Source organism: Notolabrus celidotus, chromosome 4, assembly GCF_009762535.1.
Source record: "Notolabrus celidotus isolate fNotCel1 chromosome 4, fNotCel1.pri, whole genome shotgun sequence".
Classification (NCBI taxonomy): Eukaryota; Metazoa; Chordata; class Actinopteri; order Labriformes; family Labridae; genus Notolabrus; species Notolabrus celidotus.
Window position 1 is genome coordinate 36,521,415 of NC_048275.1, and position 121,896 is coordinate 36,643,310.

Below are 121,896 nucleotides of genomic sequence, written 5' to 3' on the forward strand. Positions count from 1 at the left end.
GGAAGTTTGCTGACATCCATAGTTTTATATCTGTCAGACAGTTGTTGAGAAGTGAGAGGTTTGTGGCGGTGTTTGGTGTTACAGGGAGATATAGTTGTGTGTCGTCAGCATAAAAGTGAAATGAAATATTGTGTCTTCTTATGATTTGTGGGTGAGAAGTGGGCGTGTCTATGTGGCGTAGTTGGACTTTGGCCGACTAGAAAAACCTTCCGCATATTATTCCTGCTTCAACTCCTCGGGTAGTAAGCTACATTTCATCAGACAGGTAGGAGACTGCTGCATTGTTTTCATGATTATTTAACTTAATACTCCAGTGTCAGTCTGTATGACCCGTATGTACAATGGTTCTGATGTCATTAAGTCAAGTCATAGTTAAACTTTGTGCTGTCATTTTCGTGTGACTGTTTTGTGACATGTGCTGCTGACCTCTTGGCCAGGTCACCCTCGTGAAAGAGATCCTGATCTCAATGGGTTTTACCTGGTTAAATAAAGGTTAAAAAAAACAAACAAAAAAAACTGTACAGCTGCATCATAGACCATAGGCTCAAATGCCACAGAACCCTCTAGTAGCACAATTAAATTCAATCGATCCATCATTATCCATTAAACTGTACATTGCCGTGGACCGCTCTGCTATGAGCGGTGCGCGTTCCCGCGAGGTGCATGCAATTCTCAGCAGGCAGGCGGGCGTTTCTTGGCACAACAGCGGCATGAGAAGTGGGCGTGTCTTTGTGGCGTAGTTGGACTTTGGCCGACTAGAAAAACCTTCCGCATATTATTCCTGACGGCTATACAGTCGGGAGAGTAAACAACCATAACACCATAAATTCAAAGATAGGGCAGTCTAAAGGGAAAACTTCCCTCGCTAAAATCATTTACAATAATAATAATATAATAAAGTTTATTTATAAAGCACTTATCAAAACAGACGTTACAAAGTGCTTAACATCATAAAAACCCACAATAAAGAGAACAAAGCAAGGGGGGGGGGGGGGGGGGGGGGGGGGGGGGGTATATGGGCTGGCAAGACAATTAAAGCAGAAAAACCAAAAGAGAAACTACTAAAAGCAGTTAAAACAATAAAACAATTAAAATCAGTAAAACAAATAAAATCAGTAAAACAATAAAACGATGAGTGAATTAAAAATAGATCAAAAATAAATGTAGCATCTTGGATAAAACAATATTACAGGAAGGCCTTTGGATAAAAATGTGTTTTCAGCTGTGATTTAAAAGAAGGTACTGATGCAGCTTGCCTGAGATCCTCAGGCAGGTCGTTCCACAGTCGAGGAGCCTGCACAGTAAACGCTCGCTCACCTTTAGACTTCAGCTTTGTAGTGGGAACTTTAAGGAGGTTCCTGCCTGAGGATCTGAGGCTGCGCCCGGGCTGGTAGGGTGACAGCAGATCACATATATATTTGGGGGCCAGGCCGTGAGGTGCTTTAAAAGTGATAAGTAAAACCTTAAAATCTATTCTAAAAGCAATGGGCAGCCAGTGTAGGGTCATTAAAACAGGAGTAATGTGCTCTCTCTTCTTGGTTCTAGTTAAAAGTCTTGCTGCTGAATTTTGTACCAGTTGTAATCTATTGAGAGATGTTTGTGTTAAACCTGTTAAAAGCCCATTACAATAATCTAGTCTAGAAGAAATAAAAGCATGAATAATGATCTGGGTGTCATTAAAAGAGAGCATGGATCTGATACGGGCAATATTTCTAAGGTGATAAAAGCAAGACTGGATGGTTTTATTAATATGTCTGTCAAAGGATAAGCTGCTATCAAAGGTCACTCCGAGGTTTCTGACATGTGTTTTTACATTGTGTGAGAGGGAACCAAGGGAGGACTGGAGGGGAGGGTGCATGTTTTCTGGACCAATTATGAGTATTTCTGTTTTTTCCGAGTTGAGTTTCAGGAAGTTTGCTGACATCCATAGTTTTATATCTGTCAGACAGTTGTTGAGAAGTGAGAGGTTTGTGGCGGTGTTTGGTGTTACAGGGAGATATAGTTGTGTGTCGTCAGCATAAAAGTGAAATGAAATATTGTGTCTTCTTATGATTTGTGGGTGAGAAGTGGGCGTGTCTATGTGGCGTAGTTGGACTTTGGCCGACTAGAAAAACCTTCCGCATATTATTCCTGACGGCTATACAGTCGGGAGAGTAAACAACCATAACACCATGAATTCAAAGATAGGGCAGTCTAAAGGTAAAACTTCCCTCGCTAAAATCATTCATAATAATAATAATATAATAAAGTTTATTTATAAAGCGCTTATCAAAACAGACGTTACAAAGTGCTTAACATCATAAAAACCCACAATAAAGAGAACAAGGCAAAGGGGGGGGGGGGGGGGTATATGGGCTAGCAAGACAATTAAAGCAGAAAAACCAAAAGAGAAACTACTAAAAGCAGTTAAAACAATAAAACAATTAAAATCAGTAAAACAAATAAAATCAGTAAAACAATAAAACGATGAGTGAATAAAAAATAGATCAAAAATAAATGTAGCATCTTGGATAAAACAATATTACAGGAAGGCCTTTCAATAAAAATGTGTTTTCAGCTGTGATTTAAAAGAAGGTACTGATGCAGCTTGCCTGAGATCCTCAGGCAGGTCGTTCCACAGTCGAGGAGCCTGCACAGCAAACACTCACTCACCCTTAGACTTCAGCTTTGTAGTGGGAACTTTAAGGAGGTTCCTGCCTGAGGATCTGAGGCTGCGCCCGGGCTGGTAGGGTGACAGCAGATCACATATATATTCGGGGGCCAGGCCGTGAAGTGCTTTAAAAGTGAGAAGTAAAACCTTAAAATCTATTCTAAAAGCAATGGGCAGCCAGTGTAGGGTCATTAAAACAGGAGTAATGTGCTCTCTCTTCTTGGTTCTAGTTAAAAGTCTTGCTGCTGAATTTTGTACCAGTTGTAATCTATTGAGAGATGTTTGTGTTAAGCCTGTTAAAAGCCCATTACAATAATCTAGTCTAGAAGAAATACAAGCATGAATAATGGTCTGGGTGTCATTAAAAGAGAGCATGGATCTGATACGGGCAATATTTCTAAGGTGATAAAAGCAAGACTGGATGGTTTTATTAATATGTCTGTCAAAGGATAAGCTGCTATCAAAGGTCACTCAGAAGTTTCTGACATGTGTTTTTACATTATGTGAGAGGGAACCAAGGGAGGACTGGAGGGGAGGGTGCATGTTTTCTGGACCAATTATGAGTATTTCTGTTTTTTCCGAGTTGAGTTTCAGGAAGTTTGCTGACATCCATAGTTTTATATCTGTCAGACAGTTGTTGAGAAGTGAGAGGTTTGTGGCGGTGTTTGGTGTTACAGGGAGATATAGTTGTGTGTCGTCAGCATAAAAGTGAAATGAAATATTGTGTCTTCTTATGATTTGGCAAAGGGGTAGCATATAGAGGGAGAATAAAATTGGTCCTAATATTGACCCTTGAGGGACTCCACAACTTATCTCTGAATAAGGGGAAACATGATCAGACATGGACACAAAAATCTTTCTGTCAGATAAATAGGAATAAAACCAATTAAGAGCTGTCCCCGATATACCAACCCAGTGCTGCAGCCTCTCAAGCATAATTTTATGGTTCACCGTATCAAATGCCGCACTTAGGTCAAGCAGCACTAGGACAGAGCATACACCAGCATCAGCCATTCTTAAAAGATCATTTGTCACCTTAATAAGCACAGTCACAGTACTGTGTCTCTGTCTGAAACCAGACTGAATTTTTTCAAAAATGTCATTGTGTTTCAGTGCTTCAAGGAGTTGTAGTGAGACAGTCTTTTCGATTATTCTTGCTAAAAACGGTAGTTTTGAAATTGGCCTGAAGTTGTTGCAGTCAGATGGATCGAGGCCGGGTTTTTTAATGAGTGGCTGTACACATGCAGTTTTTAAATAATGCGGGACACAACCAGAGGACAAGGAACTGTTGATTATTGTAAGTAACCAAGGGGCTGTCACAGTTAGAAGTTCCACAAAGAATTTAGGAGGGAGTAAATCAACAGGGCTTGAGGATCATTTAAGTTGTGCAATGGTGGTCAAGAGGTCATATAAAAAAACTGGTCTAAAACTTGGTAAAATAGCCCGATTTGGACAGGGGACATCAGCAAAACAATCAGGGGCCACAATTTCTGATTGTATCTTGCTGATTTTGTCATTAAAAAAGGTTAAAAATTTTAAACATTCTTCACTCGATGATTCAGGCTGATTCAAACGTACCGGATTTAAAAGACTGTCCACTGTGTTAAAAAGGGTTTTGGGATTGTGCTTAATAGTTTGAATTAAAACAGAAAAATAATTGACTCTTGCATTCCTGACCTGTTCATTAAAGGACATCATGTATTCTTTCATTTGTTGATAGTGCACTTGTAGCCTTGTTTTCCTCCATATTCTTTCCACCTTTCTACATTCTCTTTTATACTTACGAATTTCAATATTCATCCATGGTTCTACTTTTGTATTTCAAGTACATTTCGTTTTAAAAGGTGCAACGTGGTCCAAAGTGGAAGTGCAAATGAAATGAAATTCACTCATCAGTGTTTCTGTGTCTAATACATTTTGCATTGGAGTATTGCTATCAGGAAAATGTGTTCAAAAATTGGAAACGGTTTCTTCATTAAAAATGCGAGAGCGCTTTGTTTCAGTTTTGTTTAGCGGTTTGGTTAAAATGGTGCAATCAAATAAAATACATAGATGATCAGATATGAACAGGTCAGTTGTTAAAAGAGAGTCAGTGTACATACCATATGTAAAAACCAAATCTAAGGTGTGCCCTCGATTATGTGTAGGCCCAACAACGTGTTGTTGTAAACCAAAAGAATCGACAGTGATCAGAAACTCTTTTGCAAGTGAATCAGAGGGCACATCAACATGAATATTAAAATCACCAGCTAAAATAATTCTATTACAGATAAGAAATAAAGATGATAAAAAATCAGAGAATTCAGGTAGAAAGTCTGTCGTAGAGCGAGGGGGGCGATAGATGATTGCACAGAGGGTGGGTGTCTCACCCTTAATCATAAAAACAAGAACCTCAAAACTACTGAAGTCGTTTATTTTAATGAGAGAGCATTTGTGTTTTTTGTTAAATACTACAGCCAGGCCCCCACCTCTTCCCTTTAGTCTAGGCTGATTAAAACAATCATACATCGGGGGGGCATACTTCATTTACCTGATAGGTATCCCCATGTTTCAGCCATGTCTCAGTTAAAAACATAAAGTCAATATTATTTGAGTTTATAAAATCCTTTATGATAAAAGTCTTGCTATTGAGAGCCCTGACATTTAACAAACCAAATTTCACTGAAGGGGATGGAGATAAAATCGAAATTGTGGGTAATTCATTTATAAAAACTAAATTCGAGGCGACAGCGCATCTTTCTGCTCTCACATAGACTTTCCTCATTGTAGTTCTAACAGGAATATTGAAGCTGTCAACAACAGGTCCAAGTCCAGTGAAACTTATTTCATTTGCTGATGCGGAACTAGACCAGGGGAACATCATTCAGTGAAGGACTGGTCAGAGCGCACCTGTAAACATCTTCTTTTAACAGGAGCAATCAAGCGGTCATGCTGTATGCCAAACGCAATATTAGCGGAGAGCATCCGCGCACCCGATTTATTTAATTGTAGCCCGTCCATTCCGAAAACATGCCTCCTTCCCCAGAAAGCATCAAAGTTGTCAATGAAACCTACACCGTGGGAGCGGCAGACCTGTGAGAGCCAGGTGTTAAGACTGAGCAGTCCGCTGAAGCTCTCCACTCCGCGGCCACAGGTGGGAGTTGGTCCGGAGATGTAAACACCGAAGTGTGATTCTTTCACATGCTCAAAAAGGTGCAGGAAGTCCCTTTTCAGTACTTCAGACTGTTGTTTTCGGACGTCATTTGTACCAACATGGATAATGATTTTCTCTACTTTTTGGTACGATTTCATTATTTCGGGGAGTTTTTCTACTATATCTAAAACTTTGGCACCGGGAAGAGCCAGGGTATGCACCCTGTGTAGTCTTATATTCCTCACAATTGAATCACCAATTATGAGGGTGGAACAAGGGGATGTTTTCGGATCATTCGATCGTGTGTGTATCACGTTGGAGCTGCGGTTACCTGCCGGCCGGGCTCTTGGTAAGGAAAAAAAGAAGGGGGAGAGAAAGAGAAAGAGAAAGGAGAGGGAGGAAAAATAAAAAGCCCCTACGCATGAAGAGAAGAGCCACAGAGCGACACCAGGCACATGTGTTAAAAAGGCAAAGTGAAACTAAACAGAAACACAAACACGTCCTGATCATCAATATGTAGATACAATCAGAATTTAATGCAACATTTTGTCAAACAGGAAGAACAAGACTCTCATGACCTCCTCTCCCCCTGATCAACCTGAGTTTGTGTATCAGTATCAGTATTCTGCTTTACAGACATTGTTCTAGTGTTAAGTTCGTATCCGCCATCTGTACAGGTCAACATCATGATCTCACCATGTTGTGTCTATAAAAAGACCCAGAACATGAGTGATCAGTAGGAAGTTGTTTATGGATACAAAAGTGTAAAGTTACCCTCCATGACTGGATTGTTTCAAGTCAATAAAAGTAAACAAGTAAACCGAAGAGGTTACACAATGTTGTTGTATGATGGTGTCTTTGATATGTCAGCATAATAATGTTCATAATAAAAATGTGTATTTTCTTTCAACAGCAGTCGACTCCCTTGACACTGCAACCTGTTAACAAGCATCATGGTGAACTGCTGTGGTCTGCTTACTGCACAAAAGGAACCAGGTAGAGTGCTTCAGAATTCACTTCTATTATGCATTAAGTTAAACCAATACAGAATCTTGGTTCCCTACTTTCATTATAACCGCAAACAGCCTGACCTGTACACTTATCCTTTTAATGATTGTTTAACTGAATTTGCCTTCAGTCACTTAAAATAATTCAAACAATATTAGTAAAACATTTTGTAGCTTTCTTTAGTTCCCTTTGTTTATGAGTGTAGTGATGGGAATTCCAGCTCTTTTTAGAGAGCTGGTTCTTTTGGATCAGCTCACTACAAAGAGCCGGCTCTTTCGGCTCCGGAGTGGCTCCTCAGATTTTTTTCTTGTTTAAATTAATGTATAACCTAAAATAATGTAAAATTATATGTACAATTAGTAACTAATGTAAAAAACATACATTATATCAAATGTGTATTATTTATGAGGCTTTATTTATATACTCAACACGGAGCAGAGTGCTACTAAAATGTATTATAAAGTACAAAAACAAGACCCATCACAATTAGACAAAAAGGTCCAATCTCTGATTGTATGTATATTATTTATAAACTTTTAAACACCTTACATTAACAGCAGGTTACCTTCACTGTCTTTATTCTCCACTTGTTGCACTGATGGATAAACAGTTCTAATGTCTATGACCTGGATGACTGAGATCCTTCACAGACAGATCTAATGTGCCTTTGCAGGTTTTTTGTGGACTCTGATTGATGACATTTTAACATAGACTGTAAATAAAAATGGACAGCGTTGCTCCGCCTCTTCCCGTTGTACGGTTCTGAAGCCAAATAATCCCTCTCCTGGGCTCCGCCATTGTGCAGCCAGAGCCTGTGAAGCCACTGTAACGAGCTCCGCCCTACAGCGTAGTGTCACAAGACGCTGTGTGTCCTTTGAAGTTTCTCTCTACGGCGGCTGTGAATCAAAGGAAACAGGAAGTAAAACCCAGTTTTTTAAACTCTAATAACTAACGAAAAAGAAACTTTTCAGAAAAAAGAGGCCTTGGACATAAAACAGTCAAATAATAAGTACATATCACCACAGCAAACAGATGTGAGAAACATTTGTACCACGTGTATTTATTTTTTAAAGTTTGACTGCTCCTCCATTCAAATGAATGGGGAGACGGATTTTTTGACCTATACTGCAGCCAGCCACCAGGGGGCAGACACACTGCTGAAAGCTTCACCACCAGCCGAGGGAACTTCTCCCTTGGTCAGGAGCCGGCTCCCGTCATTCACTTCAAAGAGCCGGATCGTTCGCGACCGACACATCACTATATGAGTGCTTGCTGTTGATTTAAAGGGACTCTACTGAACAATTTAAGGCTAACATCTCATCTGTAAAAGAGCAATAACATTGTATCAAGCCTATGACATAAGCAGCTGTTCTCACATTCTATGCACGCCGTTTCTCTCTCTGCTACTCTGTCAGTTCCTTTGAAGAGTGTGGATGTGGAGCTGGAGGTGAGGGACCATGTGGCTACTGTTGTCTCCACTCTGAACTACGAGAACAAGGAAGACAAACCACTAGAGGCTGTTTTTGTGTTCCCTCTGCCTGGAGATGCTGCTGTCTGTCATTTTAGCGCTAAGCTCAGACAGACGCAGATTGTTGCTGAGGTCAAAGAGAAACAGAAGGTGAGCAACACAGTGAAGATTAGGCACATAACATGTAACTTACAGTATAACTATTTAAACATTGAACTTCTGTGATTTGTACTACAGGCGCGTGAGGACTATGATGATGCTTTGAGCTCGGGTCAACAGGCCTTCCTGTTGGAGGAGAGTGAGCAAAGTCCAGATATATTCTCTATGAGTGTGGGCTGTCTTCCACCAGGAGAGAGTGCCTCAATCAGACTGGAGTATGTCACTGAGCTAAGTGTGCAGGCTGATGATGGGCTGAGGTTCTGTCTTCCTGCTGTGCTCAACCCTCGTTACCAACCTCAAGGTATGTGTACAAAACTTCATAAGCATCAGAGTTCTAACTGTTATTAGTTGCATCATATTCAGTCGTTCCTTAAATGTGATTGGTTACATAGCTGTCAATCAAAGTAGTAGACGAGTGGTTTCCTGCAGTGTTTAAGACCCGCCCCTGCAGACGGCAGACTGGAGATGTGAGACGATCGCTAGTTGTGTGTTCCCTAGAGTCAGAAGTTTAGTTGTCATCATCTTGTGCCTTTTGGTGTGTGTCCTTTGTATAAAACCACACACACACACACAGATAAGAACACCTATACCTACCCACAGATGATGCAATTACCTGCCTGTTGATGTTCCAGTACCTACAATAAACAAGTGAACCAAATTCCTGCCTGCGTGTCCTGACCGACACCCCACAAAGATAGTTCATCACCTCTAGCCTCCTTTTATCTCCTACAGTATGAAAAGCAACAAAAAAATGTGTCATGAACTTTTAAACTTTGTCTACATAAGGGATGGGCAGATTAAGCCATACAAAGCTTTGAGGCTTTGGTTCTTTTTGGGCTTTAAAAAAGGCAGATGTGTGTCTAACATGAGTCTGGTCCTGCTGGAGGTTTCTGCCTGTTAAAGGAAGTTTGTCCTTGTCACTTTAACTTGCTAAATGCTGCAAAGTGCTCTGCTCGTGGTGGATTAAGATGAGATCAGACTGAGTCCTGTCTGGAAGATGGGACTGGAACAGGTCCTGTCTTGATATTGGGTCTTTGTTAATAATAGAACATAGAGTACGGTCTAGACCTGCTCTGTTTGGAAAGAGTCTTGGGATAACGTTTGTTGGGATTTGGCATTATATAAATAAATTGATTAATATCTTTAAATAATTATTACTTGGAATCAGGAGATGTTATAGTTAAATAACTAACCATATTTCAAAGTTAATTCCCTTACTTCTTATGTGTCAAGTGTGCTTATTAAACATTTTCACAGTGTGTTAGAAAAAGGCCTTTAAATATTACTGGAATAACTCACACTATGATTAAAAAGGCATGATGTCAGCTAAGTGTTTATTTGTCAGTCTTGCCATTATGAGCATCTGCCATGTTAGCATTTAAAGGGCATCTTGACTGTAGCCTGACTCTTGACTGTTAGTCTTCTTTGTCTTTATTGAACAGTGTTCATTGCGGTTAGAACTTGTTTTTCCACGCAACTGGAATGTAATTTGACTCCTTTAACCATTTCTTACCTTTCCCAAAGGAAGTGGAGGTAGTGGAAGTGGCAACGCCCAAGTAACCTCAACTCCAGCATCTTTGGTGCCCTACACTCTGACTTTCTCTGCCCAAGTTTCCTCTCCTCGCCCTGTGTCCAGAATAGAGTCCAGCTGTTCCCTTGATCCTCTTCAGTACCTCAATTCAGAGCAAACCAAAGCCACGGTAGGTAGAGGGTTGATGTCTGCTGATGTTGTCCTTCTTGATTTGGAACAAGATAAAAAATATCATTGATTTTGTGTTCATGAGTATGTTTTGTAAACTGTAGATCAAGTTGGCTGCTGGACACAAGTTTGACAGGGATGTTGAACTTCTGATTTATTACAAAGATGCCCACCAGCCCACCGCTGTGGTGGAGACAGGAGAAGCTACTGCAAAGCTTGGTGAGTGCGAATTAGTAAAGCAGATGGATCACAAATGCTAGAACAATTAGAAAAAGCAAAATTTGATGTCCTTTTTTTGTGGCTCAGGCACTCTGATGGGTGATCCAGTGGTGATGCTGAGTCTGTACCCAGAGTTCCCTCAGGCTGTGATGTCTTCAGTCGCCTCATGTGGAGAGTTTGTGTTCTTGCTGGATCGATCTATTAGTATGGGTGGACGTATGAACAACAGCAAGACTGACCAGACTCGCATTAGCAGCGCCAGGGTATTAATGTGTAAATTATTTCATCAAGCCTTTTGAAATATCCCTCTTACACAGTGGCTTTCATTATCATGTTTTCTTTTCACTTCAGGATACTCTTCTTCTCCTGTTGAAGAGCTTACCAATGGGCTGCTATTTCAATATCTACAGTTTTGGTTCCTCCTATGAACACATCTTCCCGTAAGTCACTCCAGTCCAACAAATGTATTCCTGTCTTTGGTCTTAATGGATGTTACCTGTTTCTGTGTATTGTGACGTGTGCGTGTGTTAATGTAATCACAGTAAGAGTGTGGAGTACAGCCAGCAGACTATGGAAGAAGCTTTGAAGAAAGTTGGGGAGATGGAGTCTAATCTGGGAGGAACAGAGATCCTAAGGCCACTTGAACACATTTACAACCAGCCCTGCATTCAAAATCAACCAAGACAAGTAATTCACACACAACATGTAAAACAGGTCGACCATCTCTTGCCAGTAACAACACACACCACTTGGCCATCAACACTGCTAATCTTTCTGGTCTGGATTTAACTTTGCAAGTACAATTTTGAACTGACAAGTTTGTTTAAAGGTTTTTCAGTGACACTTTAAAATAATGGCAAAAAAAATTAGTGAATTAATGCTTGATTCATGTTGAAGTAATGCATGACTGTTGATTCTGTTTGAAATAATAAGGGATGCACTATTAATTGCTGTTGTTCATTATGAACTAATGATCATGTCGCTATGACTTCATGGACGTGTTTGATATATCAAGGTTTGTTAATGAACAGTTGCTTTAAACATCAATTCTGTATGACCAAATTTGCTGGACATACAAAGTGTTTTTAAGACCATACATGTAAATAGTGTCTCAGATGATATTTTAAAGCTTCAGAAGAAACTCGATGATGGGTGTTGAGTTTGTTCTCAAAAAACCTTAAAGCTTTAAAATGGGGCGTCTGTGGCTCAGTGGGTAGAGTCGGTCGTCTATCAATCGGAAGGTTGGAGGTTCGATCCCAGCTCCGGCAGTCACATGCCGAAGTGTCCTTGAGCAAGACACTGAACCCCGAATTGCTCCCTCTGTTGTTCAGAGGTGTGTGAATGTGTACGAATGAGATTAGCTAACACTGATGGTCCCTTACTGTAGCAGCCTCTACCATCAATGAGTGAATGGGTATGAATGGGTGAATGTGAAAAGTAGTGTAAAAGCGCTTTGAGTGGTCAGAAAGACTAGAAAAGCACTATATAAGTACAAGTCCATTTACCATTTACCAAAATACCATCTGAGACTCATGTACGGTCCTAACGAAAACCTTGTATGTCCAGCAATACAGAATTGATGTATAAAGTAACTGTTAATTAACATACCTTAACTAATGATGTATTAAACACGTCATTACATGAAGTCATAGTGACAGGATCATTAGTTCATGGGGAACAAGTGTCATCGGTTATTCTTACCACACCTTGTTACACACTTAACCTTCAAAAACACTTTTGTGACTGTTATGGCATCTCACACAACTCACAGAGAATGATTTGAATGACTTACACAAAAGCTGCATGTTTCTGGTTCACATGTGGCCTCTCTTCCCCAGGTATTTGTCTTTACTGACGGAGAAGTGGGGAACACCAAACAAGTTATAGACCTGGCAAAGAAGAATTCACATGCCCACAGGTGAACTGTCAAAACTTTGGTTAACACCCACATCATTTCACAGAACATACCCCATGCTCTCTTGCTGTTTCTCTTAAAAGCAACATTTTGCTGCATTGTAGATGTTTCTCTTTTGGGATTGGAGAAGGGGCCAGCTCTGCTCTAATCAATGGGCTGGCCAAGGAAGGAGGAGGTCATGCTCAGTTCATTACAGGGACTGACAGAATGCAACCCAAAGTAAGTTAGACATGAAACTCAAAAAACTGTCATGTTTAACAATACAATCAAAGATTGTGCTAGAATGAAAGTTTTGGTTCAAGGTGGATGAGTACGTAAAACCTTTTTAATGCAAACTTTTCATCACCAGGTGATGCAATCCTTGCGATATGCTCTGCAACCAGCTGTGGTGGACATCTCAGTCACATGGGATATGCCAAAGGATGTGTCTGTCACTGTCCTCTCTCCACCAATCACAGCACTTTTCCAGGGTCAAAGGTCGCTGGTTTATGCTAGACTCTCTGGACAGGTAGGAGTGGTGTTGTATGGATGTGAAACGTTTTTGTTTTTCAGTGTTAAATTAAAAGGATTATGCTTTGAAGCCATTAATTAAATCAATCTCTTTCCTCCATTGTAAGGGTGATACATCTCTAATTCCTCTCAGATTTCAGAGGCAGCAGAGGGAGGTGTTACAGTGAAATACAGCCTGGCAGGTCATCCCTCACAGAACCAGCTTCAGTTCAGTCTGAAACCTGCAGAGAATACTGGGTAAAAAGGGACTTTTTTCAGACAGCCGTTGCGTCTATGTTGAGTTCAATTTAATTACTGGGAAACGTTTTTGATGAGAGACTTAGAATGTAATCATCCTAACATAAGAGTATTGAGAAACTACTGCAGACTAGATTTCAGTTGTATTCTGGAGCAATGTAACATTCTGGCCATATGCTAATTTTTGATTTCTTTATTTCAAACATGTTAAAAAAAAAAATCAAGTAAAAAAGAAGAAGTAAGAAAACAAATCAATCAATTCCATCAGTAAGCCTTGACACCTTTTAATTAACACGTGTGAAAATCCCTAACCAATTTGAAGATAGTATTATTATTTTCTATTATGTTGAAATACTAATATACATACACACATTGCATACATATTTGTAATAGAGTTCCTGGAGCAGGGAAAAAGTATTGCATTGTTCACATACATTCTTTTTTATGATACCCATCTGTACCACTCAACAGATGAGTGAAAGATTTCAAAACACATGTCACTGCCAATTTCCTATATATTTATGAAAAACATATATTTTGCTGATCCCCAAAAAGCACAAATGATCAAGATCTTAGTTCACTTTCATTGATATTATTGGCTTGGATGAAGCTGCTTAGAGTATCTTTTTGCTCTCATTTTTTAAACATACTTTAGTTCAGTCAAAAGAAATCCAAATGAAATAGTCTTTGCATTTTTGATACTACACTAACAGGTGAGTCAACACTCTTTCAGCAGTAACTAGCTATTTATAAAACTGTTTAACTAAATTATTATTTAACTTTTTTTATGATTGCATCAAAGGCTTAATTCAAATTAGGAAGTACTCCATAGCAACATTTTGTTATTTCATAACAGTAAACTTTTGCTATAGATGCAGGTCAAATCACAGACTCATTTGGACTAACTCATCATATCCATCAAAAGAAATCCAGGTGATTCGATGGAAGTTTATTCACAGTGGGACAAAAGGAAAGGGACTGAAAAAGCAGGAGAGGTAAAAGAAATAATGATAATCATTAGATGCAAGGAATTCACAAAAAGAATATTTTCAGTTAGTATTAATGAAAAAATGTTAAGTTGAATTTTTTATATCTCTATAAAATGTGAAGTGATCTCTTATCAACTGATTAGCAAATGTTGTCTGGGTTCTGTGAGTGAGATCATTCGTCCAGTCTTTTATAACATATCAATAATAATCCGATCCTGTTCTGTTTGGTTTATTCCATGTCTCATTCTTTGTCAATTGACAGTAACAACTCAATTGATGACAAGACAGCTTGTTCACATTAGCATCAGAGTTTAAAATCTGTGCGTTTGCAGTGTTAAAGGATTGTTATCTATGTGAGAGCAGTGGAACACAATGCAGTTAATCACAACAGACCAGTGTTTGAACTTTCAGGAAATCAAATAACATCATATTGCAACAAATTGACTTCATACATTTTTGTATCAGATCCTTTACTCTGTATTTTGCAGAATAGAAAAGCGTCAGATGACCAGACTAATTTATGTGTCTCTTTCCCACCTTCAGATTCATATTTTTGGAATTATTTCACTGCTCTGTTATACTCAAATATTATTGGACGATTTACAAAGTGAACCTTAGCTTCACTAATAGTTTATGGAATGAACTTACAAACATGAAATTGTCCACACACGTTTGAATTACCATTGTACTCAGAAACACTAAGCTAAGCACCATTCTTAAAATAAGATCAACCCCGGCTTTCTATACTCCTGAAAGTTCGTATGGAAAAAAGATGAATTTAAAAGGGAAGAAAAGGTTAACTTTTATTTCAAATCTATATACAGAAATGTTATAGTCTCCTTCCCATCTTCAGATTAACAGTCCACAGGTTGGCTGCTAGGACTCTGATTCGCTGCCTGGAGATGGAGGAGAGAGAGCCCGGACAACAGCAGGACGACAGTGTGAGGAAGAAGGTGGTGGAGCTCAGTGTGCAATCTGGAGTGAGCAGTGCCTTCACTGCCTTTATCGCTGTCAACAAAGACAGTGGAGAGGCAATACAGGGACCACTGGTGCGAAGAAATGTTCCAACGGCCAGTAAGTGTTTCAAAGACCCTCAAAATAGAAAGGCTTGATGATGTACTGCTTTAAGTTAACTTTAAGATAAGAGCTAGCATTAAGCAGTTCAGGATTTCAGGATTTCATCACAAATAAGCTGATATTTTCCTTTGTTAAATCACGTGTTTTCTTAACCTAATCTTTTTATTGATTTTCCTTTTTAGGGTTGAATTCCCTTTCAATGTCCAATTCTTTGTCTTCATATTCAGCTGAGCCCCATGGTAAGTAAAAAGCAGAATTACTTGTTGGCTAAGTCTTATATTATATCTTGATCTCTTAAGACTTTACTTTTTTCTATTCTCAAAGGTCGAAAAATTAGCGAATGTTGTGATTTAATGTCATCTGGTCCCGACTCCGTAGAAAGGGATGGTATGGATCCAGGTGGGTACTTTTGTGAGTGAAATAATTGAGTGATTTTTGAAATCAAAATATAAGACTAACAATATTTCAAAATTCTACCAATTATCAATCATCAATCAACCAATCTTTATTTATATAGCGCCAAACCTCAACAACCGTTATCTCAAGACGCTTTTACAAACAGAGCAGGTCTAGACCGTACTCTACGTTCTATTATTAACAAAGACCATGTTATGATTGTCACTAGGACTGGACCCAAATGCAGAACTCAGGCAAGCTGGATTGGGAAAATACAAGTGTTTTATTTAGAGTGAACTCCGTGGTAATGGCACCGTGGGTAACGAGCGGAGCAGTCCCTCTTTCCAGTGTCCTTCAACAGAGGGTAACTGGAGCTCAGGCAAAGGCAGGCAGGTTCAGCAGCAGACAGGGAAGCGATCAGCACGAGAGCGGGAAGCATGCACGGCAAACTCTGAATCAAGATGAAAACACACAAGGACGTCAGCTTGACACACACAAATACAAGCAAAACAAAAAATGCTTGAGAAGCCACGGACTCAGACTACCACGGAAAACTGAAGTATGATCTGGCAACGAGTTGGAGAGAATCCGGAGTCTTTATAGGAGAGGGTTGATTATTGAGTGGCTTCAACTGGTGCTGCCTGCAGAATGGAAACCCCGCCCACATTCACCCACAAGACACAAACAAGGGGAAGAGACACAGGAGGAGGAGTAACAGACAGGGAAATGACAAAACACACACACAAAGAGGGAGAGGGGAGGGCTGCCATGATGAGGATTATGACAGACCAAACATCAAGACAGGATGAGACTCAGTCCCATCTTACAGACAGGACTCAGTCTGATCTCATCCAAATCCACCATGAGCAGAGCACTTTGCAGCATTTAGCAAGTTACAGTGGCAAGGACAAACTTCCTTTAACAGGCAGAAACCTCCAGCAGGACCAGACACATGTTGCATGTCTGCTGAGACCATGTTGGAGAGAGGGATAGAGGAAGATGAAAAGAGAGAGAGATGATAGTGGTGAGACGGATAGTAGCAGTAGTAGTTTTAGCTGTTGCTGCTAGAGTCCAGCATGTCCAGTCCAGAGTAACTTCCAAGACAATGGAGCTCAGGGACTCCAGAAAGGTCTATGGTTAGTAACATAGTAGGTAGAATTGGCTAGATTAAAAAAAGCACACCTCACTTTTTCTGAATCAAACTATACCAGTCAGGGTTAGCTTGCACCTAACTACCCAACCAAGGCAGCTCTACACCTTCTAGCACAGTGATTCTCAAATGGGGGTACGCGTACCCCTAGGGGTACGTGGGAGTACTGCAAGGGGTATGTGACAAATGCTAAAAAGAAAAATGTTTTAAGTTGCATCACAACAATTAAAAAAAAATCTGATTAAAAACAACTTTATCAACAGGATTTAATTTTTATTTCAATACAACATCAAATAGTGCACTATTTCCAAATTGAACATATTCATTCATAAAATATATTATTGGCAAAACCACTTGGACAACACGGCCTCTGTCTGTTGACGTTAATTGTTCAGCGAGAGATCACGTACATTTGCATACTAATAAAAGCATGGCCAGGAGGAGAACAATGGACAGGTAATTGATATATTATTATTTCCTGAAAATTAGCACAATCCAGCTTTTGCGTAATTTTTTCTCTCTTACTCACTCACTCACTCACTCACTCACTCACTCACTCACTCACTCACTCAGGTGCTAAGAGCCTAACAACTGCGTGGCACACACCAGATGCTACTTTTAAACTTAATGTGCAACTTATGTTGAACAACTGTTTGTGTTTTTGTCCTCTGAGTCTGACATAACCCGCTGAGTGTAATAGACAGTTCACAGGGACAGTGATGGCCTCCATGTTTGGCACATGGTTTATGAACACTATAAAGCAGTATTTTTTGATCAGCCTTGGTAATCTTTGGCTTATGTAGCATTTACAATAGCCTTGTGATTGTGTGTCTACATGGAGGTACATGTTAGGCCCCACCTTAATGATAACTGTCCTTTTTAATTTGTATGTAAAGTCCTTCTCTGTTAAATCTCAAACTCCAAAAAGCCACATTTGGACTTTCCATGCTGTTTCCTAATTCAATGGATACAGCGTAAAAGATGTAAAGAATAACTTTGCACCAACATTGTACCTATGTGGAGAGTGTCTCTGTTCTGGGCTGAGTGATAGTACGAGTGTGTTGATCATAATGGAGAAATATTACACCAAAATGCCCTATGTGTGAGATTTCGATGATAATATTCATTTTTGACCTACTATTATTAGTTATATGTATACCAGGGTGTTAAGTCTTCTCTCTCAACAGCAGAGTCAACATGGAAATCTTTTATTGGAGGGTTGTTTGGTTTCAAGGCAAAGAAGACGGTGAAGTTGTCAGGAACTAGGCCATTTGATTCTGGTAAGAGAGTTCTACAGACTGATGCTGCTCTGTACTAACTTTGACAGTCACAGACTTTCTTACAGCCTCATTTTTATTGATTGATTTTTAGAGTAACATGTTTCATACTTTAAATGTTAATTCAATCATAAGTATTATGGATAAAATGAATTACGGATTATAATACTTATGATTGAATTAACATTTAAAGTATGAAACATGTTACTATTAAATCAGATAAAAGAATAATTCAATTCATCATTGTTTTCTGTATGAGTTAAGTTGTTTTGTATCATACTTGTATTTGTATGTAATTTTCAGGGTAAAAATGTATTCAACACTTATACACTGAGAACTTTGTAGTACTATGATTTAATTTCCCTGCAGTAAGTGTTTTTTCCTTTTTTTTCCTTTTTTCTTTTGGGGTATTTAGGTATTTGTCTAGACAGCCATAAAATCTGGAATACTTTTATACCTCAGTCTGACAAAACTCTTTTTCAGTCACATGTTGTCCAGTGCTTCAGTCAAACTTTATTTGTCCCACCTTTTGACATCAGCACATCAGCTTTGGCTTCACTTTAGAATGAATAAGATAATAATAGCTTCTTGCTAAGACAAACAGGCTAATATAACTGTACACACTGGTTTTGGCCCCATCTGGTTTTCTTTTTGCTGAGTTTTGAAGTTGATGATGACAGAACAAACTTCATCTGCTGATCACCCCATTTTCTTGTCTTTTGTAGCACTTTGTGGCAATGGTCAAAATGTCATTCTCCAGCACAAAAGCTGAATTAAATTAGCATTCCAGATTGGAACAAATGAAAGAAAGAATAACATAGAGTGCCATTTGAAGCCATATGACAATGACTTACATATTTGCTGGAATATCTTTAACTGCAACACATCTACACATCAGTGTCCAACAGATAAAAAAGGAAACAATAAATGCCACAAATGCCTATCAGTGTCCACAAAGATGATTCTTATATTTGCATATTGATTCTCTTGTCAGGAGAGTGCAGGCCCTGTCAGCCCCCCATAGACCCTTTGCTCCAGGTGGTCTCCCTTCAGAAGGCGTCTGGCTGCTGGGACCTAGCTCCAGCTCTGGCTACAGCTCTTGGAAAGACCAGTGAAGAGATGGAAAAGCCAAAGCCTGCATCGGTGTGTTATTGTGAAAATGAATACATTCCAATGACTTAAGGGACTTAGTATGAAATAGATTTTGTGAACTGGTTTATATAACAAATAGAGGTAATAAAATGTATAACAACAATTTGACACCTTCATAAAACAAACCATAACATTTGAAAAATGAAAAAAGGAAGTTCACATCTCTTCAGAGAAACCCAAAATAAAAACCCTGAACCAAAGTTTAGGTGTTCTCAAGCTCTTCAGTACTGGCTTCACTGCCACCAATACAGTAACAACTGGGCTGCACTATTGGCCATCTAAGCCCAGAGATGGTTTTAAAGTATTTAAATATCTTGTTTGCAATTTTGTTCAAAATCAAGCAGCAATATTTTATCTTAATTGTATACTTTTATTTTCTCTCTTCCAATGCCTGCTTCATGTTCTTTCTCCTAATTTGGTGATTAAGGTGAACCAGGAAGTATGGGCCACCATTCTGTCTCTTATCTGGCTTCATGGTTTCAAGATGGACTCCCAGGAAGAGTGGGAGCTTCTGGCTGTGAAAGCTGTGTCATGGGTCCGTGCACAGAACTGTAAGAGCTTAAATGAAAAGTGTTGTCATTTTAATATGTGTGCTTGTTAAAATCAGCTGTTTGACCACATTCAGCCTACTCATTAATTTGTTTTTTGTGTTTGTCTGTTTTGTATTTTTTCCAGCACCATGTGTGAACGAGTGCGTGGAAGCTGGAAATGCACTTTTGGGATGTAAAGTACAGAAAGATGCCTTGGGGCTCTGAGGTTTTCAAAACTGGCTTCAAGACTGACGCTGATAAGGAATTAAGTCATGTCACACTTGCAAACAAACCAATTCTGCAGCTTGCACTTAATCAAAATCGCACTATGACAGCTGTGCACCTATAAGTACAATGTGCACTATATCACTTAATTTACAAGGGGTCAGGATCTTCTTCTTGCTTGGTCAAATTTTCTGCTTTTAGAGTTTCTGGGAAGTCAGACTTGTCATACATCAATTAACCCAAAAAATCAAAGACTAAGTGAATGAGCAAATAAAGGCTTCAGGCCTTCCCCAGCCCCCTGTCCTCCATCCATCACTCTTTCTTTTCCTTACAAAACCAACAAAAAGACACTGCTTTTCAGAGCTGCAAGCTCTACAACTCCTAGTTACCATTATTTGAATGGAAATGGAAACAGAAGTTGATCAGCTCTAGACTAATACAAGGTACATTGTTGAACTTCAGCTTATTGGATGGAATGCCGTTAAACAAGATGGAAAAAGCAACTGACGTATTTTATTCAACTTTGTTTCTCTGTTGTGAACAGCGACCTAACAATGCATGAACTGTAAACTTGTATACATGTTTTAGTGAAAAGTGACATTGAAAATAAAGGATGAGAAAAAGGTTTGGATACAGAAATTGTTAAATAAGCTTGGCAACACAATCACAGCCTGAGTCAGGGAGAGGTTGGTATAAATAAAGACCATTATATAATGCATTCCTCAATGCCTGTAGGGAGGAACCTGAAGTGTGAGGGAACTATGTCACCAAACCACATCATTTTCTGTAAGCAAGCAGAAGGTGAGGTTAGTGTGCTTCCTGTTTGTCTGCAGTGGTAAACTAGTTTACCTTTGCACAAACACTTTTTACAAATTATTTTTGTTTTTGATGTTTATATTGGAGGAAAATATTCAGAAGATTTGTTATTTAAAACATATATATGTTCTGAGGGGTAAAATATGCAGCCTTACAAAAACACAAGTTTCCAAGTTCAGCACAATAAATGTTTTAATTGCTCATTTTGGCAATTTTATTTGTGAGTCTCATTTATTTATTTATTTTTATTTATTTATATTTTTTTAACAATATATTTATTTATTTTTAATTATAACCGACTTACAAACAGATAAGCACACTAAACTAGTTTTGTACATGTAGCAACTGAAAAGGACACAAATAAATAACTAGATGTCGTAGAACAAAAAACAAGTGAAGTCAGAAATATTTTGCACATACAACAATGAAATAATAACCACGAGAAGAAAGAGACAAATAGATGAAAATACATTAAGAAAGTACAAACAGGCAAACAAACAAAAACCCTGATGACTAGTCCCTCCCACCCCAAGACAAGGGCCATGATGCAAAGTAGGGGTTCATAAAAAAAAGGAATATAAGGAGGAAAATAATTAATTCTAGTAAGTTGGGTAAACTTGAAAACAGAAAAAATCTCTACTAACTTAAATATTTGGATTTGCTGTGACTTCTTGTGCCTTAATAAGTTACACATACTGACAATGTTTGATGAACATGAACTCTTTTGCAGATTAAGTAAGCATCACTTCAAAAATATGATTTCACTTGACTTATATTTTTTATTGCGACATCAGTGCGTGCGTCTGACATCACCAACGTCAGACATTAACCTCAGTCACAGTAACGGTCGATCTGTGGGAGCGGTCAACACATGGAAAAATACCTCCTGTGGATTTGCGCTCAATTTTTGACAGTAATTATATTTCTCACAGTAAGTATTTTGTCTATTGATGTTGTAATTGTTAAATTATTTTTTGCTTTTTATTTGTTTTTCACTTTTTAAAAGTTGTGTTACTATATCTTAGTGTGCAGTTTTCTGAAAATATGTTTAATAGGACTATGGCCACCATGGAGAACAGGTCATAACATGCTTTATCTTTGGTTTTGTATCATGGTTATGTTCACACACAATAACTTAACCTTTTCTCCCTAAAGAGTGCACATTAAAGGGATATTTCAGTGTTTTTAAAGTGGGGTTGTATGCGTGCTGTGTATTGGTACTTTTTAATGTTTTTCCAATGTAACCCTGAATATTTTACAAGACCATTGTTAGTAACTGTCTGTCTTTGATTCTTTGGGAATAAGTATGGGCAATTTAGACATCTAATTATAAGACATTTCTGATAAGCAGTCATGTTTCTGTTGAACGAGGTTGTTGGCTGTTGTAGCTGTTCTTCTATATCATAAGTTCAGAAATGTGTATTTATTGTGAGGTCCCTAGTCTCCTCTCCTCCCTTTCTTCTGTTTCCCTTTCCCTGTGTTTGTCTTGTGTTCCTGCTCACCTGGAGATGGGGGTGGACTCAACCAACTTGCTGCAATCAAGTCTGCTCACCTGCTGCTAATCATCAATCAAGCCATCCACTCTGTGTGCACTACTTAAGCCTGGCTCAGTCCTCCACTCATCACCAGATCGTCCGTTTACCAAGTGTGGTGTTCAGCACGGGCCCTTTCTTGAGAAGTGTTTTTTGAACTCCTTTTTCTTGTGAAAGAAACTAACTTTGTCTCTCGCTGGGACCAGATCTGCAAGCAACTTACTTCAACCAAACGCCCAGCTCCACAACCACAGCCAGCCAGCCAGCCAGCCAGCCAGTCACCATCTGCACCCTGATCACCTGAACTCTACCTGCATGTTCTCTCATTAAAACCCTGTTTTCAAAACTTCATCCCTGCCTCCATTTGTGTCTGAACTGTGGGTCCTAAGGTCCTAACCTGGATTCGTTACAACATTTATTTACTGTAAAACCAGGAGTAAAACTTGAGCAATATCTCCTTAATATGCAAGATGTAGTTAAATAGTGTTGATTATCTAAAGTCTATGTTTATGACTTTTGAGTAATTAAAAAAATGACAAATTGGACTAATACATTTCAAGTCCAGCTAACATAAAATAATATGTCTGTGTAAATCTTTTTTTAAGTTCTGTTAACTCAATGTTATATTATTGGTTAATTAAAATGTTAAGTAATTGTAACTCAAAATATTTATAAGTACTTTCATTTACCTGTAATTAACTGTTATATGTTGCATTTAATCAATCTATTTGAACTATGAAAACTTAAGACTTTATAGTTAGTCATCTTAAAATTATTGAGGCAATCAGTTGCCTCAATGATTTTGAGTTCTGCTAACTTATCCATGTTTACAGTGAGGCAGAAACCTCCAGCAGGACCAGACTCATGTTAGACACACATCTGCTGAGACCGTGTTGGAGAGAGGGATAGAGGGAGGACAGTGGTGAGACGGATAGTAGTAGTTGTAGCAGCTGGAGTCTGGCACGTCCACAGCAGCAGAGATGCAGAGGAACCTACGAGACAAGGGAGCTCAGGGACTCCAGAAAGGTCTATGGTTAGTAACTTTAATGGGACAGGAAAAGTTAAAGTAAGTGACAGGCAGACAGAGCAGAGAGAGGGAAAGACAGGATCCCAGTGTGTCAATCTAAGCCTATAGCAGCATCCTCCTTCATAGTTTTGATGTCATCAGTATTAATCTGCAATGTCGAAAATAATTGAAATAAATAAAATCCATTGAACGAGAAGGTGTTTTCAAACTTTTGACTGGTAGTGTTCATATATATAAATAAAGCCAAATGACACTGTGAAAGAGAGGTGAAGAAAAGTATCTCATCAGACCTCATTCTCTGTTGTGAACAGCGACCTAACAATGCATAAACTGTAAATCAGTCCAGAACAAAATATGTGTTTGTATACATGTTTTAGTGAAAAGTGAAATTGAAAATAAAGGATGAGAAAAAGGTTTGGATACAGAAATTGTTAAATAAGCTTGGCAACACAATCACAGCCTGAGTCAGGGAGAGGTTGGTATAAACAAAGACCATTATAAAATGCATTCCTCAATGCCTGTAGGGAGGAACCTGAAGTGTGAGGGAATTATGTCACCAAACCACATCATTTTCTGTAAGCAAGCAGAAGGTGAGGTTAGTGTGCTTCCTGTTTATCTGCAGTGGTAAACTAGTTTACCTTTGCACAAATACTTTTTACAAATTCTTTTTGTTTTTGATGTTTATATTGGAGGAAAATATTCAGAAGATTTGTTATTTAAAACATATGTATGTTCTGAAGGGTAAAATATGCAGCCTTACAAAAACACAAGTTTCCAAGTTCAGCACAATAAATGTTTTAATTGCTCATTTTGGCAATTTTATTTGTGAGTCTCATTTATTTTTATTTTTTTTTTTAAACATTTTTTTTTTTTTTTTTAATTATTATTATTATGAAATTAAAATACAGGATGATTTCAGTGAAATTTCTGGACAAGTTTGTAGTAAACTTTGAACTTGATTGTACTCTATATTTAATCTCAATTGAATTTGTAATTCATTTGAATGGTGGTGTTTGATTTAAACAGGGGCGTTGTAGTGGGGGGAAAAGTGGGACTGACTACCTAGGGCCCAAGTGGGGTGGGGGGCCCTTAATGGACCTCTAATAAAATGTGTTTTCTACTACACTTTTCTTTTGTTTTGTTATAACTGTATTAAGAAAACTAAAATTGTCTGAATAAATAAAGAAACATTCAGAATTCCTTTCTGGAACAAAGGAGAGTCTCTGTTTACCTTTGGACCACAGCTGTCTGTCAGCAGCAGGCAGCTCCTGGGGTGCTGAGTGGACAGCAGTTGCGGAACAGACCGTGAGCCTTGATCAATCAATGTGGATGCATGATTAATACGTTAAAAACGCTTTTTCAATGGACTATTAGTTTGATTTAAACAGCTGTCTATGCATAAAAACACTTGTCATTGTCATATTTTCACAGCATCAAGTGTGGCTGAATCTGATTAAAAGTAAACTGTAGGTTTTTAGAGTTTTATTTGACTTCATGAGGTTAGATTAGACCAAATAATGCCCCCTTGTTGTTATTCAACAAGTCACTTGGCTTCAACTAATCTTGTTTAAAGAAGTGGACAGTCTGAAGGTAAATATTGTGCAGTTACATTTGGAGAAATTGTAAAATATATATATATATATTGATATGTTGCTTAGACTTGAGTCAGTTAACCAGGATAGTTGTTATAAAAAGGGTCCATAAACAGGCAAAAACATGATGGCTTGAGTCACAAAATCGTCAAACGTGTTTTTATTTGCAAAAACAAGTGAAAAAACAAAATTTCAGGAACAAACAAAAGAAAAAGTTCATTAACACAAAATTCCAGCATGAAAACCAACCTCACTCATTGAGAGCTACTCTCAGACTCTTCGAAAAACAAGGTGGACAGAGGCTTTTAAGGGCTTAGCCCCTCCTTCTAGACCAACCAACTCTTAGAAACAATGAACTGTTCTTTACCCACTATACCCATTCACCGACTCATCTTACCTTACACACCTGTGTTACACTATACAGCACTAATCAATTCTCCCCAAAATACCCATCATAAACTCTCTGTTCATGAATAAAAGAGAATTAACCCCTCACTACACTCCACATGGTTCCTTCAATCATTACTACACCTCGGCTCACTCTCCCCTCCCCCCATAAAAGGAGGCTGCACCCTCAGCTCCTATTCCAACACTGCAACTGTGGAGGAGCAGAACAACATGGTTAATGACCAGAACATGAATAAACGACTAACCTTAATAATCTAGCAGTGGGTCTCTTATTAAGGAACACTTGATCATCATAATGTGTGCACAGGGAGAAAAGGTGTGCGCGTGCGTGTGTGCGCGCGCGAGTGTGTGAGTGTGTGAGCGTGTGTGTGCGTGTGTGTGCTTGTCCAGTTGTGTGCGTGCCTCACCATGTGCTGTCCACAAGTGACAACACCTTTGTCACAATAGCTTTAAGCATATATTTTGTATAATGTAAATAAACCAGTATTATAGCAGCACTGTTATATTTTGTAGGGTTGGCTGTGGTGATGGGGCCCACTGAGATATCTTTTCAGAAATTTTCCAGCCCGATCACTGAGGTCCTCGAATGCTTCCTTTTTAAATGTTCCTTGTGTGTCTCACACAAACCAGAGAGCTTTCTGTTTTTACGCCCCTAAGCTTTGGACTTAACTTTTTAATCTGGCTTTTAATTTGGAGTAATTTCTTTTTAGACCTGGACTGCATTATTATTATTTTTATTAATATTTTAATCATTGCTTTAACATTTATTTACCTTATTTATCTATCTATTTCTTGTATTCATCTGATCTTGTCAACGCTACCTTATTTTTAACTTTTCTTTCCACTATTACTTCCATCCATCCATCCATCCATCCATCCATCTTCTTCCGCTTATCCGGGTCCGGGTTGCGGGGGCAGCAGTCTCAGCAGGGAAGCCCAGACACTCCTCTCCCCGGCCACTTCCACCATCTCTTCTGGGAAGATACCGAGGTGCTCCCAGGCCAGCTGAGAGACATAGTCCCGCCAGCGTGTCCTGGGCCTTCCCCGTGGCCTCCTCCCAGTCGGACATGCCCGAAACACCTCCCCAGGGAGACGCCCGGGAGGCATCCTAACCAGATGCCCGAACCACCTCATCTGGCTCCTCTCGATCCGGAGGAGCAGCGGCTCTACTTTGAGCCTCTCCCGGATGTCTGAGCTCCTGACCCTCTCTCTAAGGCTGAGCCCAGACACCCTGTGGAGAAAGCTCATTTCGGCCGCTTGTATTCGCGATCTTGTTCTTTCGGTCACTACCCACAACTCGTGGCCATAGGTGAGGGTCGGAATGTAGATTGACCGGTAAATTGAGAGCTTTGCCTTCTGGCTCAGCTCTCTCTTCACCACGACAGACCGGTACAGCGCCCGCATCACTGCAGACGCCGCCCCGATCCATCTGTCAATCTCCCGCTCCCTTTTCCCCTCATTCGTGAACAAGACCCCAAGAAACTTAAACTCCTCCGCCTGGGGCAAAGACTCCCCTCCGACCCGGAGAGGGCAGGCCACCCTTTTCCGACTGAGCACCATGGCCTCAGACTTGGAGGTGCTGATCCCCATCCCCGCTGCTTCACACTCAGCTGCAAACCGTCCCAGCGCAAGCTGGAGGTCACCGCTCGATGGAGCCAATAGGACGACATCATCTGCAAAGAGCAGAGACGGAATCCCAAGGCCACCGAACCGGAAACCCCCCGCCACTTGGCTGCGCCTAGAAATTCTGTCCATAAAAGTTATGAACAGAACCGGTGACAAAGGGCAGCCCTGGCGGAGTCCAACCCCCACCGGGAACGAATTCGACTTACTGCCGGCAATGCGAACCAGACTCTGGCTCCGACAATACAGAGACTGAATGGCCCATAGCAACAGGCCATCCACCCCATATTCCCGGAGCACCCTCCAAAGGATACCTCGGGGGGACACGGTCGTAAGCCTTCTCCAGGTCCACAAAGCACATGTGGACTGGTTGGGCAAACTCCCATGCCCCCTCCAGCACCCTCCCGAGGGTGTAGAGCTGGTCCAGTATTCCACGGCCAGGACGAAAACCGCATTGTTCCTCCTGTATCCGAGGTTCAACCAACAGCCGGACTCTCCTCTCCAGCACCCTAGAGTAGACTTTCCCAGGGAGGCTGAGGAGTGTGATCCCCCTATAGTTGGAACACACCCTCTGATCCCCCTTCTTGAAAAGGGGGACCACCACACCCATCTGCCACTCCAGAGGCACCGTCCCCGATGTCCATGCAACGTTGCAGGGGCGTGTCAACCAGGACAGCCCTACAACATCCAGAGCCTTGAGGAACTCGGGGCGGATCTCATCCACCCCCGGGGCCCTGCCGCTTCGGAGCTGTTTGACTGCCTCCGCGACCTCGGCCCCAGTGATGAACGAGCCCACCACCAAATCCCCCGGCTCCGGTTCCTCCTCGGAATGCATGTTGGTGGAATTGAGGAGATCCTCGAAGTATTCCTTCCACCGCCCGACTATACTCTCAGTCGAGGTCAGCAGCTCCCCATCCACACTGTAAACAGTGCGAACAAAGGGCCGCTTCCCCTTCCTAAGCCGTCGGACAGTTTGCCAGAACCTCTTCGAGGCCGACTGAAAGTCTTCCTCCATGGCCTCACCAAACCTCCACTATTACTTATTTCATTAATTTTACTGTGTTGATTTTATTTTATTTTTAAGTGTTTTATTTATAATTATGCCTTTTATCATTTTACCATTGCTGTTGTTTTCTGTCTCTCTGTTATTCTGTGAAGCACTTTGGGCTGCATGTTTTTATGTATGAAAGGTGCTATATAAATAAAGTTGAGTTGAGTTGAGAATTCCTGGCGACGCCCCTGGATTAAACGATTATTACTATTAATGTGCAAATTATATTTTTCTTTGAATTCATCATGATTATTTATTATTTCAAACAAGGGTGTTCACCTCTTTATTTCCATGTCATAACATTTATAAATGATCATTTTTAATACATTGAAAACAAAGATTGACACAAAAATAAAAAAAGGTAAAAAAATAATAAAGCTGTGTTTTGTCCAGGTCCGCTCTCTGTACCCCTCCGAAGGGGCGTCTGGGAGTGCAGTTTGCTGGATCTGCAGGATAGTGAACCTGACTGAAGAACTGGACTTCAACCTCCACAAAGCACAGCGCGTGCAGGGCTTTTGTTGTACCTCTCGTGTCCTTCACGAGCGTTCACTGGCTTCACTAGGAAAGCGCTGATGTGACAACCAAGTGGATGCAGCATCACATGCACACAGTGTGTTTGTACATCAGTGCTTTTTATCCAGGTCATCCTCTGAGCAGCGCGCTGACTCCCACCAACGAGCCCTGCTCCCAATGTTTACTTCTTCAGCATGTCTGCTCCAGCCTGCAGAGAGGAGTCGTGTGTTGCTTTGTTGAGGATGATGATCGGATGAGAGCTTATTAAAGAGCCATCATGCTTGCTCGGTACATCTTCAAACTGCTGTACGGATAAAAACAACAGACAGCTGCAGGTTGAGCATTTGGACAGCTTCCTCTCTCTGGCAGCCTTCTGTTGTCGACACTCTCAGATCCTCCTCCTCGGCTCCATGATGGCGATGTTTCGGAGCTTTGTCTCTGCGAGCACTCAGCTCCGCCAGCAGCAGCAGCAGCAGCAGCACCCCAGCAGCGGCGCAGGATCCCTGGCTGCCCCGGCGGAGGGCATCGAGAGCCAGTTCTCCTGTCCCATCTGCCTGGAGGTGTACCATAAACCCGTCAGCATCGCCAGCTGTGCTCACACGTAAAGCAGACCCTTATTGTTTGGTGTTGTTGTTGTTGTTGTTGTTGTTGTTGTTGTTGTTGTTGTTGTGGTGTGGACATGCAGAAAGTTACAGCATGCATGCAGCTTCGTTTGAATAACATGTTGTGTATCATGTGTTTGGAGGAGCTGGCTGTCAAAGGTGTTGTCTTACACCTGATCATCAGTCCATCCCTGCAGCTGTGATACTCAGGGCATGAAAACAAGTCACTGCTGCACAACATCTTAAATACCAGGACATTCACTGTGTGAGGTTATATGATACACACATAGATTCAAATCACAGGACGGGTTTAGTGTCACACATTGAGGGAAGTCTGGATGATGCACCAATGTTTTCGTCTCTGAAACAAAGGAAGTGGTCTACAGACAGAGTGCATCATAGTGTGTGATTATACCAGGGGGTGTGAAATCTATTACCTTACAATATGTCTGCAGTAGCTTTAAACAGTGTTTCCATCACATTGTGTTTGATACAAGATTTGATCACATTTACTGGATGTTAATTTGACTCCCATCAGCAGGGATCAATTTCTTTAAATACATATTATAATGAATACATCTTTAGGGAGAAGATCAAATATAATACACATACACACAAAGTCACATTTAACTGTGCACATACATGTATAGACATATGTGTCCAAACAGGAATCTATGATACATGAGTTTATCTTTGTGATGCTTTGAGGGTTTAAATAATAGAGTTGTGAAATTGTGAGATGTCAAATAACATTTGTTTGTCTTATTTTATGCATGTTTGGTCTCATTTATTTATTTTTTATTTTTTTAAACAACAAAGACTACCTGGGTGTCAGTGAGACCATGGTGTTGTTAAGAGTTGATGTATCACTGTAGACAGGGTGTGTAAGATTTCATGATGTTCATCAAGAAGCACTTTGATTGATGGACCGAAAATGCAGGAACACCTTTATTCTGCACTTGTTACTTGAACCCAATCACCTTTTTATCTTAAGAAAAAAAAGCACAAACAGAATGAGGGTTTGTCTGTCTGAAGTCCAGTTTCATTCGCCTCCCCTGGTTTCAGTCCTATTCCCAGTAGTGGTACTGGTGGTACCTCAGGCTGAGTGTCTCCCAGTTAGTTACCCGCTCCTCGCTGATCGGTGACATCTCGTCACAGAGAGATGTCTGCTCTGTCTGCCGGCTTCTCCACAAAGGAATAAAAAAACAGAGTCATTAAACAGGAAGAGGATTCATACTGACGTGCTGCAGTTCAACAGAATAAGAGTTGATGGCATCAGGCTACTACACCAAAGACACCACCAACAACAAAGAGCAGACTCTGTTCTATTTCTAGTTTAAATACGGCTATTTTTACAGCTCTGCTGCTGCTGCTGATTTAAAGAAGCACTAATGCTCACTTTACACTGTTCTGTACGTACAAACACGTCTCCTCAGAGGGGGCGAAGCTAGATACCTCTCTCCTCTTTTATAAATAAATATAATTTAAATACTTTGTAGATCAATCAGCTTGCCCACATGTACAGTACCAGTCAAAAGTTTGGACACACCTTCTCATTCAATGGTTTTTATTTATTTTAATTATTTTCAACATTGTAGATTAATACTGAAGACATCAAAACTATGAAATAATCTGGTTTTACCATAATCTGGATTACAACAGTAGTCAAATAGGGCTATCCATTGTGTACTAACCCTACCTCTGAACAACACAACTGATGGTCTCAAACACATTAAGAAGGCAAGTCATTCTACAAATGAACTCTTGACAAGGCTCATGTTCATTAGAAACCATTCCAGGAGACCACTTCATGAAGCAGACTGAGAGAATACCAAGAGTGTGCAAAGCTGTCATGAAGGAAAAAGGGGGCTACTTTACAGAATCTAAAATATAAAACAGATTCTGCTTTGTTTAACACTTTTTGGTTCATTCAATAATTCCATATATGTTCTTTCATAGTTTTGGTGTCTTCAGTATTAATCTACAGTGTTTACAATTATTACAATAAATACAAACCCTTGAATGAGAAGGTGTTTCCAAACTTCTGACTGGTAGTGGATATCCTGTGCATTTATTCATTTTAGTCAAAACCTCAGATGTCTGCAGAGACGCCGCGCAGTGTGTTGTACATGTTATCTTTAATTCACTCTTCTCAAACACTTTGTCTCCTCCTGCTTCAAAACTCTGCATTAAGAATTCTTAACGTGCTAAAATCTGCTGAACATAAGCAGGAGGTAAACTCACTGCTGAGGCTCATTATCAGGCATAATAATGCAAAGTGATATATCTTTAAAGCTGACATCAGTTCCATCTTGTGCAGAGTTTAAGACTTTGATCTCAGACCACTGTGCTTCAAACTGGATCTGTTTTAATTAATCTATTATTTTGTGAATGATTGTGTTTGTTTGTTTTCTGTTTCTAATGTGCCTGTGATCTCGACGACATTGGAAATGAGGGAAACCTCAATGTCTTTTGGAGATTAAATAAAGGTTTTGAATTGAATTGAATTATAAATGATCACCATGACATAAACCCTTTATATTTATGCTATTAATCATGAAGTCAACCATGATTAATCAATGAGGAATGTGACAATCAATCAATCAATCAATCTTTATTTGTATAGTGCCAAATCACAACAAACATTATCTCAAGATGCTTTTACAAACAGAGCAGGTCTACCCAACTCTATGTTCTATTACTAACAAAGACCCAACACCAAGACAGGATAAGACTCAGTCTGACCCCACCTTAATCCACCATGAGCATTGCACCTCGCAGTATTTAGCTAGTTACAGTGGAGAGGACAAACTTAAATTAACAGGCAGAAACCTCCAGCAGGACCAGACTCATGTTAGACACACATCTGCTAAGGCCGAGTTGATTAACTGCCTTTATTCTTACTTTATTAATGATAATCATTTGAGGCTTTTTGTGTTTACTTTTCAAAAGACGGACTGATTCAATGAGAACAAATAAAAGAAATGATTGTTAGTTTTTTATTTATTATCACATTTAATTAGAAGATTGAGTTTTGTGTTTGTGAGACACCAGAATCATCCTAACAGAAGAACAGTACAGTAGATTAACATAATGAAACAGCAGCTTACTTCCACTCTGTGAGCACTGCTGGGAGAAGCAGCTAATGTGTTTTTTAATGAGGAGGCTCATACTGTTGTTGATTATTGGTGCAGCTGAGTGGTGGAGAGGCCTCAGATAAGGGAAGACTCCCTGGAGGAGAGGGATGAATCTGGGACGGGAAAGGAGGCATTAACATTAAGGCGCTTCTATTTAACAAGAAGTGATCATACTGGGCCTCTGCTGGCTCCTCTCTGCCGGCTCTCCTCTGCTCTTCCAGGTTTTGCGGGGAATGTCTGCAGCCGTGTCTTCAGGTGACCTCGCCCCTCTGCCCTCTCTGTCGCGTCCCCTTCGACCCTAAGAAAGTGGAGCGCTCCTCCAGTGTGGAGAAGCAGCTGGCCTCGTACAAAGCACCCTGCAGGGGATGTAGCAAGAAGGTACACACTGACCGTTTCCTCGTCATGAGTGTGACTCTGCATCATGTGTTTACATTTATTAGTTTCATTTTATCACCCGGCTCTCTTACTGATCTTCCGGCTGTGTAAGATGCTTGATTCTGATTGGTCGAAACCCCTTGACAACAGTTATTAACTTTCACTAAAATGAGCAACACCAGAGACAAACTGATCACACGTCATGTCAAATCAGTCACTGGGACTATTTTTAAAAACTGTAAACATAAATCATTTAAAATCAATAAAATAATCTTAAATCAATGTTTTACCAACTTGTTTGTATCTTCAGTTAGTAGCCGGGTAATTAGCGGGAAACAAGACTTAATGTCGGCGTCTTGTCTCACCCTGTCGTGATTCTATTTCCCATAACTACCTGCTCACCATACATTATCCCGTACTTGAAGAAAGCAGCAAGAAAGACTTGTGACAAAATGATATACCTTATACTGGGAACTCTGACTTTTGTGTTACTGTTGTACACTAATGACATTGTGTGTGTGTGTGTGTGTGTGTGTGTGTGTGTGTGTGTGTGTGTGTGTGTGTGTCCTCAGGTGTCTCTGGTAAAGATGAGGTCTCACATTGCTTCCTGTTCTAAAGTACAGGAGCAGATAGCCAACTGTCCCAAGTTTGTTCCTGTTGTACCCACCTCCCAGCCTATACCAAGGTACACACACTCTCACTGTGTTCACACACACACACATGAACCTGAAAGTGCAAATAGCTCATGTTCACATCAGATAGTTAAAGTCTTTATACTTACACTTCTTAACATTCAAGATCATCCAGAACATTGTGTCTGATCACTGATGACAGTTTCCATGAGTCCCAGCTAAAGGATCAGGATCAAAGCTTCAGCTGTGTTATGTTGTATTAAAAACAAATGATCATTGTTTTTTAACTACACTCACATTTTAATGATTAGTACATACTGTAAGTGAATGCTCATCTGATGTAGACGGAAAAAAAAAGAGTACAAATAAATAAAATAAGATAAAATGATAAAAAAAAAAGAAAATTAAACAAATACAATAAATAAAAACATAAAAATTAAAATAAACAAAAACATGAAATATTAAAATAAATAAAAACATAAAAAAATAGAAAAATAACAAATTAAACAAATACAATAAATAAACCTAAAAAGTGAAAAAAAAAATACAAGTAATAAAGGCACATAAAATTAAACAAATACAATAAATAAAGGCATAAAAAATGATATAAATAAAAACATACAGAACTAAACAGAAATAAATTAAATACAAAAACTTAATACAATTGGTACAAATAAAATAAGAAATCGATTAAAACAATTAATTTAAAGGTACATAAAAATGTTACATAAGGTACCTGATCTGGTAATAAATTATTGATCCAGCTCTTAGTTTATCCCCTGGGATGCTTTGAACTGAGACAGAAACCCATCTGTCCTGTTTCAGTTCAGAGAATCTCTCTACAGGAACACACTGAAGCTGGGTTGACAATGATGTGTTACTTTATAACCTCAGCTGTGTATATTTATAAACAACAAACATTACACTATAATATACATTACATTATAATTATATCCTGACCTCTTAGTGGAAAAAACTCTCTTTGTCAAAGATGTTTGAAGCAAATAGTTAAACATGTCCACGCTTTATACACTGACAGCCACCGAGGCCTGCAACTACGGAGGATGATCACCTGACCTGTAATAACTCACACCATGTGTGTGTGTCTGTTTGCCTGTCTCTCTCTCTCTCTCTCTCTCTCTCTCTCTCTCTCTCTCTCTCTCTGTCTCTCTCGCTCTCTCTCTCGCTCTCTGGCTGTGTCTCTCTCTCTCTCTCTCTCTCTGTGTGTGTGTGTGTGTGTGTGTGTGTGTGTTCTCTCATGTGTAGCAATATACCGAACCGGTCAACATTTGTGTGTCCGTTCTGTGGGGCCAGAAACCTGGACCAGCAAGAACTGGTGAAGCACTGTATGGAAAACCACCGTAATGACCCTAATAAAGTGGTAAGAGGAGACTCATAAATTCCTCTCTGTCCAAGTACCTTCATACTCACCTGCTCGCTGTGGCACTCTGCCTGTTTGCTCATCCTGTCCGAGCAGAGTCTCTCATGAGACAGAGAAAGAGAACGGTGATATGAAACAAGTCTTTCTTAAAGTAAACAGTGTGTTTGTTCCTCCAGGTGTGTCCAGTGTGTTCAGCCATGCCATGGGGAGACCCCAGCTACAAGAGCTCAAACTTCCTCCAGCATCTCCTCCACAGACACAAGTTCTCCTACGACACATTTGTTGTAAGTCCAGAACTGATGTTTGTTTTTGTCTCTTTAAATATGAAGTATAACTTCTGCTGAAGGCTGATAGAGAGGATGCTCGCTGCTTAATCGGGTGATTTCTCTGAAATCTGAAAAGCTTTGGGTGGACTGTAAACCAAAACCTACGAGTTTACCGCCAGAATAACTTGATTAATGTAAGAGTAAGGTCAGATCTGAGCTTTTCTTATTGTAGTAAAATGTTTTCTCACATCAGCCTTCTTTAAAGGGATATTTCAGTGTTTTTGAAGTGGGGTTGTATGACTTTGAAATCACTAGTAATTGTTCGAGCAACAGCAGGCAAGCTAGGCTACAGTGTCTGCAGACGGGGTCTGTCCTGCCGCATGATTTCACTAATTTAAAAGACTCTGACCTGAGCATTCATCTCTGCTTCAGTGTACGCTCTACTGGGATTTTTTCAGAACTTCACTTTGCCACCAGAAAGCCTGTTTGTTTTTGCACTATTTACAGACACAACGCAGACATGCTCCTCCACCTGCAGCGCATTGATCAGCTAACCCGATCTATAATTTACATCACTGATATAGTGTCATTTTTTGACAGTTGTACATCTCAGTTTTGCATCATGTGAAGCAGGAAATGCCTACGATCACCACGATCATTGTATTTTTGTGACTTTGAAGCTGCAGACCTGAACAGCTGATCAATGCGCTGCAGGTCTTGGCGTTTTTCAACCAGAGGAACTTTACCCCGGAACTACATGTGTTTCAACCGGTGGAACCAGGGTCTAAATTTAGTTCAGGGGTAGAAGATCTCCCCTCTAAAAAAACCCTGCTAGGGGGGTAGTACTTTTCAAAGGTCCCGGGGCTTTCGAAGGGCAGGGCCTGCAATGCTGAACATGTCAGATTGGTAGATTAACCTGCAGTGTTTTTATTCCGCCCTCCGTCCACAATAATATCACACACATCTGTGATTCACTTGATTTCTCTTTCTTTCATTAGTTTTTATTTGTTCTATCTTTTTTGTATGTGTGTGTACTTTTCAAAAGAAGAAGCTGTGATTCTCTTGATTTAGCAGCTTGTAACAGTAGTCTTCTCTCAGCCCACCGTGAATGCGTCTCTCCCGGTGTTACGGTTTTAAAAGTGACCCTGTAAACTGGAGACCTTCAGCTGAACGTGTCAGTGTTTGTGGAGTTTACACAGCTGTTGAAACACAGAGGGAGTTCCTGGGAATGCAAACTAGTTTAGTTTTTATTAAGATTTTAAAAAATCCTCATCAGATATTTAATGATCGTCTAAAGACGTTTATGAGGGATGCATCCGGCTGAAAGTCTCCAGTTAACAGGGTCGCTGTTTAAACCAAAACATTGGCCGATCTCTGCCACGGCTTTTTGAGTTCAAAAGGATTTTAAAGCCGTGTTGAAACGTCTTTGCTACTCGCGCTTATCTCCTCTCACGTGTTGATTCAGTGAATCCATCTGTGATGAAATATAGCACCATCTAAAACAGCACCAGCTGAGTCTCTTCATGCTAACAGGCTAACTGTTGTGTTGCTCATAATGATACCTGCCTGTCCGTCTGCTATGGTGTCATCTGTGATGAATGGCATTCGTCTTTGTTTTACTGCCCTCTACTGGTCTGGTGGTGTAGTGCATTTTTTTTTTTCTCCATACGCCACTGGCCTGATTTACACAATCTCCCCGGGACTTCAGCCCGCGGTCGAAACGCAGACAACAATGGAGGCACAGGAACCTTTTAGTTCAGGGGAAAGTAGTTCTGGGGGCTAAAAGACCCCAGAACTCTTGGTCGAAATGCACCTTCTGTGGCTTTCTGGTGGCAAAGTGAAGTGCGGATAAAATCCCCAGTAGAGTGTACACCTAAATCCAGATATGTGCTCAGGTCGGAGTCTTTCAAAATTGGCTAAATTACGTGGCAGGACCGGCCCCATCTGCTGAAAACTGAAGCTTAGCTTGCTTGCTGTTCCTCTCTGCAGTTTCTCATTAAAGGGGCTGAGCTGAGCAGCATTTGTCGTGGCTGCTACAATAACTAGTGACATTAAAACTCATACAACCCCACTTCAAAAACACTGAAATACCCCTTTAATAATGGCTGTTGTAATGATCAGAGAAGGCTTCATGACGTGGTTGTAGTGACAAGCTGTTGTTTCTGTGTTGGTCAGGACTACAGCATCGATGAAGAGGCAGCACTGCAGGCAGCTCTGACACTATCACTGGCTGAAAACTGACAACAGTCACACCACCACCACCACCACCATCCTCTCACCCTTAGCTCCAACTCCACCTTTACTGCACTGCTGCTGCTCCTCCATGACTCAGAAGGTATCAACAGACTGACCCAGCCAGGCACACACACACACACACACACACACACACACACACACACACACACACACACACACACACACACACACACACACACACACACTCCACAGAAAACCACATCACAGAGTCCAGCCAGCTTCATGGAGATAACTTTGCTCCCGTTCCACACCAAGGATGTTTGTCCTGTCGTAGCAGAGCGACTAGTTTTCTGTGCTACGGTTCAAAAGCAGGATGGAGATGTCGTCTCTGCTTTGTTGGATTTGAGGAAAGAAAATGCCCCGTGGGTTTGGAAGGGACCCAGAGACCTTCTCTAAATAAGTTCCTGACAGAACCCATCACACTAACCTTAAACCCAGCTTAGAAACAACGCCTCCACTCACAGCTGTCATCTGGACCACCACAGCATGAAGGGCTACCTCCACGGTAAACTGTCGCATCTCTGACTATAGAAGAACCTGTTGACTCTGAAACCCTCATCCTGGTTCAGGTCTTTGACCACTTGTCACATGCTAAGATGTCCTAACTGCTGGTAGTCACTGTAACTCGTTTGATGTCTGAGAAATCGTGAGTGTCTCACACAGTGAGGTCTGCAGGGGTCGGGTTCGAACAGGCACATTTGCTTATTACAGAAGTGAGCCTGCAAGAGAAGATGAGACAGCATTCTGCAGAGATACACAGAAAACACAACAGATCAAAAGTTCATATTTTGCATTTACCAAAGTGCAAACAAACAAACACAGTCCCAGCACGACCTTTTGACCAATCACACGGCAGAAGAGTCCATCGTGTCACTCAGTGTAGAAGTGAATGCTTTCCGGATGCTTGTTGACTGAGCTGCTCGTAGTGTGGTTGTATGACATCTTTGAATGGCTACGATCCATAAAGAGAAAGATTCAGCCCCAAAGCACCGTGCTGAGTGAGTGAGGCTCCAACACCACAGATTCTCATGTCTCTAATAAACCTCTGTCTGGGACGAGCAGACAGATCTCTGAGCAGAGGACGCACAGGCGGATGCTTGTGTCTGTGATATCATATTAAAGTTTTATTACAGTGTTTAGTAGCTAAAATAAGAACAGATGTTATTATGTCATGCAGTGAAAAAAATGTGGAAAAGAGTGTAAATGATATAAAAAGAAGTAAGAGTTGAAAGAGGTATTTTAAATATGAATAAACAGGTTGTGTTATATAAAGTGAGCTCACTGTTAATTTATGAAACCCACCTTTAATGTTCTGAATAGAAAATAAACACATAATGTTGTTCCATAAATTGGAGATTGTATATTTATACGTTTCACTTGTTACTTTCTCTGCACACGAAACATGGAATGTGTTTGATGAACTACTTTAAGAGAAGTTACTCCCTGAACTTTCCCTCACAACAACAACGATGGCGGACAACGGCAGCTTGTCTCCTCGGCCGACCACTGCTTTGCCTTGAATCCAATCTGATTTTTTCGCTGCAGGACAATGGAGGAAACATGTTTGGTTTGTGTTTTTGATCACGGCAACCCCGCCCCTCGCCCCTCGCCCCTGACGTAAGCGGTTCTAGACCAGCAAAGAGTTGGAGTCGCTCTGGAACCGGTTCTCCCAGCTGGGAGCCGGTTCACTTGCAATCAAAACACGAAAAACTGGTTATCAATTGAGCGCCGGCTCCGAACTGGCCCTGAAACTGCCTCGGTCGAAAAGCGGTATGAGAGTTCAGCGACTGCTGGCTGATCCTGCTGCAGCACATCAGTGGTAGACTGAAGGCCTCTCACTGTGTCCTGCTGTGCTGCTCGCTCCGTCTATCTTAAATAACAAATACTGTGCGTGTGCTGCTGCATAAAGATGACCAAGTTGGGGTGCTGGTGGCCCAGCGGTCTAAGCGCCCCACGTATAGAGGCTTTAGTCCTTGTCGCAAGGTCGCCGGTTCAACTCCCGGCCGGTGGACCACCTGCTGCATGTCTTCCCCAACTCTCTACTCCCCACATTTCCTTGTCTCTCTTCAGCTGTCCTGTCAATAAAGCCAAAAAAAAAAGCTTCCCTCCCCCCCGAAAAACGATGACCAAGTTAACGACAAACATTACAAAAAGTGAATTATCTGCCATTCCCGTGATGGTCTGTGTGAACGGTCTACACCGATAAACCTACACGTCTGTGTTGGCAGACATCCGGTCCACTACGAACAGAAGCCTATCCACTGAAGGCGTTTCAATTAAAGACAGCCTAAAAAGTATGACAATTAATGCACAGATCCAGTACTTTAAACTAATACCCCACTACAAAAGAACCTGATTCTTTTCTTAGAAACAGCATTAACAGGTTTTAAAGCCCCTCTAATGAAAAGAGAGAAGATGGCAAAATATCACCCATCAGCATTTTCCAAACACTAATTTAAGGCTGATACTGTATTTGAAAATCAAGGTGATAAAGGGTAAAAATAAAAAACTAAGACAGATTTATTGTAAAATGAAAAATGTGGGTTTGTGGAGGAAACAGGATGAAGAGAGAGGTCACTAGCTTCTTTAACGCTGTAGTTAGCTCCGGTTATTTCAAGGACTTCAGCTTATTTTTCAGATGATGGTTCCTTGATGTAACAATGATATAAATCCTTTTACATCCATACGAGGTTAGTGGACGTGACACTAACACTGTTTTTTGTGCTGGCAGTGTTTAATTCCTATTCTAATCCAATGTGTTCAACTTTTAGAACACACCGCCACGTTTATCGATATCATTTCTTGATTACCGACCAATTAGAATCAAGAAAGGGCGGGACTACAACACTGGCAGAGGTCGGTATGGAGGAGAAAGTTATCACACTCGTTTTTTCAAGGTACAGTTATTAAGTGTAGAGCTGCTGCTGATACTCTGACACAATTTCAATCAACAGTTTTTACAGTTTCTTGTTGAAATGCTGATGAATGACATCAAGTATGAAGCATACAGAGCATTTAAAACAGACGGTCACTACTGAGGGAAGCGGAAATGCTGCTGGACTACTTTCGTAACGTAGCGTAACACAGGACTTTCACCAGATCCTTGTCTGGTCTGGTTCCGTGCTCTGTCGTCCGTCAACACCCACCAGTTGCGTTTTCAGAACGCAGCACAGAGCAGGACCTCCGGACAGCTGGAGTCATGTGACCGAGGTTTCCCCGCTGTAATCACTGAATCAAGGATCCTCCTCCTCCTCTCCTCATCCATGTAGTCTTTCTGGTCCTCTGAAAACCTCTGACCTGTTGACTCCAGGCCTGGCTCCGCTCATCATGACTTTGGTTTGTTGTTGTAGTTAAGTGAAATACGATCTGGTGATAACACAGAGTGTTTTATTCTGAAAATGAACCGGATGTTTTCATTTTGTTTTGGTGAAACCTGACTTCCTGTCCCGCTCCATCTGCTCTGTTGAGATTGATGCGTCGTGCTCCGGCATCCGGCAAAAAGACGCGTTGAGATGCAGCCAGAACGCAACAGAGTGGATCCAGTGGAAGTTAACACATTGACTAGAATAGAAACCGATCAGATTCGAAGCTTTGACCAATCAGAGACGGACTGGACACGGATCTGGGAGAGTTTGGCTGTAAAAGTTGGTGAGAAACGCTCTGAAATTGAGGTCGTGGGCGCTCCCAGCACAAAAACAGCAGCAGTTACCAGGGCACTTAAAGCTGTTAAACAGACGTAGTAGGATGTAATTTATCACACAGCTCTTTCTTAGGCTTCTCGTGAAGTAAGAGTGAAGCGTTGTGGAAGCTTCACCTCGACACAGTGATGGTAGGTCAGATAAATCGTGCTCAGTCTTGATGTCTGATACAAGAAGTAGTCCAAACATAACAGTCAGATGAATCCGTCATAATAAAGGATTGATGTTAGACATAAATCTAAAATGTAATTTACTTTGTGTCTTTGTCAGTGGACTGATGCAGGTAAGGTTTGTTAAAGTCCTGTTGTTGTTGGATGATCCGGAGAGCTTCAATATTACACAGCTGTCAGCGACTACCCGTCATGTCTAGACCAGTGAGAATGGGACCAATCCTGTTTGCTGGGATGTTAAAGTTCTTTGAAATGTTTGGATGAAAAGTGACAGCATCATCACAGAGCAACATCTGATACGAGTCTCTGCAGCTCATCCATTCTAGCTTCACTGAACGCATCACAGGAGATCTGAAGGCCAGCACATCAAACTGATGCAGTAGAGAACAGAACAGTTTTCATGTTGAGCAGCTAAAGATGCCAATAAAACAATGAAGCTACAAAGACACACAGCAGCAGCATCATGTCCTCTGTCACCCCTGAGAGCAAAGCCAGACAGCTCCTGTTTTTTAATTGATGTGAATATTTACACTGCTAAAGTTTTGTTTCTGGATGAATCAGAATCAGAAATACTTTATTCATCCTGGGGAGGGAAATTCGGTCATTACAGAGCTCTTATAAACAGTATGTAAGAAAGTCAAAATATTAATAGAAGAAGGAATAAAATCAGATATCAATACGAATAATAAATAAATAGAATAAATATAAAATAAAGTAAAATAAGATAAAATAATGATCAAATAAAATAAAACAAAATAAAGATTAAAAAAAAAATATAGAAATATAATAAAATAAAATAAAGATCAAATTAAATTAAATAAAAAAAAAACAAAATAAAGATCAAATAAAAAATATAATAAAATAAAATAAAGATAAAATAAAATATAGATAAAATAAAATAAAGATAGAATACAATAAAATAAATAGAATAAAATAAAAAAAGATCAAATAAAATAAAGATCAAATAAAATTTAATAAAATAGAATAAAAAATAATAAGTACATACAGAAGCGCAGAATAGTTTGAGTTATCTATGTACAAAAGTGCTGAGCATGAAAGAGATATATACAAGGATGTTAACGTGGTAAGGAAATTGCACAGTGTAATGCACGTTATTGCACAGAGTACAGGTTACTGTAAAGTGATCAGAGGGAAGAGTTGTGCAGTCTGATGGCCACAGGTAGGCGTTCTGTGGTGCATTTAGGGGGTATGAGTCTCTCCCTGAATGCTCCTGTGTTTAACCAGCATTGTAGAGAGGGTGGTGGATGTTGTCCATGATGCTGTGGAGCTTTAACAGAGTCCTCCTCTCTGTCACCACCGTCACAGAGTCAAGCTCCACCCCGACAACATCACTGAACTTACGGATCAGTTTGTTCAGTCTGTTGGCGTCTGCTCCCCTCAGCCTGCTGCCCCAGCACACCACAGCAAACAGGATAGAACTGGCCTCCACAGACTCATAGAACATCCTCAGCATCGTCCTGCAGATGATGATGGACCTCAGCCTCCTTAGGAAGTAGAGGCGGCTCATGTCCTTCTTGTAGACGGCTTCAGTGTTCCTGCTCCAGTCCAGTTTAATGTCCAAGTACACCCCCAGGTACTTGTAGTCCTCAACAATGCCCACACTGGCCCCCTGGATGGAAACAGGGGTCACTGGTGTCTTGCTCCTCGCCAGATCCACAATCAGCTCCTTGGTCTTTGTCACAGTGGGCTGGAGGTGATTCTGCTCGCTTCATGTGACAAAGTGGAAAGTGAAGATGATAGATGGAGTAAATCAGGAAGGATGGAAGTTAAATTTAAGGTTATCTGCTTTTCAGTTGCCGCTACCAAGGGATATTTTTACAAGCTGTATTTTGCGGAAAATGTTTGAGTTCAACCACTGGACTACTATCAGATACCGATCTCTATCTGCAGCTCTAAATGTAAGGGGACTGGATCAGAGCAGGTGTTTTAGCAGTTGAACCATTAGATGGCAGTCCTCCTCCAGACACACAGAAACCATGTCACACAGAGATCCTGCTCTCTGTGGAGGCAGGCTGGGGAAGATTCCTCTAAATCAAACAGTTGCACTTTAATCATTCAGCTTCTTAATAACTTTGATTTTTGTAATCTTTAATCTTCTTGAATTATGTTTCAATTATTTTGTGTGTCCTAAAAAGAAAGGTGACCCTGTAAATCAAAAAAAGAGTCCGGGGCTGAACTTGTGTTTGGTTTAATGTGACAAACCTTCATTCCTTTTCTAGTTATTTATTCGCGCAGCATGTGCCATTTTATAATGTTCCTGTGGTCAAAGTTATGAATCCACTGAGGAGGTTTTTATGCAACACAACATGAAACAGAAGGGACGAGTGTGGAGGACTCATCCTGCAGAAAGACTTGAGGAAGTGAAGACAATATTAAGAGACACTCACAGTTACGTGTGATGGATGCCAAACATTCAAATCAGCCATCATGACTTTATGAGAGTCCGTCACTGGTTGATCTTCCAGCACCATGTGTCATGTTCGAGGATTGGCTGTTGTAATCAGATCTTCAGGTGGAAGGAGCTTGGGAAATTGTTATTATGGTGAAGCTGAAGTCGTGTTTTACGGCACATTGAATTGAATTTTTGCATTTTGAACACACTGGATGTCTGTCTGTTTGAAGTATCAGTCTTCAGATACTGACACTTAAAGCACATGAACAGTGAAAAGGGGAATTCTTCATTCCTGTCAAACCTTTAACTCTTTCTGGTGTCACAGTTTCTTCTCTTTAAATTGCTTATCTTGCTCTAAATATAAACATGAGATCGCTATTTTTACATTTGATTCAATCTGAACCTGCTTTTTTCACTCCAACACAATTATTCCCTCAGCTGTTTTTCTAATATAATTCAAAAGAAGCAATCTTTTATTAATGATTGTTGACCTCTGACCTCTGTAGCAGGACACTTAGCTTCCTATCATGTTACAGTTTGTGTTCACTGTGTTTATCTGCCTGTTTTAACCTCTGATTCCAACACCTTCCCTGAGACGAGTAAATAATCTGTGTTTAATCTGTTTTTGTAAAATTTAATACTTTGTGTCACTGTTGCTGCTCATCACTGAGGATCTTTAGAGGCAGTTGATAAGAGATAACAGCTAAACAGAAGTGTGACGTGTTTTAGACTGAGGGATACTGAAGAGGCCTGTGCATGGATAACACAGGCTCCTTTAATGCTAATATGGAGGTGTATGAAAACTGTCTGGGTTGAAAGGGTTAAAGTACCAGTTCATATTTTAGAGGGTAGTCACGGTGTGTTTGGGCCAAACTGAACAGTCCCTCGGATGTTAAGACACAAAACATTTAGTTCTGTTGGATATTTTTCCCTGAGGTGTTTGGATGAGTCGTGATCTTTGAGTATTTGAATAATCGTTCAATAATAAAAAAAATCAAATAGACCATGTAATGGTTATAACATCTTTATAATGTATTTTTTTTATTTTGGTTGTAATGTGTGACAACCACCTGTTTGTAGGACCTCAGAAAGCTGTTTGCTTTTTTATTATTTATATTTATTATTTTTCAAAGATGTTTGTGATTGATTTTTTTTACATTATATACAGAGGATCAACTTAAACACTTTAGGCAAGTGTTGTTTTCTTGTTAAAGAAAATTGAATAAGTAGATAGATGAATTAATCAGTTAATTAAAATAAATAAATAATAATGATAATAATAATAATAATAATAATAATGTATTTATTATTACTATTATTATAATTATTATTATTATTATTTATTTTTTTATTTTTTTAAATTTAATTTTAGTTTAGTTTAGTTTATTGTTGAAAAAACAAACAAACAAAAAAAGAGCACAAGACAGAGTAGTGACATTCAAAACAAACAAGATCATGAGAAAATAAAAAGAAACAAACAAAACAAAAGGGATCCCAAACAAACACATGACCAAGTACAAAAGAAAAGCAATGACAGAAACAAAAACAAAAAGAGGAGAGAGAGAGAGAAAAGGTTTTCAGAGGTGAACTGTTTTTGAGAGGTGGACTTTATGGAATTGGGTTTATGAAAAAGAAAAAAGAAAATACAGTAAGGTCTATATACAGACTGCATTTATATATTGATTCTTTCAAAAAAGATTGTTTAATTAATAAATAACTAGAGAAGAGAAAAAAAGAAAATGACAGCACAAAAAAGGTTAATATTTAGAATAAATAAATACATCTGAAAGATAAAAATAAGAACAACAACAAACAGAAAAATAAAAAGAATAAACACCACATGTAATAAACTACAACTACACTCAGAAAATGTTCCTCCCTGAATTTAGATGCTGTTCTACAGAAGGAGGTTCAATCCTCAAAGGATCAAGATGAAGAGAAAATAGTGTTTGATGATAGAAAGAAAGAAGAAACTCAAAATCTGCTCCAGCTTCATTAAGGTTGATCTTACAACTGCAGGGTTTTTATAAGATCAAAGAAAGGCTGTCAGATCCTAAAATCAGCTTGTGCTGAATATTTTCTGCTGTTCACTTTCTGCCGTTAAAGGTGACATATCATGCAAAATTGACTTTTTAATGGTTCTTTACCTGAAATATGTTTCCCTGGCATGTCTACAAACCCCCCGAGAATGAAAAAAATCCATTCTGCCCCTGTTTTGATTTCTCCACCTTTCTGTAAATGTGTGTGAAACCAGCCGTTTCAGACTTCAGTGTTTTTGTTACGTCACAACAATATCCGGTCTGTCACGGAGTCAGAGCTCGGAGCTTGTTCAGCCCATAGACTGTATAAAATAATACTGAATCCCCCCTCCGTTTATCATTACCTGCACAAATGTGTGCTAACAAGGAGCTTAGGAGGGAGGCATGCTAGTTGTAGGCTGTCTTAATAAACAGAGAGGTCGGTTTTACTCCCCACGTCTGCAGATTTGAAGATCTAGTGGAGGATTTTTATTTGTCATGGATAAGTGCTAGTTCTAGTTAGCATAGCTACATAGCTACATGTTCATAGCTGTAGCTGTAGCTGTAGCTGTGTACCAAGACACACGTCGACATACTGACAACAAGAAACACTAAATCTGTGACCAATCCTTCATAAAAGGTCCCGCTGCCTTTCTGGCAGAGGTCGGTTTTACTCCCCACGTCTGCAGATTTGAAGATCTAGTGGATGATTTTTATTTATCATGGATAAGTGCTAGCGCTAGTTAGCATAGCCACATAGCTACATGTTCGTAGCTGTGTACCAAGACACACGTCTACATACTGACAAATAAAACAACAAGAAACACTAAATCTGTGACCAATCGTTCAGAAAGGTCCTGCTACAGGCGCCTCTCCGTCAGGATCAGATTCAGAGGGTTGAAGTAACGCGATCTCTGAGCAGCCGTGTATATTCAGCCAACATGTAAACATTAGATCAACGTGCTGGAGAGCCGAGGCCACATCCACTTCCTGAGGGGGCGTGGTCAGAGAGAAAACAGAGTGTTCTGAGCAGGGCTGAAGAAGAGGGTTTTTCAGGCATGCCAAAATCTGATTTCAAAGTGTTTTTTTGAGCATAAACTTTAAAGACATGTTTTGGGGACCTCTTAGACCAATATATATTGATGAAAAAAGCGTGATATGTCCCCTTTAAAGAACAAATAACTTCCATAATGATATATGTTCAAATGATCGAATTATTCGAATAAACGACGATTGGTTATCAGTGACTATGGAACAGTATCTTTACTTGAAAGGCCCACCTTTTTTTTTAATCGAAGGATTTTTTTATTTATTATTATTATTATTTTTTTAATTAGTGTTTTTTGAAATTAACAAATAAGCAAAATGACAATTAAGAAAGGCCCATCTCTACTTAGGTGTTAAAACTTCTCATGAAACATGAGTCCTCACAAGCCTTGGAGAATACAGCCCTAATGACTGGTAGTGATGTCATCAGACCATAGACTGTATAAATAATGGGCGTAGTATCCGTGATGTCACCCATCTGTTCCTGAGTGCTGTATTGAAGCCAAACGTCGGCGGGAGCCATATTGGAAATGCTGAACTCAACCAGGCAGAGTGTGACGTAAAGAGGCGGAGTTTGAGGCTCCTAGCAAACAGCTATGTGTTCCCGCCTGTCAATCAAGTCAGTCATGTCCTTTGTGGGCAAAAACTTGTAATCTTAATATCTTCTGAACCGTCCCATTAGACAAAAATTCACCCCTGTATGGTGTGTGTCGATAGAGGAATTAGCTACGTAGAGCCAAGCTGTTTTTTGAAGCAGGCTGTAAACATGTTTATTTCTGCTGTAAAGATCGTCTTCTTTGAATTGGTGTGTATGTGGTTTCTAGTGTTTCTGCAGCCAGCCCCAAGCGGATTCTGGATGAATTGCAGTTTATAACGCTTCAGCATGGGCTTCATATTTTGAGACCGGAGGTTACTGCTTGCATCAGACGTGTTATACTGAGAATATGTGAATTAGCAACAGGAAAGCTGGGTGCACTTGATGCTGTCTGCTAGTTTTATGAAAGCACACCTCCACATTATATCCTTAGAGTTCTTCCTTAAATCATCTTCATATTGGACAACCAGCTAAACTGACATTTAAGAACAAAGTGATGGAGAGATGATGTTTATTAGATTCAAGAACTCAGAGAAAGTGACACTTTGATCAAAAATGTCTCCCAGCAAACAAAAGGCTGAAGTGTAAATGACAGGAGGATGATATTTTGAATGAGTTGCTTCGTTTAGGGAACATCATGATTCAACTTTTGGGATTTCACTGTAGTAGTGCTCGTGTTGAAGACTTATCGGTGTAGTTTAGACGTGTTGATTCAAAGTCTGCCTTCAGTTTAATCCAATATGCAATCACAGTAATAACAATAAGAAGAGCTTGTAATGACACTGCTGTTGGAGGTGCCGATGATGATGATGATGATGATGATGATGATGATGATGATATCAGTTGTTGCACTGACAGGGTTTTATCAAAAAACAATGTTTTGTAGCATTTGTTCTGTTTCCCCTGGAATAAAATGGAAACACTGAATCTGTTGTGGTCTGGTTTTTGATGTGGTCTAGATAATGCTGCATGCTGCTTTAATGAGAGGCTGTGACTGTGTCTGATGGTTTGTCAGAATGTTTAATGCAGTGATGAGATAATCAGTATATCGTTCATGAACAGCCTAACTATGAAGAGGGAGCACATCTCTAGATTAGAATTAAAAATCCTTCTTCTGACCTTCAAAGCTCTTAATGATCAGACACCTTCATATCTGAAAGAGCTCATAGTGCCCCAACATGCAGGCCTGCTGGTCGTACTGAAAGTCTCTAAAGGTAGTATGGGAGGTCAAGCCTTCAGTTAGCAGGCCCCTCTTCTTTGGAATCATCTACCAGTCAGGGTCCAGGAGGCAGACACCCTCTCTACTTTTAAGAGTAGACGTGCCAGACTCCAGCTGCTACACTACTACTATCCGTCTCACCACTATCATCTCTCTCTCTCTTCATCTCCCTCTATCCCTCTCTCCAACACGGTCTCAGCAGATGTGTGTCTAACATGAGTCTGGTCCTGCTGGAGGTTTCTGCCTGTTAAAGGAAGTTTGTCCTTGCCACTGTAACTTGCTAAATGCTGCAAAGTGCTCTGCTCATAGTAGATTAAGATGAGATCAGACTGAGTCCTGTCTGTAAGATGGGACTGGATCTGATCCTGTCTTGATGTTGGATCTTTGTTAATAATAGAACATAGAGTACGGTCTAGACCTGCTCTGTTTGGAAAGAGTCTGAGGAGAACATTTGTTGGGATTTAGCGCTTTGTAAATAAAGATTGATTGGTTGATCTGCATGGTAAGATACTGGGGAGAAGTTAGAAAGTGAGTACACTTACACATTGATTTAAAAAGATGAAGTGGTTTCTGGTGTCTTTAACACCTGTCACAGGTGATTCGATCAGAAGTGGACTCCCTGAAATGCAGCTATGTACGCACCTCGTCCTGAGGATGGGTTGTGTGTGTGAGACTCACACATACACACTCTTCCAGTCATGGTGGAAAAAGAGGAGGGGATTCAATGGCTTGGTTTGGCATAGCTGGAAATGTTAGCACCTCCCTGAGCTGCTATTCCACACTGAGCACAAAGATATATTCATCCATCCTGTCAGCTTCTACCACAACACCCCTCCTCCTCCTCAATCTACAGATTCAAACTCACCCCTGCACTGTTAAAACCAAAAAGCTGTGGAAACTCAAAATTTCATGTCAACTGTCTGCACTAGATTTTTGAGTTTTGAGGCTAACTAGAAATCTTACATTTGAGCCAACTGATGAGTTTTTGTTTAGATCATTTATCATTTATGTAGTGTAACTTAAAGTTTTGAGTTCTAAATACTAAGGAGTGCGAGTTGTGCCAACTTATTATTGTTTGTTCAGAAAATGTTCCTTTGTTACTGCACGTTACTACACCGCTTTCACACCTGCAAGGTAGCTAGCTAATGTCCAAGGCGGCTAACTATTGGTAATGACCATGCCTTATTAAACTAACTAAACAAATTAAAGTTACATTAACCAGTAACCAACTCACCATCAAGTGACCAACTGTAAAGCGAGAGTTTCAATACAATACTCAAACAAAACACTCACCTTTAGGGCGATCAAATCCACACAGGACAGGAGAGATGGAGTCACATGTGGGGAATTGAAAGTGTCTCAAATAATTTAGCAGAGCCTCAAACCCATAATTTCAAGTTTTACCAACCCATCCATCCATCCATCCATTATCTTGACCGCTTATCCCGTTAGGGGTCACGGGGGGCTGGAGCCTATCCCAGCTGGCTTCGGGCGGAAGGCAGGGTACACCCTGGACAGGTCGCCAACCTATCACAGGTTTTACCAACCTAACTTATGAAATGAGACCAACTTTACACAACAAACTTAATACAGGTGGTTGAGATAACTACTTTGATGTAGTTTGAAACAAAATGGAACTTTTTTGTGTTTACTTAAATCTGGGGTCGGTAGTCAGATTTAGATCCACTTTTTGTTACACTGGTTAAAATGATCTTTCTGTCCCGATGACAATCAATATACAATGTGTTCTTAAAAAAGAGGTAAAAAAAGCTGCTATCTACAGCTGGAGTAAACCTGGGAAAATACCATCCAATCCCTGCCATCAGGAGCCAAATGATGAAACCAATCAAATCCCGTCCTGCCGTTCTGCCCGCCTCCTGCAAAGCGTACATTTCATGTTTGTTTGTGTTTTTAACTTTCACTATGAGAATGTTTTGGTGTTTTCTTACCGCTGAGTGAGACATGATTTGACGTAGTGCAAAATACAAACCATGTGCTGAGGACCAGTTTTGAATCAGTCACCATCATATGGTCGTGAATTAGCGGCGCTCATGCATGTGAGCGGGGGCGTCATTTTGGAGGAGCTCCGAGGGGAGGGGGGAGGGGTTAGACGGAGTCCTGAGTTAATGCTACATTCAAATTCATGCTAGTTTTCCGTGACTACCAACCCTAGCTTTCACCGAAAAATCATTTTCAGGCCAACAGTTTTAAGTTTTAATTTTTATAGTGCATCAGTTCTGTAAAAATTAGACAGGAACCACGGTCTTGCCGAGACCGCTCTTACTGTCAAACTTCTGGGTTACTATTCTGGATAATATAATACAATGTCTATAAGTGTTGTTTTAACACATGTATGCTTTGACTAATGGCTGCCGTATGAACATCAGGGTTGCTTACTTTGTGTGCACCTGGGGTACTGAAGAGTGCTCATAAATGCTGTCTCCTTAGGGACTGATATTGAAGTCTGTAATATGTTTTGAAGCAGGGGCGATTCTAGCATCGGATGTTTAGGGGTGCTGAGCACACAGAGAGCTGCCCGGCCAGGCAAGATAAATTTCACTGTTTTGTACATTTTAACCGGTTTCATTCCCACATTTGTGAAAGAAAAGAGTAACACTTTTGGGGAAAGTCTGTGACTAAACCATCAAATCTGAAGAGAAATGGATTGGAATCATAAAAGAAATATATGGTAACCCTAATTTCTGGGGAAAGACAACTCCTTTTGATACAGCAGCTCCTCAACATATACATAAACAGTATGTATGTTTCTGGAGTAAACCAGCCCCTCATAGTGACGACCAAAAATACCAAAAATTGACATTGGAGTTAGTTTTTGGACTTTCATTTGAAATGCAATGCACAACATATAAAACACAATAACAGAAGTGGACTTTTTCAATGTTTGTCTCTGCCTTTTTCCTTCTTGTCTGTATACATATATACGTCTCACATAATTTGATAAGTTTTGCGTGCCACTATTCTCTGTTTGTTTTCTTACCTGGTTCTTCCTGATCTTGCACTCTCTCCTCTCCTTCCCCTTTTTCATCTGTCCCTCTTTGGACTGACAATAATATACAAATAGATTGTATTCAACTAGATGAAAAATTACATACAAATTAAAAAATACTAATAATAAACTAATAATACTAATGTATAAAGTCCTCTCTCTGCTTCTCTCTCTCTCTCTCTCTTTGTACTGCCAACCAAAAGGCAAATAACCAAACAATGTGTTTTATATCTAATAAGAGATCTAAACTAATACCTTGATCCAACTTACAACATCATTCTAGATAGATAGACCATTTGATCTTACACTCTTACCTGAACCTGCCTCTTCTTTTTCCAAAAAACAATCTTATATGCATGATGAGGCAGTCTATCTGTCTGTACACACACGCAGAACCGCACACACACACTCACGCACACACACGCTGGAGCTGCTGTATTTTTGTTGTTAAAATATTACGTTTCAACCAAGTACTGTATGGTTTTGAAACTTTTCTAGGACATACAATAAAACCTAAAAAAAATCTCTCAAATTTTAGGGGTGCTGGTATTAAATATAGGGGTGGTTCAGCACCCCCAAAAATGGTCTAGAAACGCCTATGTTTTGAAGACAGGAATAACAAGATGTTTTTCTTCTTTGTGAACTTCTTCTCTTTCTGAATTAGAGGTGGCAGACTGGGGTGTTATAAGTTCACTCTAAGGCAAAAGGCGTCCATATTTATGGGACCATCTTTTGGCATTTCTTACAACATTCACAAGAAGCAAGTCGAGCATATTTGATAACTTTTAGTGTTTTTCAGGTAAAAGATATAACACAGTTTTAGCCCAAATTGACTTTTCAGGAGGCAGAGTTGCACTTGTTGGTGAATCTGCATTTGAAAATCACATCTGCTGCTCCTGTTATCTTGTCCTCATCATAAATAGTCAAATGTAATTTTAACACTCATCCAAGTCTTTAAACACGGTTACTGTCCTTCCACTTCGCCTGACTTCACCACGCCTTCTGACCTCCCTTATCCTTCAACCAATAACCACACACACACACAAACACCAGCACACACCCTGCGCCACACATTGGCAGATGTCTTGGTAACAAGTGTAATCCAGAGTCATTTACGGGGCATCAAGGGCCTGCATTGGAGGACTTTATGGAAACACACACTCACTGTGGAAAATACCAACATAATCTTATTGCCATTGTGTCTACGCCCAACACACACACACACACACACACACACACACACACACACACACACACACACACACACACACACACACACACACGCACACACTTGCAAACACGTACACAGAAGTTTTACTGTATCTGTTGGCCTAATATTGTGACCTAATAATAGGTCTCATGCCTTGACAGCAGCTAAATTGGTCAGTGCTGTCTAGTATTACTAACACACAGTCAGATGGCGAGCGGCCCTCATGCCTAATATAACGGCCCTCTGTGTATTTATAGGTCTGTAGAGAGTCAGAATAGCATCTGTGTGCACTGAAAATGAACCTGGCTGACTGGTCGGGAATATTTAGACCTTGTTCCACAGACGGGGACTATTCATAGCATTCCATTACATCACAACAGAGCCACGCTGGGGGGCAAACAACAGGTGCTCAGACTTATTCTACAGGTGCAGGGCAGGGCAAGTGTTTGCAGCCCTGTGACAACACAACAACAGTCCCTGCTGCTGGTGGAAAAACCTGGATCATTGTTTTTATTGAACTTGATATCACCGATACTTTGCTGCTAAATATTTACACTCAGTCTAATTGAGTTCTTTATTACCCCATGCAGAGTTCTGGGGTCACACCTCTATGGGTTAAACTTTCGGAACATTTATGAGTCCCTGGACAAGACACTAAATTAACACCGGGTAGAATATCATCTCTCTGTGAAGGTTGAAGGGTGAACAGGCTGTATCCTCTGATTACCAGCGGCACATATCCCAAGACAGTTTGCAGTTTTTGTATCGCTCTCTTTCAAAGTGAACCAGAGTTTGATTAATCACCAATCCCAACAAATGTTCTCCTCAGACTCTTTCCAAACAGAGCAGGTCCAGACCGTACTCTATGTTCTATTATTAACAAAGACCCAACATCAAGACAGGATCAGATCCAGTCCCATCTTACAGACAGGACTCAGTCTGATCTCATCTTAATCCACCATGAGCAGAGCACTTTGCAGCATTTAGCAAGTTACAGTGGCAAGGACAAACTTCCTTTAACAGGCAGAAACCTCCAGCAGGACCAGACTCATGTTAGACACAAATCTGCTGAGACCGTGTTGGAGAGAGGGATAGAGGGAGATGAAGAGAGAGAGAGATGATGGTGGTGAGACGGATAGTAGTAGTTGTAGCAGCTGGAGTCTGGCATGTCGACAGCAGCAGAGATCCAGAGGAACCTACGAGACAAGGGAGCTCAGGGAGTCTAGAAAGGTCTATGGTTAGTAACTTTAAAGGGAAAGGGAGAGTTAAAGTAAGAGACAAGGAGAGAGAGGGTAAGACAGGATCCAAGTGTGCCAGTCTAAGCCTATAGCAGCATAACTAAGATCTAGTCCAAGCCTGATCCAGCTCTAACTATAAGCTTTATCAAAAAGGAAAGTTTGAAGCCTACTCTTAAAAGTAGAGAGGGTGTCTTCCTCCCGGACCCTGACTGGTAGATGATTCCAAAGGAGAGGGGCCTGATAACTGAAGGCTCTACCTCCCATACTACTTTTAGAGACTTTAGGCACAATGAGCAGGCCTGCATGTTGGGATCATAGTGTTCTAGAGGGGTAATAGGGCTCTATGAGCTCTTTAAGATATGAAGGTGTCTGACCATTAAGAGCTTTGTAGGTCAGAACAAGGATTTTAAAATTCTAGATTTTATGGGGAGCCAGTGTAGAGAAGCTAACACTGGAGAGATGTGCTCTCTCTTTATAGCTCTTAGGCGGGTCACGAACTATATACTTTGATTATCTCATCACTGCATTAAACATTCTGACAAAGCATCAGACACAGTCACAGCCTCTCATTAAAGCAGCATGCAGCTAAACTAGACCACATCAAAAACCAGACCAGAACATATTCAGTGTTTTCATTTCATTCCAGGGGAAACAGAAAAAATGCTACAAAACATTGTGTTGTGTTTTGATAAACCCTATCAGTGCAACATCTGATATCATCATCATCATCATCATCATCATCACCTCCAGCAGCAGTGTCATTACAAGCACTTCTTATTGTTATTACTGTGATTGCATATTGGATCAAACTGAAGGCAGACTTTGAATCAACACGTCTAAACTACTGCCTCCTGGACCCTGACTGGTAGATGATTCTCAAGGAGAGGGGCCTCATAACTGAAGGTTCTACCTCCCATACTACTTTTTAGAGACTTTAGGTACAATGAGCAGGCCTGCATGTTGGGAGTGTAGTGTTCTAGAGGGGTAATAGGGCACTATGAGCATCAGAGAAGAAACATAGGACAGGTTCTCTGTGGTGCTGATTCTTGAGACTTTTAGCTCCTCTCTCACTCTGCCTGTTTTTCAGATTGATCCCTCTACATCCTGACAAACAGCTGATTTAATTTGTTTCCTGAATTGTGACAAAAAATACAAAATTAAACAGTCAAAAAATGTTTTAATACAAAAATAAAGAATGTAAACCTGTTCAGAGCACACAGTTTTTTCAATTCAGAGATTATTCTAAACAAAGAGCAGATTTATGAATGCTGGAAACAAAACATCTCTTGATAAACATCACTGTCTTGATGTGATTCAATCCCAATACTGTCTACTTCTAAATGTGTTTTGAGTAATTGTTACATATCTGCCTTCTGATTGAAATAGTCCCATCTTTGAAACACTCCTTAGTCATTTCATGTAACACTGATTTGACACCAGGTGAGAGAATGTGAGTCTTTCTTTGGATTACATGGCTCCAAGGGGAAACAACCAGGAGCAGCACAGACCCTGAAGGTTCTCTGCTGATGCTTTACACACTCATCATTTTATGGTTTAATGATGCAATCTTTAAGAAAAAAAACATCAACTTACATTTGTGACTGTTTCCCACTCAACTGCTACACCTTCAGGTTGTGCAACATGATAAACTCAAGATACATGTGATGCCTGCCATTCACCGGACATCCTTTGAGTGACAACACCGTGAGATTTGCAGAGTTTGAGGTGTGCTCCTGCCGTCTCATCAAAAGTGTTTTTGATGGTAACTGATGGTCCAATTAGGTTTAAACCAAGCAACAACCTCCGGCCTCAAAATATGAAGCCCATGAGGAAGTGTTATAAACTGCAGTTCATCGAGCGTCCACTAGAGGCTGGCTGCAGAAACACCACATACACACCAATTCAAAGAAGACAATCTTTAAAGCAGAAATAAACATGTTTACAGTCTTCTTTATCAGGACACATGTAAGGGGGTGATTTTTTTTTAGAACGCGCCAGTTCAGAAGATATTAAGATTACAAGTTTTGCCCAAACAAGGACTTGGCTGACTTGACTGACAGGCGGGAACACATAGCTGTTGGCTAGGAGGCTCAAACTCCGCCTCTTTACCTGACACTGTGACTAGTTGAGTTCAGCATTTCCAATATGACTCCCGCCAATGATTGGCTTCAGAACAGCGCTCAGAAACAGATGGGAGACGTCACGGATACTACATCCATTATTTATACAGTCTATGGTTTAAACCATAGACTGTATAAAATATGGACGTAGCGGATTTTTGATGTGTTGCAGTTTATATCACTTCCACATTGGCTTCATCATTTGAGACCGGAGTTTGCCGCTTGGTTTAAACACAGTGAATAGAGGGGCCGCTTTAGCTCAGTGGTTAAAATGTGTGCTCTGTACAGAGACTATAGGTTTCAAGGGGGACGGCCCGGGTCTAAATCCAACATGCCGTCCACTACTCTCTAGTATCCACGGTCCCATCCTCTGCAAAAAGACAACATAATAATAATAATAATAAAATGCTGAATTCTATCCCAATGTTTTAGTTTGTACTCATGCAAATAGTGAGTTTCAGCAACCAGGTTAGCCAGCACCAAACAGGAAGCAGAACACCAGGTAAATAATGAACATGAAGCGGAGTCTGGTGATGCACGAGCAAATAATAAATGCACACACAACCCTGCTCACATAATGACCTCCATTCTAGCAGACAACAAAAACCTCAGGGGTTCTCACAGTCAGCATGTTTTCTCTGAATGTAATAAGAGAGTTGGACGCTCACTTGCAGCAAAAAGCTCCACTGAACCAGATACAGTTAGAAGGATGATAGGTCAGTGCTAACCCAGCTAATGTAACAGATTCATTCACAAACCTCTGCACACACACACAGACAGGTGTGTACTTTATTCAGCTTTAGTCTTATGAAGAGTGACCCAACAAGATTATCAGCCTCAGCAAAATCATATGAGTTTGAACAGAATTTCTACATGTGTGAGATGTTCTCATGCTCTAGTCTTTAGAGAGTATCAGGGTTTATTGATCATATAGAGAATAAGAAAGTGGTTTCTGAACAGAAGTCCCACAGTTTTGAACACAATCTCAAGCTCCTCTGTGAAATCAACATTTTGATTTTGATAGAAAACCTGTCAACAAATCAACGTGACGTCACACCACACAGTCTTTTCCCTCCTCGAGACTTCAGTGGATGTCAGGACAGCGGGCAGCCGGCCTCCTGGTGCTTGGCTAACAGAGAGATCCTGGAGAACGTCTTGAAGCAGCTTGAGCACTGGTACTTTTTCACCTCAGCGTGGGTTTGGAGGTGAGCCCGCAGGTTGGACCGATCTGCGAAGGCTCGGCTACAGTGGAAGCACGAGAAGGGTTTCTCTCCTGCAGGAGGAACACAGAGATCCAGGTCAGTCTCACGTCAGGGGGTTTTAAGTTTAAACCAGGTTTTTAAGAGATCTGGTTTATCAATTTTTTAAAAGTTAAAATCAAATCATACAGAGAAGAGGGTGTGTGTACGTGTGATTACACCACTACCTGTCAACTGAGGAAGAATTATGGTAGTGGGTATCCACATTAATGTCCAATTATCGTCCTGTTGATCCTAAAACATTAATCTGGCGATGGAAAAAAAGGCCAAACTGTTCCGTTCTTCATACAGTCTGTTATTGATTCCCAGGGCCTTCATTAAGTGTTGCAGGGGCTCATGCCCAGAAATAAATACAGAGGAATAAAAACTTTACGCCATATACATATTTGTTTATTGTTCTTCCTTAAAGCTAGGGTTGGCAGTCTCGGAAAACTAGCATGAATTTGAATGTAGCATTTCCTCATGACTCCGTCTAACCCCTCCCCCCCTTCCCCTCGGAGCTCCTCCAAAACGACGCCCCCCCCCCGCTCACATGCACGAGCGCCGCTGACTTGCGACCATATGATTGTGATGGATTCAAAACCAAAACATTCTCATAGTGAAAGTTAAAAACACAAACAAACATGGCTGCTGTTAGTACTCACAACTGCCATGCTAGCATTATCCAGTTGTACTGGTGACACGATATCAGGAGAAAAGTTATAACACATATATAATACAGTAACAACTCTACTGTTTGTTAAACGTGTTCAGTGTAGATGCTCTTAATTCCTACATTGTTGACGGTCAGTGAAGGCATCAGGAGAGGTGTAGAGTGTGTGAGCGGGAGAGAGGAGAGACAAGAGGAGAAGTTCTTCATTCATTCAAACATTGATTGTTGTTTTGTTGGTTGTCATGATCACGGCCGACAGTGACCGGTTATTAAAGATCAACGTGTTCATGACTCGGCTCATCATCACTACAGCGTCTGGACGGACACTACAACATCTACATTTTCTGTAGGACTTACTAAATGTCATTAATTCTTCTGCTTGTTAGAGCCCCCGTGATGAGAGCTTTTTAGACTCTGATCCGGACTACAGTCCTGAGCAAAGCACCTCATCTGGTCAGAGGGGACAGGCCTGAGGTCGAGCGAGAGGGGCAGTCAGTAGAGTCAGGGGAAGCAGAGGCAGGGGACGGGGAGTGAACGCCGGGGAAATGTACGTGCAGGAGGAGGGCAGAACGGCTGGACGGGATTTGATTGGTTAAAAATTTTGGAACCAAAAAAACAGTGATTGGTTGGTGTTTTCCCAGGTTTACTCCAGCTGTAGATAGCAGCTTTTCTTCACTCTTTTTTAAGAACACATCATGTATTGATTACCATCAGGACATAAAGATCATTTTAACCAGTATAACAAAAAGTGGATCTAAATCTGATTACCAACCCCAGCTTTAATGATTGTTAATTGTAGTTTTTTTCCCTTTTCCCTTGTTTCTTAATTCAGGCTCAGGCTGTTTCCGAAACCGCCTACTATACTAGCAGTACATACTGATATGTCCAAAATTCAGTATGTAGTAAGTAGTATGTGAACAAGAGCAAAATCTGCAGTATGCCAAAACTCCCCGGATGTCTACTGATACGGGAAAATATCTCAGTATGCATCGGACCAGTCTGCCTCACGTACTGTTTCCCATAATGCACAGCGCTTGTTCTGCTTTTTCTTTTTCCTCATTTTTTGACGGGAGGAAATCTGTTTTTGGGTGCTGTGAAAATTATCAAATTACATATAAACCACTTCCTAACTTTTTAAATCCTAAATGGATGCTAAATAAGCTTTTTATTTATCGGCTTCGCCGTTGTTTACTTCCGCTTTCCGAAACCGGAAATCCAGCGAAGTCTGGCTCAGCATGCTGCATGACAGATCGGACAGAACAGTCAGACTACATACTAAATTCAAACGCAGTATGTAGTATGCCATACCTACTGCCTACTACATTAGTAAGTAGTATGTAGCAGGCCGTTTCGGAAACAGCCTCAGTGTTTTTATTAGAGTACTTGTGCCCTCTGTGTATCTGGTTTAGTTTTACTTCCTGCCCTCATCTTTCCCTCCAGTTTGATTGCACTCAATAGTTCCACCTGTGTCTTGTTGTCTCACCTGTGTCTGATTGCCCCAGTCAGTATTAAGGCTGTTTTCAAAATGCCCTGCTACATACTACCTTCTAATGTAGTAGGCAGTAGGTATTGCCTGTCACATACTGCGTTTGAATATAGTCTGTAGTCTGACTGTTCCGTTGGATCTGTGTTGCAGTACGCTGGGCCAGACGTCACAAAATTTCCGGTTTGCGGAAGTAAACAACGGCCAAGTTGATAGATAAAATGCTTCTTTAACATCACTTATGATTTAAAAAGTGAAGAAGGGGTTTAGTGCTCCCCTCAAAAAAAGAAGAGGAAAGAAAAAGCTGAATGAGCGCTGTGCATTATGGGAAACAATACGCGAGGTAGACTGGTCCGATGCAGACTGAGACATGTTCCTGAATCAGTAGACATCCGGGGAGTTTTGGCATACTGCAGATTTTTCTCTTGTTCACATACTACTTACTACATACTGAATTTTGGCCAAATCAGTACGTACTGCTAGTATAGTAGGCGGTTTCAAAACCAGCTTGAGCTTTTTTGTTCTTTTGTTTTTAAATCTTTAACTTTGGTCTGCACCTTTAATCCTCCTCCTTTTTGTTTCCCTTATTCGTGACATTTACACTCGGAGCTCTGTGCAGTCCAACTGAACGTCTACAACATTTCCATGAACTACAGCCAGCAAGACAAAACACCAAGGTACACAAAGAGGCTGCAAGAGGCACAGAGCACAACACAAGTGTTTCCAGTAACAAGTGGTGTTTGCAGAAATGAGTCACAAACTTCTATTTTCATCACAGCCTGGAAACACGTCTCATTTTCCTCTGTGCTGCTCGGACAGTGTTGTAAGTGTTGTTTGTATTTATTTGCATTGTCTGTGTGGTTGTTGCGTCTGTATGCACAACTGAAGAAGACCTCAAAACATGTCCTCATATTTTGTTTTAAAAATAAAAATAGAAAAAAGAAAAGTCTGAAAATGGTGAGCTCAGAGTTAGTGAAAACAGAGACGTTTTGAGGTGTGTGTTAAACTGACCTGTGTGTGTCCGTATGTGTCCCTGCAGCAGCCAGGGTCTGGAGAACGCCTTGCCGCAGAGTTTGCACACACACGGCAGGGTGTGTGTCCTGATGTGCATCTTGAGCGCTCCCAGGCTCACATACTCCTTCTCACAGTATTTACAGATGAAGGACTTCTTGCTGCTCCAATCACACGGGAGCTGCTTGTGTTTGTCCAGGCCCGGGAAGCTCAAGTGCTCTCCTTGACAGTCCAAACACTCAAAGTTCTCCCGCCTGCTGCTGCTGCTGCTGCTGCTGCTGCTGCTGCTGCTGCTGGGAGAGATGGCCGGAAAGAGGGTGAGGACAGGGAGAGATGGAGGGAGCAGGCTCTCACTCCTCCTGTAGTCTCCGGTGACATGCTGGATTTCCAGGTTCACTTTCGTACAGGACTCGACTGGTTTGTATGTTTCTGTGAGGCTTGTTCTGTCCGTCTCGGAGGAGTAGCCTGAAAATGAGTGTGGGGAGTTGTTCAGCGAGGGCGGGGGGTGAAGTCGATCTGCTCTGAGAGGAAGAGGAGAGGAGGAGAGGGACTGGGGTCTGTGCGGTGTGTAGAGACTCAAGGCTGGACAGTGATGGCAGGCTGGGATGTAACTGTGCTGAGGATGTTCTTTGTGAGGGTCGCAGAGAGCTTCTGTGAAATAAACACATTCATATATTATAGTTTGAGGTACATCAGGTGGAGGTGTTACTTTTCTCTACACTGGCTCTGAATAAATCTCTAATTGGAGTGTCTACACTTAAAAATGTCATTCATTAGAAGTCTGTTCAGCATTCAAGGAGAAAAGAATCACTGATTTGGAGTTGGGCACATGGTGACCTCAAGTCCGAGATGAATGTTTGCTCTGTTTTTGGTCTCTACCAACTTCTGAGAACATATCTGGCTCTTGTTCTGTGTCATTATCTTCATGTTCACGAGTTAGTCTCCAATCCTATCTCTCGGGTATTTGCCGCTGATCAAAATATTGAAAAAAGCTCAGCTGCTACAATCATGATATGTCAGACTAGAGAGTAATGAGCTGACACTCAGTGAAAACAGCAGATGGGAACCAACAGCACATTAAAAATATCTTTACATATATGACACATTATTCTCAGATCAATTAGATCAGGGGTTCCCAGACTTTTCAGCCCACGGCCCCCAAAATATTGGTGCCAAAGACTTGTGACCCCCACTGTCGCTCAAAGTGATTTAAAGCTGGGGTTGGTAATCAAATTTAGATACACTTTTTGTCATACTGGTTAAAATGATCTTTATGTCCTTATGGCAATCATTACATGATGTGCTCTTAAAAAAGAGTAAAAAAAAACCCTGAGAAAACACTAACCAATCACCGTTTTTTGGCTCCCCAAATTTTAAACCAATCAAATCCGGTCCAGCCGTTCTGCCCTCCTCCTGCGCGTACATTTCCCCGGCGTTCACTCCTCCGAGTCCCCGTCTCCTGCCTCTACTTCCCCTGACTCTATTTACTGCCCCTCTCGCGCGACCTCGGGCCTGTCCCCTCTGACCCAATGAGGTGCTGTGCTCAGGACTGTAGTCCGGATCAGAGTCTAAAACGCTCTCACCAACAAGCAGAATAATTAATGACATTCAATAAGTCCTACAGAAAATATATATTTATTGTAGCGTCCGTCCGGACACTGTAGTGATGACGAGCCGATTCGTGAACACGTTGATCTTTAATAACCGGTCACTATCGGCCGTGATCACGCCAACCAACAAAACAACAATCAATGTTTGAATGAATGAAGAACTTCTCCTCTTGTCTCTCCTCTCTCCAGCTCACACACTCTACACCTCTCGTGATGCCTTCACTGACTGTCAACACTGTAGGAATTAAGAACATCTACACTGAACACGTTTAACAAACAGTAGAGTTGTTACAGTGTTATATATGTGTTATAACTTTTCTCCTGATATCGTGTCACCAGTACAACTGGATAATGCTAGCATGACAGTTGTGAGCACTAACAGCAGCCATGTTTGTTTGTGTTTTTAACTTTCAGTATGAGAATGTTTTGGTGAGGACCGCTTTTGAATCAGTCACCATCATATGGTCGAGAATCAGCGGTGCTCGTGCATGTGAGCGGGGGGGGGGGGGGGGGGGGCGTCGTTTTGGAGGAGCTCAGAGGGAGGAGGGGAGGGGTTAGACGGAGTCCTGAGGAAATGCTACATTCAAATTCATGCTGGTTTTCTGAGACTACCAACCCCAGCTTTAATGTGTCTTCATTTAGCTGGTCTGTAGAAAATGACCCTACCTCTATGAGCATGTGTCTGTGTTTCCTGTGCTGTTATGAATTAACCTGCTGCTACTGATGCTTTTGATAATTCACTGTTCACTAACCCTAAACTTAGGAGTCATCTGGAGAAAAGAATGAGAGAACACATTTTCTATTTTCAAGGTTTTACTTCAAGTTTAGCTTCTATTTTTGTTGATATTTTTTACTATAAATGAGTAAAATGTACTATTTTTAGATAATTAAAAAAACTAAACATTCCGGAAGACATCTCACGACCCCCATTTGTGTTTCACGGCCCCCAAAGGGGTCCCGACCCACACTTTGGGAACCCCTTATTTAGACCATATTTGTTTTAAAAACACTCATCCCAGAAGTATCTGGTGCTGCAATACATCAGGATAGACCGCTGGTCTTTGTCTGAGTTTCTATTCACATCAATTCTTATAAAGATGCAGTTATGGTCGTATCATACTCCTCTCTGTTTAATGTGAGCAGCAGTGTCGACTGTCACTGTTTTGGACATTAATACAAGGCATTCATTCAACAGATACCCACTTTTTGAGATCAGATTCAACAAACCTTCACAGTCCTGATAAGACAAAATAGCTGAGTTGGTGAGTCCTGAAGTGAAATAAGTCACCAACAAGAAGGGAAACATTTTCAGGTACTCTAAATCCTGATCTTTACTCAAAACATCCAAAAGTCGAAATATTTTTCAGTTCAGAGATACACACAAATACAGAGACTGAAACATTAACATTTTTAAGTATTAACACAACATCACACACCTGTGAGGAGTTTATGTAACAGACTGAAATGAATGCTGGTGTTTCTTGGTGCGCTGTTGGGCTAGCATTCTAAAACCTGGTTTATACATCTGTGTCGAATCTACAGCGTAGCCTATGTGCCTTGGTCTGCGTAGCTCCCATACCTACTCAGAGGCCTACACACGTAGCTGACGTGCACCTCCTCCAAAATGTAACTACTAGGGATGACCACAATTAATCGATTATCGATTAATTGATTGTTAAGAAATGACTCGAAACACGCATTTTTGTTATCAATTTTCCGTCACGTGGAACAAACATCATGTGGTCTCATATTACACTCAGCTATCAGGGAGGTGTTTGAAGTTTAAAGCATGTTTTGATGTGAATCAGCTGTTAAAGGTGTTGCGCACAGCGGAGACGCTCAGCTGGCGGCTGCGGCTGTGCATCAGGTCTCCATGTGTGCTTTTTTAAAGAGGATCAAAACAAAACTGCTGCCAACAACGACATGGGCACGAAGGTTCACAACCATGAACAGGACATTTCGCACCTTTAGATACGAAGGCAACAGACGGGTGGGAAATTCAGGTACGCTATGTTTACAGACCAGCAACATCAGAGCCGTCTGAGCTTTTCTGCAGCTAGACTGATTCTGACCCGGTTGCGCTCCCGGCTGACACCTGACCGAATACACATGATTATTTATCTCAATAAGAACGAGTAGACAGAAAACTGGACACTGTGAGTCTGAAGTAATTTTGTGTTAGTAGTCTCAGGCTTCACTTTATAAGACTATGTCCGCGTAGTATATTTTTATGAGCCTGATCGTTGATATTCTGCGTGTCAAACATGTACCCGTATTCAATCCTGTCAGTTATTTGCATTTTGTTGCTGTAGAAAATATAATTTAGGGGGGAAACAACGTATTCGGCATTGTTTTTGACGTAAGAATAATAATGTTTTTTTTTTTAACAATTAATCGATAATTGATCGTTAACATTTCCAAAAATCGATCACGGAAAATACTTAAAATGTACATCCCTAGTAACTACGCGTCTAACTCGCAAGCCCTGTGATTGGTCTGCTTGGAGGCACTATATTTCCTGCATTTACAGCACTTCTGAAATCGCCATCTGATGTCTCCTCACTATTCTTCATGTAATCATGTCTGTATGATAAACAGCAACATGTATCAGCTGTAGATTAACAGAACACGCTCTGAATCTCTGTGGAAAAGTAAACAGAGATCGTAGCGGGGCCGGAAGCAGGCGACCGGCTATCAGAGAGACCACACTGCCCTCAAGAGTTTGGGGAGAGTATTGCTGCACGACACGGACACATCGACGCACAAGTTTGTAGAGCTCACGCCTGCCTTGACCACTGCTGCGTAGGGTCAATGCAGAAACCAGGCTTAAGCATGCGCCCCATGTACCGAGGCTATTAGTCGTTGTCACAGCGGTTGTTGGTTGGACACCCTGCTGCGTTAATTTGCTGCGTGTCCTCCCCCACATTTACTGATTCTCTTCAGCTGTCCTATCCAATCAGGGCAGAAATACTTAAATAAATAACTTCCTAAAACATATTACTGTATCTTTAATGCAAAAAAAGACGTAACAAGATCGTCCATTTCTGTAATATGATGGTCAATGTTTGTAATCACTACCACAAGGTGTGTGTCAGATGTGAAAGAATCCAACACACTGAAGGAAAGCCCTTTTCCATTTTCCACTGCAAACATCTTCAACAAGTGAGTGATTCACTTGAAATCAATCCTCCAACGTAACCCACAGGGGGCGCCAAAAAACAACACAAACCACAGAAACTTAGACTCAGTGAATGTGAGGCATCTTTCAAAACCCAGAGATCACCATCCGAGGTCTGTTTGAGTCAAAAAGTAAAGTTTCTCAGCCAACATCACAGCTTCCATCTCCCCCTAACTCGGTAAAACTCCGTCTTATTACCATCTCTCCTTTCAGCGCTCTATTCTGATGTTAATGGAAGTTCATCAATACAGTGGGATGGGGAGGGTGGAGGGTGGAGGGCTCAAGCTTGCTTTAAGGGCTGTATTGGAACAAATACAAAGGTCGAGGAAGGGATTTGTCAGGAGGAGCCTGGAAGGCTGCTACATGGGCTCCTCAGGCTGTGTAATGGGGCCCTTCTGGTCTCTCAAGGACCTCGGGACAAAGACGCAACTCTTTGGGGACGGATTTTGCACCTGCTAAACACAAAAAACACATTTTTGTTTGTGGTCAGACTGAACCTTTTACTTCATGCAGTTATTCATTTAAGTGATTTTGTGATGGAAAAAGGGTCAAAAGAAGTGTTTACATCTTGAGAGGTGGTTTTGCTTTATACTTGTAGTGGTAAAACTACAGGACTAGGACTGTTGCAATATATTGCTATAACCATTTTTTAAAATAATGAACTGTTGATGTAGGGATTAAAATAAGCAGACAGTGATACTGTGTGACTCACTGCTTTATAGTGGGGGGCAGGAGTGCTTCTTCACGCTGGTTGCTGCCAAACATAAGGAGGAAACACGAAGCAGCAACAGAAGAAGACTCAGTTACCAGCTAGCTAGCTTTTAATAAAGAGTTGTGTGTGGCTACTAATGCAGCACAGGTCCTGTCAGAGGAGATGACAGATGAAACGAGGTACTCTACCCACAGCCACAATAAGGTTCCTCACCACTTTGGGAGCTTTCTTGATTTTGAATAAAGAATAGTGTGTTTGAGGAGAACACATAACGCAGATTCACACGCAGAAGAAGGCGGGGAGTTTTCGTTCACGGGGCTGGTGATGTGAATAAAACATAACTTTGAACATCATTAGAAATGGATGATGACATGTCAGGAAGTCAGTTGCACTTACTGGTAAAGCTTATGAAGTACAGGGATGATAATGTTATCGTAAATCTTTTTGGGCCACGATGACCGTGAGGTGAAAATCTGATATTGTGACAGGCTTGTGTGGGACTACTCAAATATGTAAAGGTAAGTAAGTAGTAGAAGTAAGCAATATAAGCCTTTACTGTTGTAGCTTTATTGTTATAAAACACAAACACCAACTTCCAATTCTGTGGATCTACGTACTTCATGACACGGAGAGCCGTGACCGAAAAAATGTATAAGACGTGTGAAACTTCATCCTGAAAAATATATACATTTACTTCTCCACATTAAATACACAGTAGGTCCCCTACATAAACATGAATCCAATTAAATAAAAACATGGTAAGTCTTTCCTCACTGCGAGCAGAGCAATGAAACCTGTGGGTGATAGATCTTAAAGGCTAACTTTAGCTAAAGTTTCCAACTCCCTGACCAAAGGTTTAGTGTCCTAAATGTAATGTAATGAGTCATTAACGTGCCGTTCACTCTGGTGTCCTGTTTAAGTTTTATTGTGGTTCTGAGTTTAATCCTAGTTTTTTATAGCTACAAAGTAAATTGTGCCTTCTCATGAGTGGGGCACAAATAACAAAGCAGTGTTGCAGTGACTGAGTTTGACTTGCTTAAGGCTGATTTATACTTCTGCGTTGAATCAACGGCGTACCCTACGCCGGGGGTCCGCGTAGCTCCCGTACCTACGCCATGGCCTACGCACGTAGCTGACGTGCACCTCCTCCAAAATGTAACTCCCCGTAGAGCCGACGCGGACCGCAAGCTCTGTGATTGGTCGGCTCGGTGGCTTTGTCTTTCCCGCATTTACAACACTTCCGGGATCCCGGACATCGGCCGCACATCGGCCGTGAATTTCATCTCCTCCTCTCTATTCTTCATGTAATCATGTCTGTATGATAAACAGCAACATGTATCAGCTGTAGATTAACATAACACGCTCTGAATCTCTGTGGAAAAGTAAACAGAGATCGTAGCGGGACCGGAAGCAGGCGACCGGCTATCAGAGAGACCACACTGCCCTCTAGCGTTTCGGCGGAGAATTGCTGCGCGACACGGACACACCGACGCACAAGTATGAGGGGCTCATGTCCGCGTCAGCCCCTGCTGCGTAGGGGAGACGCAGAAGTATAAATCAGCCTTTAGAGGTTACTAGTGAAAGCCTCAACATTTGTTTTTATTTTTTTAATTTCAAATGTCCATCAGTTGGTCAAACAACAAATATGTTTTTAGTCTGCTGGAAGACGTAAATGCACGAGCAAGCAGCAACCTCTGCCCGTGCGAATTGAAGCCAATGCAGAAGTGCTAAAAACTGCAGTTCATCGAGGATCCGCCTGAGGCTGGCTCCTGAAGTAACCACATACACAACAATTCAAAAAAGACGATCTTTACAGCAGAAATAAACATGTTTACAGCCTGGTTCAAAAAACGAGTGTAGCCTGGATAGCTCATTTCTCGATCGGCACACACTGTACGGGGGGTGAATTTCTTCATAACGCGGTCATTCCGAAGATATTGAGATTACTAGTTTTCCATTATGAGAGGCACAGCTGACTTGACCGACAGGCGGGAACACTGTAGCTGTTGGCTAGGTCTGCCTCTTGACATTACACTCACTCGACAGCAGTTATGTTGAGTTCAACATTTCCAATATGGCTCCCGCAGATGATCGGCCTCAAAACAGCGCTTCAGAAACAGATGGGTGAAGTCACGTATACTACGTCCATTATCATTCACAGCGTATGTGGACGAGCCTGTTCAAAAGGAGGTTTTATTAAAAGAAAAGGGATTCAGAGAAGACTTGACTCTGATAGCCCAGTTCCTTTAGAGAACATTGTTTGGCATTTGTGTGACATGTGGTTACAAAGAGAGTATCACACTGGAGTAACAGTACTGTCAAAGCCTGAGTTTGTCAATCAATCAATCTTTATTTGTATGACACTTTTACAAGGTCTAGACCGTACTCTTTCAAATTATTATCAAAGATCCAACATCAAGACAGGATAAGACTCAGTCTTACCCTACCTTAATCCACCATGAGCATTGCACCTCACAGAATTTAGCAAGTTACAGCGGCGAGGATAAACTTCCTTTAACAGGCAGAGACCTCGAGCAGGACCAGACTCATGTTAGACACACATCTGCTGAGACCGAGTTGAAGTTGGAAAGAGGGATAGAGGAGAATAAGAGAGAGAGGGAGCGATGATAGTGATAGTGTTTGTAAGATCCTTCTGGAGATCATATGCACATCACTTCAGTCTCTGGATCTCACACGTCATAGGAGTCAGAATTTACCAGAGGGGGTGTTCGCTGTAAGGAAAGAGTTACTTGCCTGTATGACTGATGTAAATATATATATATTCAAATCTGATATAAATCCATAACCTCAGTCTCACTCCTATCAAAAATCAACATTTCACCAACATAAATACCTTACGATGTTTCGCAGTGACGGAAAGGTGAAAATGATTTAGCTTCAACAACAAAGGCGTCTTATCAATCTCTTCTTAACTTTTAACCTCAACAGGTTTAGTTTAAAAAAAAAGGTTTTTCCATTATAATAACTGTGTTCAAGGATTGTTAGTCACTGAACCTCTTTGGGAAAATGAGTTTACATAATTAAATGTTGGATTAAACTCCTGCATTAACAGTAATTATAGGAAATACTACTTTAATACCAAATGAATGCAGTATTTTTCCTTATAGAAGTGAAATGAGTATTTGAAAATGCTACTTAAATGTTATTATTTGTGTGAAATAAAGTCTTAAGAACTACCTCATAACTCCAGGACTCCTTCTTTAATCTACTCTCCCTTGACCTGAACAGATGTGATTCTCTTCAAACAGCTGAATCCAGTCTTACCCTCAGTCTTTGAGTCCAGTCTCCCATAGTCTGCCTTCTTACTGCTCGGATGCTTCTTTACCAGGAAAGACCTCGGCATGTTGTCGCCTCTTCCCGGGACGAGGTGTGGAGTATCAGCGGTCAGGAGGGACCGTGCTGGGTTCACGGAGGGACCGTGCTGGGTTCACGGGGGGACCGTGCTGGGTTCACGGCGGCGGGCGGATGGGCGTCTGTCCTCTGCGGCCTCGCGCATTCTCCCGCTGACTGGCGACGGTCAGGTGTGAGCCAAGGGTCGCGCGGGGGAATTTCCATAGACATCAGTGTCGAACCAATTATAATGAAAGGACAAGTGCAGGAGGCGGGCTCTGTGTGTCAATCAGCATACCCCAACAAAACAGGTGTATGAATGGTGATAGGAGCTCTATAGAGGCGCAGGAACACTTCACACTGCCAAACACTGAGGGGGAGGAGGGGGGAGAGAAGGCACACACTCAGGCTGAGAACCTCTCTCCACTCCTCCCTCATATGAAACAGCATGAAGACTTTTAAAAAATATGAACTGAACACTTATTTCTTCATCTCCAAGTCACCACGACATGTATGCCTAACCTGCTCTACATTTTTATTTTATTGATTACTTTTTAAAATTTTAAATGGACAGGCCCCAAACTATTTAAGCGACCTTTTAACCCCCTATTTAACCCCCCAGGTCTGTGGATGCATCTCTGCTGGTTGTGCCAAGATCCCGCCTTAAAACAAAAGGTGACTGGGCCTTTTCAATCAGAGCTCCATGTTTGTGGAACTCCCTGCCACTGACAATTAAACAGTCCACAAACTTAACTGCCTTTAAATCCTCACAAACATTTTTATGTAAGAAGGCATACCCCTAATTCTTGAATTTGCTCTGCATTCAGATGTCTTGTTTTGCGTCTGTCTTTTTTCTCCCCCCTGTTTGCACCGTTTTCTATGCTTTGTAATTCTCTGCTTTTTTGTTGTGAAGCACTTTGTAACCTTGTTAAGAAAAGTGCTATATAAATAAAGTTTATTATTATATCATATTATTATTATTACATATAAAGTGACAAACCCTCAGTTTGAATTGGCATTGAATAAAGCATCTTGTTACTATTGTGTCATTTTACTTAAAGCTGGGCTGGTAGTCAGATTTAGATCCACTTTTTGTTATACTGGTTAAAATGATCTTTCTGTCCTGATGGTAATCAATACATAATGTGTTCTTAAAAAAGAGGTAAAAAAAAAGCTGCTATCTACAGCCGGAGTAAACCTGGGAAAACACCAACCAATCCCTGCCATCAGGAGCCAAATGATGAAACCAATCAAATCCCGTCCTGCCGTTCTGCCCGCCTCCTGCAAAGCGTACATTTCATGTTTGTTTGTGTTTTTAACTTTCACTATGAGAATGTTTTGGTGTTTTCTTACCGCTGAGTGAGACATGAGTTGACGTAGTGCAAAACACAAACCATGTGCTGAGGACCGGTTTTGAATCAGTCACCATCATATGGTCGCCAATCAGCGGCGCTCGTGCATGTGAGTGGGGGCGTCGTTTTGGAGGATCTCCGAGGGGAGGGGGGAGGGGTTAGACGGAGTCCTGAGGAAATGCTACATTCAAATTCATGCTAGTTTTCCGTGACTACCAACCTTAGCTGTAAGTAAAATAAAATAGTCTAAACTTAGCAAATTCAATGCATTGTTAAAAATTAAAACCATGTTGGGTCTTGTGTGGATCTCACTTCTTTGTCATGTGACTTTTTGAACAATCTGTTCAGAGCAGCCTGCCAGTATTTTAACTTAATATTTGTGTAGTATTTAAATATGAAGAATTTTAATTCCATCTCTTCAGATGTTTTTAACAGGTTAGCAGTCAGCAGGTCAGTATTTTACAAGAAAGGAAGGGTGACAGTTGTTCTGCAGCAGAACTATGTTTTGTTTTGGTTTGAAGAAGAAGCCAAGACCCGGATTTTCCCAGACAAGTGAACAACAAACTGTAAATAAAGTAGTTTACTTTCAAAGGTAAAGTTCTGCCTATGCATTAACTAATCAGTATTAAAAATCAGATAGGCCAGAGAAATTTTTTCTGTTGGAAGAGAAGTTTTGTTTTGACTGAAGTTCATGTCCTCCATGATATTTCTGCACTTTCATGTAAACCTTTGAGTGGAACTTCTACCTGTAATAGAGGATTACGCGCCATCTTCATTTCATATTGCATTGGTATATCATTTCTGCAAAGTTTCCATCAACAAAATCTATCTAAAAGTAGTATGGGAGATAGAGCCTTCAGTTATCAGGCCCCTCTCCTTTGGAATCTACTACCAGTCAGGGTCCGGGAGGCAGACACCCTCTCTACTTTTAAGAGTAGGCTTCAAACTTTCCTTTTTTCTAAAGCTTATAGTTAGAGCTGGCTCAGGCTTGGACCAGCTCTTAGTTATGCTGCTATAAGCTTGGACTGTTGGGGGAACTGACACACTGGGATCTTGTCTTTCCCTCTCTCTCTCCTCAGTCTGTCTGTCTCTTATTTTAACTCTTCCTGTCCCATTAAAGTTACTAACCATAGACCTTTCTGGAGTCCCTGAGCTCCCTTGTCTTGTAGGTTCCTCTGGATCTCTGCTGCTGTGGACGTGCCAGACTCCAGCTGCTACAACTACTACTATCTGTCTCACCACTATCATCTCTCTCTCTCTTCACCTCCCTCTATCCCTCTCTCCAACACGGTCTCAGCAGATGTGTGTCTAACATGAGTCTGGTCCTGCTGGAGGTTTCTGCCTGTTAAAGGAACTTTGTCCTTGTCACTGTAACTTGCTAAATGCTGTTCATAACCATTCAAATGTGTTACTGAATGATGCATGTTCTTCTTTAAATGTTGATCATGATCTGACGTGGTTTAATTCCAAAGAAGGTTAGAAAGTAAAATCTTTGTATATTTAAAGTCTGTCGAGATTGTTTAAAGATGTGTTTGTGTTATTTGTCAGTGTGGAGAAATGCAAATGAAACGCCAACATGTCTTCAGTTACATTCATGCTGTGAGCCACTGTGTGCCTCTTAATTTATTCCAAGCGTGATGAGGTGAAACAAGACAGTTTAACAAATCTACAAATTCTAACACTCACTTTCTTTTTAACATCATCTTAAAATGCATTCCCTTTCCAACCCTTCCTCTCACTGCTGCTCAGTGCTGTTTTTCTATCTAATGGTAGCAGGGAGATCTGGGAGAGATACAGTGTGAAGCAATAATAACAAAGTCCTGTGTTCATAGAGTGATAAGTTCAGTTCAGGGATCCATGCTGTGTTTGACTCTCTGGTCACCACTAAGATGCATTGCAGTTGACAGCACGGGGACAGTCTCAGCACGGCTGATTGTTCCTCTCCCAGCCCGGTCTGGGTGTGGTGTTCACTTTGTACTTGGCCGGCTGGAGGACCACACCAAACTTGCCCTCCAGACTGGGCAGAGGATGGCCTGCTGGGACAGTGAGGGTGAAGCGCTGAAGGATGCAGGACAAGAAGAGGAAGAGCTCCATCTTGGCCAAGGCCTCACCGAGACACACCCTGACCCCGGCACCGAATGGAAGGTAGCTGGCCGAGGGGATGATCAGACCAGTGCCTTCACTGTTCAAGAACCGACCTGCACAGTGGGAGGACACAGAAATGAGAAATAAAACACACCGTCCACGGCCCCTGCTAAGGTGGTTGGGAAGGATAATGCAAATTTACAAAAGATGAAACACTTTTAGAAGACATATTTACATTTTGGAAAACAAAATGACTAAATCAGAAAGACTTTTACAAGTGGTGAGACAATTTTACAAGTGACGGAACATTTTTACCAGTCCCGGAACAAATTTACAAACAGCAGATTCTGACGAATGGAGAATGTACCAATGATTTTCAAAATAAAAGACGTCTGTCATATGAAAATGTGCAACTGTCAGGGAATTAATATGTATGTAATGTATATTTGACATTAACAACCCTGTTTTCACTACAATATTTAGATTCAGACTGATTAGAGAACACCTCAAAATGTGTTCCTGCCAATCACAGCTCTATCTGATTTAGAATTTCAAAATAAAAACCTTTGGAAATATAGCATATAAATGTATTTTGAAAAAAACAACAAAAAAAACAACAGAAAGAAGAATAGACTGTTAAGGAAGAGGGGGAAAAAATTACAAAAATAAACTGACAAGAAAGAAAGAAGAGAAAAACAAAAACGAAAGAGAAGAGAAAGACAAGAAGAGATGTAAGATTTATTCTTGAGAGGAGAAGAGAGATCTGTGAAGGAGATGTGTGTATGCAGTTATGAGAGTGTTTATGTGTATATTGTAATTTGATAGGTAGGTAAAGATTATTATATGAACAACCTGTTTTATCTGTAAGAAAATTCAATCAATGCAATCCAAATGCAAGCTAAAGGACACTTCATGTACACAGTGCAACATTTCTAATTTAATATAGAATACAGTCTAGACCTGATCTGTTTGTGAAAGTGTCATGAGATGACATTTGTGGTGATTTGGCGCTATTCAAATTAAGATTGATTGATTGATTGATTGATTGATTGATTGATTGATTGATTGATTGATTGATTGATTGATTGATTGATAAGCACAAAACATGTTGGAGTGGACATCTCACCAGGGTCGAAGAGTTCTGGGTTTTTCCATTCCTTTTCATCGTGATGCAGAGACCACAGGTTGATGATGACTCGAGTTCCTTTCCTCACAGAGAAATCTCCGATGCTGTGGAGAAGCAGAGAGACGACACAGGGAGGTTATGAAGTGTTCTGTAACCCCGACACGGTCTCAGCAGATGTGTGTCTAACATGAGTCTGGTCCTGCTGGAGGTTTCTGCCTGTTAAAGGAAGTTTGTCCTTGCCACTGTAACTTGCTAAATGCTGCAAAGTGCTCTGCTCATGGTGGATTAAGATGAGATCAGACTGAGTCCTGTCTGTAAGATGGGACTGGATCTGATCCTGTCTTGATGTTGGGTCTTTGTTAATAATAGAACATAGAGTACGGTCTAGACCTGCTCTGTTTGGAAAGAGTCTGAGGAGAACATTTGTTTCCTCTTGATGTTTACAGATTTGATATTGTTTCCTGTGGATGAAAGTAATATCTATAAAAAAAAAAAAAAATCCTGATCCATCCATCAGTTCAGTGATCAGCTGCATTGTTATTTTCCATCCTGTAGGAGGTGTCTGACAGTGAATGGTCCAGTATGAGTGTGTTGGCAGTGTTGAGAGTACCTGCTGTCACTGAGGGCCATATGAGGGATGAACAGAGGGGCCACAGGGCGGATCCTTAACACCTCCCTGATGGTGGCCTCCAGGTAGGGCAGGCTGCCTCTGTCACTGAGCTGAGGGGCCCGGTCCAACCCCACTTTAGTGTCCAGCTCCTCCTGGATATGTCTCTGCACCTGAACACAAACACACACCATCACTGTGAGACAGATTCACACCCTGCACCAACAACACAATTTATATTGGTGCATGTTTCTCACTGGAGCTGCAGAGGAGTGGAGAATTTGAGTAATAGCACTATAGCACCACACATTTTAGCTCTTCAAACGGTCTCTGAAGCTTCTCTGTGATGTTATAAACTCCAAATCCTCGTCAGGTTACAGAGGAGAAGGGTTGAAGTCTGATTTTATATTCTTTAATCTGTTATTTATGTATTTCCTGAGTTTTGAAATGTGGAAATAATAGAAGCAGCCACAACTGATGAGATATCTCCCGATCAAACCGACTTGCATATTAAAAAACTGTAAAGTACTTAAACTGGGAATAACTACCCCTATTTCAATGAGGTCAGTGTGGCCTCTAGTGGTCCCAAAAGGAACTGCACTTAGGGGCAAAAATCAAGACAGCATCTTTTCACCTGAGCTGTAACAAGTCACAACACGACTCCATAGATTGATAAACACATTTCATCATGTGACAGGAGGACAGAAAAACTCTTATTGCACATTTAGACAGAAACTTTCACACCCAGACAAACCCCCACCTGGAGCTTTACCTGTGGGTAGTGGATGAGGTATGCGACGGCCCATTTGAGCACGGTGCTGGTGGTTTCCACTCCGGCTCCAAAGATGTCTCCCACGGTCATGAGGAGGTGGTCGTCACTGAGGCCCACTGAGTCTGCACTGATCTCTGCGCTGTTGTTGTTCTCTGCGCTACGCTTGGCTCTCAAAAGAGCATCCAGGAGGTCTCTCTGCACGTGGTCACTGTAGTCTGCCTGGGAGGGGACACCATGTTGATGTTCAGGATTCAAACTGTGACTGTGTATGGTGGGCTGGGTTTTCATGGGGTTGACTTTTGATCTGGACTGAACATCTCCATGCATTTGTTACCTCTAGGTTAGATTACTGTAACTCCCTTTCATCAGGCTGCCCTAATAAGTCTCTAAAGACTCTTCAGCTGGTCCAAACCACTGCAGCACGAGTACTGACTAGAACTAGGAAGAAAGAGCACATCTCTCCAGTGTTACCTTCTCTACACTGACTCCCCATAAAATCTAGACTAGAATTTAAAATCCTTCTTCTGACCTACAAAGCTCTTAAAGGTCAGACAGCGACATATCTTAAAGAGCTCATAGTGCCCTAATACCCCTCTAGAACACTACACTCCCAACATGCAGGCTTGCTCATCGTACCTAAAGTCTCTAAAAGTAGTATGGGAAGTGGAGCCTTTAATTATCAGGCCCCTCTCCTTTGGAATCATCTACCAGTCAGGGTCTGGGAGGCAGACACCCTCTCTACTTTAAGAGTAGGCTTCAAACTTTCCTTTTTGATAAAGCTTATAGTTAGAGCTGGATCAGGCTTGGACCAGCTCTTAGTTATGCTGCTATAGGCTTAGACTGACACACTGGGATCTTGTCTTTCCCTCTCTCTCTTCTCTCTGTCTGTCTCTTACTTTAACTCTTCTGTCCCATTAAAGTTACTAACCATAGACCTTTCTGGAGTGCCTGAGCTCCCTTGTCTCGTAGGTTCCTCTGGATCTCTGCTGCTGTGGACGTACCAGACTCCAGCTGCTACAACTACGACTATCCGTCTCACCACTATCATCTCTCTCTCTCTTCATCTCCCTCTATCCCTCTCTCCAACACGGTCTCAGCAGATGTGTGTCTAACATGAGTCTGGTCCTGCTGGAGGTTTCTGCCTGTTAAAGGAAGTTTGTCCTTGCCACTGTAACTTGCTAAATGCTGCAAAGTGCTCTGCTCATGGTGGATTAAGATGAGATCAGACTGAGTCCTGTCTGTAAGATGGGACTGGATCTGATCCGGTCTTGATGTTGGGTCTTTGCTAATAATAGAACATAGAGTACAGTCTAGATCTGATGTGTTGATTCATTTTAATCTCATCAGTTACAGGACGTTACGTGACGTTGGGTTCAGCTGTACCTTGTGTTTATCATATTGATTCTGTAGAAGTTGGTCTCTGACTCCAACACACTGTCGGAGGAGGTGAAGGTCTGCGTTTGGGAAAATCTGTGAAGAAAGATAGATGTCATGTCAAAACTGTTGTTGTGTTTGGTCCTTTGATCATTCTGATTTTAATGCAGTTACATTTGATGATCTTATTAGGTTTAGTGGAGAGATAACTTTTCATTCAAAGTATCACTGCTGTTAGGAAACTTGACCCTGCATCTCACACTGTTAAATACCTGCTGTCCCACTTTTCATTGAACATATCCCACACTCACATCCTGTTCTTCACATCTCATCTACCTGTAACCAGGGGAAGATGTCCACCAGGCTGTCCTTTGCCACTGTGTCCACGATGCCTTGGCTGTAGCTCAGCATGGCCTCAAACTCTGGGTCTCCCCGCTGGTAGGAGGAGTTGAAGCAGAGCGCGCAGATGACGTTGGTGACGGCTCGAGTCAGCTCAGGAGACAGATCCAGGGCCAGTCCAGACGCTGACGCCTCAGACAGGATGGAGCACAGAGACTGAGCCTCTGCACAGACTGAGGAAGAGACAGGGGACAGACTGCAGTCACGTCCTCACATGCTTATTTGGAACTTCTTTACACTGTACCTGTGTCTCTAAGTCTGACTCTTCCTATTCCAAACACACCCATAAGCCTCACTGTTATAGTAGTTCATGTTGACACACACACGCCACCCTGCTGCCCCAACACACACAGTGAGGTCCTCTGAGTACTCAGGAGTCAATGGAAGCTGTTTTAAAGTCTTTTTGTGGTGTGTCAGTCAAGTCAATTCCCATTTTACTGACATTTTAATTAAAAAAAGCTGATGTTGAAGGATCAAGATGAGGAAATCACTTGTTGCAACCAGGATCTGGGTTTAAATTGACTTTAGCAGTGTACACATGTGATGCACAAGTTTGTTTAGTCCAGACTGAAGTGCAACATTTTTGGTTGACACTTGCATGAAGATTTATCTGAAGAATTGCCAATGCAAAAATAATTTAGTCTATGTAAATGAAACTAATTCAAAGCCCTTATAGACTAAACTTTTAACCCTGAGACCTTTATTTTGGACCAGAGAAGTAAACAAAGTAGTTTCAAAGGAAACAGTTTGTTGGAAATATCACATTACAACATTAACTTTCATTTCTCTGCAGATGATACGCAATTATACGTCCCACTAATTGGTAGCCACAGTAACTCTATGTTGGATGTCTCATAACTGCCTCCATCTCAATAATATTTCTAAATCTGAAGTCATCTTTTCGGCCCCCCAATCTGACCTCCACCTTCGATAAGAACCTTGGCCACCTCTCCACCACCTCTCCACACATGTCAAGCCTTGTGCCCAAAATCTGGGGGTCTGATTTGACTCAGAGCTCCAATTCGACACTCACATAACCAAAGTCACTCAGTTCTGTTTTCTCCAGATTAGCAATATTGCAAAACTCAAACACTCACTCTCTCACTCAGACCTCCAAGTCATTCATGCCTTCATTTCATCACATCTGGATTATTTCAATCCCCTGTTTTCTGGTCTCAGTCAAAAATCAAATTTGCGCCTACAGCTCCAAGACTCAGCAGCCAGACTGTTAACCAACGCATGAGACAAGAACATATCACCCCCATTCTCGCATCCCTTTACTGGATATCTGTTAGGTACAGGATTGATTTTAAACTTTTACTTTCCACTAACTTTTAAGAGTTTAGACAAACAGCTCAGAGTTTAGACAAACAGCTCCGTCTGACACCCGGAGCCGAGCTCCTCTGCGTGCACAAACTACACTTCAGCCTCTGCTGATCTGGGCGTCCTGTGGTCCTAATGCCCCGGAGACTGCCTACGTTCCTCAAGTAGACGTCTCCTCTCAGTTCCCTCAACTCACTTTGTCACTAAAGGTGAAAGGGCATTTTTTGTTGGGTCCTCCCTACCTGAGGAAGTGAGGTCGGCTGAATCAATATCTTCTTTTAAATCACTCCTCAAAACCTACTTTTATAGAAAGACCTTTTTAGAGTAAATCTGCTGATTCCCTGCTTTTTAATTTATTGTTATTTTGGATTAAGATAAGATAAGATATACTTTATTGGTCCCCCATTGGGGAAAATTATTTTGTTTCAGCAGCTTACAACACGGGACAGGAGAATACAACAATTGTACTTACATAGTTAAAGATATAATAATAATAATAATAATAATAATAATAATAATAATAATAATAATAATAATAATAATAATAACAACAAAATTATAATAATAGAGATAATACTACTACTAATAAAAAATAAATAATAATGATAATAAAAATAATAATCAAGGTAAACTAAAATAAAATAGTATATAGAACAAAATAAAATTTAGCAAATATTACAGATATACATGTATACGTATATGTATGCTTCAATCTTATGAACAGATAGTAAGGTAAGATTTTAGTCTGTTTTATTGTGACTCCAGTTTTACTGTTTTATTGTTTTAGTCACATCCTGACTGTATTATACCTTTCACTTTTAACAGTTCAGCTCCTACACTTAATGTTTTTCTATTCTTTTTAATGTTATTTTAGTCTGTGTGCATTTGTACCCTTGATGTAAAGCACTTTGTAACTGCGTTTTGAAAGGTGCTATATAAATAAAATGTTCTATTATCAAACAAAGACAGAGAGAGAGAATGTATGTTGTTATTATTTTTTTGTAATTTGGCAGATTCAAATAGGTTTAAAGTGAGAGGTGTCTGAGTTGCAAACTAAAAACCCTTTACAGATATGTCTGAGCAGAGTGTTGGAGCTGCACTCACCGATCTTCTCAATGGCAGCAGAGCCCTCTCCAAACATGCACAGAGCTCCATGCACAATCTTCCTGTGGAACCTCCAGGTAGAGCTGTAGTCTCCAAATGCAATGTCCTTCCCATCTCTGGTCAGGATATCTGTGGTTACCTTCATCACACAGGACAGGGGTGAAAAGGAACAAACATCAGCCGCCACTTCAGGAGAAGAAGAAGAAGAAGAAGAAGAAGAAGAAGAAGAAGAAGAAGAAGAAGAAGAAGAAGAAGAAGAAGAAGAAGAAGAAGGAAGAGGAGGAGAAGAAGAAAAAGTTTACCCACTGTTCTGGGTCTTCCTGCAAATATCTTCCCCTTCTTCATTAACACTTCCTTGGCGTGTGTGTGATGGTTGACGATGATGACACGATGAGAGCCCAACATCAGGGAGTATGTCTGTCCATATTTCTGCTGCAGTTCTTTGAAGAGCACATGAGGAGGATGTGGGCTCCGTAAACTCAGAAGACTGCCGATGAGTGGTAGAGCTGGAAGTCCAGGGGGCTCCTGCAGGCCGTGCACAGACTTCCTCCTGAGTTTCAAATGCAGGGCTAAGAGTGCCAGACCCACGACCAAAAACACACACACACACAGAAACCAAACCATATCTGCAGCTGAGGGCCCTGACAGAGGGGTCTGGCTCAGTGGAGGTCGAGCATCACAGAAAGCAGCTGAGCAGGAGGGCTCCGAGCTGCTGCACTGGCACACTTTTATGCAGCTCCTTCAATGCCAAATCCTTGACTCTGAATATGTAAGGCTGGGCCAATTTAAACAAGATAAGACGACACTTGATTCATTGAATCTTTGAACATCCATGACGACATCAATCCACGAACGAGGGCACTGTTACAGTGTCCACAGACGGGTGTTATCAGGGAGTGAAAACAGCTACTCTAAACATTTCTGTACTAAAGAAGGCTACACTTTTAGCTTTGTACTGTACATGCGTATCCAGCTCAGTGAGAGATAACATTTCCACTTCAGCTACATTGCGAGACTTCTAGAACATTTTACAAACTACTTACAAAATATTTTTTTACATGCTGTTTATAAGAGCTCTGTTATGACCGAATTTCCCTCCCCAGGATGAATAAAGTATTTCTGATTCTGATTCTGATTAAGTGATGTGCTTCAATCGCCTACAGTGAACTAACAAAATATGATTGAATTCAAATTAGCTCTATGCAGACCAATGGTTGAAAATACAAAAGAAAAAAAGAAATATAGAAGAATGCAACCCGATGAAAGAAGTACCATCACATGTACTATTTATTTTTATTTATTTATTTATTTTATTGCATTTCATCTTTCCATTCATTGTGTTCTTTTCATATTGTATATTGTTTGTTTTATTGAGTACTTTTAATATTAAGTCTGTTTTATTATTGTTACATTTGTAAGGTGACATTGAGTGTCCTGAAAGGTGCCCATAAATAAAATGTATTATTATTATTATTATTAATAATAAAATAATAATAATTTCTCAAAAAAAATGTTTCTGTTATAACATTTTGTACTTAAAGTTTTTTCCCCTTGTATTTTTTATATATTTTGTCCCTTTATCCTATATATGTGTATATATGTGCATGTGAATGTATAAATATATACACTACCAGTGAAACTTTGGACACACCTTCTCATTCAATGGTTTGTATTTATTTTGATTATTTTCAACATTGTAGATTAAGAAACATTGTAGAACATTGGGCTACTTTACAGAATCTAAAACATATTCTGCTTTGTTCATTCAATAATTCCATATATGTTCTTTCATAGTTTTGATGTCTTCAGTATTAATCTACAGTGTTTACAATAATTAAAATAAATACACACCCTTGAATGAGAAGGTGTTTCCAAACTTTTGACTGGTAGTGTATATATTTCTTTTCCTTAGAATTTATTTAATTGTAATTGTGTGTCTTTGATTTTTTTTTTTTTTTTATTCAATAAACATATTTTTACAAAATAAAAAAACACTATAAACTATCTGTGCACTACTTAATATATATATATATATATATATATATATATATATATATATATATATATATTTAATTCAGGACATGTAGTTGAACTTTCTGAATCTGAATCTGTTTAAGTGTTGTTTGACACTAAAAGGATATAAAAACATCTTTCACCATTGATGATTTTATACTGTAGTTAATTATGTGTATCATAAAGTTTTCATAGTGTTACTGATTTATTTTAAAATAATACGCCTAATCATGAGTGGATGTCATCATCCATTAATGATAATAATAATACTGATAATAACAATAATAATACTTCTTATTATTGTGCAGATGTAAATGCAGTAAACTATAAACCATAAAGATGTATGATGTGACCTAGACGTCTAAAATCCAACACATTTTTAAACCCTGACAATAAGCTGACCTTGATGTACATTGAATAATAAAGAAACTCTCCGTCCCTTCAGCTTCTCATCATAATGAATTTCACAGTTAGACATAATGTTATCGTTCGAGCGAACGCGTTGCTGTGTCTTTTGACCCTGCGCAGGAACCGTAGCTAGCCAAAACAGAAGATGGCTACGGCGGATTCCCAGCCGCGGTTCGGACAGTCTGTCAAAGGTTTATTATCCGATAAGGTGGGCTCCTGCAGCGGGGATGTCATCGCTTTGACCCGCCAGGTGCTGAAGGGATCCCGCAGCCAAGAGGTAAAACGATCCGAGTTACAGTCAGCTTTATCCGGATGTAGCTACGAGCTAACACAGAGAGGAACTAACCAGATCCAGAACCCGGAAGTGTGTCAATAAAGAGAGAGTTTTTTTGTACAGCAAGCTTTAAACTTAATGATGAAGTGACGTCTGATCGGGAAAACTTAACTTTGGGCTTTTATTTATGATAAATGAACCCATCCAGCTGACCCAGGTTACCCAGGGGCGAGTCCAGACTGTTATGACTGGGGAGGCCCGACCGACTTTAAAGCGGGGGTAACATGAAGTATGCACACACACACACACACACACACACACACACACACACACACACACACACACCTGCATATAGCTGGAGGATTTTAATAACTGTGCACAAAACACTGGCAACTCTTGCTCTAATATATCAGGAAAAACCATGGTCTGTTTAATAAATGGATGTAGTATCCATGACGTCACCCATCTGTTTCTGAAGCGCTGTTTTGAAGCTGATGGTCGGCGGGTGCCATATTAGAAATGCTTAACTCAAACATAACTTCTGTCGAGCTAGTGTGAGGTAAAGAGTAGTGATGGCGAGATGAAGCTTCTTGAAGCATTGAGGCTTTCCATCCAATTGGTTCACTCATGAGCCGAAGCTTCATGGAGCTCCATTTGCTCTACTGCGCCATCAAGTGGACAATACATGTAAAATAAGCGCAGTGATTATAATGACACCATCCCTTAGGTGTGTGGAGCTTTGAATTGAATAAGTGAATGATGTTTGTGATGCCAACACATAAATAATGAACTTCTTAGTATGGTGTCTGTCTTTATGATACAATGGCCGGGTCAAAAGGGAAAGTGGAAACAAATTGGGTTGTGACTGTGCGCTGCCCCTTATATTTCGAATCGCGCATCAAACCCGCTAACCGGTTCCTGAATCAGTCACGTGATACAGGCGGCTCGTGAGGCTTCGAACGTCACCACATACGTCATCAACACAAGCCTCGATACGCACTTCACAGAAATCTTCCTGGATTACTCTGCACACGCTTCAAAGCCTCGACACGGGAGGACACATCACTACTAAAGAGGCGGGCCTTCAGCCTCCTCGCTGTCCTAATCCAGAAATGAGCTATTCAGACTAAACTCATTTTAGGTGTGTATGTGGTTTCCGGTGTTTCTGCAGCCAGCCTCAAGTGGACGCTCAAGGAACTGCAGTTTTTAACACTTGCGCATCAGCTTCAATTCTTGCTGCCGGAGGTTGCTGCTTGGGAAAACAACACTCAAATTTACAGTGACGTCTACAATATAAAATAGAAAGTGTTTGCTCTAGGGATGTAAATTTGAAGTATTTTCCGTGATCGATCTTTGGAAATGTTAACGACCAATTATTGATTCATCCTTAAAAAAATGTAAACGTTTTCCATGTCAAAAACAATGCCAAATGCTTTTTTTCCCCTTGAATCAAATTTTCCTTCCTGACACAATGTATATAACTGACAGTATTGAATAGCTACGGATCATATTGAAGTGTTCAAAATGTTAAACACGCTGAATATCAACATGTGGAGCAGGCTCATAATCTCTGCGGACATACAGTCATAAAAGTGAAGGCTCAGACTTCAACAAGAGAACTGAACAGAAACATGTTTCAGACTCACAGAGTCCAGTTTTCTGTCTACTCGTTCTTATTGAGAAAAATAAGCATGTGAACGTGGTCAGGTGTCAGCCGGGAGCGCAACCAGGTCATAATCAGTCCAGCGGCGCGCTCGTGGAGACCTGTCACTCAGCCGCAGCCCCCAGCTGAGTGTCTCCGCTGTGAGCAACACCTTCAGTCAGCTGATTCACATCCAAACATGCTTTAAACTTCAAACACCTCCCTGATAGCTGAACCAAATATGAGACCACATGATGTTTGTTCCACATGACAGATAATCAGAACAGAAAAATGTGTTCAAGTACGTTTTTTTTTTAAAAGTTATATTTTTTGGCCTTTTTGCCTTTATTGTATAGGACAGCTGTAGAGAGACAGGAAATGTGGGGAGTAGAGAGCGGGGAAAGACATGCATAGAATGTTCGACCGGCCGGGAATCGAACGGGCGACCCCTGCGACGAGCACTGTAGCCTCTGTATGTGGGGCGCTTAGACCACTAGACCACCAGCGCCCCTCAAGTATGTACTTAACGATCAATTAATCAATACTCCATTAGTTGATGACATCCCTAGTTTGCACTGTTATTTATGTGACAGACAGAGAAGCTGTATCAGTGTGCAGCATCAGGTGCACTTCATCTGACTCTCTCCCTCTCCCTATCACATTTAGGTTTCATGGGGAAGTGACAGACTGACAACGAAGAGCTGCACAGAACATTTCTGTCTTCTTAGAAAATAGGCATTGTTTGTTAGTTATGTTCGGTCAAAACAACAACAGGGCATCTCGTGACTAGCTGAGGGTTCCTGTGTGTTTGCTCCCTGCTCTTGGTGTTGTATTGCAGTCCAGTTTTTAGGGGAAATAGCGCTATCTATCGAGATCTGAGCTCCAACCAAGTGAGGAAGTTGGAACCTGCTGTGTTCAGGGTGTGACAGATCTGCAGAGATGGTTCTTTAGACATGTTGTTTTCTTGTTTGGTGTTCCAAACAAACCAGGCAGCAATGGAGAACAGACTGAAATACCAGTCCATCTTCTGCTGGACCCTTTTGATGACAGACCACTTGAGATATTGGGTGATTGTGGATCCCTTAAAGTTTCCACAGCAGACACGGCTCTGTTGAGCACTGAGATGGAGGACAGTGTGGAGTCTGGCTCTGGCTTTGAAAGACTGAGTGACTATGTTTGTCTCTAGTCTGTCTGACCACGTCACATGTCACATATGTCACTGATGGCAGAGGCTGCTAAGTCAAGCGTGCATCAGTATTCACTTGTTATATTGAGACTGCTGTCCATCCACACACCGATGACTCAGTTTGAGGTTGAGTATCTTGCCCAAAGACACTTCAGCATGTAGACAGTGGTACCTGGGATTGAACCTTCAACCTACTGATTAAGAGACGACTGACTCTAGCACTGAGCCTCAGCCTCACATGATGCATTGTTTTCATGAAAGCCACCCAGACTGAGGGATTTTCTTTGTCCTGTATGATATCAGACTCCTGTGTCAGTCCTTCATGCTTTCTCATTTCTAATGTCTCCTCCAGCTTCTCGGTCAAGCAGCCAGAAACATGGTGATCCAGGAAGACGCCATCCTGCACTCTGAGGATGTGAGTTGTCAATCAGCCGACGTGAACACTTCTTTAAATCCCCTGTTATTGCTCGTGTGATCCAAACGATGGCACAGCTCAACTCTGTTATTGTTTGTGTTCCAGAGTCTGAGGAAGATGTCCATCATCACCACTCATCTACAGTACCAGTGAGTATCAGCCTCACATCTCAGAGACCTTTGTCCTGACTGTAACTGTGTCCTAAAGCTGTATCTGTGTGTGTCTCTCCCTCAGGCAGGAGGCCATCCAGAAGAAGTAAGTCTAAACACGGCTCTCTCTAACCCAGCTGACATCACTGTCTGAACACAGAGCCATAACACAAACTGATGACGTGCTTGGACTGTTCTTTGAATGTTCTTTGAATGTTTGTTTCTGTGCTGCAGTGTGGAGCACTCTAAAAACCTGCAGGACCAACTGAGACACCTGCTGAAGTGACACAGCACCAGAGGAGCACCAGAGGAGAACCAGTCTTCTGTTCACCAACACCGTCTCAGCAGGAGTTTGAACATGCATAGAGTTTAAAGTTCAGCCTTAGATATCCTTTCTTTTTTTTTTTTGAAGTTATACTTTTGGGGCTTTCACACCTTTATTTCTAGAGGAGAGGACAGTGGATAGTGTAGGAAACTGGGAGAATGACATGCAGGAAAGAGGCCGCAGGCTGGATTCGAACCCGGGCCACCTGCTACATGGGTGTACAACTTAACCATTAGGAAAAGTCCACACCCAGATATCCTTTCTAACACGCTGCTGGCTGGTACAGCGGGAGGATGTCATCATTTACATGTTTATGTTTTGTGAAGTGTTGCTCAGTGTCGGCCATAGACTGTATAGATAATGGACGTAGTATCTGTGACGTCACCCATCTCTTTCTGAAGCGTTGATTGGGGACAATCGTCAGCGGTGGCCATATTGGAAATGTTGAACTCATCCTGACTGCTGTCGAACGATTGTGCGTAAAGAGGCGGGCTTTGAGCCTCTTAGCCAACAGCTACAGTGTTCCCACCTGTCAATCAAGTCAAGTTTATACCAGACTGTAAACATGTTTATTTCTGCTGTAAAGATCAGCATTTTTGAATGGGTGTGTATGTGGTTTCCAGTACTTTCGGAGCCAGCCTCAAGTGGATCTTTGAAGAGCTGCAGTTTTTAACACTCCTGCATTGGCTTTAATTCTCGCGGGCGGAGGTTGCTGCTCAAGGCTGATTTATAGTTCTGCGTCTCCCCTAAGCAGCAGGGGCTGACGAAGACATGAGCACCACATACCTGTGCGTCGATGTGTCCGTGTTGCTCAGCAATTCTCCACCAAAACGCTTGAGGGCAGTGCGGTCTCTCTGATAGTCGGCCGCCTGCTTCCTCTGTTTACTTTTCCACAGAGATTCAGAGCGTGTTCTGTTAATCTACAGCTGATACATGTTGCTGTTTATCATACAGACATGATTACATGAAGAATAGAGAGGAGGAGATGGAATACACGGCCGATGAGCGGGGATTCCAGAAGTGCTGTAAATGCGGGAAACACAATGCCGCCGAGTTGACCAATCACAGGGCTTGCAGTCCGCGTCATTCTACGGGTAGTTACATTTTTGAAGAGGTGCATGTCAGCTACATGTGTAGGCCTCTGTGTAGGTACAGGAGCTACGCGGACACCCGGCGTAGGCTACACCGTCGATTCGACGCGGAAGTATAAATCAGCCTTTACTGTCGGCATGATGCCCCAAACTTAAGAGTTGTGTTTGCAAAGCAGCGACCATGAGAAGTTATTTATTGACGGGTTATATGTTTTGAGTTCTTGTGTTTCCTCAGTCTATTTAAAAATCGTGTCTGCAGCATCCTGGCTCCTCACAGCACCTCGATGTGGGACAAATTCAAACCTTCATCTGTTCTGAAGCACGCCTTAAATGCACCTGTAGGGATTAGATGTAATCTCTTGGTCGACACAAAAGCTATGATCGTGCAACTGCAGAATTTTGTCAATGCAAAATCCTGCACGCTTTGAAAAAGTGGTTTGAATGCCATCGTTTGCGTTTTAATTTTGAGAGAGAGCCATGAATCAGGAAGATGTTCGGCCCCTCTTGAATGTTTTGAATGTTTGAAAGATGATGAATCTGTCAGAGACACAGAGTTCTTGTGGTCCTTGTGGTTCAAGGGTGGAACATGTCTTGGCAGCACAAAGTGTAAAAACCTTTGTGCACGTGCTGCTGTGGTGAGGCTGTGTGTGTGTGGCAAGATGCAACCCAATGGACTGTCTTTGTAACTTTCATTGAAGTGATGCATTCACACTTTCAGTGTCCATGTTTTGCCTGCAGTGGAGTGAAGCAAAGTGTGTGAGCATGAATAAAGACACGTCTTCTACTCCAGGCTCCAGAGTTCTGCTCCTGGAAGTGACCAGGAGAAGAAAACCTGTGGACCAGGGTTCATTGTTCATTTCTCCACAGACTTGAGGAAGTTTAAGAGAGAGTCCATCCCGGGCTGCATCATCAGCTCGGTGGTGTGATAAGGAGAAACAGGACAAAGCTATCAGCAGCCAGAAGGCCAAACAGCTGCTTGACCCTGACGGCGTCCCTGAGGCCACGCTGCTCATGCTGCACGTGTTTCACACCGTCATGCTGGGCTCGCTGCCTCAGGAGGAGCTGACTCAGGGTGTGTTGCAGGACTGGACAGACACACAGGGGACATACTGACCTTCATACAGCGAGTCAGCAGAATGCAGAAACAGAATCACAAACCATGAAGAGTAAATACAAACTGAGGTACAGTCAGAGCGAAGAATCTCTGAGACGTTTTTACTGAAGTGTTTATCATCTACTGTCAGTTTAACCTCTAAGAGTTTTACAATGAACTGTCAAACTTCACTGGAACAATTGAGAATAAAACGTCCTGGTTTTGGGAACAACAGTTGTTTTTTCATTGTATGTTTGAAATGTTGGACTAACAAAGAACCTGTATGAGTCAGAGAACCACTGCAGTCGTGCCTCTGCTTAAACTTTAAAAACTGTTCTTTTAAGTTCCTTTTATTTAGTTATTTTACTTCATTCTCATATTTTACATCCTTTAAACTCTTTTTATTTCAATATTTAAATGTCACAAGCAACTTCAGGGACAGAGCTGAAGCTGTGGGTTTTAACCCTCTTGTTATGTTCGTTTCTTAGGGACAACAATAATGTTCCTGGGTCAACTTGAAAAGAAGAGTCAGAACCCCAAAAAATCCCTGTAAACATTTTTAAAATCTCATTAACTCTATTACTAACCATTTAAATTAATATTGAGTGCAGTGGTGTTCTTTAGTTCTCACAGATCATGGTTCAATGAGGAGAACTCACTCATTTTTTATGAAACTCATATTAAAACTTTTTTTAATGTACATTTTTAAAGCCCTTAATATAAAAACAATAGTTTTACATGACATTGATTTTTGTTTATTTTATTTTACATTTTTAATTCTTATTTTTTTATGTAGTGATGTTGATATATTAACACAAGACACCTCTTCTGTCACATGCTGCCCAGACTTTTATGCTTCATTTAGCTGGTTTGGAAGGCATATATTAACTAAGATGGAAGGAACCTCTGAATAGGCCTACCACTAGCCTTTCATCCACTGTGACATTAGAAATGCGAAATAATACTTACAGAGGGTGGTCTTCAGCTCTTTTCTAAATAATGGACGTCCTATCAAAAGCTGACTTTTGAGGAATCAATCATTACTCAATCTTTATTTGTATAGCGCCAAATCACAACAAACGTTATCACATGGCTCTTTTACAAACAGAGCAGGTCTAGACCACTCTATGTCAAATTATAGACAGAGACCCAACACCAAGACAGGATAAGACTCAGTCTTACCCCTCCTTAATCCACCATGAGCAGAGCACTTTGCAACATTTAGCAAGTTACAGAGGCAAGGAAAAACTTCCTTTAACAGGCAGAAACCTCCAGCAGGACCAGACTCATGTTGGACACACATCTGCTGAGACCACCGAGTTGGGGTTGAAAATAGGAATAGTTTTACTTTCAGCCCAAAGATCAAGTTGTCTTTCATTACACAGATTTTATTGACATTTATTTTTATGTTGTTTTAGTTACTTAAATTATTTTAAATTATTTTTATTATTTAAAAATGTATTTGTATTCATTATTTTATTTATTTATGTCTTGAGGAACGATACATGAAGAGTAAGAGATGTGACAATACAGTAGGCAATATACAAAACAATGTGAAAGACACGACTACACATGAAGAGACAAAACCAGACAAAACAGAGACCAGCAGGTGTTTATATTTTTATAAGAGCTGGCTTAGAAACAGCCGACTGATGATTGAAGGGAAAACCTACTACAGTGAACCCCACGCCATCAAGTGAACCACAGTCCTCCAAAAGATTCTTCTTTATTTGGTGTATGGAGACCGCTGTCCAACATGTCACTCAAAAATCTCCCACAATTTAGTTTGGGTTATGAGCATGTGTATGAGTTACATCTCAATCAATCAATCTTTATTTATATAACACCAAATCCCCAAAAATGTTCTCCTCAGACTCTTTCCAAACAGAGCAGGTCTAGACCGTACTCTATGTTCTATTATTAACAAAGACCCAACATCAAGACAGGATAAGATCCAGTCCCATCTTACAGACAGGACTCAGTCTGATCTCATCTTAATCCACCATGAACAGAGCACTTTGCAGCATTTAGCAAGTTACAGTGGCAAGGACAAACTTCCTTTAACAGGCAGAAACCTCCAGCAGGACCAGACTCATGTTAGACACCCATCTGCTGAGACCGTGTTGGAGAGGGAGATGAAGAGAGAGAGAGAGAGAGAGAGAGAGAGAGAGAGAGAGAGAGAGAGAGAGAGAGAGAGAGAGAGAGAGAGAGAGAGATGATAGTGGTGAGACAGATAGTAGTAGTTGTAGCAGCTGGAGTCTGGCACGTCCACAACAGCGGAGATCCAGAGGACCCTACGAGACAAGGGAGCTCAGGGACTCCAGAAAGGTCTATGGTTAGTAACTTTAATGGAACAGGAAGAGTTAAAGTAAGATACTGGCAGACAGAGAAGAGAGTGGGAAAGACAGGATCCCAGAGTGTCAGTCTAAGCCTATAGCAGCTTAACTAAGAGCTGGCTCTAAGCTTTATCAAAAAGGAAAGTTTGAAGCCTACTCTTAAAAGTAGAGAGGGTGTCTGCCCCCCGGACCCTGACTGGTAGATGATTCCAAAGGGGAGGGGCCTGATATATTATGGCTATACCTCCCATACTACTTTAAGAGACGTTTCTCCTCTCACAGAATAAACAAAGTCTTTCCTTTGAATCCACTCTCCCTCTGCTCTGATGCTGAAGTCTGAACACTGTTTTACTTAAAGATATGCATTAAATCAGGAGAGGGCAGACAGCATTTGTGATCATGTGTTAAACAGGAGACTGCCTTCAAGAGCTGCTTCTGAGAGCATTATTTGAGCCTTCAGTGTCCTCTGCTGGGAGCTTGTTGTAATTGCATCATTATTGTCTTTACCTGTTACAATTTTACAATGTCATTTAACAGACGCTTTTATCCAAAGCGATGTGCATAGGAGAACAAGAACAACACAAGCAAAGACTAGACAAGAGGAAACAAGATCAGTAAGAGTAACAAAGTGCTTCAAGTCCATTTGGGTGCAGGTACTGCCAAGCAGTGTAAAGGCAATAATGCACAAAAGTAAATAAGGATTTTTTTATTTTTTTGAAATAAGGAACATCTACAATGAAGCAACCAAACAATTTAAGATTTTCCGTTATCATCATCAACAATTAACATCACCAAACTAATGACTAAAGTACCTGTGTGTTAACAAATGCTAAACAATAGTGTCTCTCCTCAATGGTGACGTGTTGTGAACTGCTGCAAGAACATCTCCCTTGACCTTATTGACGCACATCATGAGCTGAGATCTGCAGGCTGAGGGAGCCGATGATAATAATAATAATAATAATAATAATAATAATAATAATAATAATAATAATAATAATAATAATAATTTTATTTGTAGAGCACTTTTCAAAAACCAAGTTACAAAGTGCTTTACTTGGGCAGCAAAATAAAACAGGCAGTTCATAAAATCACACAAGTCAAGGTAAAGAAATAAAACATGTTTTAAAAGACATCAAATTCCTCAAAAAGAACTCTAAAGGAATACAATTATTTTAAAATATATTCTCAAGGCGGTTAAAATCAAATCAAATCAAATTCAGATAAAATTAGGAAAGGCTCTACGGTAAAAGTCTGTTTTCAGAAGAGATCACTGACTCAGCAGACCTGATCTCCTCAGTCAGATGGTTCCAGAGTGTTGGACCCCTCAATGGAACACCCTGTCCCCTTTCCTTTTCATTTTTGTAATTGGAATGCAAAACAAACCTCTGCCTGAGGATCTCAATGCACGCGTCGGCTCATAGGGTACTAAAAGGTCTGCTATATAGCTCGGAGTAAGTCCATGAGGAGCTTTAAAGGTGACATATCACGCTTTTTTCATCAATATATATTGGTCTAAGAGGTCCACAAAACATGTCTTTAAAGTTTATGCTCAAAAAAACACTTTGAAATCAGATTTTGGTCTGCCTGAAAAGCCCTCTTCTTCAGTCCTCCTCAGAACACTCTGTTTTCTCTCTGACCACGCCCCCTCCGGAAGTGGATATGCCCTCGGCTGTCCAGCACGTTGATCTAATGTTTACATGTTGGCTGAATATACACGGCTGCTCAGAGATCACGTTACTTCAACCCTCTGAATCTGATCCTGAATCTGATCCTGACGGAGAGGCGCCTGTAGCAGGACCTTTCTGAAGGATTGGTCACAGATTTAGTGTTTCTTGTTGTTTTATTTATCAGTATGTCGACGTGTGTCTTGGTACACAGCTACGAACATGTAGCTATGTGGCTATGCTAACTAGCGCTAGCACTTATCCATGATAAATAAAAATCATCCACTAGATCTTCAAATCTGCAGACGTGGGGAGTAAAACCGACCTCTGCCAGAAAGGCAGCAGGACCTTTTATGAAGGATTGGTCACAGATTCTGTGTTTCTTGTTGTTTTATTTGTCAGTATGTCGACGTGCGTCTTGGTACACAGCTACAGCTACGACATGTAGCTATGTAGCTATGCTAACTAGCGCTAGCACTTATTCATGATAAATAAAAATCATCCACTAGATCTTCAAATCTGCAGACGTGGGGAGTAAAACCGACCTTTGTGTTTATTAAGACAGCCTACAACTAGCATGCCTCCCTCCTAAGGGATTCAGTATTATTTTATACAGTCTATGGGCTGAACAAGCTCCGAGCTCTGACTCCGTGACAGACCGGATATTGTTGTTACGTAACAAAAACACTGAAGTCTGAAACGGCTCGTTTCACACACATTTACAGAAAGGTGGAGAAATCAGAACAGGGGCAGAATGGATTCTTTTCATTTTCAGGGGGTTTGTAGACATGCCAGGGAAACATATTTCAGGTAGAGAACCATTAAAAAGTCCATTTTGCATGATATGTCACCTTTAAAAGTAATCAGTCAAATTTTAAAATCAATTCTAAAACATACAGGGAGCCAGTGCAAGGAAGTTAAAACCGGAGAGATGTGGTGATATTTTTTGGTTAAAACCCTGGCAGCTGAGTTCTGTACAGTCTGGAGATGAATGAGGGATTTGTTGTGCAGGCTGTTAAAAAGACTGTTACAGTAGTCCAGGCGTCAGGAGATAAAAGCATGTAAAATTAAAATTAATAAAAGGTGGTAAAAACAAGACTGTACAAGCTTTGTAGTGTGATGTTCGAAGGTCAAAGTGCTGTCAAATCAGACGCCAAGATTCTTTGCAGCATCAGGTTTGATGGTATTCACCATTTGACCAGCAGTAACCGCTCGATCACATCCTCTGATGAAAGCAGGGTCAGATACAGTTCCCTGATAACTTCAGTGTTTAAGAGTAACTATACAGAAAAAATGACTCGACACAACAATAACGGATCAGAAGATTTATTACAAACATAAAACAATAACTACAAACAGTTTCATCACTTCAAAATAAAGGCAACAGTTTAATTTATTACTGAAAAAAGCAGCTGAAGCACATGCAGTGGTACGGAGGCCCAACGTGGACATGCATCCATGACCTTTTTTACTCTGCTTTACTTTGAAGAGTTAATTCAGAGTTTTTTTAAGATCCTGATTTATTTATGTGGTTTGATTCATCTTAACTCTCCATAAAAATGTAAGTGGGATCATTTTCTGGGGATCTAGAAAACAAAACAATTTAAATGTTTGTTTAGACTTCTGATCATCTGATGTTGAGATCTCAGGAGACACGTCTGTAAATAAAATGTGTGGACGCATGTCTACACGGGGCTTCCATACTTTATCTATTCCAGTTAAATTAAAACATTCATTTGGTTCACTTCACACTCCAACACGTTTGATTATCACATCAAAGTAAGTTTCCATTAAAAGCAGCATGCTCTATGAATCTCTCTGAAGAGATCTGGATACGAAACTATCACAAATGTACATCCTGAGTCCTTTTTGAGTCCACACAGAAACATGGCCCTCTCTGAGACATGTGTTTCAACAGCAGCACAGAAACACTCATTGCTCCCATACTCAACGACATAAACGTCTGAAGGTGCATCAAGTCAAACAACAGCACGTCTCCATAATACAAAAATAAGGGGAGCTCCAACACGACTACAGGAGGAGGCAGCATCAGCAGCTTTAATCTCTTTGTGTGTACAAATATAACACCTCAACTTATCAGTCAGAAACAAGGCTCCATCAGCCTGCTGTGGATCAGAGCTCCACTTCATCAATACTGTTTGGCACTTAGACGGACTGTGATCTCAGCAAACAGGTCCTCCTGGTTTATCACAGGTCCTTTAAAATCAAGGCAGTAACATCGATACAGAAAAATCAAAGAACCGTTCTTAAATACTCCTCATCATCATCAGGTCTGCAGTCTCTGGGATGAAGCAGTAACAGCATGTGAACAGCAGACAGACAGACTGCAGAGTTCAGTAGCAGGTCACTGCTGTGTGGACGACCTCTGACAGCAGGACAACAACACATGCTTAAAGAATTACTACAGTACAAATGATTGAAGAAAGTAAAGTGTTTAAGGAAGTTATCAAAACTTAATTGAGAGATCTCTCAACATTAAGACTCATCCAGTTATGACCGTTTATCACTTTTGAAATAGGACTTAAGTTTGACCCAACGAAGACGCTTCACTATAAATTAAATGTAACTTAAATGTGACTTCAGTCTGTTTAATGAAAATTAAAAAACTATGAAAGTGATTCAAACATTCACTTAACATGATCTTAACCGACTCAGCACAAAACAAGTCGACAAAGAAAATATGACTAAAAACAAAGTTTGGACTCTGTTAGCATCACGTGTCCTCGTTTCAACCATAGACTGTATATATAATGGACAGAGTCGCTCTGCTTTTTCCCATTGTACGGTTGTGAAGCCAAAATATCTCGTTCCAGAGCGCTGACATCTTGTAAATTTTCTGCAGCCAGAGTCTGCGCAGTAGGGAATTTGTGTGTTTCCACAGTAACAAGGTCCGCCCTACAGCGTACCGTCCCGAGGTCCTACGGAGTTTCTCTCTACAGCAGCTGTCAATCAAAGTAAGCCGGATGTAAAACCCTGTTTTTTAACCTTTAATAACTTCAGAAAAAAGAGACCTTGAACACAAAACAGTCAAATAATAACTACATATCACCACAGCATACGGATATGAGAAACATTCGTACCACGTGTATTTATTTTTTTGAGTTTGACTGCAGCCTCATTCAAATGAATGGGGGAGACAGAGTTTTTGCAGCCAGCCACCAGGGGGAGCAGTTTTTGTGGCGGCCTCACTTTGAGCCGAGCAGTGTCGTCACTGATATCTTCACTAACTTAGAATGTTTCTTGATGCTTCCATGCATTCGTCCTCACATGAACACAGTTCAGCCCTCTTGTAACAAACACACATTAAACAGGTTTTGCCGAAGTGCTAAAAACTGCAGTTCATCAAGGATCCACTTGAGGCTGACTCCGGAAGTACCAGAAACCACATACACACCAATTAAAAAAAGCTGATCTTTACAGCGAAAAAACAGAGTGTAGTCTGGATAGCTCATTTCTCTATCGGCACACACTGTACGGGGGTGAATTTTTTCTAACGCGGTAATTTCGAAGATATTGAGATTATGAGTTTTCCATTATGAGAGGCACAGCTGACTTGATTGACAGGCGGGAACACTGTAGCTGTTGGCTAGGAGGCTCAAAGCCTGCCTCTTTACCTCACACTCGCTAGACAGCAGTTATGTTGAGGTCAACATTTCCAATATGGCTTCAGAACAGCGCTTCAGAAACCGATTGGTGACATCACGGATACTACGTCCATTATTTATACAGTCTATGGTTTATACTCAGACTGTAACACTAACTGTCTCACTGAGCTCGAGACCTGCTGTGACTTTAATATCAATCTCAATGTTGGAGGTAACATCCTACATCTGATTCTGAGGATTATGAGAGATGTGGTCCGGTTTTAGATCACGGTGAGGGGATGTTAGTAGAGCTGACAGGAAGTTATTTGATGAAAGACTTCCTGTTGACGTTAGATCAGCACAGGATAATTACTAGCTCTCTGCTGAAGTGGAAATAACAAGAGTCCAGTTCCAGCAGCTCCTTTAAATACAGAAACCAAAGTTATTGTCTTCAAGTAAAACTCAACCCTCCCTTTAGTTATTTAGTTCTCACAGAATTATTTCCATAAAACCTCAGAGAAGAAGAAATCTCATCTCTCTTTTTTCGGCCATTTTTCTTTTGTAGTGGAAAATAAATCACACTTCAAAAAATGGTCCCAAAAAAGGCAAAGTATTTGAGAGATGTTGCTCAGCAGGTGAAGGGGGTCACTTCTTAAAGCTAGGTGGAGCTATGGGTGACATTATTGAAAGCAGCATGGCAGTGAAAGGGTTAAATGTGAGAAAGAGAGAGAGAGAGCATCTTCAATCAGCTTTTTACATTTCACCACCCCCAAATACTCCAGATTACTTTTATCTGAGGACGGTTACAGTTATCAGCGACAAGACCACTTCAAACCTTCAGTCAGTCTTGTTCAAAACCGGGTCAAAGGTCAGGAGACACAGGGTACCGGTTCTCCTGATCATAACGATGACAAACAGAGGAACAGGTCAGCAAGAGGATCTGAACAGCAGCTTCTACAGCCCTGTGATTACATCTATTCCTCCTCCTCCTCCTCCTCCTCTTCTTCCTCCTCCTCATCGTCATCCTCATCATGGCAGTGGGTGATCTCCTGTGGAGCCTGAGGGAAGAAGTGGGGGGGCTGGATCTCGCTGATGGACCGGGTGAGCTGGTGCCGTTTGCACTCGATCTCCTTGAGGTCGAGATCGTGACGGTTTCGCGTGGCCAGCGGCGACTCGTTGTCGATGATGTTGACGTGCGTGTGCTCCACCGTCGACTCATGAGGCATCTGAGGAAGAACATGTTTGAGATAACTGAGAACTGTTATGACACCAAAACCAGAGGCTGTGTGATCTGGAGTAAAAGTGAACCTCACCAGGACGTGAGCCGCTCTGAACAGGTAGCTGAACGGGTAGTACAGCAGGTTGATGAAGGAGGCGGCGTACAGGTCAGCGTAACGCATCACCTGAGAGGCAAACAGCGTCTGTCGGGATCCACTGCGGAACAGACTTCCTGTCATGCCATAGCACATGTCCATGTCATGGGTCACTTTCTGGAGGGGACGAAGAGAGACATTTCATTTACATGTTCTTTATTTATTCTCATCGTTTCCCCTGATTAATTCATGTTTCTCAGAAAATCAGATATCAACATTACTGTTTCTACATCTAACACATCTTTTCTGATTACCCAGCTCTCTTACTGATCTTCTGGCTTTTTAAGATGCTTCATTCTGATTGGTCAAAACCCCTTGACGATGGTTATTAACTTTCACTAACTTGAGCAACACCAGAGACAAACTGATCACACGTCATGTCAAATCAATCCACAGAAAAGAGTTCAGACACATTTAGCTTCTGCTTGTTGACACCATAGACCGTAAGGTGAGGTAACACCGTTAGCTTCCGTTAGCATCAAAACAATGTGGTTAAAACGTTAGCTACCTTTAGCATGCTAAAGGGTCAGGCTACAGACGTTTTCATATTGGATCCTGTCCATCAATATGATGAAGGAGTGGAGCAGGTGAGAGAAACTTTAGGTTAGTGATCTCTACAAAGAAAGTTAAACCATGTTTTACCCACGTGTTTGCATCTTAAGTTAGTAGCCGGGTAATAAGCGTTGGGGTCTTGTCTCACCCTGTCAGGATTCTATTTCCCATAACTACCGCTAACTATACATTATCCCTTCTTTAACTCTCTGATTTTAAGGTTTTGTGAAGGAGACGTTTGGAGGTTTGTGTGTGTCAGAGGAAGTTGTACCTTAATCCGTCTCTGCAGTGAGCTGATGTCCGGCCTCTCATTGCTGCTGCTGTCCAGATGCCTGAGGACAGAACACACCGGTGTACAGTGATCTGAGGGACCGTGTCTATTAAAAGTTTCCTTTCAGCTGCTGGAGGTTATTCAAGGCCTTCAGGGAAAGATCATATAACTTGCTGCAAACGTTTACATTTCTGTGTCTCAAAACAACAACTCATCATACAGCTGAGGGGTCACTTTAATAACAGGGTACATAGAATCCACAATAAAAGTGTATGAACCCCCAAAACTTTAAAGATTTAAAGACTAGGCTTCAAACTTTCCTTTTTGATAAAGCTTATAGTTAGAGCTGGCTCGGGCTTGGACCAGCTCTTAGTTATGCTGCTATAAGCTTAGACTGACACACTGGGATCCTTTCTCTCTCTCCTCTGTCTTCCTGTCTCTTACTTTAACTCTTCCTGTCCCATTAAAGTTCCTAACCATAGACCTTTCTGGAGTCCCTGAGCTCCCTTGTCTCGTAAGTTCCTCTGGATCTCTGCTGCTGTGGACGTGTCAGACTCCAGCTGCTACAACTACTACTATCCGTCTCACCACTATCCTCTCTCTCTCTCTTCATCTCCCTCTACCCCTCTCTCCAACACGGTCTCAGCAGATGTGTGTCTAACATGAGTCTGGTCCTGCTGGAGGTTTCTGCCTGTTAAAGGAAGTTTGTCCTTGCCACTGTAACTTGCTAAATGCTGCAAAGTGCTCTGCTCATGGTGGGTTAAGATGAGATCAGACTGAGTCCTGTCTGTAAGATGGGACTGGATCTGATCCTGTCTTGATGTTGGGTCTTTGTTAATAATAGAACATAGTGTACGGTCTAGACCTGCTCTGTTTGAAGAGAGTCTGAGGAGAACATTTGTTGTGATTTGGTGCTATATAGATAAATATTGATTGATTGAAGACATAAAGTATCTGACACAGAAATCAAAGTGCTTGTAATTAAGTGAAGGTTAGAGAGCACATAATGTTTGCTGAAGCAGGTGAAGAGGACGTGAGGGGGAGCAGTGTTTGAAGTAGCTCTCTCTGCCTCTGTGCTCATACTTGTCACCCATGTCAACAACAGCAGACTTTAAATAACTGCTGGAAACACAGCTCCCACAGGCAACCCTCTGGCACTGCATACCTCTGACCTCACAGTCATAACCTTTCAAGCTATTTATTGTACAGTGTTGACCTTAATGACTGCTGACCGACACTTTCAGTATGATGAACCCATAACAGTTCATTCTTCTCCACTAATGTTTATGTCCCTCCAAACAGAACTTTTAAAAGACCACAACAAACATCACTCACTTGTAAAGCTCTGCAAGGAAGCAGTCCAGAGACTGAAGCTCCTCAAATATGGCTGAAAAACAACAACTGGTGTTAAGACTGAGTGTTTGGTTGCACCTTGTTGAATATGAACGTGTAGACATCAGATGAAAACTGAAGCCCTGAAACATTTAGTGTCATGCATGTTAATCTAAACAATGATAAACTCATGTTACAGACTGATTCTATCTCATTTAAACAGTGGGCTGAAAACCTATGTGTCTATGAGAGTGTGTGTTTGTGTGTGTCTGGTCTCACAGCTCTTGTCAGTCCACACATGCAGCTCCTGGGCCAGCTCAGGAATCACTAGAAAGGTCCTCCAGCCCTGACGCTTCTTGGATTTGAGAATATCCCCAAAAATATGGTCTCCTATGTAGACGATGTCTTTTCCTTTAGCGCCCAGCAGGTCACAAACAATGTCTGAAGAACCTGAGAGCACACATTTACAATCCAGCTTTTAATCTGTGGGGACTTTATTTCACAGTATCCAAACCTTTAGAGAAAGGGGAGTCGTGAATGTCTGTGGTAGTCAGTTTAGGACCATAACATGGGAGCACATAGCAGCACACAGAGGATCACATGTCATGTTGTGGTAACTAAAGCTGACCACGCTTCAAGTTTAACGAGTGTTTGGAGAAGTCAGCACATCATGTCTGCACGGCGTTCATGGAGAGAATCATTATTAGGGCCCAAGCACCGCTGGTGGTGAAGGCCCTATTGTAACCCTAGAGATTGTTCTTTCTTCCGCCACTTCAAACGCATTTTTGGACCCCTGAACGTGAATGAAAGCGCGGATATTTTTGCACACTCATCGGGTCTGGTGAAAATTGTAAGTTATTATAGGTCTCGCAAAAAAAATCTCAGTAGCAACCCCTAGAGGTAAAAAAAACACCCTATGCATAGAGTTTTTTTGAGCTTCATGCTTGAAAATCAATACGCATATTCATGGCATCAGGACGCACAATAAAGTCTCTTGCACCCATATCCGAAACTCAACAGGAAGAGCGCCACCTAGCATACTTTTGCTAATTTCTCCAAGGGCTTTTCTCCGATTCAGTCCAAACTAGGCACATTCTATAGTAAACCCATTGACGATTAATACAAAGTAAAGGCAAAATGGATTTTTGTGACTTTAAATTGCACTTAGTCTCACCTCATCCAACACACTCATCAGTCCTGGGGAAATTGCGACATTTTATGGGTTTCGCAAAATAAATTGAAAAAATGTGCTCACTAGCGCCCCCTACAGTTTTCAAAAACCCTCCCCATAGAGGTTATTTTGAGCTTCATGCTTGAAAATCAATCCGCATAGGAGCTTTTCTCCGATTCAGTCCAAACCAAGGGCAACCTATAGTAGACACCTTGACGATTAAAAACTGTTCAAAGAATTCCGTTCAGACTAAAATTGTGGGCGTGACGGACTGTCAAGTTTGGAGGTTTTCTTGGCAATCTGCCAAAAACTTGGAACATTTGCACCACCTAAGGCTGCATATACTCTCAGATCTTGCTTTCACATCATGTGGTGTCAAATATCAGGCGGCTGTTTACATGTGGCGGTGGCTCGCGTAGGGGGCGGCTGCAGGTGTGCGAGGGCCTGTTCATCGCCGCTTGAGGCTTTAATGTTTCAGTTTGACTCTCTTACTGATGTTACGGTTGTGTAAGATGCTTGATTCTGATTGGTCAAAACCCCCTGACAATGGTTATTAACTTTGACTAAATGAGCAACTCCAGAGACAAACTGATCTCACATCATGTCAAATCAATCCACAAAAAAAAGAGTTCAGACACATTTAGCTTCTGCTTGTTGACACCATAGACTGTAGGGTGAGGTAAAACCGTTAGCTTCAGTTAGCATCAAAACAATGTGGCTTCGGTTAGCATGCTAAATCGGCAGGCTACAGACATTTTCATATTGGATCCTGTCCAGCAATATTATCATGGAGTGGAGCAGGTGAGAGAAACTTTAGGTTAGTGATCTCTACAAAGAAACTTAAACCATGAGCGGTGGTGATGATAGCAGCAGGGTTCAAAGTTGTGACCTTTGCAGATCTCAGATAATGTGACATGATTGTGTTTCAACCAAGCGGCAACCTCCGGTCTCAAAACATGAAGCCCATGCAGAAAGTGTTAAAAACTGCAGTTCATCAAGCGTCCACTAGAGGCTTGCTGCAGAAACACCACATACACCCATTCAAAGAAGACGATCTTTACAGCAGAAATAAACATGTTCACAGTCTGGATAGCTCATTTCTTGATGGGCACACACTGTACAGGGGGGAATTTTTTTCTAATTGCGCAATTTCAAGATATTAAGATTAAAAGTTTTGACTTCAGCATTACCAATATGGCTCCCGCTGACGATCGGCATCAAATACAGCACTTCAGAAACAGATGGATGACATCACGGATACTACGTCCATTATTTATACAGTCCATGGTTCACTCTGATTTAGATCTGTGCCCGACTTCTGGGCTTCAAACCATGTGAGGTGAATCCCTTACTAAAATGCCACATTACGGAGGAAAGAGAAATTTAACGCACATGCAATGAGCAAATATCACATAGAGGCAGATATGTGAGGCTTGTGGTGTGGGAATATTTAAATGACCAAAGTAAACCAATGAGAGAACATGCAGGGTTCAGACGGCTCCTTGTTTACCTCCAGAGTAGATGATACCCCTCTGGAGAGGTCCAGTGTACGTGCCGATCTTCAACCGACCTGTGGTCTAAAAGAGAAAAAAGTCTGAGTCACAAAATTACAAACAAATCTTAAACTGTGAATAAAGAGAAGGGCCTTTTGTTCACACACAGGCTTCACACTCACAGTGTCGACCTGCCGCAGCACCGTTCCCTCTCCGAAGAACAAGGGCTTGCGTGCATCCACCAGAATCAGGTCAAAGTAGGACTGCCATGGTCGATGAGGGGAACCCGGCTTCAAGAAACACACACACAAATCTTCATTAATGATTTCAACAGTATTCAAAGAGCTCCTTTTTATAGTAACATCCCTAGTCTTTATCTTTATTCTGTATCTTTCCATTATTCACACTTCATCAGTTATTTTGTACTGGCTCCTTATGCAGCCTCTTAGTTCAGGCTCTGAGGCCCACCTTCTTCTCATAAGACAACTTCTTAGAAATCTACTGAGGGACAACAGCAGCAGCCACATGCTTGTTGAAACTAGAAACTGCAGGAGTATTCCTAAGTGGCGCAGGCATACTGGATACACTCGGTGTGTTAGTGAGCTCTGAGCAGAAGGCAGTATAAAATCTGCAAAGGCTTGACTTCTGTTGGTTGCAATAATGGAAGAAACATTGGAAGCCTAGTAATCAGTGCAGCTGGAAGCCAGAGCTTTTTAAGCAACAGGGATTGTTTTGTCTTGTTTTACTTATGTCTCAGCAGGATGCAGAAAAACTCCTCCATGCATTTATCTTTAGCAGACTAGACTACTGTAACGGGGTCTTTACAGGACCCCCTAAAAAGTCCATCAGACGGCTGCAGCTCATACAGAATGCTGCTGCTCGAGTCCTAACAAGGACCAACAAAGTAGACCACGTCACTCCAGTTCTTAGATCCCTACACTGGCTTCCTGTCTGTCAGAGAATAGACTTTAAAATCCTGCTGATGGTTTATAAAGCACTGAATGGTTTAGGCCCAAAATACATTGCTGATCTGCTGCTACTGTATGAACCATCTGGACCTCTGAGGTCATCAGGTACTGGTCTGCTTTCAGTCCCTAGAGTCAGAAGGAAACATGGTGAAGCAGCGTTTAGTCATTATGCACCACATATCTGGAACACACTCCCTGAAAGCTGTAGGTCTGCTCCAACTCTCAACTCTTTTAAATCAAAGACTAAGACCTTTTTATTTGACACTGTCTTCCTATCTTAGATTATTTTAACCCACTTTAAATTAAAATTTTAATGTAATTTTTAATATATTTCTAATTTTCCTTTTCTTTTCCATGTTTTTATTATATTAGTCGTTTTAATTGTGCTCTTTTGTGCCTGTCTAAATGTTTCCAATGCTTTTAATGTTTTAATACAAAGCACATTGAGTTGCCCTCGTGTATGAAATGTGTTATACAAATAAAGCTTACAGACCACCAATGTGGACTCATCTTTTGTCTAATACATTCTTCTTCTTCTTACTTAACGTCATGTTCTAAATGCATCTCTTTATAATGGGATACTTGTGTCTTAATTCAGATTAATGAAATCCTTATAATACAGAAATGTTGGTGTTACCTTTGGGCCGTGAGAAAAGTCGAACAGGTAGGTCATAATTTTCTGTAAGAACACAGGAGAGTATTGTTTAATAGACGAAGAACGCAGCACTCAAAGACACTTGAAATGACACCATGTAATAGAAATCTACATATCAGAATATATCTGTGTATAAACCTAAAAATTAATAGAAGACAGTAGATTCTGGTTTAGTCAAAGCATCCTGAGGATGTCTGTGAACTCTTATCTCACCTCTGTGTATTTGTAATCACTGTTGGTGGCCAGAAATACTTTGGCTACTTCGTTCATGCGACTGAGCAGGAGAGGAAGCTTTGGCTGGATGGAGAGAAAACAGAGAGTGAGGAGTCAGCCTGGTATTGAGTAAGCCCATGCATGAGCTGAAGCCCTGAAAGGACTGTTACTTACATCCTTAACCACATACTTCTCCAGGTTTTCCACTGTTTTCTCCTTTAGTGAGCCCTGTGTGTGGAGGAAATCAAATGTTGAACTAAGCCCTGGTTGGACTGTTACAGCTGCATGAAAACAGGTTGAATATGTGAAAGCCAAAGAGTGTACCCTGAAATGAACCCAGTCCACGCCATCTCGGACGTCCTGGAACATGCTCTTATAGGACATGAAGAGATCGCCGTCTTTGAAGCCGCTCTCACAACTACGGAGAGAGTGAGATCTGGTTAACTGTGGAGTCAGCGCTACAATGACCTCTGAGGGTCAAACATGACAAGAGCTCAGGATGTAACATAGAGCTGCATCAAGATCATCATCAGGATCACTGAACATGTACTGAAACTCTTTAAGTGCAACTTGCAGGTTATCATTTTTACAACATTAATACATAACTGTCTAAAAATAGCTGCTGAGAAAGTTAATAACTTTTTATTATCTGACTCTCGCTGATTTTCTGGCTGTTTAAGATGCTTGATTCTGATTGGTCAAAACCCCTTGACAACGGTTATTAACTTTCACTAACATAAGAACACCAGAGACAAACTGATCACACGTCATGTTGGAAATAAGTTCAGACACATTTAGCTTCTGCTTGTTGACACCATAGACTGTAAGGTGAGGTAAAACCGTTGCTGCGTCACATCCAGGTGTCTGCTTTAAGTAAACTCCAGAAGCTGCTGTAGAGTCTAAAACTTTGAAATCATTCTCCTACTCGTTGATTCACTGAGGCCTCTAACCTGCAAGTTACACTTTAACATGATGATGATCAATAGACAATGAGGCAAACCAGGGGAAACTGCCCCTCCAATTAAACCCAGAGGGCAGTACCACAGACTCAGGCTGGGGGAGGTGATGGAGGGAATCTATGGCTGTTTTCGAAACGGCCTGCTACATACTGCCTAGAAATGTAGTATACAGTAGGTACTGCCTACTGCATACTGCGTTTGAATTTAGTCTGTAGTCTGACTGTTCTGTTGGATCTGGTCTGCAGGATCACTCAGGTGTCAGGTGTCAGGTGTCGCTGGATTTCCGATTTCAGAAAGCGGAAGTAAACAAAGCTAAGCTGATAGATAAACTTCTTCTTTAGCATCACTTATGATTTAAAAAGTTAAGAAGTGGTTTATATGAAATTTAATCATTTCACAGCACATAAAAACTGAGTTCCCCCTTGTCAAAAAAGAAGAGAAAAGAAAAAGCGGAACCAGAGCTGTGCATTGTGGGAAACAGTCCATGAAGGAGACTGGTCTGATGCAGACTGTGAAATTTCCCGAATCAGTAGACATCAGGGTAGTTTTGGCATACTGCAGATTTTGCTCTTGTTCACATACTACATACTGAATTTAGACAAAATCAGTACGTACTGCTAGTATAGTAGGAGGTTTGAAAACAGCCTATCTCGCAGTGCAGGTGTTGCAGCCAATGGGCACATGGTGCTGGACTCACTTGCAGCCCATCAGGTAATCAGAGCAGAGGTTACTGAAGGAGCTCCTCCACAGCCTGGGGAGAACTATCAGCAGGAGCTCATGCAAACAATGGTATGTCTAATAACGACCAGCAACTGGACTGTGGTAAAGCCCCTCTCTGATTATGGACCTATGTTGAAGACCATGAACAGGAAGAATCCTTGGTAGAAGTTTGACCTCCCTCCCTTCTCCCTCACAGTTATAATAAATCTGTCCTGGGCTTTCTGTTTTATTGTGAGTTTTTTTTATGTTATTCCCCCTGGGTTGCCACAACAGGGTCTGATGAAGGCTGTCTGACATAACTCATACCAGGTTCACCTTCATCAGGCAGCAGTTAGTCAGTGTGCAGTACCTTGTGTATCTGGAGCAGTTACTGAAGAAGTCGACCAGGCAAGCAAAGAGGTATGTTTCTGAGGAGGAAGAAACCAGAGACTGACTTTAGACAGAAGTATGGATAGACATGGATTCAATATGACTAATAACAGTGTAGAGAAAGACATGTATGAGTACAATTCACCACTTTAGGTACTTAAACTGTTTGTTATGTCATGTAGAGGTAAAATACTCTTCTTTTTGAAGTGATTTTCTGCCGTCATTTGATGAGAGAGTTAACAAGAGACAGAAACACTGAGAGGAGAGCACGGGGGTGACCAGGTTAGACTTTAACCCACAGATGCTACAATGAGGACCCTCAACCACATATGAACTGATATGTTTAAGGGGGAGGTCCCATTTGAGTCTTAAAAATGAAAATCTACATCTTTCACATAGGTCTACATTTTAAAACACTCAGGGAATCCAGAATAAAGAAGACACATGGAGTTGTTTGTTTTCTTTAGGGAGGATTATTGACACCTCTAACGTTAAGGTTAAGGTTAAGGTTAAGGTTGAGGTTAAGGTTATGTTCGAGACTTCTGAAAACCATGTAAAAGAGAGAATTCTGTTTTTGTTTATTAATCTGAATATTTCTGATTTGATCACAGAAATAATCAATGATGGATTCCTGAAGCCTGGTGGCACACAGGGTTCATCATGCTACTGGTTCACTCTGATAACATTACCACCTTATTCTGATGTATTCATGATAACACAGTGCAGTTACATTTTTCTAAAGTAACAGACTATTCATGTATTCAGCTGTGTTCTTACCAGGCAGGTTGAAGAGTGTGTTGAGAATGTAGAAGCGGTCTGTGTCTCCACGTTGAATAAATTTGTTAGGGTACATCTCTCTGATGTCAGGCCTGTGCAGAGTGAGAAGAGGAGGGAACAGGAGGGTAACAAGGGATGAAAAAGGAGTGACCAGGAGGCTTGAGTTATGCTACACCTAAGGTCAGGTCAAATAATCCCCATAAATTACACCCTGTGTCTTTTCCTTTTCTTTAAAGCAGATGGGAAACGTCACGGCAGGAAAGGTTAAGAAGGAGTTAGAAAAAGACAATCATGACGTTTGGAGAATCTGCTTGCCCGGGTCGTTTCCTTCAGTTACGAAACTTCTTTAACCATGTATTACCATCGCACATCTATTAGCTCCTTCATCCAGCCCCTCAGCTCCAATTGGTCCAAAAACAAATCCATGCAGAACTGTTGAACCTCACATATACTTTGTGTTTGTAGAGGTGAAACTGAAATCAGCATTCAATCACATTAAAACTAAGTTGGAGAGAATATTATACTCTCTACCTGCCTAACATAAGCATATCAGCAAGGTGACTTTAGCATTTAGCTCAAAAGTAAAGCCTCTATGTCTGTTGAGAGTCTTGTTTATGAAAAAATGTAAGATTCTGATGTGGGTGGAGTGGATCAAGGATCAATCAGGGTGCTAAGTCCTCTATATTGTTAGTGTTAGATGTGGATCTCACCCTCTCAAGAAGATGAATCCGTGCACACACACCAGGATGTTCCCGTAGGCGTCCACCTTGAGCAGGTTTCCATACATCGTGTCAAACACCAGACCTCTGAGGAGGATGGAGAGAGATGAAGAGGCAGAAACGTGTCCCTCTGGTGTTACAATATGAACTTAAACTGAACTCAGTGAGTCACAGCTTTGTAAACCGACCTGGTGGGGAAGGAGGGGTCATAGACAAAGTTGAGCAGCTCTTGAGGATATCCAATGGACACCAGACGCTCCACCGTCAGGTCGAAGCCCAGAGACTCGTACTCAGGAGATTTATACACTAGAGAGACGGACAGGAACACAAGCAGATACAGAAAACAGAAATAAGTCTTTATCTTAAAGAGCTCATAGTGCCCTATTACCCCTCTAGAACACTACGCTCCCAACATGCTGGCCTGCTCATCATACCTAAAGTCTCTAAAAGTAGTATGGGAGGTAGAACCTTCAGTTATCAGGCCCCTCTCCTTTGGAATCATCTACCAGTCAGGGTCCGGGAGGCAGACACCCTCTCTACTTTTAAGAGTAGGCTTCAAACTTTCCTTTTTGATAAAGCTTATAGTTAGAGCTGGATCAGGCTTGGACCAGCTCTTAGTTATGCTGCTATAGGCTTAAACTGACACACTGGGATCCTGTCTTTTCCTCTCTTCCCTCTCTCTGTCTGTCTCTTACTTTAACTCTCCCTGTCCCATTAAAGTCACTAACCATAGACCTTTCTGGAGTCCCTGAACTCCCTTGTCTCGTAGGTTCCTCTGGATCTCTGCTGCTGTGGACGTGCCAGACTCCAGCTGCTACTACTATCCGTCTCACCACTATCCTCTCTCTCTCTCTTCATCTCCCTCTATCCCTCTCTCCAACACGGTCTCAGCAGATGTGTGTCTAACATGAGTCTGGTCCTGCTGGAGGTTTCTGCCTGTTAAAGGAAGTTTGTCCTTGCCACTGTAACTTGCTAAATGCTGCAAAGTGCTCTGCTCATGGTGGATTAAGATGAGATCAGACTGAGTCCTGTCTGTAAGATGGGACTGGATCTGATCCTGTCTTGATGTTGGGTCTTTGTTAATAATAGAACATAGAGTACGGTCTAGACCTGCTCTGTTTGGATAGAGTCTGAGGAGAACATTTGTTGGGATTTGGTGCTATATAATGTATGATGCTCCTGTATGTATTGATCAGACTACACTTACCTGCCAGAGTGTAATCCATATCAAAACCGAAGCACTTGATCTTCTCCATGGCCAAGCTTCTGTTCACAAACACTCTGCAGGGGGAGAACAATGCATGATCAGACTAACTGAAGCACTGCTTAGACGTCTTTGTAACACACACTTCTAATTCACAGTGGATCATCCACAAACCACTCAGATGGTTTATTTTTCTGGTCTCTTTTTTCAGGTTTTAGCGGATCAGAGCTAAAGCTACATCACAGAACTAACAATACAGTCTACAATTTGATTAAACTTTCCAATCACAACACCAACAAACATGCAGACCTGCTGGTTACTTATACAGGGAGAACTGGGTTTGAAGAACACTGCCTTAGCCTTCTGTTTGATGATCGTTTATTCATATTTAACCACTTCCTTTAGTCTGACAAGAGTTTCACAATAGAGTCTAAACTTAGTGTTACTGAAAATCCTAAAGTTTCATATGGGGACCTGCAAGTTAGTCCATAATCAAAAGAACTTTTAGCTGCAATAAATCAACAAATAATTCAAAATTAGCTCCTACTCCAATCTACAGATATGTAGGGTTGCAAAGGGGTGGAAAGTTTCTGGTAAATTTCCATGGGAAGTTAAGCTGAGGAATTTTGGAAATATTCCAAATTGGAATTTATGGGAGTTTATGGGAATTAATGGGAATTATGGGAATTCATGGTCATTTATGGGAATTTTTGGGGAATTTATGGGGATTGAGGGTAATTTAATGGAAAGGTATCATATCCAAGCATAAATATTTGTTTTGTTATAAGCAGACATCCATCCAAAATAATACAATTAAAACAGATTTATTTGTAAGTAGAACTTTATCAAGTGTTAAATATTTTATTGGACAATCAATTCTTTCATTGAAGAACAAAAACATGAAGGTTGAGTTAAATATTACTCATCCCCCCGACCCAACCCATTCAAAAATTAACAAAAATGCAATCCCAACAAAGTCCTATTCAAAATGTTAAATAAAAAGTGCATGTAGGGGGCGTGGTCTGCAGTAAGCAGTGTGCTATGTGCATGTGATTGAGGAATAGCATAGATATTCAACTGCACGTGCATGAAATCTGGTTGTTTCAGTCAGGATTATGCTAAAATAAATTTTCCCCAACTTTATTTAAGTTCCCTATTAAGAGCCAACCTTCAATTTAGTCAATTCCTGGTTTATTCCCATGGAAAGTCTCCAACTTTGCAACCCTACAGATATGATATCCTTCTTTCATATGAATGCATGACTCACGGTGATACATTTAATACTTTACTTTTGGTACTTGAAATAGTTTCTGGGTCATACTTATATATTTTTACTGAGTAACAGTTTCATTGCAGGACTTTTGCTTGTAAAGGAGTATTTTAACACTGCAGAGGTACAATCTTATCAGTGTTGATTGTTCTATCAGAGCGTTATTAACTCACTGGTAACAATAAACACGTCAAAGTTTAAAGGGAAACCAAAGGAGGTGAGTAAAGTTGAGATTGTCCTTCCTTTAACAGCTAATAATGTAACATATTAAAGGAACTAAGAGTCCATAGATTTTCCTTGGAGCCCTGAGACTGGTGCTCCATATTTCATTACATCGTTGATTGCCCATTTACAGAAATACAGATTATACACCCGTAACATATAATCTGTGACTCTGCTCAGACTGCACACTGGTCAGATGGGGTGAGAGGTGAAATCAGATCGACTTTAACAGATGAGGATTAAAAGAAAGATGGAGGAACAAGAGCAAGCTCACACTTTAATGAATCACAATGAGCACCACCTGCTGTCCCCAAAGGGAGAGACCCAGCTCACAGTCAGTGTCAGTGTGAATGGAGAGAGAGCTGGATGGGCAATCAATCCACCAGGACATCAAACTGAAGACTCACTGAGTCAGTACTCACGCTTTATTTCAACAACAAAAGGACGGCGTACCTCATTGCTGGATGGTTTTGAGCCAGATCCCTTGGCAAGCTTTGTAATAGAGAATACATGTAGTATTACCACTGTTAGGGGTGTGAGGTCCACAATGCTGTACGGCTCTGTTAGACTGCCTCAGTGAGAGAATCAGAGATCTACAGGACTCTGTGCTAACATCAGAGAGACCTGCTTCAATCACCGTACATCTAGATTATCATTATCAGAGTTTCACACACAAAACAGAGACACAGTGGACATTTGAAAACATCTGACACACTTCATGGGACCAGAATTTTATAACATATTCTATCTAAATGTTTCTTCATACATGTAATTCTGTTTTCTGTTTTTAACTTGACCTGAGGATTAGTTGTTTTTGTCAACGATGATAAATGTGTGCTTTTATTTGAAACAAAGGGAGGTGAGGAGAACAGTTTCACCAAGTTACTGAGTTTGACAAGTCTTTCAACAGTCTCCACTCAAAGCAGCTTTTGTTCTGGATTTTTTCACCATTATAGCAATTTATTACCCGTCCTTCTTACTGATCTTCCAGTAAAATTCGTCAAAGTATATGAATGAAACATTATCATTATCATTATATCAGCTTTCACTTCCGGGGCGATGTTTTCTTAGTTTTTGCTGAGATTGGTAAAATAACTGTCAAGAAGTTTGATCGTTATCTCTCTTAGTGCACAGATTTTAAAAAAAGCTAGGAGACGATTGATCCTCAGAGGCCACTGAGCACAGGACTCATCTGTAGTCTTAGTTTCATATCAGCTCATTTTTTTTTTTTTCCTAAAGAATTGGTTAAAGTCTCTCTTTAGGTGTTCTGCTTCTAAAGGTTTCTGTCTCACACTGACTCCAGCTCTCTCTCCTTCTAAAGTCCTGAAATGCAAGTGAGAAAAGAATGACACTGGTCATACACTTCCAGTCAAAAGTTTGGAAACACCTTCTCATTCAAGGGTTTGTATTTATTGTAATGATTGCAAACACTGTAGATTAATACTGAAGACATCACAACTATGAAAGAACATATATTGAATTATTGAATGAACAAAAAAGTGTTAAACAAAGCAGAATCTGTTTTATATTTTAGATTCTGTAAAGTAGCCCCCTTTTTCCTTCATGACAGCTTTGCACACTCTTGGTATTCTCTCAGTCTGCTTCATGAAGTGGTCTCCTGGAATGGTTTCTAATGAACATGAGTCTTGTCAAGAGTTCATTTGTAGAATGACTTGCCTTCTTAATGTGTTTGAGACCATCAGTTGTGTTGTTCAGAGGTAGGGTTAGTACACAATGGATAGCCCTATTTGACTACTGTTGTAATCCAGGTTATGGCAAAACCAGATTATTTCATAGTTTTGATGTCATCAGTATTAATCTACAATGTTGAAAATAATTAAAATAAATGAAAACCATTGAATGAGAAGGTGTGTCTAAACTTTTGACTGGTTGTGTACATGCTGTATAATGTTCACTGTTTTCTCCTCTCTGACCATGACTTCAGAAAAGTCAAAGAAAAGTTTTAGCCTGGATTAACTTTGAAAGTTCCTTTACTCTCTGACAGGGTAACATAGGGAATGATTTGTCAGGCGAAGTGCATGTTTTCTATTATAGGGGTTACAGTAATCAGCAACAAGTGCAAACATAGCAGTTATAAATCATGTTCACTGCAATGAGTCAACCTGTTTTATACAAAATGTCTCACAACTACTCTTGTTAATAAGAAGCTAAAAGATCAGATCATGGGTTTGTCAGTTTAAATAACGTAGCCAAAATAGAAACACAACGGAGAGCACTTCAAATTTGTAAATAAAAGAATATAGGAATAGCTACACCTCTTTTCTCCATGTTTTGAACATCTTAAAGTAAAGTTCTTCTTTTCTTTGGTTCTTTTCTTTCTTCTTAATTTAATCTCCAGATTGTTTTTCTCACTTGCCCCTCAGAGCCGGATTCTGCTGCTGTCAGTAAACTGTTTCAGAGTTAGCACACAGTTGACCTCAAGCCTCCACATGACAGGAAGTAAGAGTTCTGTTTCTCAATGCTGCAGCAGTTTCACTGAAGACAAACTGTTTCATCAACACAGTGAAGATAGATGCTGGATGTACTGTCTCAAATCAGTCCTCACTGTGAGTCAAACATCCACTGACTCCTCGGTGCAGGAAACTCTTTCATCGTGTGTTCTCAAAATGAAATTTGGATCAGTGATCTTTTTATCAAAGTGCTGTAAGAGGAACACGGATGTATTGACAGTAACTTACATGAAGATGCCAATCTTAAATAATAACAGAAACAACAGTATCACACATAACAGACACAGCAACATATAAAAATAAGACTTCAGTGAGCTGGAATGAGCTGACCACAAGGACTATGTTTACACTGTGTGTGTCGTATCAGGCCGGTGAGCGATACACTGACTTTATGTGGAGCTTTACTTTAAGACTGTCCCTGTCAGGATTTATGCTAGCTGGTATTTACCTGCTTTTAGCTGCTTTCATGTGCAGTTGTCCGGCATTTAGAGATATCATGGCCCAAAATGTCTGGCAGTAAAAAAATCAACTCTAAATAACCATATTGTTCATAATTTAAGATGGGGTTTTCCCTTTAACCCATTTAGACCGGATGCAACCATAGACTGTAAAAAATAGTAGTATCCGTGACGTCACCCATCTGTTTCTGAAGAGCTGTTTTGAGACCAATCGGCTGCGGCAGCCATATTGCTTCTGTGGAGCCAGTGTGACGTAAAGAGGCGGGCTTTGAGCCTCCTAGCCAACAGCTGCAGTGTTCCCACAGGCAGCTGTGCCTCTCATTGGAAGACTGGTAATCTCAATATCTTCGAAATTGCCAAATTAGAAAAAAATTCACCCCCCTCACAGTGAGAGGACGTCGAGAAATTAGCTATTCAGACTCCACTCATCTTTTGAACCAGGCTGTAAACATGTTTATTAATGCTGCAAAGATCGTCTTTTCCCCATTCATGTGTATGTGACTTCCGGTACTTCCGGAGCCAGCCTCAAGCGGATCCTTGATGAACTGCAGCTTTTAACACTTCCGCATTGACTCATATTTTTAGACCAGAGGTTGCCGCTTGGATGCAACGTATACGCGTATTTACCTTTAAGGCCGGATGCGACATATACGCGGTTATGGGTTATCCCTTTAAGACCGGATGCAATGTGTAGGTCATTTCAGACGGTGTCATCATTTTCAAGAGATGTGACTAATGAAAGGCATATGACGGGGATGATGTGCATGTTTTGGTATTTTTTTTTAAGACACGTGACTAATAAAATGCGCTGTGATTCGCTGAAATACCATGGGAGGAATGACGTGCATGTTTTGGGAATTTTTTTTCAAAGTCATGTGACCAATGAAATGCGCTTGCAGGAAAAAATATTTTGTAATCATTTTAATTTATATTTTTAATATTTTTGTTGTTTGATGATTTTTTAAATTTTTTTAAAGTAATGATGTTCCAATTAAAGCCCAATTTCTAAACTATTAAATGGTTTTCATTTCATGTTTCTATCTGCTCCAGAGGCTCAGATATAAAGGTTTTAGTGAAATTTGACAACTCAGATTTTTTTCCAGAAAATCTTCAGGTTGTCAGAGGTTGTGTACAATTTATGCTTAGGTCTTTAAAGGCGTTTTTAGCAGGCGTTTTAGGTCTTAATGGGTTGTTAAAAAGTGGACTAGTCTTATATTCAGAGTCTACTTTTACATACCAACGTTCGTTCATGACCGTGCCGTGAAGCAGCAGATTTTTTTGGTGTCACCCAAACGCCACACATCACTTTTACTGATTGACAGTGACACTGAGAAAACAGTCGGACTTGAACGCTCAAAAACATCAGGAGAACGCTTCAACACTGATGACGGACGCGTGAAGATTTGTATAACCATATAGCTCTTACTTTGACACGTTTACAGAAGGTTATGATCATATGCTTTATGAAGAGTTTAATCAAGTTTAGCCTCCCAGCATGATGAGATATGGATATCAAATCATACTCGGTGATGGCCACCTCCCAAAACACTTAAAGGGGACTGATGGCGTGTACGTGAATTACTCCCTTCAGCGCAGTGTGCAGAGGACATTACCAAACATTCACCCGTTAGTTGCACGCAGAATTCAGTGAGGAGTCCGGTGCAGAGGGGTGCGGAGGACAACGGACAGATATGGCAGGTCACGACTGTAGGTCCTGGACTAGAGGAGGCTTAGATTAGAGTGAAAGTGCCAGGCTCACAAACTTCATTGCTTATTAGATCATGAAGCGCTCTATAATGTCCATGTGAATATTAACTGGATTATGCAAACTGCACTTTAAAGCTGCTGTGAGGAACTTTTAGCTTGTATCGATTCTGGCGCCCCCTTGTGGACAAAGTGATACCTCTTATCTCTTGTCCTCTACATGCAAAATAAGTGTCTTCAGACAATAGCCTTATCTGTTGTCTTTGAACATTTAGATGAATCGCACAATGTGATTATTTGCAATGAAAACAGGCAAAAAAGGGTGTTTCTAAAGCGAGATGTCAATCATCTGTTCTGACACCTACCCCCTCAGAGCAGTTTCAGGCATTAAAATGACAAAAGAGAAGGTATCAGTGTTGTTGTAGATGGTCTTGTTTGCTTTTGGGGGGCATAAATAGGCATCAGTATCAGGTTCAGTCTGTTTTTCAGCCAGTTCAAAACTCCTCATAGTGCCTTTAAGAAAAGAAAGTCCAGGCGTACTGGTTCGTTGCGCTACGGAAGCACTACACATAAAGCCTCTCTCCCTCCCTCTATTTCTCAATGCAGCAGCTTTGAACCGACGCGCTGTCCCCCGGTGCTTGATCATATTATTTATTAATTCATTAATTTCAAATGTTAGTGTTTTCAGTGTTGTATTGCTGGTAGATGTAAGTTATTAAGCAGATAGGGCTTTCAGAGCGTATGTCCGACAGTTGTACTTAAGGGCCGGGATTCAAACTGGCCGACGTAAAATAAGTCTACTGTAAACTCTGGTCCCTGTATGAGGATGTTTGTTTGAAGCACAGTGAAGTGGTTGCCCGCTTACAAACAAGGAAAGGAAGAGATGAAAACAGATCCATGGGACAAAGCCATGCTGAAAAAAATGTGTTTTCAATCACTGGTTGTAGTTTTAGCTTTGAGATGACACGTCTAATCAAATGGACGAACCATTGTTGATCAAATAAACTTGTACTAACCAGTGTTTTTATTATTTGGTGACAATTTTATTTCATTAAAACTAATTTAAAAATGTGTTGAAGGTCTGGAGAAATCTAATCAAAGGCACTATTGTGTGTTTTCATTCATTCATTGCTGAATTCATGAATGACTGACCGAGATTACTCATTTATCCGTAAACAAAGCCTGAAAGTTATTTCCCAATCTGAAAGCATTTTTCCCTCAGGTACTTAGCGTCTGAACTCAAGCACTATAATGCATGAGTTCAGACACTAGACATCTGATAGACACTGCAGCTTCAAGCATGTTTACACCATAGACTGTAGAAATAATGGACATAGTATGACGTCACCCATCTGTTCCTGAAGCGCTGTTTTGAGGCCAATCGTCGGCGGGAGCCATATTGGAGTAATTGGACATGTTGAACTCAACCTAACTTCTGTCCAGTTAGTGTGAGGTAAAGAGGCGGGCTTTGAGCCTCCTTGCCAACAGTTACAGTGTTCCTGCCTGTCAATCAAGTCAGCTGTGCCTCTCATAATGGAAAACACATAATCTTAATATCTGTGAAATTGCAGCGTTATGAAAAAATTCTCCTCGTACAGTGTGTGCTGATCGAGACATGAGCTATCTAGAGCAGGGGTTCCCAAACTATTCAGCCCGTGACCCCCAAAATATAGGTGCCAAAGACTCAAGACCCCCACTGTCCCTCAAAGTGATTTAAAGTGACTTCATTTAGCTGGTCTGCAGAAAATGACCCTACCTACTGTATATGAGCATGTGTCTGTGTTTCCTGTGCTGTTATGAATGAACCTGCTGCTACTGATGCTTCTGATAATTAACTGTTCACTAACCCTAAACTTAGGAGTCATCTGGAGAAAAGAAAGGCAGAAAACTCATTAATTTTATATTTTCAAGGTTTTATTTCAAGTTTCGCTAATTTGGCTAATATTTTTGTGGGTATTTTTTACTTTAATGGGTAAAATTAACTTTTTTAGATGACTTTTAAAAAAATAATTCTGGAAGACATCTCACGACCCCCCATTTGTGTGTCGCGACCCCCCAGGGGTCCCGACCCACTCTTTGGGAACCCCTGATCTAGACAACACTTGTTTTTTCAACCAAGCTGTAAACATGTTTATTTCTGCTGTAAAGATCGGTTTCTTTGAATTGGTGTGTATGTGGTTTGCAATCATTCTGGAGCCAGCCTCAAGTGGACACTTAATGAACTGCAGTTTTCAATACTTCAGCATTGGCTTCAACTCTCACGGCCGGAAGTTGCCGCTTCTTATACACACTTTAAGCTGCAGTGTTGATTTTAAAAGCCGGGAACTTGTCTGTGGTCATATTTTAAACATAGATTATTTTCTGATGCGGTGCTCATTTACACCGAACAGATCCCTGTCCCACACACACCAGAAACAGGTTAACGGACTACAACACGAGTCTGATCTGCCGCTAACTTCAGGTCAGAATCAGGCCCGGTCCAGTCCGTTAGCTGCAGTCTGACACCTACCTATGGTGAGCTTCACGGCGGTACTTCTTCATGGCCACGCCATCCAATTGGTTAGCGGGAAGGTCAGCATAGTTCTGCAGACGGTCACTCCAAGAGGTCGTCATCTTTAACCGTTCAAAGTGTTTCTGGGGACAGAGAGGGAATACTTTTTAACACTGTTGTTTTAAGTAGAGACAGATTTCTGCCACGTCTAATCACACAGGGTGAGATGATATGATGATATACTGACCCAAACATATGATTAGTTACATAAACATTAATATCAAACTGTTAAAAAAAGAATACATTATAGTAAAAGTCTAAGAAGATAAAAAATGTAGTCTGATATTGGTTTAGTACCATGTTAATAAAGATATATCACATGAGAGAGGGTGATACTGAATATCGCTGCTGTGGTGCGTTCAAGTCCGCATCATGATATTCAGCACAACATCACGACTTGACAGTGACACTGATTTTATACAACAGTTACACAAGCAGCCTCAAGTATCGAGAAATATTACCCAGCTTTCTTCTAGCTGTGTAAGATGCTCGATTCTGATTGGTCAAAACGCCTTAACGACAGTTATTAACTTTCACTAACATGATCAACACCAGAGACAAAGTGATCACACATCATGTCAAATCAATCCACTGAAAACAGTTCAGACACATTTAGCTTCTGCTTGTTGACACCATAGACTGTAAGGTGAGGTAAATCCATAGACTGCATAAATAATGGACGCAGTATCCGTGATCTGATTCTGAAGCCAATCTTCGGCGGGTGCCATATTGGAAATGCTGAACTCAACATAACTTAGCTTAGGGATGTACATTTTAAGTATTTTCCGTGATCGATTTTTGGAAATGTTAACGATCAATTATCGATTAATCAATAAAAAAAAAAAAAACATTGTTATTCTTACGTCAAAAACAAGGCCAAATACGTTGTTTTCCCCCGTAAATTATATTAAATTATACGGATGTGAGAAACATTTGTACGACGTGTATTTATATTTTAAAGTTTGACTGACGGATTTTTTGACCGACACTGCAGCCAGCCACCAGGGGGCAGACACTCTGCTGAAAGCTTCACCTCCAGCCAGGCAAGCTCAACCCCTGCTACCAACCAAGCGGCAACCTCCGGTCTAAAAATATGAGTCAATGCGGAAGTGTTAGAAGCTGCAGTTCTTCGAGGATCCGCTTGAGGCTGGCTCCGGAAGTACCGGAAGTCACATACACATGAATGGGGAAAAGACGATCTTTGCAGCAGAAATGAACATGTTTACAGCCTGGTACAAAAGATGAGTGTAGTCTGAATAGCTAATTTCTCGATGTCCTCTCACTGTGAGGGGGGTGAATTTTTTTCTAATTCGGCAATTTCGAAGATATTGAGATTACTAGTCTTCCAATGAGAGGCACAGCTGCCTGCAGGAACACTGCAGCTGTTGGCTAGGAGGCTCAAAGCCCGCCTCGTTACGTCACACTGGCTCGACAGAAGCAATATGGCTGCCGCAGCCGATTAGTCTCAAAACAGCTCTTCAGAAACAGATGGGTGACGTCACAGATACTACGTCCAAATTTTTTACAGCCTATGCTACCAACAGGAGCTTTAAATAGGCAAAACTTGTAATCTAAATATCTTCTGAACTGTCGCGTTACAAAAAAAATCTGCCCCCATACAGTGTGTGCTGATGGAGAAATGAGCTATCCAGACCACTCGTCTTTTGAACCAGGCTGTAAACATGTTTATTTCTGCTGTAAAGATTGTCTTCTTTGAATGGGTGTGTATGTAGTTTCCTGTGTTTCTGCAGCCAGCCTCAAGTGGACACTCGATGAACTGCAGTTCATAACACTTTCGCATTGGCTTCAACTCTCGCGGCCGGAAGTTGCAGCTTGGGTAAAACCGTTAGTTTCGGTTAGCATTTTAAGCTAGTCATAATAATAACAGAGGTCCCATAACTACCTGCTAACCATACATTACCTCTTAATTAATAACCAACTTTTTTTGGGCGTAACTAATTGAACTATTTCACCCCTGCTACTTTGTTTGTGTCCATAAATACAGCAGACCACCGTGTTTCCATGTATCCCCCTCTGTTTGTTAAATCAACAATCAGTGAAATCAGTCTGTGGTGTGGTGATACACACAGGCCTGGAGTTATTGATATCATATATGTCCACACTCATCATGCCTGTGTTTCAGTCCAGGGTCAGTAACTGTTTTATAAAGAGCTGTGTCAACAAGTCAGACTGTAAACACAGTTTGGTACAGACACGAACACTGAGGCTATGCTAAAGTTAGCTCTGTATCCTGTATCTAAACTTCTGAAGCTGTTAGCTAAAATTAGCCGCTAACTTACAGACACGTTCAGTGTGTGTGGATGTATCTGAGACAGCTGGGACCTGAACCAGCTGTTCCCTCACCCTGAGGCTGGAACATCAGACTGTGAGGAGGGACTTCTTTATCAAACATTAGAGGACAAACTGACTGCTAACTGTGGTGTGCTCTCTATCTCACTATAAACACGAACCACTGAGGACGATCAAAGTACACACACACTGTCAAAAACAAACAAAAACAACAACAACAACAACACACTCACCACTGCTCCTCGACCCTCTCCTTTTCCTCCTTCTTCTTCTTCCTCTTCTTCTTCTCTCTCTTCTTCTTCCTCGAGGTAACTACAGTCAGTGTCCTAAATGTGACAGTGCTGCCCCCCTTTGGATGTAGATTATTGAAGCCCCTGTAAATAACCAACCTCCTTCAAAACCATGTGTCCTTTTCTTTAATAATCACACCTGTGTATTGATTTATTTAATTACACTCTTTCTTTTCCTCTCTGATGTTAACAGTTTATTGATCATCCTTTATTCCAGTCTGTCTCATTTGTGCTTCTCCTGAGCAGTGGTGGACAAAGTACACGTCTTCATTACTTAAGTCAAAGTATAGATCCTCCTGGTCAAACATTCCTCCAATACAAGTGAAAGTTGTTCAGTGAAATCATTACTTGAGTTAAAGTCCTGGAGTTCTTCCTTTTAAAAATACTGAAGTATTCAAAGTAATTCTTAAAAAAATCTAAAAACATTGTATTTTCACAATACATAAATGCAGTCAAGAATACATAGGAGTACATTCAGTTACATTATGATTATTTAGAAACCATTACTTTAAATATCTAAAAACTAAACCATGGAATAAAAACAGACACTAAGTTACTCCAAGCACAGACACCTTAGTTTGAAATGTTCATCTGGAATGAAACAAACGTTACGTAGCTCAACACGCTCTCTCAGGTTGGACTGTGAATGTGTGTATGTTTGGGCAGAGTGGGAAACAAGGAGAACATTTCAAACCATACGTATCATTCTTCATTTCAAAAACCTCTAACACGGGCTGAAGATATGACCATGGGTGCTCAGGTGGAGAATTATAGACATCATTACCACCTCTACATGAACTGCCTGATCTGAGTGATGCTCTGTGTTTGCTCCATGCTCAACCATGGAGACGCACGATATACAGGTACGACTAAACCACTGAGACAAACAGAACTACACAAACACAGTTTACTGTCTTATTGTCAGACATTTGACAGTGACAACAACTAAATCAGACATACAGTGTGCTCCTACACTGCTGAACAGCATTTAACACAAACTGAGCAAACTGGAACACTTCATGTGTAAACAGATACTGAAGTCTATCTTCATCAGACATGCAAAACAAATTAGGACAGTTTTCTGAGCTCATGATATGATGGACAGTAGAATAAAAAGTGCATTTCATTTTCAACTTCCTCCAGATCACACAAGGAACACTTTCTCTCCTCCTCTGGAACAGAGTGGAAGATACCTTTTCTAATGCCAGAGGAAGGATACCACATCTCAGCTGAGCACAGACAGACCTCTGAGCTCTGGTTAGGTTAAGAGTGACATAAAGCTCTGGGTGATACATTTTTTTGAACAGACAATAAGTTCTTAGTTTGGGTTAGTTAGTTCTGTTTTAATCTGACTCACTACAAGTTAACTTGTTTCTATAAATATATTGGAGACCTACCTTATCAAATATTTTTCAGGTGGTCCAGGTGTAGCTGTTAGAACAATCCCAGTAGAAGATTTGTTTAGTTAGCCTGTGGTCTGGCATATTAATACATCTATTCCACAGTCTCACCATGTCGCCCATATGCCGTATGTCACATGGTTCCCATCCCATGTCACCATACAATGCAAGTTTGGGGGCATTTTTAAGCACACCCAGAAAACAAAGCATTGCTCTGTTCTTTATTTTAGTATACATTAACAAAAACCAGAGACACAGTAAGACATGTGCCCAGAAGTAACATACAGTGCATGCTTTGCAAAAGTATTCACCCCGCTAGAACTTAACCACATTTTGTCACGTCCATTTACAATGACAATAATCATGATTAACAAACAAGACAAGAGAATCAACATTAAGGCTCTTACAAGGTAATAATATATACATATATGTGTGTATATTGGATCTTGACTTTTTAAAGTGCAATTAAATTGTTTTAATTTTTTACTCTTTTTTTTTATAAATGATGTTGGCTGTGACCGTAATGATAAGAGGAAACCCAAGAGCTCTCTTGATTTCTTGTCTCTGAATGTTGTGTAGTTTGTTTGTCTGTGTGACTTTTGTGAAGCTGAAGACAATTTTCCACATAGTGGACAAATAAAGCTATTTCCCCCCCTTTTTTTGTAACAATCTTTACCTTGGGTTTTGCTTTTAACAGAGGGCTGAATCAAAATCAATGTAGAAAAATACAAGTACATGAATACAAAAAGAACAACCCACCCTGTTCAGGTCCGGTCCTTACATCCTTTAACAAGAGTGCCTGGTTCAGTGCAATTAATAAGACATTTTGGGAAAAATAGTAAATAAGCACTTAGATAACAATGAGTTATAACAAAATAAAATACATGTATGGGAGTCAGTTGAGATAATACAGATTGTCAAAAAACAGTAAAAAAAAGAACAAAACAAAGCAACAAAAAAAAACACAGATGCAGAGACTGAAAATACAGTATTCCACTCAATTGATCACAATCTCATAAGAGGGCCGTCCAGAGCAATGAAAGGTAGGTTTGACATATGTCAGTTGTCAGTATTTGTGTTCCTCACTGGAGAGTACAAAGGA

General features: G+C 40.9%; 6 protein-coding genes across 8 annotated transcripts; 3 read left to right on the forward strand and 3 right to left on the reverse strand.

Moving 5' to 3' along the window:
• Positions 1-5,521: 5,521 nt before the first annotated feature.
• Positions 5,522-20,419, forward strand: LOC117812039 (von Willebrand factor A domain-containing protein 5A-like). Its single transcript, XM_034682581.1, has 20 exons — positions 5,522-5,842; positions 6,697-6,779; positions 8,207-8,409; positions 8,497-8,719; positions 9,943-10,118; positions 10,222-10,336; positions 10,424-10,599; positions 10,688-10,776; positions 10,879-11,023; positions 12,175-12,254; positions 12,356-12,470; positions 12,601-12,759; positions 12,895-12,998; positions 14,841-15,061; positions 15,247-15,303; positions 15,389-15,463; positions 17,798-17,890; positions 18,882-19,030; positions 19,467-19,590; positions 19,715-20,419. Exons 2-20 carry the CDS (start codon positions 6,737-6,739, stop codon positions 19,792-19,794), a joined length of 2,427 nt encoding a protein of 808 aa, XP_034538472.1. The 5' UTR covers positions 5,522-5,842; positions 6,697-6,736; the 3' UTR covers positions 19,795-20,419.
• Positions 20,420-28,358: 7,939 nt separating this feature from the next.
• Positions 28,359-38,354, forward strand: LOC117811074 (E3 ubiquitin-protein ligase RNF166). The gene is made up of 6 exons (XM_034681108.1): positions 28,359-28,957; positions 32,317-32,473; positions 33,043-33,155; positions 34,369-34,483; positions 34,660-34,767; positions 36,925-38,354. Exons 1-6 carry the CDS (start codon positions 28,767-28,769, stop codon positions 36,988-36,990), a joined length of 750 nt encoding a protein of 249 aa, XP_034536999.1. The 5' UTR covers positions 28,359-28,766; the 3' UTR covers positions 36,991-38,354.
• An 18,144-nt stretch (positions 38,355-56,498) lies between these two features.
• LOC117811134 (zinc finger protein SNAI2-like) lies at positions 56,499-69,345 on the reverse strand. Its single transcript, XM_034681222.1, has 3 exons — positions 68,931-69,345; positions 60,146-60,796; positions 56,499-57,013 (listed from the first exon to the last, which is right to left on the reverse strand). The coding sequence occupies exons 1-3, from the start codon at positions 69,007-69,009 to the stop codon at positions 56,835-56,837; spliced, it is 909 nt and encodes a 302-aa protein (XP_034537113.1). The 5' UTR covers positions 69,010-69,345; the 3' UTR covers positions 56,499-56,834.
• Positions 69,346-71,929: 2,584 nt separating this feature from the next.
• On the reverse strand, positions 71,930-79,856 carry LOC117811972 (steroid 17-alpha-hydroxylase/17,20 lyase). Its single transcript, XM_034682482.1, has 8 exons — positions 79,445-79,856; positions 79,139-79,277; positions 76,649-76,884; positions 76,322-76,408; positions 74,939-75,157; positions 74,170-74,339; positions 73,560-73,663; positions 71,930-72,546 (listed from the first exon to the last, which is right to left on the reverse strand). Exons 1-8 carry the CDS (start codon positions 79,760-79,762, stop codon positions 72,269-72,271), a joined length of 1,551 nt encoding a protein of 516 aa, XP_034538373.1. The 5' UTR covers positions 79,763-79,856; the 3' UTR covers positions 71,930-72,268.
• Positions 79,857-81,652: 1,796 nt separating this feature from the next.
• On the forward strand, positions 81,653-87,968 carry borcs7 (BLOC-1 related complex subunit 7). The gene is made up of 5 exons (XM_034682771.1): positions 81,653-81,836; positions 85,014-85,076; positions 85,182-85,225; positions 85,311-85,331; positions 85,460-87,968. Exons 1-5 carry the CDS (start codon positions 81,705-81,707, stop codon positions 85,509-85,511), a joined length of 312 nt encoding a protein of 103 aa, XP_034538662.1. The 5' UTR covers positions 81,653-81,704; the 3' UTR covers positions 85,512-87,968.
• A 5,079-nt stretch (positions 87,969-93,047) lies between these two features.
• On the reverse strand, positions 93,048-119,457 carry nt5c2a (5'-nucleotidase, cytosolic IIa). Of its 3 annotated transcripts, none has more exons than XM_034682471.1 (18): positions 119,338-119,457; positions 116,753-116,877; positions 108,122-108,195; positions 107,103-107,220; positions 106,906-107,001; positions 106,196-106,287; positions 105,399-105,456; positions 103,695-103,788; positions 103,545-103,598; positions 103,371-103,454; positions 103,140-103,181; positions 101,717-101,824; positions 101,552-101,618; positions 99,150-99,320; positions 98,874-98,925; positions 97,539-97,599; positions 96,656-96,832; positions 93,048-96,568 (listed from the first exon to the last, which is right to left on the reverse strand). In XM_034682471.1, exons 2-18 carry the CDS (start codon positions 116,854-116,856, stop codon positions 96,317-96,319), a joined length of 1,704 nt encoding a protein of 567 aa, XP_034538362.1. In that variant the 5' UTR covers positions 116,857-116,877; positions 119,338-119,457; the 3' UTR covers positions 93,048-96,316. The 3 variants fall into 3 exon arrangements, with proteins under 3 accessions (XP_034538362.1, XP_034538363.1, XP_034538364.1); XM_034682472.1 differs by lacking the exon at positions 119,338-119,457 and adding an exon at positions 119,095-119,314; XM_034682473.1 differs by lacking the exon at positions 119,338-119,457 and adding an exon at positions 119,159-119,272.
• Between the last annotated feature and the right edge of the window lie 2,439 nt (positions 119,458-121,896).

What these genes read in the sequence shown, in the direction of transcription:
- LOC117812039 (XM_034682581.1), top strand. Translation starts at nt 6,737, where the DNA reads ATGGTGAACTGCTGTGGTCTGCTTACTGCACAAAAGGAACCAG. An exon ending in CAGAGCAAACCAAAGCCACG is followed by an intron (nt 10,119 to 10,221) that starts GTAGGTAGAGGG and finishes TGTAAACTGTAG; the next exon opens with ATCAAGTTGGCTGCTGGACA. An exon ending in AAAAGCCAAAGCCTGCATCG is followed by an intron (nt 19,031 to 19,466) that starts GTGTGTTATTGT and finishes TTGGTGATTAAG; the next exon opens with GTGAACCAGGAAGTATGGGC.
- LOC117811074 (XM_034681108.1), top strand. Translation starts at nt 28,767, where the DNA reads ATGATGGCGATGTTTCGGAGCTTTGTCTCTGCGAGCACTCAGCTCCGC. An exon ending in GCAGGGGATGTAGCAAGAAG is followed by an intron (nt 32,474 to 33,042) that starts GTACACACTGAC and finishes GTGTGTCCTCAG; the next exon opens with GTGTCTCTGGTAAAGATGAG. An exon ending in ACCTCCCAGCCTATACCAAG is followed by an intron (nt 33,156 to 34,368) that starts GTACACACACTC and finishes TCTCATGTGTAG; the next exon opens with CAATATACCGAACCGGTCAA.
- LOC117811134 (XM_034681222.1), bottom strand. Translation starts at nt 69,009, where the DNA reads ATGCCGAGGTCTTTCCTGGTAAAGAAGCATCCGAGCAGTAAGAAGGCA. An exon ending in ACTGGACTCAAAGACTGAGG is followed by an intron (nt 60,797 to 68,930) that starts GTAAGACTGGAT and finishes TTTATTTCACAG; the next exon opens with AAGCTCTCTGCGACCCTCAC. An exon ending in ACACATACGGACACACACAG is followed by an intron (nt 57,014 to 60,145) that starts GTCAGTTTAACA and finishes TTCCTCCTGCAG; the next exon opens with GAGAGAAACCCTTCTCGTGC.
- LOC117811972 (XM_034682482.1), bottom strand. Translation starts at nt 79,762, where the DNA reads ATGGTTTGGTTTCTGTGTGTGTGTGTGTTTTTGGTCGTGGGTCTGGCA. An exon ending in ACATCTTCCCCTGGTTACAG is followed by an intron (nt 76,409 to 76,648) that starts GTAGATGAGATG and finishes CTTTCTTCACAG; the next exon opens with ATTTTCCCAAACGCAGACCT. An exon ending in ACCTCATCCACTACCCACAG is followed by an intron (nt 74,340 to 74,938) that starts GTAAAGCTCCAG and finishes GTTTGTGTTCAG; the next exon opens with GTGCAGAGACATATCCAGGA.
- borcs7 (XM_034682771.1), top strand. Translation starts at nt 81,705, where the DNA reads ATGGCTACGGCGGATTCCCAGCCGCGGTTCGGACAGTCTGTCAAAGGT. An exon ending in ACCACTCATCTACAGTACCA is followed by an intron (nt 85,226 to 85,310) that starts GTGAGTATCAGC and finishes TCTCTCCCTCAG; the next exon opens with GCAGGAGGCCATCCAGAAGA. An exon ending in CAGGAGGCCATCCAGAAGAA is followed by an intron (nt 85,332 to 85,459) that starts GTAAGTCTAAAC and finishes TCTGTGCTGCAG; the next exon opens with TGTGGAGCACTCTAAAAACC.
- nt5c2a (XM_034682471.1), bottom strand. Translation starts at nt 116,856, where the DNA reads ATGACGACCTCTTGGAGTGACCGTCTGCAGAACTATGCTGACCTTCCC. An exon ending in GACCCCTCCTTCCCCACCAG is followed by an intron (nt 107,002 to 107,102) that starts GTCGGTTTACAA and finishes CATCCTCCTCAG; the next exon opens with AGGTCTGGTGTTTGACACGA. An exon ending in GTGATTACAAATACACAGAG is followed by an intron (nt 103,182 to 103,370) that starts GTGAGATAAGAG and finishes GTGTTCTTACAG; the next exon opens with AAAATTATGACCTACCTGTT.